This window comes from Ostrea edulis, chromosome 7 (assembly GCF_947568905.1).
Source record: "Ostrea edulis chromosome 7, xbOstEdul1.1, whole genome shotgun sequence".
NCBI lineage: Eukaryota > Metazoa > Mollusca > Bivalvia > Ostreida > Ostreidae > Ostrea > Ostrea edulis.
Genome location: NC_079170.1, coordinates 85,075,358 through 85,219,536, shown reverse-complemented (window position 1 = coordinate 85,219,536; position 144,179 = coordinate 85,075,358). Strand labels below are relative to the sequence as shown.

Sequence of the window (144,179 nt, the reverse complement as noted above, 5' to 3'; positions counted from 1 at the left end):
CATATGAAACATAATTACGATGAAGTGAATGGTTCTCAAGATATTGAGCGGACAACAGGTGGTCTACTGACCGACCGACCAACCAACCGACATACCAACCGACCGACAGGTGCAAAGCAATATGCCCCTCTTCTTTGAAGGGGGGGGGGGGCACAAAAAGAGGTTCATAAACTACATGATGTACATGCATTAGTTTTGGTCCATGCGTCTAAAATTACACAAGTTTAAGTATTACATTGACGTATAGATAAGGATGTATTGTGACAGGGGATGATTACTCTTCCAAGGCACCTAATCCCACCTCTGGTACATGTATATCCAGGGGGTCTATATTTGCCCAACTCCTTGTTTTGTATTCCTTATAGGAGTTATGAGATTGATCACTGTTTGTTATCTTCACCTTTCATCAAAATCGAGACAGAATATCCCATTACGTGTCGATGCGTTTCACATTAAACCTCGGCCACAACTGGCCGTACTTCCACTTCCGGGATTTAGGTGTACAACAAAAACAGGAACGCAAGGGTCTTGCACGGTCTTCTTGCAAAATGTCGAACAAGTCTACTGCCCATTAGCATGCATGAAAGACATTGAAAAACAAACTCGACGATTTCACAAGAAACGAATAGAACACCATGCCCCTGGTGTAACCGTGAATTTTGTCGCCAGTGAGAAGCGTCCCTCTTAATAGAATATGTAGGAAAAACACTGGCTTGTGCGCATGCGTGGGATTTACTCGCTCTAAAGCGAAGCGGTGCTCTTTTATATTTGATTCTCTAGTAAAACCTTCATATGAGTGAAAAAGAGGAACATTAAACAAAATACAATCAATCAAGCTATTCCATAGTAATATAGCCCCAAGTCTCAATTTACAGTGTCATATAAGATATGCATGCACTCTAACTTTAAAAATAAAGGTTGGTTGGTTGCATGTTGTAAAATAAAAATTAATAAAAACAAAACACTATACATGTGTTTATCGAAATTCTAACACTAATATTTCATTGTATGTGATTTATGTTTATTTTCCCTGCTACATTTGTACAAAAGCATAGGTAGGCGTGCGTTCGTGTTGCTGGTGTTGAAGACAACCCGTAGTCCAAAACGTAGTCGACCGCAAAGTGGACAAACGTTTTCTCGTGTCTCTGGAGTAAAACGGATGCTCGTACATGCTACACCTTATTCTTCGGGTTTAAAAGCAGCCCGTACTCGCACAGCATGTCATTTAGAATTAGACTTGCACAAAGAAAATATCGCTGTAAAGAAAAGTAAAACAAGCAGGAGGAGGGGGGGGGGGGGTATAAACAAGAGGCACACAGGCCTTATCGGTCACATGAATACTAGTGAAAAGTATCACTACTCCAAAGGGCTATGGAATCTAGAAAAAAAATTCCTGTTCTGAATATCTAAGCTAAATACTAATGTTCAGCAACAGCATAAAACAAGATATGCTTTGAAAACTTCAATACCCCTAAAAGTGCATACACTGATCAAAGGCTTTACATTCATAATATATTATGTGCATAACAGTAAAAGATACGACTAATTTGGACCCATCCTAGAGTCAAAACGTTGGGTTGTGAAATTCACCATTTTTGTACATCCTTCTCTGTTATTCCTAAGTATACATTCAGATTTAATACATCTTTCAAATCATTATAATTTTGACACCACATTGAAACCAAACCCTTACCCCTAAGATCATGGAATTTACAATTTTCGTAAAGGATTGGCTTCTCCTTCTAAACATTCATTTAGTTTCAATTTAGCATCAATAGCTCTAAAGAAGATGTTATCTAAATATTTTACACATAAACATTATATACTAAGTTTGATTCCACCCTGGGATCAGAACCCCTACCCCGGGGATCATGAAATTTACACTTTTGATAGAGGCTTCCACTCTCTACATCACTATGGATTTGGTTTTTCTTACACTCCTGCGGTTCTAGAGAAGTAGTGCAGGGGTGCAGGAGTCCTGAAATATACAACTGATGCCCCCTTGTTCCAAAGATGCTACATATCAAATTTGAAAAGATCTGAAATGGTAGTCATCAAGACGAAGTTAAAATTTTCTATTGTTCACATATTTAGTAACTGACCATTTAGCCCCACCCTGATACCAAAACCTCACACTCCTGGGATCATCAAATTTACAATGTTGGTAAAGGACTACCTGCTCTTTTTAAATATCAAATGACAAGTATTCTAAATGGGAACAGGTTTGTCTATGACAAACGTCTTCCCCAGGACATATATTTGCCAAGATCAGTTGTTTGTACGAGCTTTAAATGTCTCATCTATCACAAAAGTCAATATTCAAATAAAGAGAAGCCTATGTGTACAAATTGCTGGGGCGAGCATTGGATATACTAGTGTACGGAGACCAAACATTGTAGCATCTGTCTGCAGGAAGGTCATGATCCAGGATCTGAATTATGTGATGCTTATGCAGAAAACCAGAAGGAATTCGTGTCTTTTGCTGGTTCTGAGAATCCTCTTTCCAACCTTTTTCCGTGATCCCTACATGTATTCGGTGTAATCTCGGCTGCGATTCGGCTTGGCTGAATATTTGGACTGACGCCTTCACCGAATCTCGGAGCAGTTCTTCATAATTCATGTCTGGACATTTACTCTCAGTTTCTGTCGGATCTAACAATTAATGTGCACTAAGGTGGCACTGCTGTTTACTTCAAATAAGTGATTTGACTGTTAAACTAACTCTCTATCACTTTTGTTGCATTACTTACCGTTAAATTATGTAAATGCCATAAAAGAAACTATCACTAAGTTTTCCATTCAAATGATGACTTCCATGGTGCAATATTTATCTCCCGAAAATGAAGAGTTTCAATAGTTTTTTTCTTCACATTAACGAAAGACAATACGGTATGTGGAGATACAATGTATCAATAACTAGATAATACAGACTATAGGAACTCTTCAGTTTCAGGAGATAAAATGCTGTGCCATGGAAGTCATCATTTGAACGGAAAATTTGATGACTATTTTCATTTTGGATTTTCATACCCAAACGGTAAGCAATGCAAAAGTAACCTAAATGCACATTAATTGCTAGAACCGGTCGAAGCTGCGCGGATACGTTAAGGCAGGTTATGAAAATTTTTACTGGGATAAAATCCGCGAAACAATGTGACGTCATAATTGAAATAAGTATATCACTAAGTATATATTCAATTCCGATTTTATTTTTTATTTAAGTTTTATTTATGCATAAAATAAACCATGCAGCTACTAAGATCCAACGAATTCGAAATGCTATACTGCTGTTGTGTAATTTCTGTCTGATCGATATGAAAGTAAACTGATGACGTCATGACTATACATCGAGTGACGTTGACACATGCAAGGAATTTGTTTATGTGTGTCATGCAAATATCGACAAAATGTGGAGTATTTGAAATATATGACATCGGATATATGGAATATATATGTAAAACGCTGAGAATTTATTGATATTAAGAAGGTATGTTGATATCATTGTTTAACTGAGAAAACATTCCATTTAGCATTTCGATCCGATTTTCCTCTGTCACAGACTGAAATAAAACAGCAAAAGTAGCACATTAGCCCGCATACTTTTAGAGACTTTTTATACACCGTTTGAAAGGTCATAAACTAATGTACACGGCAATTACTGATAGAATCCTCTGTTAAGAAAACTTTTAAAGAAAACTACATAGCATCATGCAAAATGTAAAACATGAGCTAGATGGTTTCGTGTTTAAATGTTCAATAATTATTTCTTATTGAAAGTGGTAGGATTCTAGCAGTAATTCTGATATACTATGGGTATTTTACCGTCATTATCGCCAGTTAGACCAATATTTGATTCTTGGGATAATGTGTTACTTTTACATTTTCTATTAAGGTACCTCCATGATCTATTTATAACAGTCATGCAATGACGTCATACGGAAGCACATGTTTGTCATGTTGTTATGATACAAAATGTTCTCATGTAAACAACCAAAATAGTTTTTAAGAGTTAGTAGCTCCCTCTCTCTATGTAAGACAGATTTCAAAAATTATGCAGTTTATGTGCATAAATGAAGCATGACCTGCCTTAACATACACGCGTACCTGTAAATTTCCAGACATGAATTATGAAGGACTACTCCCAGATTCGTTGAAGGCGTCAGTCCAAATATTCAGCCAAGCCGAGATTAGTATTCGGTGTTCACCATCAATCCCGGAGTACGGAATTCAGTATGTCAAGGTCAAGGTCATTCGAAATGTAGATATCCAAAGAGCAAAGGCTATTTAGGATGCAAACTAAGCCTTAGAATATACACGTATTTATATATCACTGGTGTCTTTCCTCAACTTTTTAGCTTACATGGATAGTTTGTCTGTAAATGCTCGAGGATTAAATGCGGACAAAAAAAGAGTTAAGTTATATACATGGTTAAACAGGGGATGTTTACTCCTCCTAGGCACCTGATCCCACCTCTGGTGTGTCCAGGGGTCCGTGTTTGCCCAACTATCTATTTTGTATTGCTTGTAGGAGTTATGAGATTGATCACTGTTCGTTATCTTCACCTTGCATGAATATAGATATTATCTTTTTACAAGAAACGCACTGTGTTGAGAAAAAATGTATTTAAATATAACTCAAGATGGTTCGGTAAATCGGTTCATTGTTTTAGTGATTCACCTTTTAGTAGAGGTGTTAGCATTCATTTTAAAAATAATTGAAAAACACGCATCATTGGACGGAAAAAGCAAAATACATGGTAAAGTTTTTTCCTTTGTAATAATTTACGCACCAAACACTATAAAAGAAAGATGCAGATTCTTTAAAAAAAAACTACAAAACATCCAACATTTAAAGGTCATATGTGGTGTAATTCGGAGGATATCCCTAGTAGTAGAATCAATTATGTGTTTTTGAATAAAAATTTACATTCGATTGAAATAATATAATCATACGAAAAATTTCAGGTTTAAACTTTGGGAAAAGAATGTCTGACCATAGGTAATTAAAAATTACGTTTAAGATAGACACAGATGGAAAATCGATATTTGAAACTTAATAACACTCTTATAAATGATGTAACCTATAAAAAATTCTTAAAATTATCATTGAGATACATATTGAAGAGTTAGACCCATTAGATTAGTGGGAAAAGTTCAAATAAAATCTCGGGAGTTTTCTATTCAGTTTTCGAAAGAATCAAATCTAAATACAAAAAATAAGATGAAATCAATAATTACAAAAAGAAGTAAATGAAATACAGGAGCTTGAATCTTATAGATACGAATGCAAAACATAGTCTAGGGTAAGAACTAGATGAGTTATATGACAAAAAATGTAAAGGTGTCTTCGTGAGGTCACTATCAAAATGGATACTGAAAGGCGAAAAATGTTCAAAATTCTTTCTCAATTTAACGAAAAGTAGGTAGAAACAAAGTGGCATAAAATAATTGAAAGCTAATGAAGATACTCGCATAGAATACAACGATATTGTGGGTGCTATGTGTGATTTCTACAAAAGTCTATACTCGTCTGATAATATACTAACGGAAAAAAGAAACTGCATTATTTAATATATGAAAAAATAACAAAAAATAAAAATGAACAAATTTTATTTTTTGTAATACTGTTAAAAATGAATTCGTTACATTTCATAATCCGTTAATGTTAACGTCGAATAACGTCAATTTCAGCACACTCGAAAGACTCTGGTATTCGAACTTGAATTAACAAAGTTAATAACGCTGTGTCTGTATGAAGGGTATCACATGGCGCTGAATAATTTCGTCTCGATAGCGTACGCCGGTGAGATTTCCATTGACAATTTGTAGAGAGCTCCTTCCACGTGCTGTTATTCTACCCCACACCATAACGCTACCTCCACCGAATTGTCGACTTTGCACAACACAAGCGTCCTGGTACTGCTCCCCAACGCGACGATACACTCTACAACGGCCGTCACTGCTATCCAAATGAAATCTGGATTCATCAGTGAACATAATAATGGCCCAGTTCTGTATTCTGAATCGCAGATGTCGTCTGTACCACGCTAGTCTAGCGATACGATGACGTTGAAGCAGTATTCGGCGCACCGCTGGACGTCGTGATATAATGTTGTGCTCGCGCAAACGATTACGCACAGTTCTTGGACTGATTGGTCGAAGTCCAGGAATGTTACGAGCAGTCAAACTTGCTGTCTGGAAACGATTTCTCAGGTGCACAAGTCTAATGTGGTTGTCCTGTGGACGCGACGTCACACGAGGACGCCCATAACTTGGTCGATCCTGAGTGTTACCAGATTGTTGGAAACGTCTCCACAATGATTGGAGGGTGTTCCGATGAACTCCAAAGTGTCTTGCTACGATATGTTGTGCCATTCCAGCATGAAGCATCCCAACAGCACGATTACATTGGTTTTCCCTGAGTCGTGGCATGACAGAAGGGTACATTTTGTCAAAAACTAAAGTGCTTTTCTTAACGAATAGTGTCCAAACAAACCTTTTACACTTCTTACTCCAAACAGTATTGGCCAGTAAAACTCGTGCGTACGAACACTTCAATAAACAACATGTGTTCACTAACCATGGAAAAGTCCATGCATCTGAGTCGGGTACCATATTGTTAAAAAACACCACCTTTATCGATTGTTTAGATTTTATCAATATCAACAATAAATATAGAAATATTATTCTAAATTTTATAATGCACAGTTTCTTTTTTTTCGCTAGTATATATCAGATGAATGCATAGATAATTATCTATCGTGTATTGATTTAGAAAATGTGAGAACGATGCAGACTATTGTGAGCATTTTCCATCTCTCGAAGAATGCACTGAGGCTGTAACAAATTTAAAAACTAACAGCTTTCCAGGACTGGATAGTCTTACAAACGAATTTCACCAATATTTTTGGAATGATATAAAAGACCTATTTTATAAAGCGCTTAAAGTAATATTTAATAATGGTGAAATGACTTTTCACAGAGCTGCTGTTATCTCCCTCCTGTATAAAAAGGAGGTGAAAAGAACCCTAAATACTATCGACCAATGTCGCTCGTATGTCGCGAGGCATAAGACAGGGATACCCTATTTTGGCAATTCTGTATCTATTTGTTGCAGATATATTAGCCTTAAAGATAGAGACAAATGATAAAATTTTAGGAGTTTAACCCTCTAAATTCAGTAAGGAGTATAAAGCTCTTCATCATGGAGATGATCTGACACTATTTCTTAATAGTATAGAATCTTTAAAGGAGGCTGTAAAACAATCACTGAATTTTACAAACATGCAGGATCAAACCTAAATGTGGATAAAACCGAATGTAAATTGACAGGTCCGTGCAGGTTACATTGTAACATAGAAAATTTGAGGGAATAAAAGTAAATGAATCATCTGTAATATGCCTTGGAATATATATTGGTGTAAATAAAGAAGAATGTTACAAAAAATGGATTGATAAAGTTTAAAAAAGTAAAAAGTTTTTGAGTCGTGGAAAAAGAGAAAACTTACAATTTTTGGTAAAACTGAAACGATTTATACTTTAGGCATAAACAAATTCATTTATGTTGCATCTATCTTACCTCTTCCTAGTGAAACGTTTATTAAACAGCTATGCAGATTTATTTCTAATTTTCTATGGCGGTCAAAAGATATAATGAAATAAAAAAAAACAACACAACATTAATATTGATTGGTAAAATAGAAGATGGTGGTATTGCAGTGATAGATGTACAATCTAAATTCCACGCATTAAAAGCTGCCTTAAGACCACGATTTATAAAACTATGACGTCATCACTTTATCGTTCCCACCTTGATCACCTATGAAGACGTGAAGATGTAAATTTAGAATATATGCTTAAGTTGAATTATACTGATTTAAAGAACTTTGATATATTTACCAAACTTCCACAATTTTATAAAGAGGTGTTTACTTACTATAATCAATGTAAAAAAAAAGTCCCCAATTTGCAAAAAATGATCAGTAATGAAATAGTACAAAACCAATTTCGAACAATAAGCATTTTTTGTTTAAGGTAGCTACTGATAACTTGCCCCCCCCCCCCCTCAATCACTATTGATTTTTTTTTCAATTTTATTCATTATAATATTTGGACTTCATCCTAAAACACAAAAAAAATCGACAAAAGTAATCAGGTTAATTTTCGAGGTGAGCGAGATTGAAATTCCTTCTTTTACAGCCTCAAAAGGCGAACAAATGCCCAAATTGAGCAAATTAACACAGAAGCCAATAAAAAGTTATTGACACCAGACATATTGTTTGTCATGTATAGTTATGTAAATTAAACACAAAAAGATACAAATCAAAATCAACATTAATAAGAAATTCAAAATGAATCTAAGGAAAACATTGGGATGATTCGACTTGGCAATTGGCCAAATTTACCCTAAATATGGCGTTTCCAAACACTATCAGGCATAAAGTTTCTGGAAAAAAAAATCTGCTCATAAAATTTCTGATTTTATTCAAGTAATATCTAAAATATTGAATAGAAAAAATATACCAAATGAGGTTTAATCTGAAACTATGTCAGATTTTGTAACCTACCCCCTCCCTTCCAGAAATGAATTTTAAGAGAAGAACTACTGACCTTACCATAGCTTAAATGATTAAGCATACCCAAATCAACACTGAGCATTTAACATCACAATACAAGACGTTTCTATGAGCCATTTAAGAATGTTCTATAGTGTGTGCTATTGCAGTTGACCTTTTTTCACGCACAATGATTGCCTAAATATTTAGTTATTCTTCATACAATTTCTTGTAATAACTGGACCCAAAATATTACTTATACATATTTTTTGAAAGAAATTGATATTACTATACAGTATAATACACCAAATATGTTTAAATAACGATTTCATATTTCAATATATAATTAATATCAATTTAAAGAGACCCATTGACTGCCCATGAATCACTAAGTCCATCTGAACCATCTTGCCCTCACAGATAAGTGGGTATTTCATAAGTTTAAGATTCCTAATTGTAGTTTCAAAATGAACCAAAAACTCACTATTGGATAACTGAGAATGCATGTATATTGCATTAAGTAACTGCAATTTCCCCAGATGAACATCTATGTTCACTGTACTTTTAAGGGAGGGGGGTGAATCAGTTCCATTATGAAACTTTTCTAACAATTTGATGTACATTAATGTACATGTATCAATGATGTATGTTTCAACTAATTTTGAATTACAAGGAAAATTCAAACACATTGATTGAAATTATGAAATTGGTATTCTATCATGTGCACATTTTTTACTAATATATCTAAGAAAGACTAACCAACAGTGAAACCTTTACATTTATGCAATATTATTGTCTTTCAGAAGGCTTGTAGATGTAATACACGAGTACATGTACTTGTTTTCCCTTAAATTCACAACTTAGTTTAAAGTATGTTGTACAACATCCACTGCTCTGAGCTCATAAGTGAATTAATGTTTTTCATCCAAGTCCCAAAATTTGTGGAGTTTTGGGGGTCCAGGGAATATGTCATCATCACTGTAAATGGAGTACCTGTTCAAAATATAGATACATATATTTCAATATAGAAAAAAAGATGAATATCTGATATACTCAGAATTGTCTTTACAAATGCTGTCTGTTGTTAAAATGAAAAAGAAAATTATCTAAAGAAAACACAGTACCTCTCTTGCTGTTGAACTTGTTGACTCGAAACCCACTTCAACCTGTACTAGGTCACCTACACGTTTGTCAATGCAGTGTTTTACGAGACAAACGTCTAGGAGCATTCTACGATAAACATTTACACTCCATAACGAGGCTTATCCGAATTCTGATAAAGCAGCTGATTGGTTGATGCATAACGATGACGGACGCAGTCGAACAGAAGATAAACAAAGTTTTATCAGATTTTAAAATCGAATTCTCGCTGAAACCTTTACAGAAAGAGTGTTTATTTAAATTAGCAAATAGGTCAGACATGTTGGCAGTATTACCAACAGGCTATGGGAAATCGCTATTGTATACGATTCTACCGCAATTAATGTTTGAAGAAGACCTGCATAGTAAACTAGTTCTTGTGAAGTCAGTATAATTCTGGTCATATCGTCACTGGTTTCTCTAATGAAGGACCAAGTTTCGAACTTGCAAAAACACAACGTTTGCTTTCTTTAGAACAAGCGACACATAAACTGACATTTGGAACAACAGCTGTGGTCTTTGTTTTCTTCGGTGTCGCCATTTCCATTTTTTGATAGCGACCCCTCGCGGTGTAACATTTTTAAATAGAACGCTCCAAGGCGTTTGAGTGGTAAGTCAAACGGCTTGCGTGACCTAGGCTACCTGTACTGGTCCTATCTAACCTCCATTGGTCCTCAGGCTGATGCCTAGGAAAAAGATCATCATAACTGATATTGGCATAGTTAGGCTTATTATACCATTGAGTAATTAGACTGTGTCAGACAATGGGAATTTTGAAATTGTATCTCAACACATATTCAGTGAAAATTTAAATACTGATGTTTTAAAATTATATATTGCAATATGAGATGACATATTATATGTTTTCATAAACTGCCATAGACTCTGATCATATCTGTTTTATTTACAAAATGTGGGTCAGGAGAAGGACACACATTTAGTATACATATCTTACTTATATATACATGTACAATACATTCATTTGCCTATGAGGGGGCACATGCAGGCTTGTCATCAATTTACATAATTTTTAGAAAGGTTTTGTCAACCTACATGTTTGTGTGAACTACGAAACCTCAGTTTTGATATACATGTATTTCTTAGGTCACTGAAATTTTAAATTTCTAAGTAATAGTATGCATACTATTATAGCCTAGAGAATTATAATTCAATACATGCCCCTCCCCCTTTCCACTCTCTATCCGGTTCCCCTATACCCCTACATAGTACATGTAGATCGATACAGATATTTGTTTTTCATTACTTTGATACATGTAGTTCAAGGTACGTTATTTTCATAATAAAAGAGACAAACTTGTGAGAGCCCATGTTTACAAATGTGGAATACATATACATGACATCCGTTTACAATTACATGCACAGGTGGGAGTTATATTTTAGGCACACATGGAATACATAAATACATACAAAATAATACATCTACTATATGTCGTGTGTTTAAACTTACAGATGTTATTATAAATCGCGTTGTGAAATAGCAGAGGCAATTTGAGTTGAACTTTTGAATATTTTACGGCATTACTCACCAAACGAAACTATGTTGAATGCATCCACCAAATTCCTCTTCTTGGAAGAAACTTTGTTTAGCCTCTCAATGACTGTGTAAACAGTATTTAATCTCGCAGCATTCATCACTTGGACATTACGATGCATCAATCAACAACTTTGTTTGCGTAGTGCATCTACACATGGATTGGTGGTTTAACATTTCATTTGGCAAAAGTATCAAACAGACGAAACATTTGATCTCCCATTATTACAGACATTGACGTATACTTAATATTTGGTATGTACTGATTTTCTAGGAAAGTCAGTCACAGCAACTAAACACTTTCGGAACCCCTTTTTGTTTTTCAACTATTCTATGACAGAGTATGGAATTCCGGAAAATAAATTCACGTGAAAATACACAATTTTTACTGATCACGTGGTTGCTATCCGTCGCTACCTTAATAGCAGGCCTATATATTTTAGAAATTGGATAAACATATCAAATGTGTAAAAGATTTATTTAATGATAACAGTTTTGTGAACATTGATGAAAAAACAAGGTACGATTGTATACATAAAAAGGTCTAACATTTTTCTCTCTATAAAATGTGTCTGGCATTAACCTTAATCTGTGTTTTAAGAAAGTAAAATATATGCCAGGTATACTATGTCAACAAAATCAGAATGATATTCCTAATTGGATAGCATTATAACATCATGAATAAGAAATTTCCCGCCTTTTTTTCAAAATAAGCCTGAAAACTGTCAAATGTCATACAGATTATTGCTCAGGAAAAGATGTGCGCATTTGTCGAGCAAAACGAAAATGATGTATATTGTGTATCATTTGAAGATGAAAAACATACTTGAATATGAATTTGCTCGAAGCATGCGCTGTATGTTTTCTGAAAGGAAAACCACCTGAATTTGTGGATATTTTCATTGAAAATGGCATTTTTGCAATTTTATCATTTTGCTGATCAAACTGAGCGGATTTGGGGTTTGCTAATCTATTCTTTATTTGAATGCCAAGGTTTGAACTCCAAGTGAAATCATCGATATTTTGTGCCAAATGACTTGCAAAGAAAAGGGAGAAGAAAAAAGAACCAAATGTGCTTTGTAAATATAAAAAAAGTCAAATCAGATTTTGAATACATTAGAGAGAAAAAATCATGGACACGAATAAATATTTATAAACATTAAAGATAAAAGATATTTCAATTTTCTTAATGAATATTGTATGGTTGAAAAACAAACATGTAATTTTTTCTATGAGTAAATTATTTTTATTATACTTTCATGTAAAATACTCAAATCTGATTGGTCGAGAAGCATTTGGAAAACATATTGTTACCCTCTGAGAACAGAAAACATGCGCTTCAGGGTGATAGTATCTAGCAACGGGCAACAGTACATGACAACGGGTGATATTATAAAAAAAATATCACATGCGTCAATTTTACGCGCGTACGGTTCGCCGTAGATTGTTAGACGACGTCGTTTGAGCGTTTGTAATAAACGCGAATACCCGTATCGATATACGAGATATCGCATGATAGTGATTGATCAAATGTAAACAGACGTAAGTTTTTCCTGCTTTGTTGTTTATATAACATTCAGTATAATAAAACAAGTATTGCATGTAGTTGAGGGTAACATTGAAGATTTTCAACCCTCGAGAAACCATTGTCAACCTCGGCTACGCCTCTAGGGGTAAAAATGTTCAATGCTACCATCAACTACATGCAATATTTAAATAATATCACATACGCACCACAATTTGTATCACAAAGAATATAATGTTAGTAAAGAAATGTAGAAAAACATTTATAAACAGAAAATCAAATTGGGTTTAGATAGAAATATTATTGAATTTAATTATAAACTGATGCATAATTTACTTTCCTGTAAAAAGTACATGTTTAAGTGGAAAAAAAAGAATGGTATAAGAAAAGTTTTCTGTGTCTAGAAATAGAAGTTATGAGACATCTTATATAAGAGTGTAAAAATATTTCATTGGTTTGGAACCAAAAAAAACCCAAAAAAACAAAACTCATCCTCAAAGCTGTTCGCCTCACGTTATTTTTACTCCCATCCTACGATTAGACCTTTTTATTGCTATCATTTTCTGCCTCTACAACCTTTACAACTCTCATCTACCACGAAAAAATACAGAGGACGCATGATCGAATGCTACCGGTTGTGACTGAGGCTTTGAAGTCGGTCATTCTGATCATGAGCAAACTTTCTCACGCTACGATTGCAAAAAAGAAAAGTAAATTAGCAGAAGTTGCAGTTAGATTAGTTATTCTGTGGCGTACATGGTTATAGTAAATGAGAATTGAAAGTGCCGGGTGGCGTATTCGATTGAAATGGTTTTTTTTAAAAAGTCCTTTTCTAGCACATGCTCTACCTGAGCAAGTCACATTTTACACTAGTATTCAAAAATCAAAACTTATATTTAGAGGCTAAACTTTCAATGTTACGTATATGTATAACATTTCCTTACCAAATAAGACATTAAGCCAAAATTCCTGACATGGATCGCATGAAGATAAATAATCAGTAATGGTGTCAAAAAGCAAAAATAAGCGATAAATATAAAATGCTGATAAATTTGTTATTTAACACAGGGAAAATAACAGAGATAAATAATCAGTAATGCTGTCAAAAAGCAAGTATATGCTATCAATATAAAATGCTAATAAATTTGTTATTTAACACAGAAGAAATAACAACAAGATAGACCAAACTAAATGTTTGGATCGTGATCTGTGTACTGTGATATATGTGTATACTGGTATATTGTTTAATCCCAGTTTGTCTTTAAATCACCATCAAATATTTTTATATAAATATAATAAAAGATTTTTAACTATTTACAGATCCAGCTTCTACCATACACAATGGCCACGCTGACCACCCAGGCACAGGAGGTCATCAACTGTGACCTTTGTGTCAAGCCTACCTATCAGTTCTGCAACAGGTGTCAACTCAGTTTGTGTGTGGACTGTGTTGGTAAACACGTGGATAAGCTCAAGTACCAACCACATGACATTGTTCATTTCAAAGACAGAAAGGTACGACTATATTTCCCCGAGTGTGAATTTCACCCAAATAAGATATGTGAAGCCCACTGCCAACAATGTGATATCCCAGTTTGTCTGAAATGCATTCTTGGTCGCCATAATGGACATAAATGTATAGATCTGTCCGGTATTTTCACCAAGAAAAAAGATATTGAAAAAGAAACTCAGGAAATTGAATCCACCATTATTCCTCTGTATAGGAAGAAAAATGAAGAATCAGTAAGCAAATTATCTATTACAATGGCCAAATTTGATGAACTGGAAATAGAAAAAGAAAAGCATAGAAGATTCTGGCATAAAGAAGTCGATTCTATTTTTAATAAGATCAGTTCTTTAATTAAGTCCATGAAAGAAAATCACATGGCTGCTCTAAAATCTTACCAATGTGAAATAAAAAATCGAATCCCAGGTATGATTAAAACAGTTCAACAAAACAAAGAGCTCCTCAATTCCAAAAAAATGTCTGAAGTCACCAACTACAAATCTAAACTCGAGGAATACAGGAACATGCCAGCTGATATTGATGTCAAACTGCCATCACTCAAAACGAACACAGTCCAAGGGAGAGAACTCAGCCTGGAATTAGGAGAATACAAGGCTAGCCTGACGAAGACAACTTTATCATGTCAAGCAGATGAAGCTTCCTATACAACTTTGCAAAAGTTATTAGACCAAGCAAAATCAATTACAACCATTCCTACCGGAGTTGATTCTCTATACAATGTTGCCTGTGTGGGAGTGGATGAAGCCTGGGTTAGTGGTGAGGATAAAACCATAAAACGTGTTCACATAAATGGGTCAATACAGAACACTGTCACCACCACATGTAAAACCTGGCCTAATGCCATTACAGTGACCACACAGGGAGAACTGGTATACAGTGATCATCCCAATAGAACTGTGAACATTGTCAGACACGGGAGAACAGAGACACTGATAACCACACCACAGGGCTGGCATCCGGGCAGACTCTGTTGTGCTAAGTCAGGAGACATTCTGGTCACTATGTATGATACTGGCAAAGGCAAAAATAAAATTGTCCGTTATCAGGGACACACAGTGAAACAAGAAATAGATAGAGATGAAGATGGAAAACCAATCTATAAAGGAGGGAAATACCCACTGCGTGTGGTGGAGAACAACAATGGGGACATTTGTGCTTCTGATAGTAATGCTAAGGCCGTGGTCGTGGTGGACAAGTCAGGAAAGGTCCGATTCCGATACGATGGTACACCAGCCAATCGAAAGGAGTCATTTAATCCTGGACATACAGCGACTGACTCCATAGGTCAGATCATTGTGACAGATTACAACAATGCCTGTCTACACATCCTGGATCAAAACGGAGAGTTCTTGAGATGTGTGGACAATTGTGGACTAGATAATCCCAATGGACTGAGTGTGGATAGTGAGGGGAGGTTGTGGGTAGGGTTAGTTCACTCAGGAGAAGTGAAAGTGATTCAGTACATGAAATAAACACATGGTATCACATATAGGCGTCATATAATGCCATAGTTCACACAGTGCTTTTGATACAGACGTGACTTGGTGATATTGATATGACAATGTTTCGTTTGTTCAATTTACAAATTGTGCAAGAACATATAATCATTGCTTTATAGAACATAAATAGCCCGTGGGCCATAACACTCACGTTTGCAGTTTCATTTCCCCACATCAAACATTAATTTTAAATCTTTGCACCAACCTTGCTATGGAAAGCTGGAAAATAACAAACTACATTATATATTGTATTCTTGTTATCCTGAAGAAGATTTTCAAATCATTTGCCCATATAGTCTTATCCCTACTGTGGCCCCATCCGGATGTCATGTTGTCAAGAAAGAAGATTCTACACTACATCAGAATGATAGCAAATCATTTTGATTAACTCCACCCTTGTGGTTTTATAGAATATTTTTGATACTTTTTAATATATATTCCTACATACGTGTAGAATTAAAAAGTCCGTCTTGTGACCTCACAAAATCCACTGGGCATGACATAAAAGCTACGCCTATACTGAATAAGGACGCTTGCAAATGATTTTACATGCTTTCCAAATTCGATACGTGAGAAAAGTTGTAGAGCAGTTTTCTAAACCTTAGTATGTACCATTTTAAACCCTAAATTGTTATTAAACCCTCAGAACCTACGACCATGTTACGAACAATTATGAGTCTATTATACATGAGTATGTTGGCATATAAATCTGACACATTGAATGCAGGGGATTCTTTACACTCTGAATAAGTTTTCGTCTATATGCATGTGTATGTCCCCTTCAAGACCAATGGAGCACTGAGTGAACCAACTCCAACTTACACTACATGATGATGTTTGCATGTAATTGTGACGCATCATATTTTTATGGTTCTTCGGAAAAAAGGTTATGCAAACTTCCTGAATTGAACATATTTCATTGTGAAGATATTATACACAAAATGATTGGACATATATTCTTAAAAGCGTCCTCTCCTAAACAACGGAATACAGAAAAGCTCATGTATACGAATAATGATATCATTGGTGATATCTTACACGAAGAAGTTTATACATAAAGATGTATAATCAACATTTTGTCCATCAACAATAGTAACTTTCATTCATATGTCGATTCCTCCTAGGCACCTGATCCCACCTCTGGTGTGTCCAGGGGTCCGTGTTTGCCCAACGATCTATTTTGTATTGCTTGTAGGAGTTATGAGATTGATCACTGTTCGTTATCTTCACCTTGCATCCCTCTGAGCTCGAAATAAAAGACAGCACAGAGTCGTCCACTTTCACTTTATACTTAGATATTTTATTGAAAGTAGACAGTAACGGCAAACTGACAACTAAACTGTATGACAAACGGGATGATTTCAGCTTCTCCATAGTCAATATCCCATATTTGTGTAAGAATATTCCATCATCACCTGCATATGGTGTTTGTATCTCAACTGATTCGATAAGCAAGACCTTGTTTTCTGTATGGTCAGTTTTTAAATCAAGTCAAGTGAGGGGGAGAGGGGATAGTAGTGTAGTAACTGGCAAACAAGTTGATGGTACAGGGGTTTCAACAGTATCGACTAAAGTCATCATTTCGCAAATTCTATGGTCGTTATAACGATCTAGTCTGCCAATACAACCTATTATTGGGTCAAATATTGTCTGACGTGTTTCATACCTATTGTTAGACTGTTCTTAGGACACTGAGTTTGACTGGGGATAGCTCCGTTTATCTAATGAGGATATAGATCTCACGGCGGGTATGACCGGTCGACAGGGGATGCTTACTCCTAGGCACCTGATCCCACTTCTGGTGTGTCCAGGGGTCCCTGTTTGCCCCACTATATATTTTGTATTGTTTATAGGTGTTATGAGGTTGATCACTGTTCGTTATATTCACCTTTCATAGATATTTATGTGTACAAATAATATACTCAATATATTGGAGTGCTGGAATGCGTAAAGGTCAAACAGAATTAAAGTAGAAATGACCAGATCTCTTTAAAAATAAGTGTGGAATATATCTTTTTTTATATTTTCTATATAATACTAATGGATTTATCTCATGAGAAGTAATACTCGCGTATCCACTATGTGTAAATGTTCCATTTTGAAGACGACATTGAATAAATCGTTTCTTGGAGTGGAATATTTTCAAACGAGAAAAGAAGCGTTAAACATATTCTTTTTTACCAGAAGAGCACGATGGATTTGACATACTGTGTTTGTATCTATATAAATATTCGTTTAGAATACAACTATGTCTTAGTCTAGTATGCATTACATTACAATAATGTTCTCCATGAAAGAAATATATAGAGGATGCGTGGTTTTAGACAATTGCTAATTCTAGATTTTCAAGCTTTCAGAATCTTGCGTTGAACACTCAACCCATACTTAAGAAGCATATTCCAATGAGGTCTTTAAAAAGTAGTGTATAAAGGTTATAACGTTTTAGAACTGACCTTGAACTTTAGTTGTTGTTTTTAGTAATCCCATTTCCTCATTAGCGTTGGTACCTAAGTATTTGTGTGTTGACTCTAAATCTCAATAAAGACTATGAAATTCTAAACATGGTAAATAAGGATTTTTTTCAATTAAAGAATATTGTCTTAGTTTTAGAGTTAAATTTCATGAACACTTGCTTAGACCACAAGTCAAATTTGTGCAATTTAGTTGTTGGATATTACATGTATATATATATATATATATATATATATATATATATATATATATATATGCAAGGTGAAGATAACGAACAGTGATCAATCTCATAACTCCTACGAGCATTACAAAATAAATAGTTGGGCAAACACGGACCCCTGGACACACCAGAGGTGGGATCAGGTGCCTAGGAGGAGTAAGCATCCCCTGTTGACCGGTCACACCCGCCGTGAGCCCCATATACTGATAAAGTAAACGGAGTTATCCGCTGTCAAAATCAGTGTGCCAAGAACGGCTTAACAATCGGCATGAAACACGTCAGACAGCATTTGACCCAATGCGAGGTTGTATTGACGAACTAGATCGTTAATCAGGTAAACGGAGTTATCCGCAGTCAATATATATATATATATTTAATGATTCATAATTAAGCATTGTATTTCTATGTTAAACTCATACAATTAAGCTTTTGAACCATTGAAGTAAATTATTGACAACACCATATGATTGCAACTTAAATAGAAGTTCCTCATGCCTCACCCACGCAAACGCTTTTGACAATTCACAGAAAATCATGTATTCCTTCACCTATAGCTTTCGCTGAGCTATCATAAATCGCAATAAGCGGATGTACAGTTAAATGATTCGATAAAAAGAGGCTTGGTATTGGTAAAAAGACTATTACAAAATGAAAGTAAATGGACATATACACGTATCTAAAATAGCAGGTTCCATAATTTTCCAAATACAGCTTAATAATGACACATATCTATAATTTAACAAAAATGGCGGGTAACCCTTTTCAACAATGGGAGTACATTAGATATAATCTACAATTTGGAAATGAACAATAATCTCATATGATTTGAGACACTAAAAATAGTAGCCTTTAACATTTTATGGCTGATACTATTCGGTCCTGTTGCTTTGTTTATCGGAGGAATTGGACTTATATTAATAATGCCTTGCTCCACAATTTCAATTCTATTGAGTACATCATTGCAGAATAAACAAAAATCAGAGACATTGGTTATTCGTCAAGTAGAGATCAAATAGACACAAAATAATTGTTCAAGGTTTCAATTTTATCACCACTGCTTTAAATTATACATAAATTTTCTGCAGCGGGGGTATTTCGGCCTGTGTATTAGTTTTAAATACATCTTTCAAAAGTTTCCAATACATTTTTGAGCTTTTAAAACATGTACCTGCGTCGAAAAAAAAATGGTTTCTACATTGTTAAAATAGGTCACCATGGCTAACTTTCTCAAATTGTTAACTTTGTATCGCAGTATTTTGAATTTATGCAAATCCAAGTTATTTTTTGTTTGATGTGGTTTTTACTTCCAAAATTTCGTTGTCGGAGTGTTTCTGTATATTCCTATGTAAAATTATCAAACTCTCCTCTTGCGTCGTAAAACCTCTCGAACATCCTAGTATGAAAAACAACCCCTGGGTCTACACTTAAACTAAATGATGATGTATATTGATTTGACATGTTCTACTTTCGGGTTCTCTTCTTTCCTAGGTATTAGTTTGCTTGAGTTCAAATTGGCCAGACGATAGACAGACGGACAACGGACAAATTCCGAACAGAAAAGCCCAAGTCCATCTCAGAAAACCTACATCAAGAGTGAAAACATCAAGACATTTTTTTTCTTTTAATATTTGTTAAATTAAAACCACGTGATGACTTACGTGTTAAGCAATTTTGTCACCACCACCCCCCACCCCCGGGTCCACCACATTAACATGTCTGCTCGTCTCCGCTATCAGCTTACCACTCGCTTTTGGAAATTTCCATCTGTCCTTCCATGTCTTCGAAATCTTGTAAAACATCCCACAAACGGTAAATGAATTCTATGTGGTCTTTAAGGCTATTTAATTGCATATACTCCATTTCTTAACATACAGTCTCAGAAATATAAGATATCAATCACCTTAGACGATTGATTTAAACCTGGGATTCCTTGAGCCTTAGCAATAGAACAAGGATGCAAATGGAGATGAAGGGACTGGTAAGTTTATTTCCGCTATTAGACAAACAATTAAAATTCTGATGATAAGGCTCTAGTAATAATTCAAAATTGCGAAAACTGAGCATATGCATGTACTGTGCATGGTTTCATCAAATTTTGTGGTTTTGTCTCAGAGCAAACGTGAAGCTCATCTGTAAATTCGTAAATAGATAGTTAAAAATGGTCTCCATCGATCGCTTGATCACAGGGTCTTGTTCTATCACGAAAAAAAACGTAACTTTGGGAAGAAACAATTATATTGAAATCACACATATTAGAACTTACAATCCGCTATTTCTCATCATTCATTAACATTGTGAATTCGTTGCAAAATACACACAAAATGAGCGAATCTACCAATTTTATCACCTATATTGGTATGGAAAACAAAACAAGAATAATCACTTAACTTTCTATATCATAATGAGACTGAGTAACAGTATAACCAACTGATATTGATATATCTTGTTGACATTTTAAAATACCTACCTGGCCAAGATCTTTCAAGATCTTTCAATTCACAAATTGAACTGTATTTACTCTATGAGATTGCACAACAGTGTGTAAGAAAACGTATTCCGTACGTATAGTAAGGTAGGCTTATCTCTGAACTTAAAAAAATGAATAGTGAAAGGAAATTAACTCGTGCTATTAATGATGTAACCACCCCCAATATAATATGAAACTAAACAAAAGGTCCAAGGGCCACAACGATCACCTGAGTCAGCTTGGCCATGATGTTGTTCTGTTCTTGCGATTTGTTTCAATCTTTATTCCCATGAAAAAGACCCTAAATCGGGGCGCCAACCTAGCCCTAAAGGGTCACGACAAGACCGCCCCTTAACATGGGATTGCCTCAATAACATGATGACTAACAGGATATTGCTGTTCTGAAAGTTAAAGTTGCAATGATAAATATCATACTCTGAAATGAAAGAACTTGTCATAATATATCTATGTGCAGAATATGAAAGTTCTATCTTGAATAAATCAAGATATATTGAATAGGGTGGGTTGTCTTAGAAATAGGCCATACTGTATGGTAAAAGTCACATGGTTAAAAGCTTTATTGCCACAAAAAGGTTTGATCGCTAAAAATGCACCCGTCACTCACCATATTAAAAGTTATGAGCAAAGTTAAAATTTCAGACAGACAACCAGGATAAAAACGATCTTCCCGTCCAAACGTCAGTCGCATGAGCATAAAAAAAACTTGAATACACATAACTTGAGAAGATTTCTATTTGGATATGATTTAGTGTGACGCAGCTGCTCTTGAAATTACTTTGTTTTAAATTGATTTTCTGCCTATTCCCATATAAAATTTTAATCTCCTATTGTGGCCCCACCCTACCTCTGGATCCCCTGAATTGAATAAACTTGAATTTCAATTATCCAGCAGATACTTGCTTATCAATATGACTAATCATGGCCATACTGTTGTTGGGATGAATATTCTTACGTATTGCTTCTCTGCAAATTCTTAAGTAAAACTTTGATCCACTGATAAATGTAGCGCCAACCTACCCCCAGAGACAATGATTTGCATAGTTTAGAATCTGCACTACCTAGGGATGCTTACATATCAATATGACTAGAAGTGGTTCTTGGGAAGATTTGTAAAGATTTTCCCTATATACCTGCATGTGAAACTGATTTCGTATTCAATGTGTGGCTCCACTCTACCCCCGGGGCCATGATTTGAACAAACTTCAATCTATTGTGTGTCATAAAGATTTCATATTAATATCAACTTTACTGGCCTAGTGGTTTTTGAAAAGATTAAAAAAGTTCATGTAAAACTTTTATCCCTATTGTGGCCCCAGCCTACCTGAATGGATCAAGATTTGAAAAAAATTAATGTTTATTTCAACTTTTCTTGCCCCGTGGTTCTTGAAGAATTTTTTTAATGACCCTACCCATTTTTCCTTTTCATGATTACCTCCCCTATAGTGGAGTATGGCCCTTCATTTTAACAAACATATATCCCCTTCACTCAAGGATTATTTTGGTACAAAGTTTGACTGATTGATTTTATATTGTTTAACGTCCCTCCCGAGAAGATTTCACTTATATGGAGACGTCTAATTGAAATTGGCCAACCGGTTCTGGGGAAGAAGTTGAAAAAATGATAATTTCACGGACAGACAGACAGATAGAAAGACGACAGAGGCGACTAGAAAAGCTCACCTCAACGTTCACCTCAGGTGAGCTAAAATAGAATTACAAACTTGAATATGAATAATTTTGTATCAAAATGAATAACACAGTTTGTACATGCAGATTACTCATTATCATTTCTTTAAAGCTGTATGGTTCGAATTACAATTTTTTTCCAAAATTGTAAAAACGCTATTAAATCATCGCACGTATGTAGTTATGAGGCTGTACGACATATCATAAACTATTTTACCTGTTTTAACCCAAATTATTTGATTTTAAATCGATGTTTACAAATAACAACGTCACTGCCATTTCAAGTGACAGTCACGTGACCAGTTCAAACTTTCAGATCATCGGTGGTCTTATCTGCGTAAAGCTGTGTATTTTGTTATAACAGTACCGTACCATAAGTTTAATAGAAATAAAAATATCAAATATCTCTTAGTAATTCGTTGTTTTACGCTCTTTCAGCCTTGAAACTAGACAGTTGCGTATGAGTTAATACATCATGTGAGCATTCCCCTGACGCGCGTGGGTCTATTTATAGACGTCTCTTATGGGATGATTTATATATGTACCCACTATATTTACTTTCTAAATGATATTCGCACTGTTTTCTTTTACATGCAGATGTTTTCAAGCATGTAATTAAGGGAAAGTTAATAACGTTATAAAGTAATTAATCTGCTTTAAAGTAATTATGTACATAAATAATACATGAACATCGGGTCATACAGTTTTAAATGGTTGTAAAATGCACTTAAAACAAGGGGCAATATTGTAAACACTCATCTAGTTAATCATGTTGATGTGGCGCAAGTTATATACCCCCCTGAGAGAGAGAGAGAGAGAGAGAGAGAGAGAGAGAGAGAGAGAGAGAGAGAGAGAGAGAGAGAGAGAGAGAGAGAATTGTATTTAAACAAAAATTGAGGACAATTTTCTCACCACTTTAATCTTGCTGTCATTAGAGATGCAGGTATGATAATTTACTTATTGATATATTTAATTACTAAATACATTGCAAGGCAGTGTGAGTGAAAAACAGTTTACTGGTTTTTCTATTCTTAGAGATCTAGAAGTATGAAAGGTGAAGACAACGAACAGTGATCAATCTCATAACTCCTACAAACAATACAAAATATATAGTTGGGCAAATACGGACCGCTCGACACACCGGGGGTGGGATCAGGTGCGTAGGAGGAGTATGCATCCCTTGTCGACCGGTTACACCCGCCGTGAGCCCTATATCCTGTTCAGGTAAACGGAGTTATATGCAGTCAAAATCAGTGTTCCAAGAACGGCTTAACAATCGGTATGAAACACGTCAGACAACATTTGACCCAATGATAGGTTGTATTGACGAACTAGATAATAGTATAGAAATCTGATCCATAATTAAATCCCTAAACAAAAACAAAACAAAAAAAACACCAAAAAAAAAAAACACCAAAAAAACAAAAAAAAAACAACACAAAACAAACAAACAATTTAGTGGTCAATGTTTTCCCCGACACCATAGACGATTTTATAGACGTGTGTTGTGTACGGTCCTGGTACTGCGTAATTGCACTCCGGTCTATGGTCTGGTTTCGTTGGCATATCAAACAATTTGGTCCATGTTCAATTTCTGAACAGCCTACCGTTTTATGTACTATAACCTCAGGTTTCATGGCTCAACAAACTACTCCTAATTCTTGACTTTAAAGGAAGGTTCCGAGTCACAAACATCTGATTCCCCGTGACAATGTACACATGTACAAAACCTTAGTTCGATGTTTGAACGCATCATTAATTAGGGTAAGCAGTTTGTGAATGAATTTACATTTTGTCTTCTATTTGATAAATCTAAAAATTGAAATATGTTTCCCGCAGCTAATCATTTTTCATCACAACAAACAAGTAATATTTGTAGTAGCAAAACTGCATTTATTTGTGACAAGAAGATATTAAGATAAAAAAAAATAAGGGATATCCTACTTTCTTATCAAATTGTATATAGACGTGGATTAGGATATCCCAAAATGTGTTCAGCAGGATGGTTACAGGGACGGCGGTCGGTATCCTTTCTTATAATTCATCTGTTTGACTCGGTAAAGTTGTCTGTGTCAGACTGACCTTGTATTCTTCTAATTTACTTCGAGATAATCTAATGTCACATACGTACCAGTGCATCGTTTCGTCACAAAGCCAGGGAAAATTACGTACCGGTGCATTGTAATATATAAATGCATAAAACAAATTAATGACAATAATATCACTAAATACTTAAATCATTGAATAATTGATATTGCCAAACATTTATTCCAATTGGCATTTTTCGAATCTAAGAATACATTTTGTCCACATAAGACGCGCTAAAACCCACAACCTTCTCTGGAATTTGTTTCCTTGGTGCCCACCAGGACGTTGCACCAACACTCTACGTTTTTGACATGCACATTATTTAGATCTAGCTATGCCCACTGCAGTTTAACATTTCTATTTACATGCTTTGTATTTTAATAAACAACCAACCAAGCGATGCATCGTTATCTTTCTGTAATCTTTGGCTACATGTTGAAAGAATCATGATTACAAATAGTCACTAGTATTCTTCAGTAGGTCAAACGAAAGTCAATGCATCTTTATCATGCACCTTAATGTTGAAAATGGATAACTGTTTATAAAAAGGGCACATATCTGTATATAGCAATTATATTAGTTTTGAATCATGCGTCCATAATTATACAGACTTACGAGGGTTGTTCAATATGTAATGTGCATTGTACCACAGTGTAATAACGCTTTGTAAGATTTCGTGGATGATGATACTCTTGAATAGCTCTATTCAATACCTTTCCAACGGTATAAACACAAGCATCCAGCTCCTCATAGTTTTAAACTTATAGTAATTTTAATAGAGCCAGTCGTTGACCACTGTTGTAAAAATGGTTGGGAAACGGGTTGAGAATATTGAAGAAATTATAGCTGATATAAATGATCGCACAAGCCCGGTCATTCGGTAATGCAATTTTTTTTTTTACTGAATTGGGGAAGTTTATGGTCTGATAAGGTATTTTATAAGACAGTTCGTAGGTTCAGAAAGAAATTTCTGACTGGCACAGAGTCCGTCAAAGATGCACTTTTTTGGCACGCTGTTTTTGGCTATATTTAGCTCTAAAACTTCATAGTTATTTCGGATTTCAAGCATTTCGGTTGAGCATCACTGAAGAGACATTATTTGTCGAAATGCGCATCTGGTGCATCAAAATTGGTACTGTATAAGTTTTACATGCAGCAAAATCTGGCCGACCTGTGACTGCAACAGTCTCAAAAGTAAGGGAAATAATTGAAAGTGATACACGATTCGTGATATTGCTGTTGGCATATCGCTAACACGGGTGCATTTCATTTTGAAGCGTATTTTGAAAGTACGAAATATTTCTGCCAGATGGATACCGTATATATTGACAGATGACCAAAAAACGGGTACAAACCGCTAAGCAATTGCTCAAAATGTTTCCCAAATTCAATCAAAGACAATTTGCAAATATTGTTACTGGTGACGAAACATGGGTTCACTATTTCGAACCAGTAAGAAAATTGGAAACAAAATATGGCCAACTAACACGGTAGAAGGCCTGCAGCTGCCGAAAGAGCCATAGACACAAAGAAGGTTCTTTATTGCATATTCTTCTCATGTGATGGTAAAGCCGTACAAATTCTGTTGCCGAAAGGCAAAAGTGTTACAGGTCGGTATTGCTGAGATGTTATACTTAAAAGCTCAAGAAATATTATCACAAACGACACCCTGTGTCAGGATTTAGGCATGTTCGTCTACTTCATGATAATGCTCCATCACATACATCTGAGCTTGTGAGGCAATGTTTGAAGTCGGAGAAGTCTTGCCACCCCCACCATACTCTCCAGATCTACCCTCATGCGACTTTTTCCTTCTTCCAAAACTTAAAAACGTTGTTACAAGTCCCGACAAGCCCTTGGTTCAGCCATCAGGCAGTGCCTCAGAGGTCTACATAAGTCAACGTACCGTGACGCATTTCAGAAATGGATTCAGAGATTGAAATTATGTATTTCAAACCGCGGAGAATACTTTTGAAGGGATACAATGTTCATTTCACTATGTGAGTCGAATGCTTTTGAGATATCGTAAAATACACATTACATATCGAACAACCCTCGTACATGTATGTTTTCAGTATCATATTGACCTAAAACTGTAGTGTGATATATCAATATATTCATAGAACATTCCATTATGTGTCGATGCGTTTTACATTAAGTCCCGGTCACAACCGGCTGTGCTTCCACTTTTTGGGGTACACATATACAACAAATTAAAATGTTAGAAGGAAATCACACGGTCCTGTGAAATTTCAAGCCTTTTCCTAGTATATATGAAAAAGTATGTCTGTTGACAGTGATAATTGTCATTCATATGATGATTTGACATATCTCTGTAAACTCGAAATAAGTCATGACAGTCATTCACTTCCGCTTCATACTTAGAATTTTTGTTGAAAATAGATTGAACTAACAAACTTAACTTTATGACATGGTTTCATTTTCTCCGTCGTCGTCTTCCCATGTTTGTTTAGCAATATTTCATTATCACCTGCATATGGTGTGTATATAACGCAACTTATTCGATACGCAAGAACCTGTTTTGTGTATCAACAGATTTGAATTGAGAAAGCTTTCTGACAAGCAAGTTTACCCACGTCTCTAATTTGTATTACATATAAGAGTTATGAGATTGATCAGTCTTCGTAATCTTCTCCTTTCATGCATTGGTTAAACATGTTTAGATTACTTAAACATACTCCGGATAGAGGAACACTTATTAAGATCTACTTTGCTTTCATCAGACCAGTCTTAGAATGTGGTGATTTAATATATGGTAAGTGTACTAAAGAAAATTCTGAATTACTTGCAGAGATTCAAATTGAGGCAGGATGAATAATTACAGAGTTTAGAGTAGATTCATCAGAGAGAATTAGGTTGGGAACATTTACATTTAATTTAAAAGCTCGAAGGCATATACAATAGCTTAAATTATTCTATAGAATAATGAATAGTATAGGTTCATAGTATATGCCTGACTTCATTAAACCTTTTCTTCCAACTGAACATGAATGCAATCTGCGGTCAAGCGGCAATTTTGCCGAATAACTTCCTATTACAACAGTTTTATTCCGTCGACAATTAAAGCGGGTATAAAAAATTCTATGTTATTCATATTCATGTCTAAATTTAGAAACGAAAATTCCAAAAATTCTCAAACGCACTTTGATTCGGGCAATATACAAAAATATTATTGTCTGTCAATTACGGAATAACGTTAGTAATTTAAATGCTCATTTATTGAAAAATTATTTAACTGATACTCCTCATTGTTTGCTTTGTGAGTATGAATTCGAAGGAAATGTGTAATATTTCATTGACTGTCCATCATATACTTAGCAAAGAAACATTCTTTTACATTGGTGTCTTTTTTCCAGATGAACTATACATTTCAAATTGCAGTTCAGAGTATTTATATAATTTGAATTGCGAAATTACTTCTTATTTTCATAACTATATTGAATCCTATAAGCACTTTTAATGCATGTTGATTTTTGCATGACTTTGTTGTTGTTTTTTTCTTCCAACGGGCTGGACTGATCTTTGTCCTGCTTCTGATAAAAATCTTGGAATTTCATTGGCTGAAATCAATACTACATACAGTTTACAACGATGTTATGTCTCTTCCTAACCTAATATTTTCAATATGCCTTCACGTGTTTTACTGACCACACGTGTGTACTATGACGTCACGAGAATACATATACCCCGTCACTGGAGTCAGCGCATATTATGACGTCATAGGTTTACAAAAACAAATGAAATCTTATTTGAATTTACAGGTTATTGAAAAACTTGTTTTTATCCCGTTGTTAAAATGGTTAAATGTTCGACTTACGCTTCGCCCAATATGAGTTTTCAAGGACCCCATATATTTCCGTATTACCTCTCTAAGTGTCTACATAACTAATAATAGCATATGTATATGTGAATGTATGTGTACGAATGTAGTTGGAGGATTTTGTAAATGTGTGTGTGTGTGTGTAGAACAAGTTGATCTTTCAAAATCATTTCAGGATAATTCCGCAAAACTAGTATGAACTCATTACAATATTGTCACTTCTTCAAATAACATTGCTATCCATCATACTGTTTGTATAAGGTTTCTCATGTTTTAACCTTCGTATTTTGGAGAGGACCTATATAGGCTATGCCTGTAGCCCGATCACTTTGAGTTTACCAATAAAATATATTTGAATTGAATGTACTAGTGGTATCATAAACTCTTATTTTAAATCACAGCCACTCTTTAAAGACCCAATTTTAAGTTGACACCCCCAAATTGTAAGCTGCCTGCCAATCAAACATTTAACAATAGATCTCAGGTGGAGTGACATCTGCAGACAGTGGTCTGGGGCTACCCCAGAGAGGTGTTTTGATAACAATAACAGCCAGTATCTACAGACATTCTTTAGATCTTGAGGAAGCCCAGTATACCTGAGTTTTGATAGCAATGACCTGTCCATAACTGCTCCACCTACATTTTCACTGCCCGTACGGTCATGAGATGGGTCTTTAAATCACTATCAATATTTTTAAATAGGATAATCATAGAATTTTAACGATTACAGACCCAGCTTTTACCATACACAATGACCACACCCACCACCAAGGTACAGGAAGTCATCAACTGTGACCTCTGTGTCAAACCTACATATCAGTTCTGTAACAGTTGTCAACTCAGTTTGTGTGTGGACTGTTAGTAAACATGTGGAAAAGTTCAAGTATCAGCCACATGCCATTGTTAATTTCAGAGACAGAAGAATACAACTGCCAACTCCCATTTCCTGAGTGTGAATTTCACCCTAATCAGAGATGTGAAGTTCACTGCCAACAATGTAAAGTTGCAGTCTGTCTGAACTGCATACTTGGTCCCCATAACACACACACACACACACACACACACACACACACACACACACACACACACACACACACACACACACACACACACACACACACACACACACACAACAACAACAAGAGAAAGGAAATTGAAAATGAAACAAAGAAAATTGAATTCATTATCATTCCCCCGTACAAGAAGAAAAATGAGGAAACAGAAAGCAAATTATATCTTACATTAACCAAATTTCATGAAATCGATAAAGAAAAAGAAAAGGATAGAAAACTCTGGCATCAAGAAGTAAATGCAGTAAAATCTTTAATAAGCTGGGTTCTTTGATCAAATTAATGAAAGAGGTTCAACTAGCTGCTCTAAAATTTCACCAATGTGAAATATAAAATCGAATACAACATATGATTAAAACAGTTCAACAAAACAAAGAACTGCTGAATAAAAAAAAGTGTCTGAAGTCACGAATTACAAATCCAAACTTGGACAATACAAGAACATACCTACGGATATTTGATGTCGAAACACCATCACTGAAAACTAAGATAGTCCAAGGGAGAGGACTCAGCTTGAAATTAAACGAATACAGGGCTAGTCTGACACAGATAATCTCATCGAGTCAAACAGATGAAGTTTCCTCTCCAAAATATATTAAACCAAGCCAAATCAATTATAACCATTCCTATGGGAGTTAATCCTATCTTCCATGTCGCCTGTGTGGGACTGGATGAAGCCTGGATTAGTGGTACATATAAAACCATAAGACGTGTTGATATACACGGGTCTGTATGGGGCACTGTCATCACTATATATGAAACATGTCCCAATGACATTACAGTGCCCAGACAGGGAGAACTGGTATACAGTGATGGAAATAATAGAACTGTGGACATTGTCAGACACGGCAGAACAGAGACACTGATAACCACACCACAGGGCTGGCATCTAGGCAAACTATTGTGTACTAAGTCAGGGAACATCCTGGTCAGTATGTGTACTACTGATTTTAGCCAACATAAAATTTTCTGTTATCAAGGACACATAGTTAAACAGGAAATATATAGAGATGAAGATGGAGAACCAATCTATAAAGGAGGGAATGTCCCACTGTTTGTGGAGGAAAACAACAAAAGGGACATATGTGCCTCTGATGATAATGCTGACACCGTAGTCGTAGTGAACAAGTCAGGGATAATTCGATTCCGATACAACGGTGCACCAGCCAGGAGGAAGAAGTCATTTAATCCTAGACATATAGTGACAGACAGGTCCTGTGTATATCAAAATATAAAAAAAAACATGGACAGATGTTCTGTCTGGATCATCTCTGTCTCTGTGTATTTCTTTGAGTGCCATGGGATATAGCAATTAACACCTTGGTAGACCCTGGCCACTCCAGGTAAATAACATCTGTTTAGATTAGGCTCCGCCTATATTTTCACCAACCGTATGGTCATGAGATGGGTCTTTAATTTGATAATCAATTCAAAAGTGTTCAAATATCTGCCATCTTTCGTGAGCATCTGATGATTTCAATCTGCTGAAACAGCATTGTCTAAATATTCCAGGTGCTCTTCCGTCAATTTGGTGCATGGGTCCCGTCCATTTTGTTGCACCCGATCATATATGCTGCCGGTAGCTCTGTACCTCTTAAAAATTCTGATATTCCTTGTCTGGATACAAGAACATTATTTTCTCTTTTTATGGATTCGCGTATTTGGGAATTATTCAGTCCATTATCTTTCATCAAAATTATCCCCCGCCGAATGTAGGGATATATTCTTGTTATTCTATTTCCATCCATTATTTTCTCAAGTTCTCTAGTGAAAGCGCGTCAGTAAGCGGTGAACACACTACTGAAGTGATTTGTGTATATTCTGAATACACGATGGGCGGGGCTTTCTTGTCAATCATAACATTAGTGATTAATTCAGGCTTGACTGAATAAAGCAGTCCCAGAAAGCAGTCCCACGGATAGAATACATGAGGAATATGTTTTGGTTCCAGCTGACAAAGCTTGTAAGAACATTGTCTTTGTTTGTAAGGCTAATTACTACAACTGTGTTTTAAACGAACTTGACAATAATTCCACTCTTGGTAATCGCACTTATACTCCAACTACCCATTCAAAAGACGAAATTCTTCAAAACCATGTTTCTGTTTTAGAGAAATTTATCATCCCAGTCAATGGGTCGGATGACTATGAGTTACTGTACCTATACTGGATTCCTAAACTTCATAAACGATTAATATAACGAACAGTGATCGATCTCAACTTCTATAAGCAATACAAAATAGATAGTTGGGCAAACACGGAACCCTGGATATACCAAAGGAGGTATGCCTAGAAAGAGTAAACATCCCCTGCCGACCGGTCACACCCAGTGAGCCCTATATTTTGAGTAGATAAACGAAGTTATCCGTAGTCAAAATCAGTGTGCAAAGAACGCCCCAACAATCGGTATGATGCACGTCAGACAGCATTTTACCCAATGCTTGCTTATGGGATTTATGAAATTGATCACTGTTCGTTATCTTCTTTTTTCATTTATTTGCCAGCAGCATCATCCTCATGTAGAATACATTCATAATTGTTAATAACATGATCCAGGGTTAAAGGTTGGAGCACAATCTAGGGTTGAAAATGATATATATTAAAATATGTATAGGGAAAATCTAAAAATTGTGAAATGTATCAAAATGGAACACCATTACAAGAACAATTTTAATCGAATTAATTTATATTCATTCTGATGTAGCATAGACCCATGTCATAAGAATAGGGCTCACCATATCACGGAAACATCATCTGGGAAAATCGTTTGAAAATCCTCTCCAGAACAACAAGTTTGGAATATAAAGTTTCTTTTGATAACTTCCTCCTTTGCATAGCAATACTGGAGCAATAATTTAGATTTAATGTTTAATGTGATGAAAACATAGCTGCAAAGGTAAGGGTTGTGAAACATTAATGCCCTATCATACAATAATATGTTATTGAGAATTGGAACAATTAATTTGCATCTTGAACAAAAAACATTGTCAAACAGATATCACCAAAACATGCCTTTGTGTGTATCAAAAGCACTGTGTAAATTACACTATCCTTATCTGATATCTTTATGTAATACCATGTGTTTATTCCATGTACTGAATCATTTTCCCTTCGCCTGAAAGAACTAACCCTACCCACAACCTCCCCTCACTGTCCACACTCAGACCATCCTAATTATCTAGTCCACACTTATCCACACATTTCAGGAACTGTCCGTTCTGTCTCAGGAACCTCTGCAGAGTTTCTGTGGTCATAGTGTTTGAATAATGGTTGTATTCCCAAGGGTAGTTGACACACATTCTACACCCACCTCTCTCTCTCTCTCTCTTACCCTCATTGACTCAATGAATAATTTCTGTTATAAATATAGAGGTGTCATAAATTGATGACATAAATTATTTCAACAAGTTACAAGTTTTAGAAATTATTGTGCAAATTATCGTTTGATTTCAAATTGTGTAATTTATAATACATGTATGTAGAGGGGGAAAATTACAATTATATTGAAATTGCATTGTTCAGGGGTCTTTTTAAAAAAAATGAATTACCAGAAAATAGCAGTTGTGGACAGGTCAATGCTATCAAAACTCAGGTATACTGGGCTTCCTCAAGATCTAAAGAATGCCTGTAGGTACTGGCTGTTATTGTTATCAAAACACCTCTCTGGGGTAGCTCAAGACCACAATGTCTGCAGATGTCATCCCAAATGAGATCTATTGTTAAATGTTTGATTGACAGGCAGCTTATAATTTGGGGGAGTTAACTTAAAATTGGGTCTTTAAGTGATTCTATTTAAGAAAAGTATACTAAGTATAACTTAGACAGTTATTCAAAACCGGTTCCAAAATTAGATAGTAATAGCGTAAAGGCTTTTCTGAAAGATTGAAACAATAATCGACTGTAGGATTATTATTTTCACCAGTATTTCATTTTTTCGTCTTTATGTTTATTGTATGCAAGGTGAAGACAACGAACAGCGATCAATCTCATAACTCCTACAAGCAATACAAAATAGATAGTTGGGCAAACACGGACCTCTGGACACACCAGAGGTGGGATCAGGTGCCTTGGAGGAGTAAGCATCCCCTGTTGACCGGTCACACCCGCCGTGAGCCCCATATCCTGATCAGGTAAACGGAGTTATCCACAGTCAAATCAGTGTGCCAAGAACGGTTTAACAATCGGTATGAAATACGTCAGACAGCATTTGACCCAATGCGAGGTTGTATATTTTTTGTAGCAAATAATTGCTGTTTTTTTTAAATTGGTTGTGTTTATTTGAGTAGTCCTAATGATTAAGAAATTCTCCCGAGTATTGGTAAATTCACTACCATACTTCATGACAATATAAAATATTCTACCAATATGAATTTCCACTTTAGAGTGAAAAAAAACCCAACCAAAAACGTTTTTGATACCAAACTGAATCTGTTGCGAAAATATATCGTAGAAATAACACATTGTACAGGGATTAATTCGGTTGTAACCTAAATTTAATTATCAAAACCTCACTACGTTTGTTAAATGTTAAAAATTCTAGTCATTTTCAGTGTGTTTAAAAGGCGATTGTATTCATTGTTGCATGTATGTACACCAGTGAGAAGTAAACACATGATGTCCTTATGTGTCTTCTCAGTGTGGAGTACTCTTATCAAGCTAAGCAAATCGACATCTACAAAATTCGTAGACTGGTCATATGATATGTATATTCTGTTAAACACGGCAACTTAGAGCATAGATTGATTTAAGGGTCGTTTGCATCTACATTACTTTTGACCTTGAAATTAACTATTTCCTTTAAGCAAAGTACTTTCACCTGTAGTTCAAATATTTCAGAGGTGTAGTGTCGTGTATAGTCGTCAAGATGAAATTAACTTCAATGTTTTCGTTTTATAAAGTGTATGCCCCATCATACGAAAACAAGTATTTGCACAAGCACACGACATTGCTGTGCAGAATAAAACGGCGACGAAGCGTTATCCCAATTGAAGCTGGGTTAGTCTGATCATTTCCCCTTATATGAGCTTAGGGTATGGAATATAGTGTGTGTGAGGTACAGTTAACCAAAATCACAAATTAATTATGCTGAATTCTATATTCTCGACAAATGCATTTATATTCTTCAGAATGATATGAGTCAATCAAAGTTGTCAGTTGCTGCATGATTTCCCGATGACACTAGCAATAAATATTAACGATGTTTTTCCTCTTAGTTTGTTCATCTCCAGATATAACCAAAACTCTTGTAAATATTATCAACCTTAGCGCGTTTTAAAAGAAAATAATTCATTGGAACGCCTATCATTTTCCTAGAACAAGTCTCTTTAGCTGATTTGCACAAATAAAATATTTAGTTCTTATACGCCCCAAACCTTACCGGTCCTTATATTTGGTGCTTTCACCAAGATTTCTGGTACAGGTTTTACATGGAAACAATTGCTGAAAAGGGATATCAACCAGAGGGAATGTAAAAAAGGGGATCACACAAAGAAAATTGATAGGCTATACCATGTGCAAGGCAGTCTTTAATATTTCCATTAAAGGCGGTGTACTCGTTGTTGGCATGTTGCATGAACTAATATTGAATGTGTGATCCGACTCGTGGCTGCACGTCACACAAGCGGTGTCATTAGATAAGGCGTTTGCTGCCTACCGTAGCGATTTAGCAGTCTTATCTTTACTCATGTTTGCGCACCAAATTGTATGTACTCGTATGTGCCAGTTTTCAGCGCATACTGTGTGACAACTTGATTATCACTTCAAAGTAACTCTTTACAGTAACTTCTATGTTTAGAAACATTCTTAAGAAATTTTAATGGGATTCGAAAGTAAGAATAAAAATTATAAACAGAAATAAAAAGGTTAAAATGAAAAAAAAAATGAAATCAGAAGCATTAACATTAGCCAAAATGTTAAAAAAAGAATTGTTGAAACAAAAATATAGAAGCTTGAAGTAAAAAGTAGAAATAAAAATGTTAAATGAACGTTTGAAAACAAAAACAAAGAATACGATTTTTAAACAGAAACAAAAAAGTTAAAATTGATTTGTTAAAAACGCAAAAATGTTGCGATATAAAGGTGTCCCTGACATTGCACCAAATCAGACAGCATCAGAGGATATCGTTATAATGGGAGGATGGATGAATGTATTCTAAATGGGATGACTGAGATAAAATCAAGTACTGCTGAAAGATAGCAGGTGAGGTCTTGCTTATTTTTAAGAATCTTTGATATAATAGCACGTGTGCTGGAGCTAATAAATTGACAGCATTGTATAGAAAATGGGATGGATGGAAAATGCATTATCTTATATCATTGGCTGCTGATGCTGTTCATACCACCACTGTTAAGGGCACATTTAAATCATTTATGTCTGTGATTCTTCATCAAAAGGGATTTGAAATCAACAAAACAGGGCACATTTATCAATTAAAACATGAATCCCTTTGCGAAAGTTGGCAAAATATCCGATTCTATGAAGTAAACGACAAATATTCATAATTTATCTGTAATAATTGTATATTCTTAAGTAATGAATAAAATGAATTTGATGTTTTTGACTATTTTGTTTAACTCTCGCTATTTCTGACGATTTAACAGCCGAATAATGTTTCATGATACATGTTTGAAAAGATTAGACCGGATTAACTTCAGAGAAGCATTGTTAACTAGTCTCAATGAAATGCTTTAGAATTGCAAAGATCGTGCATATGTTACCATGATTTCCACAAATTCAGGGTTATATTAAAAAAAAATAGAAAACAAATATTCAAAACATTTTGAAAAAAAAATAAAGAGATAACTAAAATGTATCAAAAGTGAAAGTTGCAGAGCTTTATTAGGTATGACAGCTTTCCACGATTCAAGCAGATTTGTTTTTTCTTTACTGCACTATAGGTTTTGATATCCGTTGTTTCCATTGTTTGAACAGGCATAGGAATCCCAGTAACATCCATACGGAGTCAGTCTGCAGGAATTATTCTGATACCGACACGTGGCATCAGAATCCGATATAATATCGCAACTATCTCTCGTTTGTTCTGGACATTTTTTTCCTTGAAAACCACATCGTTCGATCTATTACAAAAAGGAAGACATGAAGCAAAATCTTAAAAGTAAGCTAACATATTTATAATAATTTGATGAATGTAATCAAATGAATCAAATTATCATGAGAATTGTACCTTGGTTGGTGATATGTGTAAGATACCAACCATTTTTTGATGGCGATAATTCTATGACATTCCTTGACTTAAAGACTGACATTTTTCGTATGTATAGAAATTAAATAATCGGATCGGTTAAAAATAACTTGCCTTGCAGCTGCAGCTGTTCTCATAGATACCAAGATCCAGAGCAGCTCTTTGGTATTGGGTGAGAGAAGATGGCACAGCATTAAATTCGCATAGATATGTTACCCATTTCCCGCGATTAATGGAACCTAGAAAAACAACAAAATGACATAGCAATAAAATATTATTCCAAAAGGACGTCTTTGTTTTCTGCTCCGTCATTAACATGATATGATTTCCCTTTTTTTTTTTTTTTTTTTTTTTTTTTTTACAAAGGAAGTGCAAGGAAAATGCTACGTTGTGATAAATAAAATAATTACAAAATGTATGCAGGGAATTTATTTCAATTTACCTGATATGATGTATTCTTTCCTTAATTCGAAATATGAGCCACAGCTAGCAGATGAAGGATTGGTGTAGATGTCTTGTTTTTGAGAATATCCCCTCCCAGCGCCATTCTATAGTGTTCAGACAAACTGCATACAATTGCTGTACTTGATCATATATCCCATGTTCATTATGTTGGATTTTCATTCATTTTAATTTTCAATATACTAGAACTAAAATCCAAACACTCTTAAAAGAGACAAAATTGAATGTTCACTCTAAACTTTCTGGAATTTCAAGTTTTTTTTTTTTTTTAGAAATATATATATATATATATATATATATATATATCCAAACGTAGAAAAACAACAAAATGACATAGCAGCAAAATATTATTCCAAAAGGACCTCTTTCTTTTCTGCTCCGTCATTAACATGATATGATTTCTTTTTTTACAAAAAAATGCAAGGAAAATGCTACATTGTGATGAATATAATAATTACACACACACACACACACACACACACACACACACACACACACACACACACACACACACACACATATATATATATATATATATATATATATATATATATATATTAGGTCAGTCGTTTAAACATATGCTTTTGTAGGATTTCTATTTGTTATCTGATTATCAAATATCATGATAAGATTATTACCTTGAACTCTTTCAGTATCCTCACTGTATATACAATTTCCATGTTGACTGTTTTTCGATTAAGGATCGCTGCCCGGATAACTGTTGAGAACAGATGAAATAAAAGTTCGATACTGAAGAAGATAAACCAAAATTAGATATAAATGATATTGCGTAAAATATGACAATTATTGAATCATTCCGGAATAATGTAGAAATTATGGAAAGTCAAAAGTGAACAACTGCAAGATACTGGATGTGTTAGTGTTAAAAATACCTACAAGGACATGTTTCATATCCAGAAACAGTGTATCGCAAGTGTAAAATTCAACGGGAGAAAAGAAAACAGAGAGTGATGGATTGGTGATTGTTAGTATTAAAAATGAAACAAAAAATACAACATACCAAAATCGGAGTTACAGAAATGAGTTTGGGGATGTTGAGACCAACAGGTACATGCTTCGGAATAGGCAAAAATCGCAGCAAACGCTGCCGAGACAATCGCCACGGTTCTCATGGTCGAAGCTAAGAATGAAAGCGATATACATTTCCCATTTAACCCCGTTATATATACTCCCCAAACCAGATTTCACTGTTAAGAGAGTGTTGTTAATTTCCAGTTGATCTGTACATTAACAGAAGGTCAGATGTTTAACAAAAGACTATCTATGTCGAATGCATTTGAGAACGCTCTTTTATTAAAAAGGCTGTGGTGTTATTTCCGATTGAGAACATTTCTTGGAAAAAGGATAACACTAAAACGAAATTTCCACCAATCATATTACTTTTTGTTATTTACCATACATGCGTATAATCAATTTCTAGTTCTTCACATCTGCAAATATGTCTATACACGTTTGATCACGAATCCATGACTATTAAACATTGCAGTTTGATGTATTTTGAATTAATTACTAAGGTGAATCGGAGTAAGCAGAAAATGTACAATTCTTGCGATTCAGAAAATGATAATGTAAAATGGCAGATTTACTATTAGATAACGCCCAATTGTGACATCGTTAATGAAAATAAATGAATTAACTGGATTCGAAGAAAAAGATGTTTGAAGATTTTTTTTTTCAATTTTAATTCAGAAGATAATAAAAGGAGAGAGAAGATAATAGATGATGATGACGATAGGGAGGAGGATGAAGATAAGAAAATCGTTGTATATCTTCTTAGTCTAAATCGGTTGTGTCGTCCATAAAATGAAATCACAATTACTTATGTTGTACATATGAAGTCATAACTCTAGGAACACAGATACATCTGCACACTTTAGTGATATTATTGAGCAGATGGTGTTAATAATGCCTTATCAAAACTTTTTTATGCCATGTTTGGTACATTTCATTGGATTTTCGAATCGATTATTAGTGTGAATTTACTGAAGATCTGTTAAAGTATCCAAATAAGAAGCAGATTTTGAAGACTGTGTGGTGTCTTTTTGTTTAGTTCACTGTGATGCAAGGTGAAGATAACGAACAGTGATCAATCTCATAACTCTTACAAGCAATACAAAATAGATAGTTGGGCAAACACGGAATCCTGGACACACCAGAGGTGGGATCAGGTGCCTAGGAGGAGTAAGCATCCCCTGAACATATGTCATTGTATCAATGTTTGCTCAACTATCTATTCTGTAGTGGTTATAGGAGTTATGAGATTGAAATACCTGATCAGGATATAGGGCTCACGGCGGGTGTGACCGCTCGACAGGGGATGCTTCTTCTAGGCACCTGATCCCACCCCTAGTGTGTCATGGGGTCCGTGATTGCCCAACTCTCTATTTTGTATTGCTTATAGGAGTTATGAGATTGATCACTGTTAATTATCTTCGCCTTTCATACAACTGGATTATGCATAACTGATGAAAACTGATTTTGCATTCCCCTTGACTTTTAATTTAATTTAATTTTGGTTGTTTTCATGACATACTGTTCTTCTTATTTTTATTTCTTTATTTGAAGTATTTTTGTTGGTTTATGTTATTACAGACAGCGTACGAGTGCGGAATATTTTGAAACTGGTTTTTAAACTGTACCAGCGTTCCTGAAAAATTAGTGTTTTTAATTGTGCGGGATTAATGTGAATGTATTTCTAAATTTATGTAATACGTATTTAATTGGGGATTAAAATCATTGTCAATATTAGCCTTCGAGTTGTACGTCTGGAAATAGATAAAAGATATTGACATAAGAAATGTGATAAACGGGTTGAATTTATTCCACCTATCACTTTTTATCTATTTATTCAGTAGACAAATGGTAGATTGTTCGCTTTGTTACCGGGATGTCGTGAGTTCAAGCCCCGATTGTGTCATGGCCGTTTCAAACATAAACCCTGAGCACTAAGCATAGGTCCTAATTTTGTGGTACTCCACCTTCAGCTGGTTACCTCTCAATATGAGTGAAACGAAAACATCCATTGATCACTCATAATATACAAAAAGATGTGCAGTGTCTGTGGATTCCTGACAATAGAAAACTGTCAGCATATATACTTATAATAATACCATATTTATATAGCATCCTTTTCATACACTATGCACGCTTAAACGTGCTTATATATGAAAAGTGATGATAACGAAAAGTAATCAATCTCATAACTCCTATAATCAATACAAAATAAAGAGTTTGACAAACATGGATCTCTGGATATACTACAGGCTGGATCAGGTGCCTAGGAAGAATAAGTATCCCCTGTCAACCGGTCATACCCACCGTGAGCCTCACATCTTGATCATGTAAACGGAGTTATCCGTAGTCAAGATCAGTGTGTCAAGGACGGTCTAATAATTGTTATGAAACATGCCAGACAAGATTTGATCAATGCTAGGTTGTATTGGCAAACTATATTATCATACATGTAACAGCCATAGAATTTGAGAAATGCTGACTTTAAAACGAGACTATTGAAACCTTTGCATCATCAATTTCTTTGTCAGTTGTCTGCCTCGATTTAACAAGAGGCCCATGGGCCACATCGCTCACCTGAGTTACCTTGGTCCATATCAGAAGACTTTCTATATATACTTGCATGTAAAACCGTAGTCCTTATTATGACCCCAACCTACCCCTTGAGGCCAGAGTTTTTGCAAACTTGAATCTACACTATGTCAGAAAGCTTTCATGTAAATGTGAACTTCTTTGGCCCAATGGTTCACGGGAAGAGTATATTTGAAGATTTTCCCTATATATTTGTATGTAAAACTTTGATCCCTTTGTGGCCCCATCCTACCCCCAGGGGTCATGATTTGAACAAACTTGAATCTGCACTATATCAGAAAGCTTTCATGTAAATATCAGCTTTTCTGGCTCAGTGGTTCTTGAGAAGAAGATGGTTAAAAAAAAATTCCTATATATTTGTATGTAAAACTTTGATCCCCTATTGTGGCCCCATCCTACAACAGGGGTCCATGATTTGAACAAACTTAACTCTGCTCTATGTTAGGAAGCTGTTCATATGAATATCAGCTTTTCTGGCTCAGTGGTTCTTGAGAAGAAGATTCTTAAAGAATGTCCCTATATATTTGTATGTAAAACTTTGATCCCCCCTTGTAGCCCCATCCAACCCCCAGGGGCCATGATGTGAACAAACTTGAATCTGCACTATGTGAGAAAGCTTTCATGTAAATATCAGCTTTTCTGGCTTAGTGGTTCTTGAGAAGAAGATTTTTAAAGATGTTTCCTATATATTTGTATGAAAAACTTTGATCCCCTATTGTGGCCCCATCCGACCCCCGGGGGCCAGGATTTAAACAATTTAGAATCTGCACTATATCAGCAAGTTTTCATATAAATCTCAGCTTTTCTGGCACAGTGGTTCTTGAGAACAAGATTTTTAAAGATTTTTCCTATATATTTGTACATAAAACTTTGATCCCCCTTGTAGCGCCATCCAACCCCAAGTGGCCATGATGTGAACAAACTTGAATCTGCACTATGTCAGAAAGCTTTCATGTAAATATCAGCTTTTCTGGCTTAGTGGTTCTTGAGAAGAAGATTTTTAAAGATTTTTCCTATATATTTGTATGTAAAACTTTGATCCCCTATTGTGGCCCCATCCGACCCCCCGGGGCCAGGATTTTAATAATTTAGAATCTGTACTATATCAGGAAGCTTTCATATAAATCTCAGCTTTTCTGGCACAGTGGTTCTTGAGAACAAGATTTTTAAAGATTTTTCCTACATATTTGTATGTAAAACTTTGATCTCCTATTATGGCCCCATCTGACCCCCGGGGTCCATGATTTTAACAATTTAGAATCTGCACTATATCAGGAAGCTTTCATATAAATATCAGCTTTTCTATATCAGGAAGCTTTCATATAAATCTCAGCTTTTCTGGCTCAGTGGTTCTTGAGAAGAAGATTTTATAAAGATTTTTCCTATATATTTGTATGTAAAACTTTGACCCCCTATTATGGCCCCATCCGACCCCCGGGGGCCATGATTTTAACAATTTAGAATCAGCACTACCTAATAAAGCTTATCTATAAATTTCATCTTTTCTAGCCCAGTGGTTCTTGAGAAGAAGATTTTTTAATGACCCTACCCTATTTTTACCTTTTCTTGATTATCTCCCCTTGGAAGGTGGCCTGGCCCTTAATATTAACAATTTAGAATTCCCTTTACCTAAAGATGCTTTGTGCCAACAGTGGTTTTTGAGAAGAAGTTAAAAATGTTAAAAGTTTACAGACGGACGGACAGACGGACGGACGCCGGAATACGGGTGATCAGAAAAGCTCACTTGAGCTTTTAGCTCAGGTGAGCTAAAAACTGTTCATATGCAGAAGAAGCTCTTGCGTATCGAATCCATTGAGATATACACACACCATTTGCAGGTGATACATATATATACGATGGATCAGTGTGTGTGTATTGAGGAGATGTATGAAATGCATATCACCAGTGTTGTCCAATCTAAAGAGAATAAGAATGATTTCTTCATCTTCTGCGGCCTGGTAATTTTTTACGCTTGTGTCAGGTTGTTTTCTGGCTTTGCGATTGTTTTGCCTATTTCATAACTCTAGGAACAAGAGTTTATAGTGTTGTTCTTGTAGAGCAAATTTTGGGAGATCACAGTTGTAAATTGACAAAAGTACATCTGTCAAAGGAATGGCGAATACTTTAATGATTCATTGACCTATAACGTACCACAGCGAACGTATTTCGTAGCTTTGCCATGTAGACTAATTGTCTTATAATCTTTTGCGACAGAATATCATGCATTGTTCGATTGAATACCTCTACTTCAGCGTTACCTAAAGGAGTATGATAAGCTGCAACAACATGTGAGGTTTTTCTAGCTAATTTGTACATTTTCTCTCCCATTGTTTGTCACTATTGCCCTATCTAGATATATCTTATATAAGCAAGTGTGTGATTGTGTGTGTGATTGTCTCTGTCATCTTGTGAGGCACAATAAATGCTGATCATGTGTTGAATAAATCTACAACCGCCACATGATCACCGATGAAGTCATGAGGTAAGGACCCGAAAAATAAATCCCTACTTTCTCAAATAATGAAAAGGTATGTCTGCCTCGCAAAGACTGGTGTTTGATTTCTAAGGTGACCTTGTCTAACATGTAATATATACATTTGATTACGCAATTATAACTCCTTTGATACATGATTGTCCAAATTACATTTTTTAAATATATTCAAATGCATTTGTTGAATTTCGTTATGTTGTTGTTTAACTTCTTCACTTTTATAACGTAAAGGTACATATAATAGAACAATTGGATCATGGTCAGTATTTGAAACGAAATACACAATTTCACCTGATAACATTTTTTTATGATAAGTCGTCTGGCGAAGATAACGCTAGTAGATATACCATCTGTACCTTTACTGATTGCTGTCAAGTAAATGTGTCCGGTAATCCGATCGGACACCAACAGGGAATGATCGCGTGATACAATTACACATTATTTGTACGTCAATCATGTTTGGAGAAGAACTGAGGATCGTAAATATAGGATATTTACTTATGTTTGCAGTATGCATGTGACTTTCAGATGAGTATAAATTTGTAAATTTGTATTTTGATTATTAACTCGACGGGAGTAATTTATTCAATTCATCTATAGTGAGGGAGGAAATAAAATGGCTTTGACCGATGAACAGGGGATACATACTCTGCCAATACACTTAATCCCATCTCTAGTGTGCCTAGGTCCCCGTGTTTGCCCTCCTCTTAATCTTAAACCTTTTGCTCTCTGTTCATTGCCTTCATTTTCCATTACCATATGAAATTAACATATATTTTTATATACATGCATATTATAATTTCAGAGAGGCACATACAAGACATGATAATCCTTATATGTCCTTCAGAAAATATTTGGTACTAATATCTTTTGTTAAATGTATCTAACAAGACAATCCGCATCACCTGATCGAACTCTTGTTTGCATTAGAGATAGACTTGATTCATAGATTAATTGAAGTTGTCATTTTATTAACAATCTACAGTTCAAATTGAATGATTAAAACGTAATGTCGTTACATGATCCATAGGCCTAAAATATTATCTTCAAATTCAAAACAAAATTCATAACTTAAATATTTACATTAAAAAAAATCTATTACATAACTATATTTTAAAATTGTTGGTAAAATGAATTTAGTGGCCAACATTTTCCCCGACATGATCGACGATTTTATGGACGTGTGTTGTGTACGGCCCTGGTGCTGCGTGGTTGTACTCTGGCCCATGGTCTGGTTTCGCAGGCGGATCAAACAATTTGTGTACAGTCTGCTTGAAGGTCTTATGATTTAGAACCTCGGTTTTCGTGGGTTCATAAACGACATCCTTCTTGACTTCAACGGTAGGTTCCGAGTCACAAGTATTTGATTTCCAGTCACAATGCAGGGAACCATAGTTTGATTTCTGGACGCATGCGTTCTTTTCTAGGAAGCAGCCTCTGTTTGATTTGATGACACAGTCTTCTCTCGTTGGGGGATTGCAGTATCCGTCTGTACAGTCCTTGATCTAGAACAAAATAATTTTAACAATGCAACACAGCACATTTGATTTTAATTAAGATGGTACTTATAATTATACTAGTAGTTACCCCCCCCCCCCCTGGAATGTTACAATACAGATACAGTCAAACCACGCATTCTCGAACACGATGGTGGTGAGAATTTGATTGAAAAAATGGTACTATTGTCACATCATCTTGCATTCTCACCATACAATAAATCTAACCCAAAGCATTATTAACTCTAAATCTGCAACTTTTCTTTTGTAATAAAAATATTCTATTATGGCAGTATTGTATGTAACTCTAATCATAACCATTGCTGAAATTAAAACTAATTGTATCAATTATTAGCATTATATACATTAAAAATAAATTTCTGTACGGGAAGATGATAATGTAACTTTTCTTCATGTAGACCTCTGAATAGATTTTCTTTTTAACATAAATACCAATAACAAAAGTTTCATTTCCCAACAAAATTGTTTGACATCAAAATGACAGTCAATAGTGCTTTAATCGCAGATTACAAATTCTAAAAAAAAAATGGATGAATAGGTATTCTTTAGCATTAAGAAAATAATAAGGTAACAATAATTTAGCTCGCACTGACAGTTAGCGTATTAAGAAAATAATAAGGTAACAACAATTTACCTTGCACTGACAGTTGGATTTGTATAGACCAGTCTTGAGAGCGAATTTCTGGAAGCGCGTGACGGTACAGATCTTCTGGTTCCAGAAACAGAAACTTGTCACAAACCTCCCGCCAGATTTATATCCTGTAATTAAAATTTATTACGCAACTTTTTTGCAATATCGAAGAAAAGAATCCATAAAAAAAATAAAAGAAAACAATCTTCAATTTCCTATGGGGCAAAGGAGAAAGGATAAAAAGATATACTTTAATTGGAAAACAAGATGAAGGAGGAATAGGTATTGTTGATATTGATTGTAAATTAAAAGCACTCAAGGCTGCTTGGGTAACAAGAATTTTCAATGAAAAACAATTATCTTTAAAATCTTTCTTTAATTCGTGTATTCTTAAAAGATTCGTTACACCCGAATATCTCATAATGACAAATACAACCAGTACTGATGAAATAAAGCAAATTTTCAAATCATTACCAATATTTTACTGCGAAGTACTCAGTACATTGAATGAATGCAAACATATATCACATAAAATAAAAGAGATGACTGACGTTGAAGTATTATCGCAAACTATATGGTTAAACAATTTGACTCGATTTAATGGTAAACTTCTTTTTTACACAAATTGGATAAAAAGTAGAATTTTATACATTAAAGACCTGTTTGATGAAAACGGAAATGTTCATGATATCAATTATTTTTCTAATATTCTTGTCAACAAGTCTAACTGGATTTGCGAATATAACACATTGAAAAAGGTTATTAAACCTGTCCAAAAATATCACGATACTTCAAAAGGAGTCTATATAAATATAAGAAAACAAAGTAACATTTTATTAGAAAACAAGAGAAGAATACCCCTAAACTTGATAAATAGCAAAACAATATATGATATATTTATCAATAAAATCTGTATTAAACCCTACTGTGAGAGATTTTGGGCAAAAAGCTTCAATTTCAATTTTGAAGAAAACAAAACAAATATTTATCAGTCAAAAATCACTAAAATCAAAGACAAGCAATTAGCAGAATTTAATTACAAACTCCTACAAAATCTACTTAATAATAATAAATCTGTTCACAAATGGAATAAGAATGTATCCAATCAATGCCCGTATTGCCAAACACTCGAAGACACAAAACATTTAATCTTTGTACAATTAATATGGAAGAAATTAGAAAATCATTTGAAATTTAATTTAAAATGGAAACATGTTGCATTAGGATTTTTTCATGAAGAAAATAAAACTACCACTTCAATAAATCCTTTATTATCATATACAGCTTATTACATATATAAAATAAAGATGAAGTTAAGATATGAAAATAAAGAAGAAAATATTAATGACATTTCCTATTTTGTAAAAACAAACTTAATGTACCAATATGAGACTTATAAAACATTGGATTTCAGCTTAAATTATAAATGGTTTTATGATATTTCTATGACTTTGTGATGATAATAATAAAAAATAGTCAGACTATCTGAAGGAGTCTGTCCTTCAGTGAAGCTGCCTGAAGGGGAAAATATGGACATTGTGTGTTTAAGGCTGTTCCCCTCAGGCAGCATGGCTTATTGAAAAATATCTCTACCATATTTATATATATTTGTTATAGTATTATAAATATCGAATTTATGTATATGAATGTATATCTATATGTCTTATATATTAATTTTCTTAAAAGTAATATAGTGTATGATTTAAATATATAAATAAATAAAAAAAAATAAATTATTACACATTGATTGATTGATTGTGTAGCTGTTTTCCGCCACACTTAACAAAGTTTCAGTCTATTTGGTGGCGCCCAGTTTTTATTGGTGGAAGAGAAAACCCAGATACAATATACCTGCGAGGAGACCACCGACCTTCCGAAAGTAAACTGGGAAACTTTCTCACTTACCGGCGCGAGCGGGATTGAAACTCGCGACAACCAGAGGTGAGGGGCCGTGTGATTTTGAGTGCAATGCTCTAACCACTCGACCACGGAGGCCCCTTTGTATCAAACATTGAAGGCGATATGAAAATCCATGAAAAGTGTAACAACCTCAAAGAAATAAATCACCCAGATAACGAGACCGCCATACAAAGCAAATAAATAAATGAAAACAGTAAATGGAGACACGATACTATCAGTATAGTATAAACACAGTGACGTTCCTCTTTAAAAGTTTTATTATACTTGTTTTGATGACCAGAATTGTGAGGTAAACCTTACCACTTATGATGTATGTTACTTTCCTACTGAAATATACTCCACAGGGTTCCTTTGAGCTACTCGTGTAGATCTTTTCATTTCCGTGAATAGGGTCGAATGTGTTCTGCAAAATAACATCATTATGAATATATGAAAGATATTGAGATCTAATATACAATAAATCACTGATATTTTGGTGTTTAAAATTGCGATACCTTGTAATCCTTTAAGACTTTAACTTTATAAACGCGGCGTTCTGATCTTGGTCCACTTGACAACTTCTTTCTGTTTAGTATTTTGACCTTCAGTACTGTAAACATAATTCATTACATAGTTACTTAATACAGTAAAATATCTGTATCTCGAATATGGTTTGTCTCGAATACCCCGCTTGAGTCGAAGTCGACCGCCCGTCCCGACCGTTTTCCCTATATAAATGATTTTAAAAACTTCTGATATCTCGAACACGGTAATCTCGAATACTTTGCTTATGTCGAAGTATTTTCAAGGTCCCATACCCTAAATTCACCTGGCTGATCTCGAAGTGCAGTTAATTTTCCGGTCTGCTTACCATACCTGGCGTTGTTAAAACACACGTCTCCGCCGGCGGCTACATCAATTATAATTAATGACCGCTAATCCACGCTCGCCTTTTCCGAGTAGTCACGGGTGGCCATAATTGTTTCAACAGCTCAGGTGATTAATGAAGCCTTCCAATATTACGGATTAAGTCCACCACCAATTATGAACCGACACGCTCGATTCCAGGGATGGTGTTTTGATTGATACACGCTATATCATTAACATGTGGGTTAGATACACGCACAAAATTGTCGAAGTGAGCTTGAAGGTAATGCTCATAATACCGATAACGCATTTAATAATACACGCCTCATCATTAAAACTAGAACATAGAAAACATGAAAATCTTCAAAGTGAACAGAAATTAAACACTTTGGATCACAACAACATATAAATAGAGACCCCTGAAATGTTCAACATGTCTCAAGACAGTAAAGACAAGCTGCTAATCCCTGGCATTAAAAGAATGTTAAAATCGCATACCATAGAAACTAAGATTCAATCTATTGCATATGTAGAGAAAGGAATTGACAGTAAGGCGGCCATCGCTAAAAAATACGAAATCCCTCCAAACACATTATCAACATGGATAAAAAATGCTGAATAAAATAGCATGCGTATTAGTTGTACTTAAGAAGATATTGTATTTAATAAACATAAAAAGTTCTTTTAAAAAATCCGTCTTTTTTGTTTCTTACGTGATAGGTTCTTTCACTACAACGCAATAGCTACATCCTAGTCGGGCCTGGACATCAGTAAAGTAAGCATACAAATTGTACGATCATCTTAATTTTGAAACACATTGTGAATTTATAGATATGGAGAAAAAAACACCGAAATATTTGCCTTTGAAATTCCACAATATCAATCAACTTGCATTATAAGAAACGGCAACGGGTTTGTTGTTTATAATGCAAATCCCATACTATGCATCAAATATCCCCCTTCAAAAAAAAAAAAAAAAATTCAAGATCGATTTTAGATATCTCGAACCCCCGGATATCTGAAAGTTTTTTCGAAGTCCCTTGAACTTCGAGATAGAGATATTTTACTGTATCTATCAACGGATATGTAATATCAACTAAAGGCGTAGATGACATGATATACGATATGATTTTGTGACTGAATAATTGAAAACTTGAATTTCATTTCCTAAAACTTCTAAATCTGCTTTTAGTTTGAAGAGTTTGATAAAAGGAGATGCCGATTTCCATACATATCTAAGATGATACAAAGTGCTAGTTTGTCTACTGAATGAAAGGGATAATTGTATTAAGTCGAAATTAATTCCTTATCATGGACTTACCAAAGGTTTTGTCATCACAGAGCGCTTGCTGAGGATGTTGTGGTGGACAAGAACAACCGGCATCTGAATAGTGAAACAATGCAATGGCGAGCAAGCAACAAGCAGCGAGCAACTTCATTCTACTGTAGAACTAGACGTATCTTCTGTGTATCAGGAAAATTCTGTGTTGTATGGATTCCTGATTTCCTTTCTTTTATATGATTTTCAAACTGAGTTGGTATTTGTTTTAAGAAATTTAATTGATTTTTAATTAGTTTCTCATGTGATCTGTAAACAAAAACTGTCATAAGAAAACACATCATGGTGTTGAGAATTAAGGTCTACCACAAGAACATCGTCTCTATTGTTTAATATATACCTCCTTGGTAAAGTACATTGCAATATAAAAAATACGTTGGGGGATAGGGCAGCATGAACACACATGTATCTTATGACTGATCTTTTCTGCGGTTTTCCATTTTTTGTGGTATTTTTGATGAACAATTCACAAAAATTACAATAACAAAAATATTTATTTACATTTAGTCATGCCGTTGCAGAAATTGGAAACGTAGACCGGGAAGGACAGGGTCGGAGATACCGTCTAGAACTCATGTCCCATGTTACATTGTGAATCGTGATGTCTAAGATACTTTCAAAGAAAACAAATTATTGGTGTGTTGATGGATGGTCAAATATGAAATAAAACGAAAAGCAACCTAGCATATACAATGCAGAGGTGGGACTAGTTTGTTCTAAAATGATGTGGGGATAATTTTCAGTGATCCTTTGTTACCTAAATTCTGGATTAGACTCTTGTCTAGACCGATCACTGCTGACGGGAAAAATTATTAAATTAAATGTGAATAATTAAATAGTTAGTAGTATATACCCGCAATTCATTATATACAGATTTATATTATCTTAGAATTTACATGTACATCATCACAAGTATTCCAAGTGATACTAGATGGTGGTGACATTGCTTAAATGTTTCATGATACATGTTTGAAAAGATTAGACCGTTAACTTAGTCTAGGAATACTTCAGAGAAGCGAAGTGAACTAGTCTCAATGAAATGCTCTAAAATCGCAAAGTTCATGCATATGTTTCCACAAAATCAGGGTAATATTAAAAAAAAAAATTAAAAAAAAAATAGTCAAACCATTTAAAAAAAAAATTAAGAGATAACTAAAGTGTTTCAAAAGTAAAAGTTGCAGAGCTTTATTATGTATGACAGCTTTCCACGATTCAAGCACAAATTTGTTTCTTCGTCGCTGCACTATAGGTTTTTATATCCGTTGTTTCCATTGTTTGAACAGACAGGGGAATCCCATTTACATCCATACGGAGTCAGTCTGCAGCAATTATTCTGATATCGACACGTGGCATCAGAATCCGATCGAATCACGCAATTCTCTCTCGTTTCTTGTGGACATTGTATTCCGTGAACATCGTTCGATCTATTATAAAGAAGGACATAAAACAAAATCTTAAATGTAAGCTAAAATTCTTATAAATTTGTTTGATGAATGCAAGGTGAAGATAACGAACAGTGATCAATGTTGATGAATGTAATAAAATGAATCAAGTTATCTTGATATTTGTGCCTTGGTTAGCGATACGTGTAAGTTAGAAACCATTTTTTAATGGTGATAATACTATGACATCCCTTGGGTTAAAGACTGATATTTTTCATATGTATAGAAATTAAAGAAACAGATCGGTTAAAAATAACTTGCCTTGCAGCTGTTCTTATAGATACCAAGATCCAGAGCAGCTCTTTGGTATTGGGTGAGAAAAGATGGCACAGAATTAAATTCGCATAGATATGTTACCCATTTTCTGCGATATATGGAACCTAGAAAAACAACAAAATGACATAGCAATAAAATATTATTCCAAAAGGACCTCTTTGTTTTCTGCTCCGTCATTAACATATGATTTCTTCCCCCCCCCCTCTTTTTAAAAAAAAAGAACTGCACGGAAAATGATACGTTGTGATAAATAAAAAAAAAATTACAAAATGTATGCAATGAATTTAGTCCAATTTACCTGATATGATGTATTCTTTCTTAATTCGAAATATGAGCCACAGCTAGCAGATGAAGGATTGGTGTAGATGTCTTGTTTTTGAGAATATCGCATCCCAGCCCATTCTATAGTGTTCAGACAAACTGCATATAATTGCTGTACTGGAACATATATCCCATGTTCATTATTTTGGATTTTCATTCATTCTAATTGTCAATATACTATAACTAAAATCCAAACACAATATATGTATTAGGTCAGTCGTTTAAAGAGATGCTTTTGTAGGATTTGTGGTTGTTATCTGATTATCAAATATCCAAGATAAAATTATTACCGTGATTTCTTTCAGTATTCTCACTGTATATACAATTTGGATGTTGACTGTTTTTCGACTAAGGATTGTGGCCCCGATAACTGTCGAGAACAGATGAAATAAAAGTTCGATACTGAAGAAGATAAACCAAAATTAAATATAAATGATATTGCATAATGTATGACGATTATTGAATCATTCCGCAATAATGTAGATATTATGGGAAGTCAAAAGTGAACAATTACAAGATAGTGGAAGTGTTAGTGTTAAAAATACTTACAAGGACACGTTTCATATCGAGCAACAGTGTATTACAAGTATAAAATTCAACGGGAGAAAAGAAAACAGTGAAGTAATGGATTGGTCATTGTTAGTATTAAAATGAAACAAAAAATACAACATACCGAAACCGGAGTTACAGAAATGAGTTTAGGGATGTTGAGGCCAACAGGTACATGCTTCGGAATAAGCAAAAATCGCAGCAAACGTTACCGAGAAAATCACCATGTTCTCATGGTCGAAGACTAAGAATGAAAACGATATACATTACCGGTGTTATTTCCTATTAAGTACATTTTTTGAAAAAAGGATAACACTAAAACGAAATTTCCACCAATCATATTACTTTTTGTTATTTACCATACATGCGTGTTATCAATATCTAGTTCTTCACATCTGCAAATATGTGTATACGCGTTTGCTCACGACTATCAAACATTGCAGTTTGATGTATTTTGAATTAACTACTAAGGTCTGAATTGGTGTAAGCAGAAAATGTACAATTCTTGCGATTCAGAAAATGACAATGTAAAAAGGCAGAGTTGCTATTAGATAACGCTCATTTGTGACACCGTTAATGAAAATAATGCATTAACTGGATTCGAAGAAAAAGATGTTTGAAGATTTTTTTTTCAGTTTTAATTCAGAAGATAATAAGAGGAAATTGAAGATAATAGATGATGATGACGATAGGGAGGAGGATGAAGATAAGAAAATCGTTGTATATCTTCTTACTTTAAATCGGTTGTGTCGTCCAGAAAATGAAATCGCAATTACGAATTTTGTACATATGAAGTCATAACGTTAGAAACACAGTTGCATATATAAACTTTAGTCATATTATTAAGCAAATAGTGTTAACAATGCCTTATCAAAACTTCTTTTATGCCATGTTTGGTACATTTCATTGGATTTTCGAATCGATTATTAGTGTGCATTTAGTGAAGATCTGTTAAAATATCCAAATATGAAGCAGATTTTGAAGACTCTGTGGTGTCTTTTTGTTTAGTTCACTGTGATATATCTAATATACATGGATGTCGAGTAATCAATCTCATAACTCCTATAATCAATACAAAATAAAGAGTTGGACAAACATGGATCTCTGGATATACTATAGGTTGGATCAGGTGCCTAGGAAGAGTAAGTATCCCCTGTCGACCGGTCACATCTCTCGTGAGCCTCACATCTTGATCATGTAAACATAGTTATCCATAGTCAAGATCAGTGTGTCACGAACGGTATACTAATTGTTATGAAACATACCAGACAAGATTTGACCCAATGCTAGGTTGTATTGGCAAATTAGATTATTATACATGTAACAACCATAGAATTTGCGAAATTCTGACTTTGAAACGAGACTATTGAAATCCTTGCATCATCAATTTCTTTGTCAGTTGTCTGCTTGGATTTAAAAACTGATCATATGCAGAAGAAGCTCTTGCGTATCAAATCCGTTGAGATATACACACACCATTTGCATGTGATAATGGAATATTGCTACATAAATATAGCAAAATGACGATGGACCAGCTGAATTAACTCCTCGTATTGAGGAGATGTATGAAATGCATATCATCAGTGTTGTCCAATCTAAAGATAATAAAAATGATTTCTTCATTTACCGTGGCTTGTTATTTTTATTTTACGTTTGCGTCAAGTTGTTTTCTGGCTTTGGGTTTGTTTCACCTTTTCCATAATTCTAGGAACACGAGTGTTTTATGGTGTTCCTGTAGAGCAAGGTTTGGGTGATCAAAGTTGTAAATTGACAAAAGTACATCTGTCAAAAGAATGGCGAATACTTTAACGATTCATTGACTTATAACACACCACAGCGAATGTATTTCGTAGGTTTACCGTGTAGACTAATCGTCTTATAATTTTTTTGCAACAGAATATCATGCATTGTTCGATTGAATATCTCCACTCCAGCGTTACCTAAAGGAGTATGATAAGCCGTAACAGCGTGTGAGGTTTTTCTAGCGACTCTGTACATTTTCTCTTCCATTGACTCTCACTATTGCCTAATCAAGAAAATGTATCTTATATAAGCAAGTGTGTGATTGTCTCTGTTATCTTGTGAGGCACACTGAATAATGACCATGTATTAGATAATCTACAACCGTCATGTGCTCCCCGATAAAGTCATAAGGTAAGGACCCGATAAATAAGACCTTACCTTCTCAAATGTTATAGAGGTATGCCTGCCTCCCGAAGACGGGATTTCAATTTCTTAGGTGACCTTGTCGAACATGTAATATATACATTTGGTTATGCAGTCATAACTCCATTGATACATGATTGTCCAAAGTACATGTTCTAATAATATTCAAATGTATTGTCTATTCCCATATGTACGATGTCGTCTTGGCATTGTTTAACTATCAATGCACTTCTATAGCATAATGCTATCTGACATGTTTCATACCGATTGTTAAGCCGTTCTTGGCACACTGATTTGACTGCGGATAACTCCGTTTACCTGATCAGGATATGGGGCTCACGGCAGGTGTGACCGGTCAACAGGGGATGCTTACTCCTCCTAGGCACCTGATCCCACCTCTGGTGTGTCCAGGGGTCCGTGTTTGCCCAACTATCTATTTTGTATTGCTAGTAGGAGTTATGAGATTGATCGCTGTTCGTTATCTTCAACTTGCATATAATAGAACAATTGGATCATGGTTAGCATTCGAAACGAAATACACAAGTTCTCCTAAAAACATTTTTTATGATAAGTTGTCTGGTGAAAATAACACTATTAGATGTACCATCTGCACCTTTACTGACTGCTGTCAATACTACTGAAGTAGATACCACTGACATTATCAAGTAACTACATCCTGCAATCCGATAGGACCTCAAAAGGACATGATCGCACAATTCAAATACACATTATTTGTAAGTCAATCTTTTTTGCATAAGAACTGAGGATCGTAAGTATAAGATATTTACTTATGTTTGCAGTATGCATATAACTTTCAGATGAGTATAAATTTGTAAATTTGTATTTTGATTATTAACTTGACGAGAGTAATTTATTCAATTCACGTATAGTGAGGAAGGAAATAAAATGGCTTTGACCGATTAACAGGGGATGCCTACTCTGCCAATACACTTAATCCCATCTCTAGTGTGTCCAGGTTCCCGTGTTTGCCCTCCTCTTAATCTTAAACCTTTTGTTAGGCATTATGAGATTGATCTGTGGTCATTGCCTTCATTTTGCCATTTGGTCATTTATTTCTCCAGGAGTGGAAGAAATTATTGCTTCTTTTATTGTTAGTACATTAAATTTTAGGGGGGGGGGGGCGACTGCGCACCCTCTAAATCCGCCACTGGGTGCATACAAGACATGACAATCCATATATGTCCTTCAGAAAATATTTGGTTCTAATATCTTTTGTTAAATATATTATGTCTTAGATACATATATCTAACAAGTCAATCCTCTTCACCTGATCAAACTCTTGTTTGCATCAGAGATATACTCGATTCATAGATTAATTGAAATTGTCATTTTATTAACAATCTACAGTTCAAATTAAATGATTAAAACGTAATGTCGTTACATGATCCACAGGCCTAAAAGATTATTTTCAAATTCAAAACAAATGCATAACTTAAATATCAACATTAAAAAAATCTGTTACATAAATATATTTCAAAAATGTTGGTAAAATGAATTTAGTGGCCAACATTTCCCCCGACATGATCGACGATTTTTTGGACGTGTGTTGTGTACGGCCCTGGTGCTGCGTGGTTGTACTCTGGCCCATGGTCTGGTTTCGCAGGTGGATCAAACAATCTGTGTACAGTCTGTTCGAAGGTCTTATGATTTAGAACCTCGGTTTCCGTGGGTTCATAAACAACCTGCTTGTTGACTTTAAAGGTGGAATCCGAGTCACAAGTATTTGATTTCCAGCCACAATGCAGGGAGCCATAGTTTGATTTCTGGACGCATGCGTTCTTTTCTAGGAAGCAGCCTCTGTTTGATTTGATGACACAGTCTTCTCTCGTTGGGGGATTGCAGAATCCGTCTGTACAGTCTTTGATCTAGAACAAAATAATTTTAACAAAGTAGCACATCACATTTGATTTGAATTAAGATGGTACTTGTAATTATACTAGTAGTTACCCCCTTGTAATGGTACACTGTACAATACAGATATAGTCAAACCGCACAATCTCGAACACGATGGTAGTGAGGACTCGATTAAAAAAATGGTACTATTATCACATCCTCTAGAGTTCTTACCATACAATAAATCTTACCCAAAGCATCATTAGCTCTAAATCTGCAAATTTTCTTTTGTAATAAAAATGTCATATTATGGCAGTATTGTATATAACTCTAATCATAACCATTGATGAAATTAAAACTAAGTTAGCATCATATACATTAAAAATAAACATCTGTGCGGGAAGACGATAATGTAACTTTTCTTTATGTAGAGCCCCTGAATAGATTTTCGTTTTAACACAAATACCAATAACAAGACTTTCATATCACAACAAAAATGTTCGACATCAAAATGACAGTCAATAGTACTTTAATCGCAGATTACAAATTCTAAAAAAAAATGGATGAATGGGTATTCTTTAGCATTAAGAAAATAATAAGGTAAAAACAATTTAGCTCGCACTGACAGTTAGGGTATTAAGAAAATAATAAGGTAACAACAAATTACCTTGCACTGACAGTTGGATTTGTATAGACCAGTCTTGAGAGCGAATTTCTGGAAGCGCGTGACGGTGCAGATCTTCTGGTTCCAGAAACAGGAACTTGTCACAAACCTCCCGCCAGATTTATATCCTGCAATTAGAATTTATCACACATTGATTGATTGATAGTGTAGCTGTTTTTCGTCACACTCAACAAAGTTTAAGTTATCTGGTGGCCCTAGTTTTTATTGGTGGAAGAGAAAACTCTGATACAATGTACCAGTGAAGAGATCACCGACCTTCCGAAAGTGAACAGGGAAACTTTCTCACTTACCGGCGCGAGCGGGATTGAAACTCACACCAACCAGCGGTGAGGGGCCGTGTGATTTTGAGTACAATGCTCTAACCACTCGACCACGGAGGCCCTTTATATCACACATTGAAGGCGATATGAAAATCCATGAAAAGTGTAACAACCTCAAAGAAATAAATCACCCAGATAACGCAACCACCATAAAAAGCGAATAAATAAATGAAAACAGTAAAAGGAGACACGATACTATCAGTATGGTATTAACACAGTGACGTTCCTCTTTAAAAGTTTTATTATTTTTGTTACTTGTTTTGATGACCAGAATTGTGAGGTAAACCTTACCACTTATGATGTATGTTACTTTCCTACTGAAATATACTCCACAGGGTTCCTTTGAACTACTCGTGTAGATCTTTTCATTTCCGTGAATAGGGTCAAATGTGTTCTGCAAAATAACAACATTATGAATATATGAAACACAATGAAATCTAATCAGGGGTCCGTGTTTGCCCAACTATCTATTTTGTATTGCTTGTAGGAGTTATGAGATTGATCACTGTTCGTTATCTTCACCTTGCATACAGTAAATCATTGATATTTTGGTGTTTAAAATTGCGATACCTTGTAATCCCTTAAGACTTTAACTTTATAAACGCGGCGTTCTGATCTTGGTCCACCTGACAACGTCTTTCTGTTTAGTATTTTGACCTTCAGTACTGTAAAAATAATTCATTACATCAGTTACTTAATATCTATCAACGGATATGTAATTTCAACTAAAGACGTAGATGACATGATATACGATATAATTTTGTGACTGAATAATTGAAAACTTGGATTTCATTTCTTAAAACTTCTAAATCTGCTTTTAGTTCGAAGAGTTTGATAAAAGGAGATGCCAATTTCCATACATATCTAAGATGATACAAAGTGCTGGTTTGTCTATTGAACGAAAGGGATAATTGTATTAAGTCGAAATTAATTCCTTATCATGGACTTACCAAAGGCGTTGTCATCACAGAGCGCTTGCTGAGGATGTTGCAGTGGACAAGAACAACCGGCATCTGAATAATGAAACAATGCAATGGCGAGCAAGCAACAACCAGCGAGCAACTTCATTCTACTGTAGAATTAGACGTATCTTCTGTGCATCAGGAAAATTCTGTGTTGTAGGGCTTACTAATTTCCTTTCTTTTATATGATTTCAAACTGAGTTGGTATTTGTTTTAAGAAATTTAATTGATTTTTAATTAGTTTCTCATGTGATCTGTAAACAAAAACTGTCATAAGAAAACACATCATGGTGTTCAGATTTAAGGTCTACCACAAGAATAAGGGTCTGTATTGTTTAATATATACCTCCTTGGTAAAGTACATTGCAATATAAAAAAAATGCGTTGGAGGATAGGGCAGCATGAACACACATGTAGCTTATGACTGATTTTTTCTGTGGTTGTCCAATTTTTTGGCGGTATTTTGAGGAAAAAGTCACAAAAAGTACAGTAAAAAAATATTTATTTACATGTAGTCATGCTGATGCAGAGACCGGAGAGGACAGGGTTGGAGATAATATCTTGAAATCATGTCCCATGTTACATTATGAATAATGATGTCTAAGATACTGTCTAGAACTCATGTCCCATGTTACATTGTGAATAGTGATGTCTAAGATACTTTCGAAGAAAACAAATTATTGGTGTGTTGATGGATGCTCAGATATGAAATAAAAGAAAAAGCAAACTATCGTATACAATGCAGAGGTGGGAATATAATGTTCTAAAATAATGTGGGGATAATTTGCAGTGATCCTTTGTTACCTAAATTCCGGATGAGACTCTTGTCTAGATCGATCACTGCTGACGGGAGAAATTATTAAATTAAAGGTGGATAATTAGATAGTTAGTAATACATGTATACACCCGCAAATCATGATGTACAGATTTATATTATCTCAGAGTTTGCATGGAAATCATCACAGACATTTCTAGTGTTACTAAATGGCGGTGACATTGCTTAAAGCACATTCTGCCCTATGTAATAGTGCACGGTTAACACACTGAAATCATACTTCATATCAATGTTTACTAGTTGTATTTTAATCATCTGTGTACACTTAACATAATGTAATCCACAAGGTACACATACTGGTCATATGTCCAATAAAAACAACTCATAGCACCGATTGATGTTTTAGCGGTAAATTGAAAGTTGGTCAATTTGCATATTCATTTTTGTTGACCTTGGAATGTTTTCCGTCTGATAGAAGTGCTCTCACCTGTAGTTGGAGGAACGATTCAAATACGCATCGTCTTGTATATTCGTCTCGAGGACATGAAATATAATTCATTCTTGTTATGAATCAAATGTCTCTAGCAAAAATACACATTAGCATAAGTACATGACATCTCTGTAAGGACCAATGTGGCAAGGAAGATTTGTCGTAGATGAGGCTTGACTTTGTTCTACTTTATTTTTTATTTTATGTGTGTGTGTCGCAATTAAAGAAAATTGCGAATGATATTGAAATATATGTTATGGAGAGATATTTGTTTATGAATCAGAAAATTACCGGTGGTGACAGACTGGAATTTAGTTCTATATGTCGATCGAAAAAAAACCAACTTATTTATGAAGAAAAACATTCCAGTCCGATATTTGACATTCATTGCAGAACTCATGAGGAAAATATAAGCATGGAATATTGACAAAGATTGTAACATTCATGTCTGTTTGTTAAACTGATTAATCTAGTTCATTAATTTTACATTTACTCTACATGTCATGAATCAATTATTTGTGGCACATTATACCCACAAATTGTCAAATACAGGAATTAGCCAATACTGAAACGTTCTCTTGATGTGTCCAAGAAATGTAATTTATATGCTATTTGATCGGATATCTTGTGAATGCATTGCCCGCCATTATCTTCTACGTACAGAAAGACGTCATATTTCTGTAATCATTTAACATCTTGTTCATTTTAAAAGTGTAGCATTTCCCCCGAACCCTTCGGGGAAAATGCTGGAAACCCTGCGTAAGGCAAATATTGCATTATGAATCATCAAACTCCCCGTCGAGGACTCATTACGTCACCAACGTATATACCTATCATATGTGACGCAATCCAATATACAGATTTGTATATTGTGAGTCCGTGATTATCACGCGGGCAGATAACACTAAAGAAGTAGTTCGTAGTTAAAGCTTGAAAATATCAACATTCATTGCCATAATATTGAAGTATATATTTTAAACATGAAATGATCAAAGGATCATTAAAAAGTAGGGGTACTCTGTTCAAATTATACCGAGCGAAGCTCGGACGGGCCGAAGGCCCGTCCGCGAAGCAAGGCTCTAAAGGTAACACGTATGTAAAAGAAAAAAGTCAAATTCAGCCAAAGAAAAAGAGATAATCTCTATATACGTTCACTGAAATTTTCGTGATCCATATGGGCGCCGCCATTTATTTTTTCATTACCTGCTTCAACAGCTATTCGTAATTTATTTTGAATGCCAATAATAGAAGACTCTGACGTGCAATTCGTAATTTAAACACTCAGTTTGCTCAAAGTAAATAGTATAATTATCATTATAACAGGTTTTAGCAAATAATTACATATAAAACCGTAATACGACTAAATAGATGAACGGGTTCATGAGTTTCTTTGAATAAGAATGAATATATGATAAAATTACGGTTACTTTTTTACCATTTTGAATTCATTGGTTAATTTTGTTTAGTTTTATAACGGCCTTTGTCATTGCATACGGAATGTATTATTGTTGTAAAAATAATTGTTTGCTTTGAAAAAGAGAAAAAAGTCGAGGCTAAATGTGACGTCACAATGCACAGTTTACGTCGCCTTGCGTTTTATTTCCCGCGCTCAATGGATAGGCGGATCCTGTAAAACTGTTCTCCCCATATAAACCCCTTTGATATTGAGATCTTACTGGGTTATCAACGCAAGGAAAATTTCATTAAAAATATATATTTTTAAATGAACCATAATCTATCGTACTTAACGGAATTATGATTACCACTTGGGACACTCCAATGACCATTACATGCTTCGCTCGGTCCAACGGTCACACCGTATATATATTAGTGTAAAGTAATGAACTTGATGCTTGCGTTCTTGTTTTGAATTATTTACGTTTGACGCTATGTTTTTGTTTTGTCATTCTACAGTGACGTCACACAGTATACGTGGCCTAAAAAAATCGTTATCCCATTATGCCTAACTGGAAGAGTTTGGTTTGTGACCAAACGAACTCTGGCGGAAGTTTGTATGTATCATGTGCTATAATATGACGATATAATATTATGACGTCATATACGCAGCCATGACATGATGTGAATAGCATTTTACTACAATTTCACTTTGGAATTCAAATACAAACTATATATAACAGATGTATTTTTGTATTTTACGGTCACAACATTATAGAGAGTTACACATTTTCAAACATTTCGCGTCATGAGATACGGATATGTTGTACTGGGTTTAGAGAATGCTATTTAAAATCAAAGAAATCAAACAGGATTGTTGTCGGTTGAATCTTAGCATCAATAAGGGGTAGGTAGATCATTTGTTCTTGGTTGCCACAGGCATTTAGACAAACAAGTATTTAAAGGTTTGAAGGATCGTTTGATTGATTGATTGCTTTACGTCCAGTAGATAATTTTTCACTCATATTGAAACGTCACCAGATGTAGGTGGAGTACAGCAAATTTAGACCTATGTATAGTGCTCATCGTCGTAGCATTGATGGTTCTTTAAATGCCAACGCCTAATGCGACACGAGACTTTCGTTTTTAAAATCATATCTGGGACTCACGGCGGGTGTGACCGGTCAACAGGGGATGCTTACTCCTCCTAGGCACCTGATCCCACCTCTGGTGTGTCCAGGGGTCCGTGTTTGCCCAACTATCTATTTTGTATTGTTTGTAGGAGTTATGAGATTGATCACTGTTCGTTATCTTCACCTTGCATCTGAAAGAACTGTGATACTCATTTTTAAATTCCGAGCGTTTGGCGAAGGAGTACTCACTACGTATGTTAACATCTTAAGTTTGAAACGGCCGTGACACGGATTAACACTCACAGCCACCCAGTTAAGAAGCGATTAAACGTTCTACCACAGAGCATGTCTAAAGGAAGAAGGACCAGGCTATCTATGAGGAACACGTGAAGATAACAAACAGTGGTCAATCTTATAGATGTTATATGAAATAATGCCAATATATCCATGCTTTACAGTTTTGTACGCTAGTATGAATATCATATCGTCATTTGGTAAACAAATGCCATTTTCATTTTACATGATGCTGTAATATGCTTGCTTAAATTTATATAAAATCAAGTGGTTGATGTCATCAATGAAATTCACTTATTGGTGTCCAAAATGCTTGTTAGTTAACATTTATCTTTAATATCCGACAAAGGAAGATGTTTGTTGAACTGTAAATTCATAAGACCATTATAAGCCTTAATTGAACTTAATATTATGCTTACATGTAACTTCACTCAGTCTAGATGTAGGGAAAACACCATAGCGCATATATCAACACATCCAACTTCTAACATGAATTTGGCGAATTATTCTAAACCACCAACAGATAACAGACATTCCAGAACAATATCTCTCAATTCAGTTGTGAATGAAAATTGAATTTCAAGATATTTCAGACCTATAACAGAAATGGGTGCTGTATTAAAATACCAAATGAAGGAGTTCCGTAGTTGTGTTAAGTAGTGTCATAGAAATATGTCAAAGGAAAAAAGCATTATAAACAGATCATTTTTTGACAAATTCTGTAAACACAACCCTTATATACAAAAAAATATGTATATATGATTAAGTGCATATTCACCTCCCATAAACCAGACCGATAGCCTCTACATAAGCTGTATATCACGTGATTAAATATCAAGATAAAATCGTACCGTGTATGTATAAATCGTTCCATTGGTACGATATCCAGATATCAATGCAAGTTGAAGTTAATATAACTTCAAAACATATTAATTTCTTAATTTGAAAAGTGATGAGAGGAAGTTTATCGTGACTTGTAACATGTCGAATTTTTTGCATTGAAAATGCAAGATGCGGCGATTTTTGCATATACGAAGTTGAATCTAGCTTGAAAAACATGTGATCTGTTGAAGATACAACTTGCTCTCCTAACTTTCCTTTTGCACTGAAGTTCACGTCACATAAATCAAACATCTTTCACTCAAACACCTCGGGGTGTCGTTCCAATGATGAAATTTGTATGTACGGAAACCCTGTTTATGCAAATGAGTTCATTGTGAAAGTCACTATTTACGTGCAGATTAGGGGCGATATCAAGATCACAATATAATATGGATATTACTTTAGCATGTATGTTATATAAAGAGAATTAATATAACCCATTTGACAGAAACTTTTACACGATTGCGGTTTATTGTTTGACAGCGGTGGTAAATAACGAAAAAATATTTTAACATTTGCAACCGCAAAAGGAATGTAGATATGTACGTCATGGTCTTCATCATGACGTATTTTTTATTGTGACGTGATGTTATGTGCCAGTGTGGTAAAGTACATTATTTACAGCACTGGTATTTATGAGGAAACTCTTTACTCAACCGCATCGTCACCAGACGGCCAGTTGCAGATCTAGAACCACACTGTGTTATTTATTGATTTAATTATGTATAAAGAATAATCCAAAATGTAGCATCAACACTGGAATCCCTAGACTATCAGCCTACTTGGACCCTTTTATCAAATCCTGGAAATCCTGGATATATATATATATATATATATATATATATATATATATATATATATATATATATATATAAATTTAATATAAATAAATTCTTTCTTGTTTGAGTCATGGAACTTGTTTACATTGTTTAAAAATATAATGACGAGCCCGTAGGGCGAAAGCGCTATAGATAAAAGTTTAAGTATTGGATTATTTTTTGACTATATATATATATATATATATATATATATATATATATATTTCAAAAAAGTGCAACCTTTGTATTCTAGAGAAATTCTTTATAATATGTCATCCCGAAAAATCTTCATTGAATAAGCGTTCAGAACTTGTCAGCACTTGCCGTCATTCCCATAAATTTCTATTTACTCAATCCTGTGTGTAATCATGCTTAGCAACTATTCAGTATGTTTCTGTGTAACATATTCTCAGCCACGCGGATGTTTTTCGTTAGATGTCATTTTTCTCCCGACGAGTGAGGGGAAACCATCCCCTTACGAAACAGCCTGTAGAGAAATAAATGTTATGTGATTGAACTCCATCTGATCGTCAATTTATGTAGCTCCGTGAGGCCACGTCGAGCACTCTAGAAGATTATATCGGAGATTTATCCCACTATATATATATATATATATATATATATATATATATATATATAAAGCACAGAAATGTCAATGAACTCTTAAATGAACATAACTGCCATAAGTGAAGAAATATTTAATACAAAGCGCAACAAAATTCACTTATATATATATATATATATATATATATATATATATATATATATATATAAATAAAGCACTTTATTTGGATATCCACTTCCGCCCCTACCTGGGGTTGAACTCACGATCTGCGGAACCAATTCTCCTAGCAGCATGTAACCAGCACGCTAGACAGCTCGACCATCTAGGCAAGTCTAAACTATAATATATATATATATATATATATATATATATATATATATATATATATATATATATATATGTGTGTGTGTGTGTGTGTGTGTACATATATTCTATTTTCAAATGCCGAAGCATGGGTGTGTTAATAATACATTCAGCGTTTGGGGAACACAAATTCTGAAACGTGAAATTATATATCCTATGTATATGTACGAAAAACAAAACGTACATAGTTCTACGTGAATTAGATAAATAGAGATGCTTACTCCTCCTAGGCACCTGATTCCATCTCTGATGTGTCCAGGGGTCCGTGTTTGCCCAACTATATGTTTTGTATTGCTTGTACGAGTTATGAGATTGATCACTGTTCGTTATCTTCACCTTGCATATACTAATATCTGTACTGAACATGGATTTATATGATATCATTTTGAAAAGTATTAGTATATAGAGAAATTTGTGTTGGTAACAGCCGATGAAATAGAGGTATGCATTGTGGTAGTCAATGCTGCACAAAAAGACTATCAAATACTCCATATGTTATGATGGTTATCAGAAACGAGTGCATTGCAGTGCATTAATTGTTCTTGTTTACTCTGGTATAACGTTAACATGAAACCTGTGGATAAGTTACTATGAAAGTTCGTAAATTTTCTGATTGCGTATACATGCTTAGCACAGCAAATAATTAATCACATTTTGTAATTTTTTGAAGTATTTTATTACTACTGACATGTGACATATGGAATTCACTGAATCTATTTAAATGCTCACCATTTATAAAAATACTAATTTTTCTCAACAGTGCAACGATGTAATTTTCCAATACAACCTATCATTGAGTCAAATGCTGTCTGTCCGTGTTTCATACCGATTGTTAAACCGTTCTTGACACACTGATTTTGACTACGGATAAACTCCGTTTACCTGATCAAGATCGAGGGATCACGGTGGGTGTGACCGGTCGACAGGGGATTCTTACTCCTCCTAAACACCTGATCCCAATCTGGCGTGTTTGCCCAATTATCTAACATGTATTGTTTAAGGGATTTATGGGATTGATCACTGTTCATTATCTTCATCTTTCAGATAAAGTACTGTTTGATGATAAATATTTGAGAATATTCCATCGGTCATCAGGTGAAGTGTACAGAAACATAAAAAAATTCTGATGTAGACTTTGTGTGTTAAATTTCTCAAACATTAAACGCGTGACCTGCTACGTTTACCCTATATCCATAGATTCGGCAAAGGATTGAGGAATCAAATATGAGAGTTAGTTTTTGAAATCTAGTTATTTTCATAGTCAATGAATGATATATCCAATAAGTTTACTTCATTATAAACATTTTAAAATAAAGTATAACTCTATGGAATAAGTTTATACATAATAAGCATCAATGTGGAATATCGGAATTATTTCATTCCCGATGCCATCGAGTTTTTATATTTAGTATGCTCAACGAGATCATCTTTTCTAATTGAACAAGTATACATGACTATTAGATATAGTGAGTTCAGACAGGATATAAAACATCGTTTTTCAAAGTTAAGGAGTGGGGAGCAAACAAAAAAACGGTTGTCTTTAAATTGTATAAAAATTCTTAGGTAGCAAGAAAAGCAGTTCTGCTCAAACCCCAAAATCGTCAAAAAGGAAGCAGGAGGATGTATTTGTTCAATTCATCGATTCAACCTGGCATTTACACTACTATTCACCGCCAATGTAAATAGTGGTCAGTTCATGAATTGTTCTTTGCATGTAAAAATACCAAACTTTGTATGTGATAAGAACCCGATGGTACGTGCCAAAATAAAACTAGGCCGGGAGGGGGATCAAGAGTGTTGGAAGAGGTACATGTATATGCCTTGAGATCGATGCATAAATTGTGATTATTTCTATACTATTTCTATACATATATCATTTGATAGTGGTCGGTTGTTATAATGATTCGAGAAAATCTTGCTTAGTAAACATACACCGATACGGTAGTAAAAATGGACGGTACTCTAAATTATTATTCATATTTTGCTGTTTTGTTTTGACTCCACTACCAAACATCAGAAATGTAATTTAATAACTCATGTCTTTAGTACCAGGGTATTCCCTTGTGTCATTCTTAAAAATAATATTCAAATTAGGAAGAAAATTTTGAATCAGAGCTGAGCCGACTGTATCATGCAAGGTGAAGATAACGAAAAGTGATCAATCTCATAACTCCTACAAGCAATACAAAATATATAGTTGGGCAAACACGGACCCCTGGACACACCAGAGGTGGGATCAGGTGCCTAGGAGGAGTAAGCATCCCCTGTTGAGCGGTCACACCCGCATCATACAAGAGGTGCCCAAGGGACGCATAATTTTTGCAACTTCTTTTTCTGAAGAATTCCAAAATCACATAGTTCCAATATTCCATATTATCATCGTCCACTGTACAAACTAAAGTGAAATAAACACAAAAAGATGAATAGACGAATATCTAAACAATTCATTATACATAACGAATTTCTAATCTTTTCTCCATGGTTTTTCAAAATAAACACTTTTAATTGCAGACGAAAATTTATTTGCTTCCCTTCAGTGGGTAGGTACATGTATTTATTGTGCTTATGTTATGCGCAGGCAGGGGAATGCCAGGCACATCCATACGTAGACATCATGCAGGAATTATTCTGATACCAACAATTGACATCAGCTGGGGATCGAATCACGCAAGATCCTCCGGTTGGTTGCGGACATTGACTTCCGCCAAAGCTACATTCTACAATCTGTAGAAGAAAAGGACAGGGATATAATTCTACATTCTACAATCTGTAGAAGAAAAGGACAGGGATATAATTCTACATTCTACAATCTGTAGAAGAAAAGGACAGGGATATAATTCAAAGTTTAACAGTGAAATTGAATTTCATCTTAATTTCAGGATATCCTTATGTAAGAATTTTCTTATAAAGTTAAAGCATAACTTTGAGAAATGAATTAAGTTTTTGAAGATATATACGGAAACCTTAAGCCGCGATAATTTTATGAGGTGCGTTAGTATTTATTGAAAAATATGCCGGTGTTAAGCGTTGTAGTCTACATTTACTTATTTTTTAAAAATTGAAATAAATCTTTTATGTCAACGTTCTACGTTTTCTTCTGTTGGAATTCACAGACGTCATAATATATTTACTATACTCATACGTCATAATAGATTTACTGTACTTATACGTTACAATAGATTTAGTCTATCCATACGTCACAATAGATTTACTGTACTCATACGTCCTAAAGGATCGACTGTATTCACCGTGATATAAAACCCGACATGTTTTATGAATATATATGCAACCATCAGTCAGGAAATAACTTGCCTTGCAGCTGCAACTGTTCTTATAGATACCACGATCCAATGCAGTCCTTTGGTATTGAGAGAGAGAAGATGTTCTAGTATTCCACGAACACAGGTCTGTATTCCATTTTTGTCCATTAATGGAACCTGAAAAAATAAAATAAAACCATTAATTAAAGCAGAGAAGTACAATCTAAAATCCATTTCATGAATTTCTGCTTTAATTGCTTTAGATCTAAAACTTCATTGTTATTTGGGATTTCAAACATTTCGGTTGAGCATCACTGAAGAGACATTATTTGTCGAAATGCGCATCTGGTGCATCAAAATTGGTACCGTATAAGTTTTACATTATAAACCCTGGGTCGAGGCCTCAGCTGGTGGATTGTTAGTCCCCGAGGGTCTCTACAGCTCAGTAGCTAAGTACTTCGTTACTAGCTTGAAAATACGGATGTATATTTAACTGCTGTGATAAAATTAAGAAATTCATTTCAAAATTAAGGATTATCTCCATCACGCATAGCTCTTATCCTTAAACAAATTTGACTCCACTTTATTTTGAACACTGTTTTCCCTATAATATCTCTAACACTTCATTGTTATTTCGGATTTCAAAAATTTCGGTTGAGCATCACTGAAGATATAGTATTTGTCGAAATGCGCATCTGGTGCATCAAAATTGGTACCGTATAAGTTTACATAATAGACATTGTCATGGGAAAAATTAAACAAAATAAACGATAAAAACATTTCCAAGGTTTAAAGAAGAACCTCTGTTTACCAGATATGATGTATTCCTTTTCTAAATTGAAGTTGGAACCACAACTAGCAGAAGAAGATCTGGTGTAGATATTCTGTGTTGTAGAATATCGTCGTCTGTCATCCTGGAAAATATCAACAAAGTACTGATACTTCGGAAACCTCAAAATGATCCGAGACAAAATAAGATCCATGCGGTGAATGCTTCAATACATGGGAAAATATAATCTCAAGGGGGGGGGGGGGGCTTTTGAATGACATACAGTATTATGAAAACATATGTAACTATTGTTTATAAAAGAAACTTAACATATTTTAAGACACAGACACATTTTCAGAGGTTCATGCATCAAAATAAACATTACAGATACATTATAAGTACATGTATTTTAGAGAAACATATCACAGTTTGCACACCACAAAAGACGCAGCTGGGCTAATGTAGACACCACACGCTAGTTGGTAAATGTAATAAATAATTTAGATTAGAACATATACATTACGATTTGCACACCACTAAGGAACAAAAACCAGTATACTAATTAAGTTCAATACATTTTGATGTGGTTGGTCGAATTCTTAAATTCTCATCATATTTTCAATGAAAGGTGAGGATAACGAACAGTGATCAATCTCATAACCTCTACAAGGAATACAAAATAGCCAGGTTGGTAAACACGGACTCCTTGATATATTGGGAATGCTAGAATGTTAAAACATCTTACGAAGAAACAATTAAAATGTTCTTAATCAAAATGCGTTTTTTCATCACATAACAGGCAATTGGTTACACGTATATCGGTATAACATTTCTGGAATCTTAATATGAAATACATACCTTGAAATCCCTCAGAATCGTTACAGTATACACGACATTTCTTCCTCTGTTGATCGTTCTTCGACGAAGGACTTTCGCTTGAACCACTGTACGAAAAATATCAGATAAATAAGATGAATTACCACTGAAATTAAATATAACTGTGTTAGTGATGACTTGGTTTTTGTAAATTAAAAATCACAAGCGAGCAATAGGAAGATATTGCATGATTTCGCGTTACGGTTTTGATAATTTCTCATTTAACATATTCCGGAATTTTAAAACAACGACACAATTAAAGTCAAGGGGAAGACAATGAAGTATGTAACGCGATCAAAGGTGTGGGGACAATTTAGTGATTAATAGAACTGAAGATGAAAGTAACATACCAAACTGCGAGTTACAGAATTGTGTTTGTGGGTGTTGAGACTGACATCTACAGGCTTCCGAATAAGCCAAGAACGCAACAAGAGCTACACATAAAATCACTAGGTTTGTCATGGCACACTGTTAGAATAAAGACGATATGTATTTCCGCTACAAAACTCCGATATATATAGTCCTCAACCGAATTTTGCTCTAATAGAGTGACGTTAAGTTCGAAATTATTTGCATTATTGACAAAAGATCAGCTATGTTAACAGGAATTTGACGTTGATGTCAATTGCAATGTTAAAGAATTCTAATTGTTGAACAAGGAATTACAATTAATCAAAGTTCACTCCACTACTTGATTTACAGGTGTATAATTGATCTAGGTTATGATTACGATCACTATATATGCATTGTGGAGCCCCAGTACGTAAATTGTTTATTCCAATCAATACCAATGAAGAGTCCCACCTATAAAATATCTAAATACTGATTATGTAATGTTATCCCGTGATACAATCACATTATGATTTGAAGTTTGTTTTGAGAACCAACACAATTCACAAACAAATTCCCCAAATCTGAAGTTAGATATTATGTTTGAGTTTCAGAAAATGTGAATCATATGGATTTGTAAATTTATAAGTTCGAAGCATTGAATAATGTTAATGGTCTTTCTTGTAGAAGACAAAGTTATAAAATAATAAACAAACATAACAGTTGGTTTTGGGAAATTTTTAGTGTTAGTTGAGCTCATAGGTAAAGCGTTCGCTTCGTGCCTGGGATATCGTGAGTTCAAAGCCCGCTTGTGCAATGTCCGCGTCAAACTTAAAACGTAAACAGGTTGCGATTGCTTCTTCACCAAACACCTGACATTTAGAATTGAAAATCACAGGTCTTTCGGATATGACAGTAGATATCAAGCGGCAGGCATTGACATTTAAAAGAACCCTCATTGCTAAAGTCGTAAGCGCTATATATATGTCTGAATTTGTGGTACTTCACCTACAACTTGTAACATTTCAATATGAGAGAAAAATTCTCCTCGAGACCAAAACCAAACAAAAAACCAAACACCTATTGAAAAAACAAAAATGGAACATTTATTCAATAACATCAGATAACAACAACAAAGCAATCATAAAGTTTGTTAATTTGCATATTCATTACTGTTGACCTTGAAATGCTTTCCCTCTGCACGAAGTGCTTTCACCTGTAGTTGGAGGAAACGCTTCTAACGCGCATCGTTATTTTTCTCGAGCAAATGAAATGCAATATATTCTTATTATCCATAAAGTTTCCTATTTCAGGAAAATTCGTAATGACACACACACTCGACGTCACTGTAGGGACCAATATGGTAACAATGCGTTGTCGTAGATGAGGCTTGGGTTTCTCTTTTGAAGTTGGAAACATGCCCACTGTATCTGCGTTTCGCAATTGAACCAAATTGCAAATATGATTGTTTTATGTTTTGGATAGATATTTGTTTATGAATTAAAATGTTGTCGATGGTGGTAAATAGTAATTTGATTCCATGTGTCGGCAAGAAAATACGATATCAAGATGAACATTTTAGACAAAAATCTGAAATTCGATTCATCGCAGAACTGGATATACCAGAGGTGGGATCAGGTGCCTAGGAGGAGTAAGCATCCGCTGTTGGCTGATCACATTCGCCGTGGGTCATATGGCTTGATCCAGTAAACGGGTAATCCGTAGTCAAAATCAGTGAATCAAATGCTTAATGTCATCAATGAAATACAGTTTGTGATGCCCAGCATGTTTGTTAGTTAATATTTAACGCTAATATCAGATGGAAGAAGGCACTGTTTTGAACTGTATGTCCATGGGACCATTTTAGGCATTAATTGAGTTTTATGCTTTGCTTAACTTCATTCAGCATAGATGTAGGAAAAACACCATAGTACATACGTCAAACTTCGAACATAGATATCACAAAACAATGACGAATTATTCTAAACCTTCAACAGGTAACAGAGACATTGCAGTACAACTGCTTAGAGAATATCCGTAAGTGATGTTGCGAATGAATATTGAATTCAAAGACTTTTTTCAGAAATATAATGGAGATGAGTCATGTGTTGATATATCCAAAACGAAGGAGTTCGTCACCGGAGATTCAGTTTGAGATTTAGAATCCGATTACGTTATTTATTGATTGTATTATGTATAAAGCAGAGTTAGCAGAATAAGAGAAATATATACGTCTCAAAACCCCCGTGTCCCTAAACTACCAGTCTAGTAGGTTATGTTTAATAAATCCTGGATCCGCCACTCCTGAATTAAAGGAAACAATCCTGGAAAACAAAAAAATGTTTCACCTTCATTCATGTCTGAATACAGACTAGTAACACGGCAACTTATCTTTTATAGGATGAATAGGAGAAGAAAGAAGCACAGCACAGTGGTGTTAAGGTGTTCCAAGTAAAGTAACAAGTAATAACAGCATGTTCAAATTATTCAAGCATCGTATATTTTTGCTAAAACTCGTTTCTCAATACATAAAAAGACATCGTATCAACTGGGGAAATTCCTCGCTTGATTATTACGTCATCATACAAGTAACGTAGAGCTATTTTTATCCGTTAGACTCTCAGTTGTTTATCACCTCGGCATAGGTGAAATATGCACTCAAATCATTTACAGTAAAGTTTGGGCTTGATATGTTGACATTGATGGAATGAATTTAAAAAGTGATTCGACTAGTTCAATATTCTTTCATTTGATATATCCCTGTGAGCTCGAAATAAAGGACACCACAGAGTCGTCCACTTCTGCTTCATACTTAGATATTTTATTGAAAGTAGACATTAACGGCAAACTAACAACTCAACTGTATGACAAACGGGATGATTTCAGCTTCTCCATCGTCAACTTCCCACATTTATGTAGCAATATTCCATTATCACCTGCATATGGTGTTTATATATCTCAACTGATTCGATATGCAAGAGCTTGTTCTTGGTATAGTCAGCTTTTAAATCGAGGTAAGCTACTGACAAACAAGTTGATGGTACAGGGATTTCAACAGTCTCGATTGAAGTCAGCATTTCGCAAATTCTATGGTCGTTATAACGATCTAGTTCGTCAATACAACCTCGCATTGAGTCAAATGCTGTTTGACGTGTTTCAAACCGATTGTTAAGCCGTTCTTGGCACACTGATTTTGACTGCGGATAACTCCGTTTACCTGATCAGGATATGGGGCTCACGGCGGGTGTGACTGGTCAACAGGGGATGCTTACTCCTCCTAGGCACCTGATCCCACCTCTGGTGTGTCCAGGGGTCCGTGTTTGCCCAACTATCTATTTTGTATTGCTTGTAGGAGTTATGAGATTGATCACTGTTCGTTATCTTCACCTTGCATATATAGAAATTTCCATAAACTCGACTCAAATGTTGGGAATTTCTCGCATTCGCTGCCAAAGTTTATCTTAACAAGGCAAAAAATCCTACCATCCGCATCAAAATCCTAAATCTGGAACTAGCTACTTTTAGGAATATGCCTTAAATCCCCCCCACCCGAATATTTTCATCTTTCACCTGTGCCAAGTTGGTATGTACACACGTTGGTTTTCTTTATCCTAAATGACTATGCACATCAAGGTCAAAATGTAATATAAAGATTAGTGCACACTATATATATCATCAAAGAAAACTAAAGATATCCATCTGACAAATAAATTTCAACATATATATCTTGAACACTGGATACCGGTAGTAAATAGCGAAACAATAAGACATTTTCCCCGCGATAAAACTATGGACCTGTACGTCGTGATGTACTTTGATATTTCGACGTCAGATAGTGTGCACTGGGGTACATTTTGTGACTATTGTTTGAACTTTACGTAGGGCACGATAACCCTACTGTCTGTTTTAATTGAACTTCAGTAACATCTAAAATCAATGCGAACACATAGGGTCCTTTTATATTAGAGACTAAATTGCATTCCTTTACAATTTTAAAAATATTTCGACAATCTAAATTTTGAATACCGAATCATGATTTCAAATACAGTTTTGGGGGACACCATTTCTGAAACGTCATATCATACATTCTCTGTATATGTATTAAGAATAAAACATACATATAGTAATGTGCATTATATAGATATAGAGATATACTATTACATGTATTGGATATGAATGTATATGATATGATTTTGAAAAGTATGGTATCCAGTAAAATTTTGAAATAAAGAATGCTATTTTTAATCACGATGATTGTGACGGCGGATGCAAGATGGTCCCGTATTGTGGTAGTCAATACCCCAGAGAAAAGGCTTATCGAACACTCCAGCTTTTATGATGGTTCATCATAAATGAGTGAAACATGGTGCATTGATTGTTTTTGCTTTCTTTGGTTTAACTTTCAAAAGGAAGCTGTGGATTAATTGTTATGAACGTGCGTAAATTGTCCGATAACTTGATTAGCACAGCAAATAAATAATCACATTTTGTAATTCCTTGAAATTAGTTTGTTATTACTGAGAGGAGATAAATGAAATGAAATCTCATTTATATGCTTACCATCTATAATAATGCTTTTTTTTTTATCCCAACAGCCAAAGCATTGTTTGATGATAACTATCAGCCATCAGGTGAAGTATATAGATACTTGAGAAATTTTGACGAGGACCTTTTTATGTTTCATCGTTTCAAACATTAAGCGTACGAGGTGCAAATGTTACGTAATATCCATTAGTTCGAGGGCGGGGGGGGGGGGGGGGGGGGGTCGAAGAATCAGATATAAGATTTTTTAAAAATCTATTTATTTTCATCATCAATGATTGAGATATTCAATAGTTTACTTCATCATAAATAGTTTACGCCAAAACGTAGCTCTATACAAGGAGTGTGTACATAATAATAATATATTCTCTTCAGCGTCCATTGTACAAAGTAAAGGTAAATCAACAAAATCTAAAGACAAATAGATTAATATTTTAAATACTTATCATACATAAAGAATTTTCAGTGTTCTTGGTAAGGCTTTTCAAAATAAATAGTTCAAACAGCACACGGAAGATTCTTTACTTCCCATTAGTGTTGAAGTAGGTATCCGTTGTGTTCACGCTTTGTGCAGGCGGGGGATAGCCAGCTACATCCATACGTAGAGCGACTGCATGAATTATTCTGATACCAACATTTGACGTCAGATCTGGATCGAATCACACACGCCCCTCTGTTTACTTGTGGACATTGAATTCCGCCAAAATTACAGTCTATAATCTGTGGAAGAAGAGGATCTAGAGACATTGTAAAGTTTTACAATGGAATTGAACTTCAGTTTGATTTCAGAATATCCCTTTTTAAGATTATCTTTAAAATGTTATAACATGATGTTGAGAAATAAATATTTTTTTGAAAACATACAAGGAATGCATTGCGAGGCTTTAAACCGGACTATTTTCGTGAAGAGAATATATTTTCTTGAAAAGCATGCCGGTGTAAATTGTTATACTCTCATTTCATTCTACTTTTACTTCTGTTGGATTTTACAACTGTTAAGATAGATGTACTTTATTTTTGGATATATACAACGACACCACATTCATGGGGAAATAACTATCATTACAATTGGTCGATATATACAAGACAAATATTGGAAATACTAATAAATATTTAGTTGCAACAGTAAAACATCCTTGATTGTTGAATTGTTTAAGCTGTAAATCATCTCTCTAAGTAGTATCCAATCCATTTATTTAAAACCTGATATGTTTTATAAATAATTATGCAATTATTAGTCAGAAAATAGCTTGCCTTGCAGCTGCAATTGTTCTTATAGATACCAAGATTTAAAGCGTTTTTTTGGTATTTGGTGAGAAAAGATGTCTTGGTATTCCAGGAACACAGGCCTGTATTCCATCTATGTCCATTAATGGAACCTGAAACAAAATAACTGAAACTTTAAGCTGAGCATGAAATATCATTCTAAAATCAAATTCATAATTTTGCTTTGTTATTGTTTATCACAATGATTTGTTTTTCGTGACAGCAATGGAAGGGTAATAATACATTGTGATAGATAAATCATTTGAAAGATTTAAACCAGGAATTCAGTTTACCAGATATGATGTATTCTTTTTTTAATTCGAAGTAGGAGCCACAACTAGCACTGGTGTAGATTTTTTGTTTTCTAGAATATCGTCCTCCATTATCCTGTAACATATTAACAATATGCATATGTTTGGTGACCCTCAATTTGATCTTAGGTATAAAATTAGATAAGATTAGATAAAGCTTTATTTCTTCTAAACATGGGAACACAAGCTCTGCAGAGTAATTCACCGAAATATATTATCAATGAAAATAATATAACTATTAGTTATAAAACAAACCAGGTATATTAAGACACAACAGTTTAAGATGTCTGTGTATATAAAAAATCACAGATTTATTGAAGGACAGACACATCGCATGTTTCTAAACTTTTTGATTTTTTTCAGCAAAATTAATTCATTTCATGCAAAAAAATACTTTACATGTGTTTTAAATGAAACAGTTTGCGTAGTTTTCGAGTTTTAAAGCGATGGAATTCATATCTTGCGATATGCATATTTTCTTCGAAATTTTACGCGCCATTATCTGTGACGTCATATGCGACCTCGATCAAAAAGGTTTGCAAACAGTTGTTGGGCATTTCATAAACAGATTAGATTTAAATGGCCAAAAAAACCAATTATCACATTAATGGTTTGTTAATAACTCTGCATTAGGGTGTTTTGTGCCGTTTAATGTGTACTTAGTTGTCAATAGAAAGGATTTAGATAGTGTTTTCTTCAATTTTTGGAGGAAGGTATAAAAGGAAAGGACGTGGATATATTTTTTCGGCACAATGACTTTGCCATAAAAACACCAGTAGCATTTGTCCCTTTATATTTTCAAAAAAGCATTTGGATAAAGACGTAGATAACTGCGAAAATATAGTTCTATCGAAGATACACACTGTTACACGTGGACCTACAGCATTATCCGTTCAATTCACACTTGCACCAGCTGACCTTTACCTTGTAACAACATATAGGCATACCTTGTGCTCTCGGTTTCTACCAACTAGTAGAAATAAACAAAATTAAAGTATTGAAAATAATTGAACTTTCAATTATAAATAATGAAATATTGTATTTTCGTAACTTTGAATTGAACTATAATCCGTTAAGTTGTTTTTCAATGAACGCGTACATTGTACGTAACAACAATACGTGCAGTACGCCGTGCTCCCACTTCCTAACAACGTGTAGATGGAAGAAAAGATGATGAATAAATTTTTTTGATTAAAACAAAATGTTGTGATTTGCAGTATAAAGTTGATCATTTTTCTTTTCGAAATGCACCAGTGACAGTTTATATAAGGCCCTGTTGTCAATGATACATCGTAATATAATTATATGTTCCAAAATGAGAATTCCATTGTTTATTAATAGAAATCAACAACGCTAATTACAGATGTTAAAAGGAATAACATTATAACAAATAGTGTTTAGACAGTGACCCCATGTAAATATTATTTACTCGTAATCGCAAATCGTTTCATACTCGCTTTCCTCGCTACATTATGGTATTTACATCACTATTTGTATAAACTGGTGGCTAAAACACGCAAGGTTCGGGGAATTTGTCAACATTGATATAAAAGTTATCCAGGGTAAATAAAGTAGGCCCCCCAAAACCCGTGTGTTCAAAAATATCTTAAGAATTTCGCAACAGGTTGATCAACGAAGGTCGCATATGACGTCACTGTATCACGTGACTACCTAACTTATTGACTAGGCTTTTTGAAATCGGGGCTTAGATTTAAGTCCGTATTGTGGTTAAATATCCCAGTATTTCGGCGAACGAACAATTAGAATTAATATTTATAAGCATAAGGAAGACCCAATGCATACAACTTTGTAATACTTTGAAAACATGAAATGTGTCCTTTAATAAGTACATTTAGCCTGACAAAACATAATATCAGTTTGCATACGACACAAAACACAGTTTGAATAAAGGAGGTATCACATACCAGCTGGTGAATATAAACACCAAAAACAAACAAAAACAAATATAATAATTTGATTCAATAAGTTATCTAGTTTAACAATATTGCAATTGAATAAGTCAATTACTGAATTCCAGTCATATTTTAAATATACTACATACACTAAAATTCAAATACATCTTATGAAGAAGTAATTTACGTTTCGTAATTTTTATCAGTGTTTCTTCTGTTATTAAACAAAATACGTGTTTTCATCATATAACAGGCAAATCATCCACACCGGTACAGTATTTATGAAAACTTAAATTACGAAAATTTTACCTTGAAATCCTTCAGTACCCTCACTGTATATACAACGTTTTGCCCTCTGTTGATCGTTTTTCGACGAAGAATTTTCGCTTGAACCACTGGTCGAAAAAAGTCAAATAAAGTAAATTACAACTGAGTTCAAATATTACTGTGTAATGGATGGCTCGGTTTTGTAAAATTTATTACTAGAGTATTTATGGAAAATCACAAGTGAGCAATGACAGGATTCTGCATGATTTCGCGTTACGGTTTTAGTAAATGCAACATTTACCACGATTTTAAACCAACGTCATAATTAAACCCAAGGGAACGAAAATGAAGCGTACAGCGAATCAACTGTGTGAGAACAATTTAGTAATTAATAGAACTGAAAATGAAAGTAACATACCAAAGTGGGAGTTACAGAATTTTGTTTGTGGATGTTCGGGCAGACATGAACAGGCTTCAGAATAAGCCAAGTACGCAACAAACACTACACAGAAAATCACCAGGTTTGTCATAGTATGCTCTTCAAAATGTACACGAGATGTATTTCCTACACAGAACTGCTGTGTATATATATATACTTTCGGAATTTGCTCTAACAGATTGCCTTTAATTTGGAAATGATTTGCATTATTGACAACCGGTCAGATGTTAACAGGAATTTGACGTTGATGTCAATTGCACTGTTAGAAATCATAATCGTTGAACAAGGAGTTACAATTAATCATAGTGCATCCCGCTTAATAATTTGCATGTGTACAAGAGGTGAATATAACAAACAGTGATCAATCCCATAACTCCCAGAGGGACTACAAAATGGAGAGTTGGGCAAACACAGACCCCTAGATACAATATACTAGAGGTGGGATCATACAGAATATAAAGTTCGGTAAATATGTACTCCTGGATATACCAGAGGTGTATAATCAATCTAGGTTATAATTACTATCACACCATATACAGTGACCTGTGTGGAGCCCCAGTACGGCAATTGTTTATTCCCATTAATTCCAGTTAAGAGTTTTATGTATATTTATGCAAATACTGTTTATGTCATACTAGTGTATGATAGTAACACATGCAATTTGATGCTTGTTTTAATTACTCACAAAATCCACCGGCAAAATCCCCAAAACCTTATATAAATATGTATATATATATGAATTTCAGAAAATATGAATCTTATCAAATTGTGATTTTATAAATTGGATGCACTGAATAATGGTTATGGTTTTTCTTGTATATGACAAAGTTAACAAGTATTAAACGAACATAACGCTTGGTTTTAAGATTGTTTTTGGTGTTTGTTGCGCTCAATGATAGAGCGTTGGTTTTGTAACCGGGAGGCTGTACGTTCGAGTCCTAATCATGTCATGGCAAAATCATTAATGGCAAATCATTAATTACTAACATTAACGGCAAACTGACAACTCAACTGTATGACAAACGGGATGATTTCAGCTTCTCCATCGTCAACTTCCCACATTTATGTAGCAATATTCCATTATCACCTGCATATGGTGTTTATATATCTCAACTGATTCGATATGCAAGAGCTTGTTCTGGGTATAGTCAGTTTTTAAATCGAGGTAAGCTACTGACAAACAAGTTGATGGTACAGGGATTTCAACAGTCTCGATTGAAGTCAGCATTTCGCAAATTCTATGGTCGTTATAACGATCTAGTTCGTCAATACAACCTCGCATTGGATCAAATGCTGTCTGATGTGTTTCATACCGATTGTTAAGCCGTTCTTGGAACACTTATTTGACTGCGGATAACTCCGTTTACCTGATCAGGATATGGGGCTCACGGCGGGTGTGACCGGTCAACAGGGGATGCTTGCTCCTCCTAGGCACCTGGTCCCACCTCTGATGTGTCCAGGGGTCCGTGTTTGCCCAACTATCTATTTTGTATTGCTTGTAGGAGTTATGAGATTGATCACTGTTCGTTATCTTCACCTTGCATGTTGCAGACATGTTGCATTGGGTTTAAAGACTGCTATTGAACATCAAATAAGAACTCTAGTCGGTTTGTTCTCGGTGGAATCTTATTATCGGTAAGGGGTGTAAGGATCAAGTTCTTTGTTGGAATATGGTTTGTTTTTCGCTGTCAAATGCATTCAGATAATTCCTTTATTGCCCTTTTTAATTTTTATTTAGTTTTAAAATGTTTTAAGGATTGTTTGATCAATTGACAACTCATTTTCTAAGTCCCGCTGAGATTCTATTACTCATATTGCGACGCCACCAGCTTTACTTGAGTACCACACATTTAGAACTATGCTCAGGGCCGTAGCAGTGATGATTCTTTAACATGTCAACGCCTGTCACAGCATGGGACCTCCGGTTGTAATGTCATATTCGAAAGAACCATGATTGTCAATTCTAAATACCGAGCAGTTGGCGAAGAAGCAATAACTACTTATGCTAACTTTTTAGGTTTGACACGACCATGACACGACCGGGATTGCAGTTACGACCTGGCGTTTACGAAGCGAACTCTCTGCTACTGATCGTATTGGAAGGGAGGAGAGCCAGGCTATCTATGATGAACAAGAGATGATGCCAATATATCCTTGTTTTTACAGTTTTTTGCTATCTATACTTTCTCATGTTTTGTATACTAGTATGCGTAGTCTATCGTTATTTGCTAAACAAATATCATTTTCATTTACAAGATGTTATGATATGCTTGCTTAAATTTCTCCTATGAAATGAAGTGGCTCGTATTATAAATGGAATATACTTTTTGAAATTCAGAATGTTTGGTAGTTAATATTTACCCTGAACATCATATGCAAGAAGGTATTTGTTTGAACAGTAAATTCATAGAGCCACGTTAAGCATTAATAGAATCTAATGCGTTGCTTAACTTCATTGAGTTAAGAAGTAGGAACGCACTATAGCAGATACATCAAACATCGAATATGAAGATTCACGGAACGCTGGCAAATTATTCTAAACCATCAACAGATAACAGTGATATTGCAGAGCAACTGCTTAGGGAATATCCATAAATAAGGTTGCGAATGAAAATAAAATTAAAGATACTTCCAGAAATATAACAGAGATGGGATTGATATAGCCATAATATGAGGGAGCGCTTCATCTGTTGTCCAGGGCTACTTTTTACAAAAGAACTAAGACAAAAATCTTCGTTTGCAAAATATTTCATTCTTTAATTTGATTAAATTGTGATTTAAAATTAATTAGGTTGGCAAGGTTTTAGAATAATGAAATATTGTTTGTTTTAGTCGTAAGTTCTTTTGTAAAACAGGGCCCAGTGCCGGATTTAAAGCTCCACTGTTAATTATCTATTTTATTACATGTATGTATAAATTATAGCTAGAATAACCCCAAATATGTAGTATAACGCCCTAAAATGCTGGAAATCCCAGACTCCTAAACAATTAAACCCCTTCTAACAAATCCTGGATCCGTCACTGTTGAGTTGAAAGGAAACAAACCTGGAAAATCTAGGTGCTTCACCGCCATTCGTGTCAAAATACAGAGGTGTAGTGTACATTCCTTTCTTATATGTGATGAATAAGATAAGAAAGAAACACTGTTGTAAGTTAGCTTCAGTAACATAATAAAACAATAATGATACATGTTTAATTTGCATCAAAGACTTAATTATTAACCTTTAGAATGTTTGAAATATTTCGACAATTAATTTTATTATTTTTTAATATCGAAATATGAATATGACGATAATATATACATGAACATCATTCAAAATACAATTGTAAAGTTCAAATATAATTTGTGTTCCACCAACCCTAAAACATCATACACCACATCCTCTCTATATGTATACTAGCGGAAAAAAGAAGCGGTGCATTATAAACTTTAGTATAATTTTTCTATATTTATAAAATCTAAACAAACGATAGAGGCGATGGGTTTGAACAATATCAGATAGTACCCGACTCAGATGCATGGTTAGTGAACACGTGTTATTTATTGAAGTGTTTGTACGCACGAGTTTTACTGGCCAATACTGTTTGGAGTAAGATGGGTAAAAGTTTTGTTTGGACACTATTTGTTAAGGAAAGCAATTTAGTATTGACAAAATATACCCTTCTGTCATGGAACGACTCAGCGAAAACCAACATAATCGTGCTGTTGCGGTGTTTCAAGCTGGAATGGCATAAAGTATCGTAGCAGGACACTTTGGAGTTCATCGGAACACCATCTAGTTATTATGGAGATGTTTCCAACAATCTGGTAACACTCGGGATCAACTACGTTCCGGGCGTCCTCGTGTGACGTCACGTCGACGGGACAACCATATTAAACTTGTGCACCTGAAAAATCGTTTCCAGACAGCAAATTTGACTGCTCGTAGCATTCCTGGACTTCGTCTGCGCGAGGACAACATCAGACCAAGCCGTCCAGCAGGACGCTTGTGTTGTGCAACGTCGACAATTCGGTGGATGTAGTGTTATGGTGTGTGGTGGAATAACAGCACGTGGAGGGACCCCTCTACAAATTGTCAATGGAAATATCACCAGCGTACGCTATCGAGACGAAATTATTCAGCGTCATGTGATACCCTTCATAAGGAGACAGCAAAACCACATCACTCTGCAGCAAGACAAAGCAAGGTCACTTGATACACGTGTTGTCAGGGACTTTTTTGTTCAACAGAATGTCGATGTCTTGCCTTGGCCAGCTGTTTCCCTCGATTTTCGTCGATCGAGCACGTCTGGGGTAAAATGGAACGACGTCTACACCGTGTACCAAATCAGTCAGTGACATTGGCTGATTTAGGCCAGGCTTTAACCAACATCTGGAACAACATCCCTCAAGCATTTCCGAACACTTTAGTGGCATCAATGAGGCGTCAAGCATACGTGAATGCAAATGGTGGTCACATGCGTTATTAACTTTGTTAATTCAAGTTCGAATACCAGTGTCTTTCGAGTGTGCTGAAATAAATATTATTCGACGTTAACATTAATGGATTATGAAATGATGTAACGAATACATTTGTTAACAGTATTACAAAAATAGAATTTCTTCATTGTTATTTTTTAAATTTATTTTTTCATATACTATATAATGAAGAGTTTCTTTTTTCCGCTAGTATACAAAGGTCAAAACGTACATACATTCATGTGTATTCTACAGATATAGAGAATCACTAATATATGCACTGGACATGAATAACGTATATACTCGCCTATAAGTCGGATTTCTGGGAGTCAATTTTTTGTCCAAAACTCTTATGTCTGATTTATAGGCGTGTCCTAAGAAGATAGGCTAATGTAGTGTTTCCAAACAACTCCGACGATTATCATTGACTACCATACAAACGCTTATTGTTCACAAATATCTAGACATATCGTATTGTTTATGCATTTTAAAATTATGTATAAAGTACAAGTATTTACATATTTTCATATTTTATATAGTTAAGTGTATATCATTGATTTTGAAAATTATTTACATACCGGTAACTAATTCTTTTATTTAATTTACTAATCTATCGTTTACCGGTGAAATTGAATTGCGAACCCAATTTAAGATTGAAATATATTTCATAAAAGATTGAATATTGTTATCAGATAATTTAGATTATCATTCTTGACTCTTAACAACTCAATTGATGAGATTGATCACTGTTCGTTATCTTCACTTTTCATGATACAATGAATTATACCAGAATCCCACAATAACAGTTTTCACGAGGCCCGTGTCACGGTGTCAGGTACTGATGATTAGGAGACCATAATTGCTTACGTAAACAAGTGATCATTGCCAATAATAAATCAAGTGTTGCGTTTAAACCCAAAACAGATATCGCTTGGATATTGAGCACCTCATAATTATTATTAATTTCTCAAAATATTTTTTGAAACTTAGGTAAAACATTAGAGCATTGACTTGAAATGTCAACCGATTCTGACAAAAATTTGTACCGACTTACAAACGGGTCAATGTCAAATTCCTACAAAGTAACCTTAAAAATACAACCGACTTATAGGAGGAACAACTTATAGGCGAATATATACGGTATATATGGTATAATTGTGAGAAGTATTGGTACATGTATCCAGTGAAATTTTGAAATAAAGAATGTTGCGTTTTATCGGAATGGCTGTAAAAGCCGATGCACGAGAGATATGCACTGTGACAGTCAATACTCCACGGAAATAATTATAGAACAATCCTGGTCTTTCATAAAAAATGCGTGACACGTGATGCATTAATTCTTCTTGGTTACTTTTGTATAAAGTGGAGAAGGAAGCCTTACATGTATAATTGTGAAAAAGTAAATTTTCCGATTACATGAATAGCACAGCAACGGCGAGCTACAGTGTTTTCCATACAAATAATAATCTAAGAAAACTCAGAAGCAATATCTTAAAAGCATTAAAATCAATACATTCATCTTCATCTCTTAAAAAGCGACAAGGGGTGTACACAAAATCAAATGGTTTAAATGAAGTACACCACGTCATACGATGACGTTTCATTGGCTGCTATTATTCACTTGGCACCAAAATCATCTAGCGGAAAATGTGCCCTTGGAATTTTTCAGTGATTCGTTCATAACGTGATGTGAAATTAAACATCCATTAATGTTATCGTTGTCCTATCCCCGTGAAAGGCGAAGATAATGTACAGTGATCAAACTCATAATTTCTATAAGCAATACACAATATCTGGTTGGGCAAACAGGGACCCCTAGCCAAAATAGAGGTGGGATCAGGTGCCTAGGAAGAGTAATTCGATCGGTCGCACCTGCCGTGAGTCCTATACCTTGATCAGGTAAACTGAGTTATCCGTACTCAAATCAGTGTGTCAAGAGCGGTCTAACAATCAGTATGAAACACCGTTCTGTTCTGTCGTCAATTTTAGAAAACTGTATCGGTCCGTGCAGTTTCTCCATTGTTTCACTTGAAACATTTAAATCATTGTTTATTTAATAAACTAGGAACATTTCGACATCAGTGTTAAACGATATTGTGTAGAGAATCATCTTATTCTCATACTAATATGGTCTCCTTTTATCATTTGTACAAGGCTTGTCGCAAACGTCCGTGAACTGGGCTTTTAGCTTTACAAGAACCAATATAATCCCCTAAAATGTGCCAAATACGACTAATTATACTATTGTTGTTAATTTCTCAAAAAATCAACTTTGAACTTCATTAAGTTTCTTTGTTGTTGAGAAAATCAATTTGCATGTACGTTTTGCCTCCGAACGTGAATACGTCTTTGTTTTTCGTCGTTTTCTAAAAACCGGGTTACCCAACATGCACATACCCTTTGTATTCCTAAATCATCCGATAAAATGTGATGAACAGATGATTTATTGATCGCTAAAAAATTCTTCAATCTCGTGTATGGTCGGAAATCTGATTTCCTAAATAGTGTCAACTAGTTATTTTACAGTTTTTTCGCCGGCTTCCTTAGGCCAACCTCTCTCTTCTGGAGTACCTTCCACACACCTTTCATAAAATAACTTGTGCTATTTGAACACCAGGGAAAGAGAAACATTTCTGTATGATTCTGTAAATTCTAACTTCTTGTGAGTCTCCGTTAGAGTCAAGCCGAGTCAAGTGCAAAAGAAGCTCTGACGCTGACGTCGTCATTTCGCTGGAAATTTGCACCTCCTAACTATCGCATGATGTCATAATTTACATAAATATTAGAATTGTCTGTGTATATAAAAGGATATCTAAAGAAAACTCCTACAAAGATATACTAACAGACATGAAATAAACAATGTTTTTGTTTCTGCAATTGTACTCCCGTTTCAATTAGTTTAATTAGCTATTTCATTTATTGCGCCGCTTTATGCTTCTTTATAATGGAAAGCCTAAACTATTCCTATTTAATGTCAATTCATATTGAAACTTTCTACATCTTTTTATTGATAACTGTTTTCTCCTCATGTTGTAAAATTTAATTTTTCAATGACGTTAGAAAACTAAGAAACGCCGTATGTCCATTACGGACAACCCTCGTATGTCTACCTCCGAGGTCATTTTGTTGACATACTTTGTTTCCCTTCGCAGTGGGTAATGCCGTGTTATAGTGTGAACCCGTAGTCATACCTACCTAGTGTATGTGACATACAACCATATACTTACCTGAGGATGGGGAGTTTGAATGGATTCTATTCATTTCAATAATCGCATTAGCTTAGACTTCCTAGAATTAGTGTAAAACAACTTGCAAAATAATCATAGTTTGTAATTTCTTAATAATTTCTGTTATTACTCACATATCATTAAGGAATTTCAATTAAATGCTGACAGATGCGCTGTCCTAGAGGTTAGAGCGTTCGCCCCGCATTCGGAAGGGTGGTGTTCGAACCCCGGCCGCAACAGACCCTAGTCGTTAAAACAGGTAGTGACAATTCCTTGGCCAAACGCTCGACATCAGGCGTGAATGTCACGGGTCTAGGAGATGACCTTGAAAACTGATGTCCCGTGTCACAATAGGTGTGGCACGCTAATGAACCCTCACTGCTCAATGACCGTAAGCGCTGAGCATAAGCCTAAATTTGAAGCCCCTCACCGGTCTTGGTGACGTATCCATATGAGTGAAAAATTCTCGAGCGAAACGTTAAGCAAGATGCAATCAATCAATCAATCACCATTTATGATGATGATATTGCTTTCCTACAGTCATGACATTGTTTCGTGATAAATATATGACAATGTTTTATCTGTCATATGTAAAGTCTAGAAATAATTTAGAAATCTTGATGTAGAGTTGTTGCGATTAAATGCGTTGCAAAACTTGAGCGTGTGAAGTGCAAAATTAGGATACATCGATACATTTGGAAGAATCGGATATGGGCGTTGGTTTTTTATAAATATGTTTGTTTCCATAATCAAAAATGAGATATCCAGTAGTTTATATCATCATAAATTATTTTACGACAAAAAGTAACTCGATACAAGGAGTGTATATATAATAACCATATCATATCATCAGCGTCCATTGTACAAACTAAAGTGAAATCAAACAAAGATAAATAGCTCAATATCTACAATATCTATTATACATAACGGATTTCTAGACATTCCTTGAAGGTTTTTTGAATTAGTTCAAATTGCAGACGAATGTTCTTCGCTCCCCTTCACTGTTGAAGTATGTGTCTAGTTTGTGCAGGTTAAGCGCATGCAGGGGAATGCCAGGCACATCCATATGGAGAGAGGTTGCAAGAATTATTCTGATACCAACAGTTCACGTCAGATCTGGATGGAATCACGCACGACACTCCCGTTGCTTGTGGACATTGACTTCCGCCAAAACCACATTCTACAATCTGTAGAAGAAGAACACATGGAAATATTTCACAATTTAACAGTGACATTATACTTCAACATAATTCCAGAATATCCTTACGTAAGAAATTCTTAATAAAGTTAAATCTTAATGTTGAAAAATTAATCAGATTTTTAGAAATTATGTAAAGAACAAACAGCGACACTTTATGCCGGAATATTTTCATGAAACGCCTTAATATTTCTTGAAAAGTATATCGATGTAAAACGTTGCAGCTCACATTAATTTGGGGAGGGGGGGGAGGTGAAATGTATCCTTTACATTCACATTCTACGTTTACTTCTGTTTGATTCCACAGCAGTAAGCATAGATGTTCTGTACTCATACGTTGGTACTATAAATATTATCTAGTGGTGATGTTGAAACATTTATCGAAATAGTATCAATTCCCTCGATTCAAAACCTGACTATCAGTCAGAAAATAACTTGCCTTGCAGTTGCAACTATTCTTATAGATATCAAGATCCAAAGCAATTCTTTGGTATTGGGTGAGAAAAGATGTCCTTGTATTCCAGGAACAAAGGCCTGTATTCCATTTTTGTCCATTAATAGAACCTGAAAACATGAAAGGTGAATAACGAACAGTGATCAATCTCATAACTCCTACAAGCAATACAAAACAGATAGTTGGACAATCACGGACCCTTGGATATACCAGAGGTGGGATCGGGTGCCTAGGAGGAGTAAGCATTCCCTGTCGACCGGTCACACCCGCCGTGAATCCTATATCCTGACCAGGTAAACGGAGTTATCCGTAGTCAAAATCAGTGTGTCAAGAACGCTCTAACAATCGGTATGAAACACGTCAGACGGCATTTGACCCAATGATAGGTTGTATTGACAAACTAGATCGTTATAACGACCATAGAATTTGCGAAATGCTGACTTCAATCTATGTGATAAATATAACATTTGAAAGGTTTAAGCATGAAATTCAATTTACCAGATATGATGTATTCTTTTTGTAATTCGAAATATGATCCACAACTAGCAGATGAAGTGCTGGTATATATTTTCTGTGTATTGGAATAGCGTGTTCCGTCACCCTGAAACGTAGAAACAAATTGCATACATTTGTTGAACCTCAAAGTAATCAAAATTTCAAAAGATTTACAATCTCCGCAGAGCACGCATTGTCAGTAAAAGTCTAATGTTAGATAAAAACAAAGTTCACGTATATTAAGAGATATAAACAATATTTTCAGATGTTAATGTATTAAAAGAGAGAAGACAAATATATTAATAATGATATGTATTTGGGAGAAACAATGCATCTTAGTTTACACACTACATGATATGCCTAAAGCAGACACCACCCACACGTTAGTGCTTAAAATAATTTGAACTGACACAACCCCCCCCCCAAAAAAAAACATGGATTAAACCCCATAGTGAAACAAATCAATTATTTATGATACAATTCAAGAAATTATCAGTTTAAGAAAATTAGATATCATTAAATTAATTATCAAGTTTTAGTCACATTTTCAATACACTAAAAGTAAAATTCAAATACAGCTTCTCAAGAAATAATTAGAATTTTGTTTGATTCTTAACGTAATTTTCAGGTGTTTTTCCTCTGTTGTTGATTACAAAACATTTGTATCTGTTTGCATTATGTAACTGATATTTCATTTACAAAACTACGGGCGCAACATGTCTGAAAACTTGAATTATCATCAAATGTTAATGATGAAAATTTTACCTTGAAATCCTTCAGAATCCTCACACTATAAACAACTTCTCGTCCTCGGTTAACAGTTTCCCGACGAATGACTTTAGCTTTAACCACTGGTGGAAGAAATTGAAACAAACGTTAGATATTAAAGATGTGTGGATTGCATCTGAAATCAAATATCAGTGTGTGATGGATGACTTGGCTTTGTAAAAGTTAGTTCTACAATAATTATCGAAAATCACAAGGGAGTTATGGCAAACTACTACATTACTCTGCTTTAACAATTAGAAATTTGCCGACATTTTTAAACAACCGAACAACAAGCTAAAGGTGCAGGAAACAAAGTGGCAAGTGCATATAAAAGGACTTATCATAATATTGCTTCAAACGTTCCCACGAGGACTGGTAGGAATAGCCGGTGTTAATGATTATTAGAACTGAAAATGAAAGTAACATACCGAACTGCGAGTTACAGAATTGGGTTTGTGGGTGTTGAGACAGACATGTACAGGCTTCAGAATAAGTCAGAAATGCGACAAAAGCTACACAGAAAATCACCAGGTTTGTCATGGTTTGTTGTAACAATAGACACGATATGTGTGCTCCGCATAAAACTCCAATATATATACTGCCCAAACCGGATTTGTCCTTTTTAAAAAAAAAATGCTTTAATTTCGAAATGATTTGCACATTAACAAAAGATCAGATGTTAACAGGAATATGACGTAGTTGTTGATTGCACTATTCAAAAGAGAAACTGGAATCGTTGATTACATAGGATGGGAATGAACATGAACATTTTTGCTATTCCATACATCTCTTGTCAAACCGCTCCCACTTAACAGGGATTTACAATTAACCATACGTTATCTAGCTATTTGATTTGCACGTGAATGATTAATTTAGGTTAAAATTAATGTTTCCATGAGCAGGGCCCCGTGTGGAGCCCCTTAACGTCAAATGATAATGCAAATTTATTAATGGGCAGAACCCCACCCATAGAAATGTGGAAATACGGTTTAAGTTACACCAGTCTATGACAGTAAAACATTATCATTTGAGGCTCATGTTAATTACCCACGAAATCAACAAGCTTCCTAGCATACGACGATTTGTTTTATTTAGAGTTTCAGAAAATGTGAATTTACAAGTGAATTGTAAAGATACATCAACTGGTAAATGGCAAAGTTTACATGTTCTAAATTTTAAAGTAATATCAAAACTGCTTTCAAAATTTCTTTTTTGTGTTAGTTGGTATTATATTTTGAAATAACTTACCTTTGAGAAAAAAGTAAGTTGTTTATTTAATTCATCTTTCCATAGGATCATGTATGGCAAGAAAAATGAACTCTACGCACACAAACAACAGCAAACCAAAAGCATTAACAAAAGGTTAGAATATACAATACAAACACAACCCCGACAGAGCAAATTAATGATGATGTAGACGATAACATTGGTCATGCTGACGGAGAAAGAATTACAAAATTACATTCGGGTTTAGTCGATTGCGAAAATAAATCTCATGACATAGGCCCCATCATGAATGAAAGATAAATTAACGGTGTTGTATGCGAACGTTTGTTGACGAATTTTAATATTCTAACTTTGGAATGATAGTGAATTTAATATAACCATGGGTGGATATTTGTGGCAAAGCCTTCATATATAATATACATTAATACATGCTGAACTTATTTTTAGAAATCAGTCAAAATTTATGGCGTGATATAAAATGTTTCAGATACTTAAAGGCCGAGGTTTTCAAACGGTCGGTTTTTCCAGGTAAGTGAAGTGTGGGACAGAACTAATTCAAGGCAGATGTGAAGCCCTGGGGGAACCTTGCTACCTTGTGTATAGCGTCCTGAACATATGGGATGTTACCTGCATTACCTGTTCGTTTTCGTAAGACTTATAAATTCAGGATTGTCATTTTTATTGCGCAGGTTTATCTAAATGTTGACAATTAATCTAATGAATCAAACATGTAAAAGATTGATAAATTTATTTTGTATAAATGAGGACATGAGGTATTGAAAACTAAGGAAGAATATTCTTTATTACAATCATAGTCACTGTATAAGTTTTCTTGTATCCATTTGACAGCCATCGTCGGATCCCATCATGATGAGTAAAATACTATTTCAGCCATGGGTATCCAACGATATGGGACTGCCAAACATACAGTTTTCGAAGAGAGTTTCTGGCTATGCACTCATCATCGTCCCACGCCTCACCATGACTCAACACATTCCAAAACTGCTTATCAACTTTTTTTTTCTGTTTCAATTATTTTTTTCTCTGAACGGTAGACTAGAATTATCTTTCCACCCTAAGTTGTCTGTGTGATTCGTCCATGCCGCATGACTTACACAAACAGACATGGCGTTCGGATCTTCTAACAGTTTTTCAATAACTGGTCCAGACGAAGAATTCGTTTTTCCTCTGGATTCCAATTTCAACCATCATACGCAAAAATAGCCCTAATATTGTTTAATTTCTCTTCCCATAAGTTGACATTTATATGTACTTTTGTCGACATGTTTCGAGGGAAAATTACACCTATACATTTTCAACTGAGTGTGAACAAGATTTCAATGACGTATTTACACACAATTACTTTTCTTTATAAACATTGATTATATGAAATTACACGGGGATTCCAATAAGAGTCGGTATTTTATGTTTAGCATAAAACCAATGTCCGTGTACACTATGCTCTAACAATATTTGACATATTTTCTTTATATAGGAAAACATTTTGTAGGTAGGGAAACAGAAGGGAATCTTCATGAAAGTGGAATGACATGCTTCAGTTATCTCTCCTTTTTCCTATCATACTTCTAGAACAATTCATCCAGTCTCTACATTAAAAAAGCTGCGGGAGAGAATAATGCAGTTACTTGAAATAGTATTGTCTATTATCTTAATAGAAAAACTTAACTGCATTTCATACTTGTGTCTTCTAGCAGTGGTTAAAGGTTGGTATTACAACATAGGAAGGTGGTTCATTGCACTGGATGTCTATTTATTGTTTGGTTTAAGGATTTTACATCAATCTCGAAAAAAAAAATACAATATTTCAAGATTTTAGAAAAGGCGAAGATAACAATGATCGATTTCATAGATATGCATTTTTATGGAATGATAAAAAGGTATTTTTGCGAATAAGATTTTAAAACCAAACTTTACTTTGATTTGATGCATGATATGAATATTTAAAACAAATCTACCTAGTACACTCACGTACATGTTCGAACATTCTGAATAAAATATATTTAGGAAAATTACAACGGCTTTATGCTAATATTTTTTTTTTAAATCTACGACTAAAATCTTCAAGAAGCAAGTCAGTGGGAGAAAAATATAGCAGAAAAGCATATTTTAAAAAGAAATTGAAAATTAAATTTCAAAATATCATAAATATTTCTATTTCTCAAGATTTGAACCAAATCAGAGAAGAAGAAAACAAAAAACCAAAAAATAACCGACCCCTATCAAAATCGATAGAAATAAGTAAAATAATGATATCCTTGCTAATCTAATGCACTTTTCATTAAGAAATTAGTTTTCTCTACCAATTCATCTAATCTTTAAATGTTTCGAGTTTGAAAAAAAAATCGCAATCTTTCTAGATTTTTGCTATTTCATTTCAATTTCTTTTCGAAAGACTTTCGTCAAATATATATAACACCGTTTACCTGATGAAGCTCACGGCGGGTGTGACCGATATATATATTTTCCCGATTGACATATTCGTTAAGATTTTATCGTATATTTAAGAATTGAACAGCACTTTGGAGCTATTCATGGTTAATATGAATATATTTGAGACAAATTCTGTGAATCGTGTAGAGAATTCGCCTGAAATCCAAAATCCGTTCATATTGGACAACCATAGAATTTGCGAAATGCTGACTTTAAGTACAAGATAGAATCTTTAAATAAAAGTAACGTTAATATTTCATCCTGAACTCAAGTGACTCATGGATATTGCAGAGGCTCATTGTTTGGTCTGAATAGCGCAATATTTATTGTTAGATTTTAGTTGCATAAAACAAATTCCTTAGATCCGACACTATCACAGTCGTATCATGATGTATTTCAAAACTCAGGTATGACGTCACACTTCGTGTTACCCTGCCTTTTGTCAGTATTACACATCGTTAAACATTGCATTAATCTTAATGGTGCACTGTGATTTGGAGCTAGAAGAACACAAGATAAGGAATATCGATAATCCATGTGGGTTCACAATCTTATTAGTGACATATGTTGCACTTTTAAAATCATTACGCTTTCAAATTCTCAGTTGCATGCTTTAAAGTAGTTCATGGTCAGTATGACCGGATTGTGTTGCGTGCTGAAATTGGTTGGTTCATGGAGGAAAATGCAATTTGTAATATAGATATTTAGAATGAGTTAACAAGGAACTTTTCAACTTTCATGAAAATTGTCTATGTAAAAATTAAAACGTCTATCTATGTATTTTAAGCATATTTTATGAAATACAACATGTATTCATATAACCCCAAGACATTTATATAAAATAATTGAGATACTATATCACTCTTCCGTTGATGAAATCATACTTCATTCGATGTATTTTAACGAGCCATTAAATTAAATTTTGATGTAATGAGCCAACTTAAGGGAACATGAACCCATAATATATAAGTGCTTGATTCACTTTACTTTGTACAGGTAATTTACGATGTTTCGTAGATTGAAATGACAAGTCTTTAGTGACATGTGTGGTTCTGTTAATGAATTCACATTTAATTTATTAACAAAACGAACTTAAACAAGGGACATGATGTTAATGGGTTTGCAGAATACAAGGCTTTATCGACAGGCTTAGGTTCTTATCATGTGATCCCTATTAAAGAATTAAAAGTAAAGAATTTTCAACACCTCATAAAAAGATTGAATGGATGAATAAATAATGTACATATCAATGATCTGAAACAGGTTTTAAGAAACTAAATAGGAATAATTTTTTAGCCGAGTTGCAACGAAGTTGAACTCGCCTATTCGTTTGGTGATGCGGGCGAGCGGGCGGTTGGGGGTCAACAATTGGTTTCCGGATGATAACTCAAAAAGTTTACAATGTAATCAAATAAAACTTTTATATATTGTTGGATGCTCTGTAAGGAAGACCCCTATTGATTTTGGAGAAAAAAGTCAAAGGACAACGTCACAGTGACCGAATATTAATTTAAAATTCCCCAAAAATTTAGTCTCCGGAGGATAACTCGATTTTTTAAAATTTGAATCAAATGAAACTTGGATATATTGTTGGATACCAGCAAAGCAAGGCCCCTATTGATTTTGGAGAACAAAGGTCAAGGTCACAGTGACCGAAAATAGATTGAAAACGTCATACAAATATGGTTTCTGGACAGTAACTCGAAAAGTTTAAAACTGAAATTAGTTCTTCACAATTATAAATATGCCACATCATTCGGTATTTGACCCAATTAATATCAGACGGTATTTGACCAAATGATAGGTTGTATCGACGAACTAGATTGTTATAATGACCACATGATTTGTGAAATATTGACTTCAATCGAAACTGTTGAAACCCCTGTACCATCACCTTGCTTGTGGGTAGATGTAGTTATATATATATCTCTCTCAGAATGGGAGAGGATCCTACATTTTGGCCATGAGTTACAATGATGCGTGAAGATATATTTTCAAACATCACTGTCATGTGGCTTATTGGGTCAAATGCTGTCTGACGTGTTTTTACCAATTGTTAAACTGTTCTTGGCATACTGATTTTTGCTACTGATAATACCGTTTACCTGATGAAGACATCAAGCTCACGGCGGGTGTGACCGATCGATGGACAGTGGATGCCTACTCCTCCGAGGAACCTGATCCCACCTCTGGTATATCCAGGGGTCCGTGTTTCCCAACTCTCTATTTTGTTATTGCTTATAGAAGTTATGAGATTTGTCATTGTTCGTTATCTTTATCTATCATCCAGACATTCCTAAGTGAGATTAGAAAAGTAGATATATAAGTGAATTTTCTAATCTATCTATATTTATAATAACGAAATGATATATTCAATAGTTTACTTCATGAATTGTCCTGTGGGATCCGGTTTAGAATAGTTCCCCAGTGTCCCTTGCTTGTCGTAAGAGGAGAACAAATTGGTCTGTCCTTCGGATGATACGGCAAAAACTGAGGTCCCGTATAATAGCGGGTGTGGCACGATAAAGAATCCTCCCTGCCCTAAGGCCGTAAGCATAAGCTTAAATTTTGCAGCCTTTTACTGACAATGGTGACGTACTAATATGAGTGAACAAATATCGAGAGGGACGTTAAAAATAGACTATCTATCTTCACAAATATATTGTAACAAAAACTATTTCGATATCACGAGTGTATCAATAATAGCGATCTATTCTCATCAGCTGTAGTTGAAGATACAGAAGTGATATCAACAAAAACATATCATCAGCACAAAATATGAAAATCTAAAATATTTATTATGCATACGGGATTCCCAGTCTTTTCTTAAAGACATTTTCAAAATAGACAGTTCAAATTGCAGACGCATTTCTCCATGCTTCCCTCCGCTATCAAGGTAGGTATCCACAGTGTTCACGGTCTTGGGCAGACAGGGGAACTCCAGCCACAACCAATCGTAGTCAAGCTGCAGGAATTTTTCTGATACCAACATTTGACGTCCGATCCGGATCGAATCACGCAGGCCCCTTTGGTTTCTTGTGAACATGGTATTCCGCTAAAACTGCATTCTATAATCTGTAAAAATGAAGACATGGACATATTTCAAAGTTTATCTGTGAAATTGAAGTTCAGCTTCATTTCATTTAGAAAATAACCTGCCTTACAACTGCAACTGTTCTTATAGATACCATGATTCAAAGCGGTGTTTTGGTATTTGGTGAGAAAAGATGTTTTAGTATTCCAAGAACACTTGCTGGTTTTCCATTTTTGTCCGTTAATGGTACCTGAAAAAAAAACGAAATAAATTTATCAGTAGGCTGAACAGTAAAATAGCATTTTGATATCCATTTCATGATTATGCCCTGTTCTTGTTTATCATAATAGTCAATCAGCAATGGGAAGGAAATGATACTATGTGGTAAATAAAACAGTTGCAATGTTTATATAAAGAATTCAGTTTACCAGATATAATGTATTCTTCATTTAATTCGAAGTCTGATCCACAACTAGAAGCACTGGTGTATATTTTCTGTGTTTTGGAATATTGTCGAGTGTCATTCTACAACATATAAACAGACAACATGTGTTTGATGAACCTCAAAATTATCTTAAAGATAACAGCAGTTTCAGACCTATTAATCAATTACGATAAGATAACTGTTTCTATTTATCGAGTATTTTAAAACATGAGAAATCATCCCCGCAGAGCTTTGGACTAACATATTATCAGTAAAATTCATATAATTATTAGATATAAGCAAAGTTCACTTATATTAACACACATACATAACAGTTCTGGTGACAATGTATTAAAACATACATCATAGACAAATAAATAAAACAATTATGAAAAACCTAATACATGTATCAAAAATTGCATACTACATAAAACACAGTTTAAGTGAAGCAGACACCACGCATAAGTTGGTACACATAAATTATTTAAATGAAAAAATAAACACGGATTAGACACCACATTGAAACAATTACAAATTTATCTACTTAAATTCACTATTTTTTGTTTTTAGATTTTTTAGATTTTAAAAATTTTGATGTGATTAAATCTCAGACATATATTCAATATGTTACAAATAAAATTCAAATAAATCTGAGGGAGAAGTAATTGAAATTCCATATGACGCTTAACGTAACTCTTTTGAGTTTTTCTTCCGTTGTTAATCACAATACCTGTTTTCATGAAATAACAGGCAAATTATTGACACAGATGCTGGTACAGTGTTTCAGAAATCTTATCTTATTGTGATGAAAATATTACCTTGAAATCCTTCAGTATCTTCACGGTATAAACTACGTTGCCTTCTCTGTTGAACGTTTGTCGACTAAAGACTTTGGCTTGGACCACTGATCGAAAAAAAATATGATAAGAATGTTAGCCATCAAATTAAGTGAATTACGACTGAAATCAAATATTAATGTGGGATGTATGATTGGCTTTTTAATAATTCTTACTATAATGATTATTGAAAATCACAAGAGAGTAACGTTGAGTGATTGATTATTCGAACTGAAAATGAAATTAACATACCAAACTCCGAGTTACAGAATTTTGTTTGTGGGTGTTGAGACGGACATAAACAGGCTTCAGAATAGACCAGCAACGCAAGAAACACTTCACAGAAAATCACCAGTTTTGTCATGGCAGGCTGTTCAAAATGTACACGATATGTAATTTTTACATAAAACTCCAATATATATATACTCCCCAAACCGGATTTCGCTTTCAGAGAGTGGCTGTAATTTCGAAATGATTTTCACAGAAACATAAGACCTGGCCTCAAGACGGTACACAATAAATTGAAAATAGCCTTTAGGCGAGCTTTTGATCAATCACTTTAAGGTGGCTCACTACACTAAAGCTTATACTCTTTATGACCCTACGTCACAATATGGCGATTTTAATGTTTTGTGAAATTATTTATATCGATCGATTATTTTGTTTATCATCGTAGCTCAGTGGTTAAAGCATTGACTGGTGTACCGCATATATCGAGTTGAAATCCGACAGTCTTTCGTTCATATGTGTTGAAATAATGCTTTTTTGAAAATCATGTTTTTATCCAAATTTGCATATTTTCTGCCTTTATTTTATATCATCATATCTTTTATGATTAAATCAATTCGTTCTGATTTGAGAATTTATTTCAGGATGTTGTGAGCCACCTTAATCGTAAGAATTATCCAGCACATATTTTTACAAAAACATTGGTTCGTATAAAACAATCAGATGCAAGCATGTGATGCTGAAAATTTCATTTGTGTAGTTGGAATTTGAATTTAGACTTAAGGAGGTATGCTACACCAGAGAAATTTTATATGGGTAAAAAGTGGAGAATATGTACAACAATATTTTGAAATTGAAAACTTTCAAATCTACTTTATTTAGTCACAAAATGCAGTTTTAGTTGATATCAATCTGAGAAAAAATTAAAACCCCTGCTGGCCGCGAACCAGCGATCTACAGTTCAGCAGTCGACGTGCTAACCTACTTAGCTACTCAACTAGGCAATGATTCTTTAAATGAATAGACAAATATTGCTGTTATTTATATTTTCATCCATGTTTTAAAAGGAAGTCAGCCATTATGACGATGTAGAGTACCCCCTTTAGGTTTATCAATCCTCATGTGATGTCATAAATTTTGCAAAGATATCTATTAAATTAAACTTTGCGCATGATAGAACATATCTTTCAGAGGAATTCTAATCACTGGATAAAATAAAAAAAATTCTGTTGATACCGAAAAACGTGTATATTTTCCATAGATAATCAATTATTCATAATTTAAAAAAAATGTTGTCAAGGGCACTAACTCCTATGTTGGTATTTCATCTACTGCTTGTCTATTATACATTATTTCCCCAATACCCACAATTAATTTATACTATAGGGTTATTGAACATATATTGGTGAATATTGTCACAAGTTGGCTGTGAAAATGCACGAGCTTGCGAGGGCATTTTGACAGCCAACGAGTGCCAATATTCACCTATATAAGTTCAATAACCCTTTTATTATATAGCTAAAATATTTAGTTGTTAAACTATATCCCTTTTCACTCAAACTACTCCAAAATAGACGAGAATTCATCATTATTGGCATCTAAGGTGAAGGTGTTCAATAACAGCATGCATTTCGTAACTGTTCAATATCCAACCCGTCATTAATGCATGAAGCAAACTGATTTTGTAAATGGGAACATCATAATTTATGTATAGTACATTTTACTGAAGTAAATATCAAATACCGGCTCTGTCAGATTCGGAGGACCGTCGTCTGCCATTTTGGCTTATTTATGTCGTTACGGTAACGTCAATATTGAACGCTCTTACTCGGAATATTTCGGGCGCATACAATTTACGCAATGTAAAGTTAGCGTTCACAAAATGTTGAGGATATTGAACGCTAACATTCTCTTGATTTTACGCAGAGTTTATAATAAACTATTTATTAGCTATATAATAATTATTATATTCGCTTACTCCTCCTAGGCACCTGATCCCACATCTGGTGTGTCCACGGATCCGTGTTTGCTATCTATATTGTATTGCGTGTAGGAGTTATGAGACTGATCATTGTTCGTTATCTTCATATTTCATTCATGAATAAGCAGTTTTTTTTAAAACGGTTGACATTTAAAATTTGTCATTTCAACAACTTTTTATCTATTTTAATTATTCTGAATAACGAAAATGTGTAATTTTCTGATGTTGACATATATTTCCGTTTTTTTTTTTTATGTCTGACATCTTTAAAAATGTGGCAACATACACATTTTCTTTGTTTGTTGATCAAATTTAACTAGTGTATATTGAATGGGTTTTTGCACTTTCAGTCATTGATATTAGACACATGAAAACAAAAGTACGTACTATCTTTCATTCTGTGTTTAGCAAACCAGAAGTGATAAAAGAATTAGATAGGTTACATGAGGAATATGTTTTGGTTCCAGCTGAAAAAGCTAGTAACAACATTGTCTTTGTGTGTAAGGCTCATTATTACAACTGTATTTTAAACGAACTTGGCATTAATTCCACTTTTGGTAATCATACTTATACTCCAACTGCCCTTTCAAAAGATGAAATTCTTCAAAACCATGCTTCAGTTTTAGACACATTTAATATTCCAGTCAATGGGTCGAATGAATATGAGTTACCGTACCTATACTGGATTCCTAAACTACATAAAAACCCTTACAAACAAAGATACATTGCTGGATCCAGTAAGTGCTCTACCAAGCCCCTATCTTTGCTCCTCACGAATATGTTAACAGCTGTGAAGGAGAAACTTCAAACTTACTGTGCGACTACATATGCCAGAAGTGGTGTTAATCAAATGTGGATTCTAAAAAATTCTAAAGAACTTTTAGTAAACTTGAAATCACAGAATTTTTCCCAAATCAATAGCATTAAAACCTATGACTTTTCAACACTATACACGACCATTCCTCACGATAAATTAAAGACTAGACTTTTTGACATCATAGACAGTTGCTTCTTCAACAAAAACAGAAAACGGAAATATTCATATCTAGTGATCAGTCATTCAAAAACTTACTTTGTTAAACACCACTCTGATTCCACGCACAAGTACTCTGAAGTTGAAATAAAAAATATGCTAGAGTTCTTCATTGACAATATATTCGTGGTCTTTGGTGATCAGGTCTTCCAACAGTCTGTTGAAATTCCCATGGGCACGAATTGTGCTCCTTTGTTAGCTGACCTGTTTTTATAATCATATGAAGCAGAATTTATTCAAAAACTTCTACGTGAGAAGAAAAAATCTCTCGCTGTGGCCTTCAATTCTACTTTTAGATATATCGATGCCGTTTTGTCTATTAACAATGATAGCTTTCATTCATATGTCGATTTGATATATCCCTGTGAGCTCGAAATAAAGGACACCACAGAGTCGTCCACTTCTGCTTCATACTTAGATATTTTATTGAAAGTAGACATTAACGGCAAACTAACTACTCAACTGTATGACAAACGGGATGATTTCAGCTTCTCCATCGTCAACTTCCCACATTTATGTAGCAATATTCCATTATCACCTGCATATGGTGTTTATATATCTCAACTGATTCGATATGCAAGAGCTTGTTCTGCGTATAGTCAGTTTTTAAATCGAGGTAAGCTACTGACAAACAAGTTGATGGTACAGGGATTTCAACAGTCTCGATTGAAGTCAGCATTTCGCAAATTCTATGGTCGTTATAACGATCTAGTTCGTCAATATAACCTCGCATTGGGTCAAATGCTGTCTGACGTGTTTCATACCGATTGCTAAGCCGTTCTTGGCACACTGATTTTGACTTCGGATAACTCCGTTTACCTGATCAGGATATGGGGTTCACGGCGGGTATGACCGGTCAACAGGGGATGCTTACTCCTCCTAGGCACCTGATCCCACCTCTGGTGTGTCCAGGGGTCCGTGTTTACCCAACTATCTATTTTGTATTGCTTGTAGGAGTTATGAGATTGATCACTGTTCGTTATCGTCACCTTGCATTGATAAGTCACATGAGGATATATCAACCTGAAGTATATTCTAAGTTTAAGGTTTTCAGGTCAGATGATAGCATAAAGTTGACAGTTGAAGTCAACTGCACCATTTGATATAATTACAATATTGTTATGAATGATAATAATAATAATAATAATAACAATGATGATGATAGTAAGTCATTATCGTTGATTTATTAAGATGAGGATGAGCATGAAAGAGATGATACTTTTCTTTTTCCTTACATCACTTTTCAAACCATTACCACTGAACAATGTTTTACAGTTAATCATGTGTTTTCCTGCTACTGGATTAGCGTCTACATAATTCATTTACGTTAGATTTAATAAGACTTCAGGTGCAGTGCCCTGTGTAGAGCCAATACGTTAACTGTTTAAGCGATTTAATTAACGAGAGGAGTCCCACCTTTGAAAATATGGAGAAACGGTTTATGTAATATTAGTTTATGGCAGGGACACGTTCTAATTTGAGACTTGTTTTAATTACCAACACAATTCTCAGAGAAAATTTGACGTAGATATTCAATGTTGAGTTTCAGAAAATGTGAATCTACATTTAAACTGAAAATGTAATATATCAAATAATGTTGATGATCTTTCTTGTATATGACAAAGTTCGCAAATTTTAAACTCACTTAAAGAATGGTTTTGACACTTTTTTGTCAGTGCTAGTAGATAAAAAAAAAATCAAATTAATTTGCCTTCAAGAATAAAAGTAAGATGATGATTTGATACATATTTTAGAGGGGCATTTATTGTGAAAAAAAAATCAAAACAAGCAAGCAAAATAAATATAACAAACAGCAATACAATACAAAACAGAACCAAAACCCCAACATACAAAGAAAAATGATGAATGTTGTTGCAGAGTTAGAAAATAAGATTCGTAAAACGTTTTGATTTGTTGATTATGAAAACAAATCTTAGGATATAGACGTGCTTGCTCATCTCTCTATGTTGTAATCCTGATAGGGGTTCTGAGATTGATCACTGTTCGTTTTCTTCACCTTTCATAGATACTATCATGAATAAAATCAAATAGAATTTTTAAATATGTGTACACGGAAATTTGATGATAAAATCAATTTCAAAATATGTGCAGATTTGCAAGGTTTAGAAAGAGCGTTGAATTTAACACAACCGCGGATGGATATTTGTGGCAAATCCATTGTATGAAAAGAGAAGCTCTTAGGTTAAGGGCTTCCATTGTAAAATGCACACGGATTTTTTCATGAAATTACAAGTACGATTACAATCGTTACAGTTAAAGACCGAGACAATACTACTCACTGTGACTTAGCCACCGTAAAGTCCCCTTATGACAATTTCCCGTGACTTTAGTTGAATATCACGTCACACTTTATTTTTGGAAAGAGAGGTCCAATGTATCGTATAGTGAAGTCAATTCACACGTGTTCTTGACGACCTTTGTTCAATGTCCCTAAAGTTTAAATGAATACATGCACGGTCTATTTGAAACTACATTCACAGAAATTGTTCTGATCATTCTGCTTGATATGGATAATGCAAGGTGAAGATAACGAACAGTGATCAATCTCATAACTCCTACAAGCAATACAAAATAGATAGTTGGGCAAACACGGACCCCTGGACACACGAGAGGTGGGATCAGGTGCCTAGGAGGAGTAAGCATCCCATGGTATTCTTTATTTGATTACTGTAGTCACTCTTTTTATTTGATTACGGTCACCCCATCCTTCTTTACAAACTGCCAGATGCATACTATCAATATAGAGATAGCGGAGAATATTTGGATGTACCCTGATAAAAAGACAGGGATAAAATACAGTGTGCTATTCTCTAAACTATTATTTGATGATGATATAACATTGTCTGATATGTAGCATTGTATGGTGTGTTCAGGGGTCCATCTCTGCCCAACTCTATTTTGTATTGCTTATAGGAGTTATGAAATTGAACACTGTTCGTTATCTTCACCTTTCATGATAAATGATTTTAAGATCCATTTTAAGAATTAAACTTTGATAACACTTGTTTAATCCGTTTCATTTACAACTTAATGTAAAGAGAGAAATCGGTTGTAAACCTGTAACATATTTTTGAGTGTATGGAAGTAAAAGAAAAAAAAAATAACTAGGGTATTAAATAGAAAAATCCAAAACCACATTGTCTAGTAATGAATACCGATTCTTAGAGAATTGAAATACCAGTCAGCTTAAAGTTTGCTATCCCCGTTTTTTTTTAAACGTAGTATATTCGCTTTTGATTCCAATTGCCATGCTACTCTTTTTCCCTCTGGTTTCTGAGGAGATATTGGACGGGGTAAGGCTATCCCAAGCACCATCAGTGGTTGTAAGGCCAGATTAAACGTTTAACAACTCCATTTCTCGTCAGTGTTCTTTTTCAAATCATTGTTAGTGGTTGTAAGCATTGGACGGCAATAATCGAGCAATGGGCGGCCATACGTGGACACTGCAAAACCACACGTGGACACTGTACATTCTTTGGCGAGCACTGCACAGTCATTGGTGAGCATTTTGCAGTCATTAGCGAGCGTTGTGCATTTATTGGTGAACATTGTGCAGTCACTGGCGAGCTTTGTTTAGTCATTGGTGAATATCGTTCGACCACATACGAACATTTTACGGCCATATGCAAACATTATACAACCATAAGTGAGCATTATATGACTATTGGCAAAACTTAACTGTAAGTCTGTAACGAGATATCGGATGTCGGTTGCTAGTTCTGTTCGTGGCGTGGCTGTGTCAAACATAAAACGTAGGTGTATGAAGTGATTGCTGCTTTGACAAACATTTGGCATTTAGAATTGAGAACCACAGGCCTGTCAGACAGCATCTTACATATTGAGGTCCCGTGTCACATTAGGTTATAACAGTTAACGAACAAGTATTGCTATGGCCCTGGGTTTTAATCATAGGTCTAAATTTGTGGTATTTTACCTACAGCTAGTGATAACTCAATATGGGTAAACAATCTCAAAGGGACGTCAACCAAACAAAGAATTCCAAATAATTATTTTAGTCACATTCTAAAAAATACACCAATCCCTTTGCTACAGGATGTGCATGATATGAGGTATGGAGTAGGGAGTCACAATGGAATGTCAGTGAACAATCTCATAACTCCTATCAGGGATACGAATTAGAGAGTTGAGCAAACATGGACCCCTGGATATACCTGTAATACCTGATGCTGCCTAGGGTGATCCCCGGTCGAGCGGTTACACCCGCAGTGAGCTCTATATCTTGATCAGGTAAAATGTACTGAATTTGAAATCAATAAGCAGCAAAAGCTTACTTCATATAATAACCTAGGTTTTACAAAAGTGCGTTTGTGTATCATACATAAATATTGTAAGCGATATTTTAATTAAAAATACCGTCTTCAATCATTTTAATCAATTTGTATGACGCCATGAATTTGGACTGATTTTTAAAGTAAGTGCAGTATGTCTTGATGTTTATAATCATACGAGGAACTTTACACACATATCCATCAATGCATTTTTTAATTTTAATTTTACCCCTCATTTCAAAGTTTGAAAATCTGCAAAAATGATGAAATTCGTCATCAAACGTTCGCATAGACCATCGTTGATTTCGTAATTTCTACTTACCGTTCATTCATGAAAGAACCTAGATCAGAAGTTTTATTTTCGTAATCAACAACAACGTTTTACAGATCTCCTTTTCTAACTCCGTCTCCATCAACATTACCATCAATTTGCTTTGTCTTTTGCCATTTCGTTTGTTTTGTTTTTTGTTGTATTGTATTTGTTTTTACTTTATCGTAATTTAGGAATTTTTTTGTTTGTATGTGTATTCTGTTTCACGCCAAATGCCCCTATTAAATTACATGTAAAGCTGTATTAAATCAACATCTGACTTTTTTTCTCGAAGGTAAATTTATTTGAAAATTTATTTATCAGCTATAACTGAAAAGACTCTTAAAACCAGTGTTTTCTGATTAAAATATGTGAACATATACAACGAAGGTCATAAACATTATTTTGATACATAGCAGCTGATGATAACGAACAACAAATCTACAGTTCACATAGGCATTCACTTTTTCTGAAACTCGAAAAACAATTATTCACGACGAATTTGGGGAATTTTTGGGGGATTTTGTCGGTAATTAAAACAAATTTCAAATTAGAATGTGTTGTTGCCATGTACCAGCATTGCGTATTTCCACATATATATAGGTGGGAATCTTCACATAAATTCATTCGCATAAATTACTGAAATGTTGGGGCTCCACGCGGGCACTGCACACGGAGTTTTAGTAATTAATGACCTAGATTAATTATACATGTGTTAATCAAGTAGCTGAATGAACAATTGTTAATTGCAACTCCTTGTTTAGTGGCAATAGTCTGAAAAGAGGTGTCTAAAATAAGAAAATCATACACTCTTTCATGCTTTCATGCACCCGCAGCCTACTTAATCAACATCAACGGATTCATATCATCCTTATTTTGAAAAGTCAAATTGACATCTTGCCTCAAGATCATAAACTGAGAATACATTGAAATATAAATTCAAAATTCAGTTGACTTTTGAAATAATTTCCATACACAAATAAAATGTTCAATATATGTTTTCATTTAATTCTTTTTATAAACCAACGATGTTTAAAACATCTATGCTAGAAAAATCTTACGATATAACTTATCAAAATCTATTGACTAAAGGTTACTCTCAGTTTATGATCTTGAGGCAAGATCATTTATTACTGTACAAAGCAGCTACTCTCTGAAATCAACATCCGGTTTGGAGAGTATATATATATATATATATATATATATATATATATATATATATATATATATATCAGTTTTATGCAGGAAATACATATCGTGTTTACTTTGAACTTTATACCATGCCAAACCTGGTGATTTTCGTTGTTGCGTTCGTTGCGTTGTTGGCCTAATCGGAAGCCTTTTCATGTCCTCAACACCCATAGACCCAATTATGTAACTGAGTTTGGTACGTATCCTTCAATTTCATTTAAAATGATCACTCAAGTGTTTTAACACCTTTCATTCTTTATTTCATCCCTCTGAAATTTTATTATTCAGTTGTTTTAAACTTCCTGTAATTATTGCAATTATTAAAACCATAATGCAAAATCAAGGAGTATCTTGCTATTACTCCGATGTAATTCTCCATATTGATTGGAGTGATGAATTTTACAAACCAGGGTAAAGATCATACAATATTAACCAATTTCAGTCGTAATTCACTTTATTTGAAATCTAACATTTTTGATTTTTAAAAAAAACAATTCTCAACCAGTGATTCAAGCGAAAGTCTATCGTTGAAAAACATTCAACAGAGAAAGCAACGTTGTTGCGAATAAGTAATGATAAGATAAGTTGCTACGCGTGTATCGTTGTAAATAATTTACCTGACATATGATAAAAACATGTATTGTTATCAATAACAGAGGAAAACCCCAATGTCACCTGAAATGTATATTACAGTGTACTTGTTCATTACATGCATATGGAATTCATATATCAATGTGATATATCATTGAGATTTTATAATTGATTTAATCAGTTCAAAACGTTCTTAAACTGAAACAAAAAATTATATTGAATTTAATCAGATATATTTGTGTTTGCTTTGTTTGAATATGGGGTGTAATCCGTGGTTTAAATGTCTTGATTTAAATTTTCTATATTAACCAACTAGTTGTAGTGCTTCCTTTTGCTTTGTCTAATGTACACACTGTGATATTATGTTTCACCGACCCAAATGTATTAGTCAATGCATATTTGATGGTTGTTTTAATATACTCACACCTGAAACGGTTGTGTATGTGTCTTAATATCCATGAACTGGTTTTATAACTAAATTTGGATGAAATGTATTAATACTATGCATGTATATCGGTCAAAACCTCTGCAGAACTTTTGTTTTCCCCATGTTTTGAAATACTCACCAAAAAGAAATAAAGCATTATCTTACCTTAACTGATAGATAAATTTAAAGTTATAATAGCTCTCAATCTAAAAATCTCAGCTTGTTATAAAAAATGTGTTATTAGGATAGTTTTGTTTGTAACTTTAACCATAATCATTGATAAAATCAAAATTAAGATTTTATCAAAATAAAGATTTTTGTTCTATTGAATATTTAGCATTCTATATAAATCAAGGTCTGTAAGGGAAAACAAAAATGTAATTTTACTTAATCCACACTGTCACAAGCCACGCCTATTGTCCTCGTTTATACTACGTCAAATGTCGTGGCTGTAAACAATCCTCGACTTCAAGAATGTTTATTTCATAAATCAACCAATCGGTGAGTTTCTGTGATTTGTTTTGGTGGAAAGAACATCATTTGCAGGTCATTGCATGCTCGAAGCGGAATAATCCGAGGATTGCCGATGGAGAACAAACTGGACACGATTTAGCTGTTGTAACTAATGGACGCTTCTTAGTGGACTTCATCAGTGTAATACATTTACCATATGATATGCGTAACCACGCTGCTTTCATTAGATAATTCTCCGATCAACTCTAGTCTTTCAGATTTCAACACACCCACTTTATCTTGAATTTCTTCATCAAGTTTGAGAACACGATTAAGTATATTAACACATAATTTACAAGCATAATCATTGCTATTAATGCGATTTACATTAAATAGATACTTATAAACTTTACTTCTGTAAACAGGGATTTGTGGCCTGTTTTGGTCCGTTAGTGCTTGTAAAAAAAATACTGCACGTTTTAGATGTGGGTGCAACCATTAAAATATCCGAAACATGTTATTAAAATGAAAATTAGTATGTCAATTCATAAATACTCGAGGGTTTTATTGAACACACAGCCACGCTTTTCATGTAAGTAGGGTAGGTACTACGGGACTCAATAGGGTGGCTAGCGACGATGCTTCAGTCAGAACCAGTGGGTAAGGTTTCTAACATAAATTTTAATTGCAAAACTTTCTAAACTTTATTCTTTCTGTCATTGAAATGGTAAATAACACTTTTGCCACCACCCCCCCCCCCCCCAATAAATCTACATCGGGCATGAGAGCTAGTATTACTTTAAAGGTAATTGCATGTGTCAGATGAATTTGCGGTTCATCAAATATATATAATATGTTTACCGGTATATGTTCTAGGATGACAGTCAACGGTATTCCAAACCACACACAATCTACACACAAACCACACACAATCTACACATAAACCACACACAAACCACACACAATCTACACACAAACCACATACAATCTACACAGGCGCGTTTAGGTGTGAATCAGACTTCGAATTAGATAAGAATACAATGTATCTGGTAAACTAAATTCCTGGTTTAAAGCTTACAAATGCTTTATGTATCACATAACATCATATCTCTCTCTCTCTCTCTCTCTCTCTCTCTCTCTCAGAAAAAGATTCATTATTATCATTATAAACAATAGCAGGGCGACACTATTAGTGTTCAGTCAAATGGTAAGTTTATTAGGATTTTCCCAGGTACCATTAATGGACAAAAGTGGAAAACCAGCAAGTGTTCTTGGAATACAAAGACATGTTTTATCATCAAATAAAAAAAAACCCGCTTTGAATCTTAGTATCTATAAGAACTGCAAGGCAAGTTTTTTTTTCTAATTGAAATGAAGCTGAAGTTCAATTTAACCGTTAAACTTTGAAATATCTCTATGTCCTCAGATTGTAAAATGTGGTTTTCGAGGAGTGCAATGTTCACAATAAACTAGAGGGGCTTGCATGATTTGAACCTGATCTGACGTCAAATGTTTGTATCAAAATTCCGACAAAACTCTTCAAGAAACATGCCATAAGAATAAAATATATGTTACACAAATTTATCTTAAGAAGGTATTGAAATTAAATATCTATAAATTTCAGAAACATTTTTATGTTTTTTATTTGGACCATACCAGAAAAAAATGTACTGATCGCGATCGAAATGGTTTGAAAGCACTTACCTGAACAGGATATAGGGCTCACGGCATGTGAGACCGGTCGACAGGGGATGCTTACTCCTCCTAGGCACCTGATACCAACTCTGGTGTGTCCAGGGATCCGTGTTTGCCCAACTATTTATTTTGTGTTGCTTGTAGGAGTTATGAGAGTGATCACTGTTAGTTATCTTCACTTTTTATTAATTATCATAATAGTATCAATGTAAATGTTATGTAATTTTCATCAATAAACTAGTTTGATGAATTCATTCAATCTATAAACCATTTTACATCAAGGAAATGTAGTTGTTTTTTTACCACAGTCGTCTTTATTACTAGTTTTGTTTTTAAATAATTCCATTTGTTTCAAATTTGAAAAAGAAATCGCAATATCGGAGAATTTTGGACCTTTCCTTTCAATTGCTATAATGATTTTAGTCCTAAATTTAAAAACAAGAAACAAATATCATTTTCACTTGCATAACTATGTTCATTAACAAATTAGTACGTATATCTGAATATTTTATGCAGGATTGATTAAATATTGACATTATGTATTAATCACAACGGCAGTTGGACTCTTAAAATTCTTATTTACCAAAAGTAATCTTTTTATCGTTATGGAAAAGCCTCCAGAAATTCCTATAGAATAATTGAGACCCTTTCAGTAGTGACATAATGCTTCATACGAGGTGTCTTAACGAGCCATTATATGAAATTGTGGTATAATGATCCATCTTAAGGAAACTTTGACTCATGACATATAAACGTCCGATTCACTTTACTCTGCGTAGGTAAACTGCGATGTCTTACAAATTGAAATGACAAGTCTTCAGTGACATGTGGAATACCTTTAGAGTGTTTACATTTCCTTTACAAACATAAACCACATGCCACGGCGTTATTGACAGTTGTCAGTTTCAATCATACTATCCTTATTAAACAGTTTAAAGATATTCTCATCAAAAGATTATCGACACTTGATATAAACAAAAAATAGAATGACGTCAAACAGGTTTTAAAAAATCAACAAGGAACATATGTTGAAAATTGATTTAATGTATATGTATTCAACGCTATCACATGGGCTAAGGTATTTCGAAGAGTGCATAGACATCGTGAAGATCTAGCTCTCTCTCTCAAGAATGGGAGGGGATCCAACATTTTGACCCTGGATTGTGATCATACGTGGAGATACACTTGCAATTATTACTGACATCTTGATGAGAGCCATTTACATATTTTCCACGTATGGTTGTATATGCAAGCATTCTTGTTATGAAAACATATCTTGTTTGAAGGCATGGCACAAGATTCAAAGGATTCTCGACAGTATGTGTATGAGCAATCTTGAATCTAGAAGAATAGGAGAGAACAAATATAAGAAATGCCACAGTGCGATTTCTAACGTTGGAGTCGTGTAATTGCTTTAGATTTAGAATACAAACATCAAATATTTAGAACATTTCTCAAACCTAGTTCTTTTGTACTCAAATAGGGGGATATATTTCAACATGAGATATTCCTGGTTCTTTTTTAATTGAATATTGGAAACATGCGGAGAAATTATATTTCATCCGTGAATAAGAACATTTGAATAGCAATGCTTAATACCTTGCAATCACAGCCAGATCTGTAAAGCCCATTCTCTAGTACATGACGTTGAAAGAAATCCAATGCATCGTATTGTGAATTCCATTCACACCGGTTCGTGATGAAGCGGCCTTCCTTTAATGTCCCTAAAGTGTAAATGAATACGATATAATCAGATTATATATTTCCAAACTACATTTACAGAAAATGTTCTTATCATTCTTGATATGGATAATGCTATACTTTATTTGATTACTGTAGACACGCATTACGTCGATCTATATGTGTCACCCCACTCGTATCAGCACAATGTAAAACTTATACGGTACCAATTTTGATGCACCAGATGCGCATTTCGACAAATAATGTCTCTTCAGTGATGCTCAACCGAAATGTTTGAAATCCGAAATAACTATGAAGTTTTAGAGCTAAATATAGCCAAAAACAATATACAATATGTATTGATTTTATTAATCAGCCGAGAGCATCAGGATATACACTGACAAAAAGACAAAGATAAAGACACCGTGTGATATTTGCAAAGCTATTATTTGATGATGATAAGGTAATGCATGATACATGATTTAATAGAATAGAATGTAATCCTGAAATGAAGCGGGAAATATTATTAACACGTTCTCTAATATCTAGTTTAATTCCTAGAAAATTAAACTACAACTTTACGTCGTCTGTCTAAGTTTATATGTAGCTATACACTATTCGCCTTTGCTTCCCATTGCTATACGGCTTTTTATTCCGTCGGTTTCTGGAGAGAAGTTTGTCGGAACAAGATACCTTGCAAAAGTGTCCTAAGCATAATCAGTGGTTATGACGTTAGGATATCAATTCAATAACTCCATACTCTCGACGGTGTTGCTTTTCTAATAATTGTCGGTGGTTTTGACGTTGTTATTGCAGTTAACAAATTCCACACTCTCGTCAGTGTTGCTTTCCGTAGCATTCTCAGTGGTTGTGATGTTAGGACAATATCCAACAACTACATATTTTTTTGAGTATTCCTCATCTAGCATTGTCAGTAGTGCAACTTTAGGATATCAGTTCAGTTCCACACTGAATGTTTCAAGTTTTCTCAACGATGATGCAAATGTGTGTGTGTGTGTGTGTGTGTGTGTGTGTGTGTGTGTGTGTGTGTGTGTGTGTGTGTGTGTGTGTGTGTGTGTGTGTGTGTGAACGGATGGTGAGAGGAACACGACTCCTATCCACAAGGAAATGTATAAAGGTATATGTAGGTTGCAAAACTTTTTAGTCGCTACATTGTAAAACACAACATAACACCAACAAAATATAGGAATTAGGTGACTACTCGATACAACTTTTCAATCTCCCAAACAATTCTATGGAATTTTCAAATGTACAATTTTTCCTGTGCATGAAAATGAAATCGATCTTGTTTCTAAATTCAGTGAATAGTTAATGAATAAAAATTCTAGACATAGTTTATGTTCTTCAAATGTATTCCCTTATATGGAAAATGTTCTTCGAGGTGACATCAACTTTAATAATATTATTTTGGACATCTTTGACCCAGTGTCGCTGTCTGAGGTATGTGATATTAGCAGTGGTGTGCCAACTAAGTCCTGCAAATTAATCACAGTACCATTGGAAGTTCTTGAAAATGTTTGGTGTGTGTTTTACCAATTATTTTTTGAAGTATCAACACACCTTTATTGGAATCGAACGTGCCATTGGCTTTCATAAAGGCTAGAGTACGATCGTAAATTAAGGGTCAATGACTTGACAAAGATGGATTCAAAGATTACATATCTGTATCAAACGTACTTTTTCTATCCGAAGCACCGAAAAAAGCAGTGACAGTTTGGCTTGAAAAATACCATGCTTTATCCAACTTTGTAATATCGGAGGAATGCAATCCCCAATAATACAGGATACATGGAGAGCACTTGATGCAATTCTGTCTAAATGATGGAAGTATACACTTCTTTATGGCATTAATTCGGCATGTTTGCAGAAATAAAAAAAACAATTAGGCTAATTACACGTTTTCGGAAATAAAAACTTACTGCATCAATTCTCATATTGCTTCACTAGTTCACTGTACTTATCGGACGAAATATAAAACTATGTTGTATACTCTCAAGGCGCTACATGAATTACTAAACTCTATGGAGGAAGATGGCTTGATGTGTGCTCATCAACCTTATGAAAAAGCCTTCCTCCTCATCTTAGATTCGAAAATTTATTAATGGTTTCAAAAATGAAATTGAAACATATCTTTTAAGCTAGCATATCATTCATAATTCTGTTTTATGGTCCGAAGTTGTTTTATAGATTAATATAAAGAATGTCTATCCTTTCCTACTCCGTTAACTTCAGTTTAATATTAATCCATGTCCTTTTTATGTATATATTGTTCTTTGTTTTCGTTAATGTTACGTTTAAAGTGCTTTAGGGTAATATTGTTGATTATATAAGGCGCTATATCAATGTAAAGTACTAAAATGATTCAAAATGAAATACTGTCATCTACGGATTGTCAATGGTTGTGGCGTCAGAATGAAAAAAAATCATCAACTCCATACTCTGGTTATTTCCATCTTCGTAGTATCGGAGGAATTGGATTTCTTATAACGGCGGATATGTGCAGGACAATTGTTAGATCGATGATTACACCCCGTCTTGATCATGGAAATACACTTCTTTATATTGCTAATTCCGTATCATTGCAGAAGTGACAGAAACTTATAAACACTGCTGCAAGGCTAGTGACACGTTCATGGAAACATGAACATACATGTACTTCATCAATTCTCATATTTCGTCACTGATTATCTGTGACATATCGGACGAAATACAAAGGTTCGTTCTATATTTTCAATGTCCTATATGGATACGCTCCAACATAGACCTACTCACCTAGGAACTGTCTGAAGTCTACTGTCTTTAGTGAGTACTTCAGTCTGCAGATTGTTTCCCCTTCTAAACCCACGCGCTCATACTAAACTGTATGGAGAAATAATTGTGGCAACGGTCTCACAGTTTTGTCTTAATACACCAGTAGATGTTTCATTCACCTTTGTTATTCATGCATCAACATCATCCGACTGATGAAGCTTAGTATCAACACAATGAGAGTAGTATTCATTATTTATGTTCAAAACAAGCCGAAGTCTCCAAACTTCGTGTAAAGCTTCACGGAAAGCTATACATGCAATTGTTGTGTTCACACTTCATTCGTCGGTGAATTATGTCAATGACAATCGCTTTGATCATGGCCGATATTGTTTTATCATTTGCAATTCTAGATGTAAGCATTCAAGAGGAATGCTACTTTAAACTACAGGGGAAAACATCAAAAATGTACATCTGATACAGGTGGACGGTTTACAAAAGTTCATAGTTTTAAGATCAGGTTGTCTACCTGTTTACATCTATAAGCAAAACAATATCTATGAGACATTTGTACTAAACGTTTGATTCCTAGAAATAGATATGTATAAACTTTTTTTTCTCCTCTAAAAATCATGTTTTATCATGAAGGACACATTTTGCAAATATCACATTACTTGTTCCGTAATGGTTTTTAACACAATTTGTCATGATATATTGTGAATGTTATTAGAAAATAAAACTAGAGTCCTTTCCGACTAACCTGATATGAAATGGATTTCTCCAATTTCCAATGATATACCACAGGATTGTTCACTTGTGAAAACCTCACGTATCTGTTCTTTTACATACTTTGGATTCTGGTAAAAAGAATGATTTCTGGTGAAAACGATTCTAAATCTATGAAATATACCGTTTATTCAATACACTGCATTATGTTACACTGTACCATTTGCGGCTTGAAATCCTCTAGTATCTCAATCGTATAAATCATGCCTTCTCCGATTGGACAGTCTGGGTCTTCTCTTCGAGAAAGAAGTTTTGCTTTAACAGCTGAAAAAGCATTGCTAAACAGGATATTCGAGTAATTGATTAAACATTCATACAGAATCATGTATCTCACAGCATTTTAAAACAAGAAAAAAATGAACTGAAATATTGCTAATAATTAAATGAGTATAACGTTCTTGATTATACTTATTAGAAATCTTCTCCATAAATAAAGAACGTTAAAAATGTTAAATGTGCAAGTCACAATAAACTGAATTTGTTGCACGTTCAAAGGAATGCACGAATCTTCAAAGGATTGATGTTCGATGTATTCCAAATGACAATTAAAAGTTGGCATGAAAATTGATCTGAAATTCTACAAAATATACATACCAAACTCTGCATCACAGAATTGTTCTTGTGGGTGACGTGGAACACATTTGCAGGCATTCGCATAATGGTATCCAAGACATAACATCATCAAAATTATGACAACAGTCATCGTGTTGACAGATAAGTCAACGAAAACGAAAATATATGTAACCCTAGTCAGTCTTTACGTTATATAAGTTTGCGGGGGCCACATCGACTCGAAAAAAACCCTTACAGTATAATTTAAGCCTAAACTCTTGTTTTGGAATTTTGGAGGTAATGAGGGGATTTTATAGATATTATATGTCACTTTCCCTTGATATGATTTCCATATCATAAAAATAAAAAATGTAAAGTCAATTTATCAAAACATTGACTAAAACAATATTTCATTTCGATAATTCTGACATGTACTCTTTCCAATCATTGTTCAGGAGTATTATTTGTCATTACAATGCCTCATTATGCCTTTTTATATTGAAATTATTCATTCATTTAATAAACTGAACTTAAGTACGATACTGAAAACAAGGTACCATGCCTCACAAGCCATGCTACTGTGTAGAGCGGATTGGTACATGTTATCAATAATTGAGTGAAGCACTTATGGCAGTTCCTAAAAAGAAATTATGTTCCATCTCCAAAATTAGTTTTCTGAAAACCCATTCCAAATAGCATATATATTTTACACTTTAAATAATTCGTCGATGTGCATTTTCATCATGTGGTGAGTCTCAAATAAATTCATTGGTGTAATCAACAAAACAATATGCTTCAATAGTGACCGAATATCTGATATCTGTTTAAGGAAGACATTGAGCAGATCGTAGTCTATCAAGAATTTAGAAAAATGATTTATCTGTTGTGATGTAAGAAATAGTTTTCCTGAATGAAATGGTACTCGAGTACACCACATCATGTGTTGTGAACAGCTACTGTGTACAGGTCTGATTTAGTGTATTCTAAAACACCCAGAGACGATAGAATGGTAACAGAGGACAAAAATACAGAGTAATGCATATCAGCGTATCTTTATTTGCACCAGGGCTTTTCACGAAAACGCAGACAACAAATACATATATACATTGTAATAAAACAGTATTACCAGTACTATATTTATGTTTTTAACAACTATGTCTGTCAAGAGATCAGATGTTAAAAAATATACGCCCCACTTATTCCGTTTAACTTTGAATTTATATTGTTGAATGAGAACTGCTCCAAAGTGGTACCTGATATGAAAACTCTTGGTTAACTTTACAGTGGAAATAGCAACATCCTAAGTATTTCCAAATGTTGCAAATGTTGCACAATTTATGCATTCAAGCATAACCTATATATGATTGATGATTGGTTTTTCCTGATGACGTTTTGTAACTAAGCAATGGGTAAAAATATATGGTTAGTATTTGGCCAATTCTATTTTGTATTGCTTGTAGGAGCTATGAAAATGATTACTGTTCGTTATCTTCACCTTTCATATGCCAAATGCATCGTCTAGGTGTGAATACTGGGATAATGTACAATCAGAGTTAATAATAGAATATTGGTAAGGAGTCGTTGTTTAAACTCACCTGAGATATGAAATCACTTGACACTTCTCGATTAATATATTAACTCCGCTTAAAGTACAAATATACTAATATAATTTTCCAAACTAGCATAGTTAAGGTAAATTTGATGGCAATATACAATGAATCATGCAGTGTATGATATCTAATTTAATTCCCGATCACAGAATTAGGTCAGAGGTTTAAGTTCATGTCTCTGAAACCCACTCCCACTATAAAACTTTGAATTCGCCAACAACTTCAAAGGAACTGGGGTAGTTATGATAAGAATTCATAATGCTTGTGACATGAACATAACCCGAATAATTCCTTAAAACCACTAGTGAATCTAAATCCCTAACTAAAAAAATAGTCATCCATATTAACTATACAAGTTTACATATTACTTATGTCACATGCGCTGTACATCCATATTCATAGATCATAAACTGAGTTGGAAATTGGTCTAAAACAACAATGCCAGTTTAACTGTGGTGAACATTTCACTTCGAATTGACCCATATTCAATGATTTAATAACGTTTGTACAGTTTATAGATTGAAGAAAGTACATCTCCAGCTGTATTTTGTTCAACAGACGTCTCTGACTTCGACGCTTTTGTTTTACTTTTTTGCCACTATATTTATGTTACCTGGATTATTTGCTTGTATATTTTATGTTTACAGAGCAAATTTTAGCTTCGTTTTAATTTACCTTCTTTCAGCAGAATTTTGGCCATCAAAACATCTTTATGAACTACAGGGCGGGGAATTTGTGTCGCACTGGTACGCTTAGTATATGAATTATTAACGTTAGACATTTATTGTTTAGAGTAGTACGTATGTAATGATTATAACTCATATTCGTACAATCACAAAATGTCTCTTTTACCGATACCAGTTCAAGGGCAGTGGTGCTGAGGAATTATGAGATTGATCCCTGTTCTTACATGTACTTTCACTTTTTCATTTGAAGCTTTAACGCATCGTGCAGAAAGATACATTATGACAGACGCATAGCGACACCTTCCCTGTTATACAATTAGAAATGCTCCTTAAAATACTAATGCCAATAAAAAATCAGAAATACAAAGTTTTAAAAATATTCATTTACAATTTCGCTTTTTTTAAGATAAAGAAATACAAAATAAATAAAAAAGGCATATGATGCCAACCCATTGTTCATACAGCAGTATAAAATGCATCTACAGGTAGAGTAATATCAATATTAGTATATATATATTTACATACTTAGCTTTATTATGGATTATACATTTTACCTTATCAAAATATGGGGTTGAAGGCGGATGTAACTGGTCGAGAAGGGATGCTTCCTCCTCCGAAGCATTTGATTCCACCTCTAGGGTGGCAAAGGATCAGCGTTGACCCAGCTCTTAATTCTGCATCTTTTATAGGATTTCTGAGATTGGTCTACGTGGTAATATCCCATATCAAAAAGGACCTGTGCAGTGGATTCGCCACTTTCACCATGGAATTCAAATTTTCCAACCTGTTTTGTTAACTTTTATTTTCTTTTTGTGTATATACAAGCTCTTTGTGAACAAGATACATTTTGGACTTTAGTTTAGAGAAACTCTCAAAAGATAGATGAAAGATGAAGATAACGACCAGTGATCAATCTCATAACTCGTAAGTAGACCCCTTGATATACCAGAGGTGGGATCAGGTGCTTAGGAGGAATAAGTATCCCCCCTGTTCACCGATAACATCCGTCGTTAGCCCTGCCTATATCCTGGTTAGGTAAACGCATTAATCTGTAGTCAAAGCCAGTGTACCAGGAATGGCCTAACATTCGGTATAAAACACGTCAGATGATGACTGACAATAAATGTCTAGAGTTTACAAGAGCATTTTCAAAATGATACAGCGGGAAATTAAGTGTTAAAATAGATACTTCAAAGCCACGCTGTCCGTTTGTGTTAAGATTGACATGTCTTTAAAAGACCCAAATAACAACAAATCTTCCGAACATAATTTCTTTGAACTTATTTATTCATTTCAGTTTTAAAAAGAGTGTTTCATTTACATGTTGCATCTTGGTAGATATATAATTTTCACTGAAATATTATCCTTTGTTATTTCGGCTATGCAAAAACATACATTATCGATAGTGCTCAATGTGTAATTATCAAATCAGCACTTTTATTTTAAAATGAGACGATTTAACTTAACTTTTGTTAAAAGAATGCATAATGATACCCTTGAAAATGGTATAGGGTTTGTGATCTTAATTTCTACTCGTGAGAACACTTTTAGATTAAACAATCAATGATGGGTGTTCTTTATAGTGTAAGCAAAATATGGATGAGATTTGTGTTAAATAAAATAACTTTGTTACTGACAAATTATTCTAAATGAACTAGACGTGTTCATAAAAAATAGCAATTACCTCTGACTGCCACGAGTTTAGAAATTGAACATACGCAAACATGCTCTTCAATTCAGGTATCTAAGTGTACTAAGCATATGGATGTGGTGTTGAACCTCTTAATGAAAAGTGAAGATAATGAACAGTAATACATGGTTTTCAAAGGGTTTTCCAAGGATTTTCAAGTGGTATTTTAAACAATAAAAACAAGTGTTTCTACCTACGTAAGGATGTATACATATATGTGTGTATAAAATTGGTATGTAGAAAAATCATTAGTAGATGTATGTATACGTATCAAGGTTGCCTGATCATCATCCTTGCAAACTTCATAGGATGGTGTTTACCTTCGGAATTCTTCCAAGTTATCCCATTGTGCGACTGCACATTACTCAAACCGTTGAGATTCGCCGTGTGGCATGACTTGAACCACCAGCCGCTATTGAAGATGTTCGCACAGTTGAGAAAAAAATCGTCATTATCTCTATCCATTGTCGTGAAAGGCATGTCATTGTGATAGGAAATCTTGTTAGCTAATTATAAAAGAAAGACATAGAATGAGATGTTCTTAAAAAGACTTAATTGACGATGCATTGGTAGTTATGGTACATTTCACATGATGTCAGATTTGATTTGTATTAAGGTAATTCCTCATACCACATCTTGATATTGAAAACCAGACAGATTTCTATCCAAATTTGGACGTATTTTGTTCAGGATATATATTAACGAAATTCATGACAAAATGTGTTACCGTACTTTCCCAGAGTATAGCCTTTTCTAAAAATAGAGCACATCACTTAAAACACAAAGTGTCAATAAACACAGATTTTGAGGGATTGTCTTTATCTAAATAGTGGAAATATGTTTCTGTTGTATGAATTGAAGATATTGGGTCGTATGAGACCGTTTTTAATAACTTTTTATCTACTGAACCATGCTGTTGATTTCAAAGCGATAAAATGCCCGTTTATTAGCTCAAATTTTGACTTCATAACCTATCATATCCGAAAAATTGTGACTTCTAAAACCTACAGATTTTTGAAACATTTAAATATGTTTTACCTTTACACTCCAGCAATCATTTGACATAAAAAAGTAGATGAGGCAGCGGACAATATGAGACCCTAATGACCCCCTCTATGTTAAGAACCTTGAAAAAAGCATATTTGAAAACGGTGTTTAACATTCCTATCCCTCCTAACATATTTAGTTCATCATTTACATTACCAAATTACTAATTCAAGAAATATTACAGGGTGGTGTTTGAAACACAGGTTAAAACATTAATGCTTTAGATAACTAAAAACTATTTTTATTTATTGCCGTAAGCTCAGGGATCGTACTTGAAGTTTGGAAAATTAAAACTGTATCCTGGGGCTTACTAATAGGAGCAAGGCAATGCCGTGCCTATGGCTATGGGAAAGACGGTATCAATGACCGATGATATATATGATGAATTCCTGTTTTGCATTGTGGAATGATAAATATATAGTCCAATCAGATAGTGATTTACTTTCTATAGACTCGAAATGTCAGACTACTCCATAGACTATGCCTTATGAATACTGACATTACGTCACAATAGATGGAAAAATATATTATGTCGTCAGATCGTTGAAACAAACATAAAGTTATGTAGGTCGGAATGATTTTTACATTTGTTAACGCCCAGTAAGGGAATTTTAGCCTAGGCTGGTGTCACAATACACATTTTGGGAAATTCGAATATTTTCAAACACCCGACTTTTGCATTCTTCTTCCCCTTGGGAACTTTTTAATTCCTTTTAGTTTTTAACATACAGTCATGCTATGTCAGTTAACGACATACATGTATGTAGTGCTGCGTATATATTGAATGGAAGGTGGAGATAACGAACAGTGATCAATCTCATAACTCCTATAAGCAATGCAAAATAGATAGTTGGGCAAATAGCGACCCCTAGACACACCAGAGATGGCATCAAGGGGCCTAGGAGGAGTAAACATCCCCTGCCGACCGGTAACACCCGTTGTGAGCCCTATGTTCTGATCAGATAAACGGAGTTATCCGTAGTTAAAACAATGTGCCAAGATCGGTCTAACAATTGGAATGGCCATCCATATATATGTACAAGAACTTAAATGACACCTAGTCGAGATAAATGTTACAAATCTGTCAATGCAAGGTGAAGATAACGAACAGTGATCAATCTCATAACTCCTACAAGCAATACAAAATAGATAGTTGGGCAAACACGGACCCCTGGACACACCAGAGGTGGGATCAGGTGCCTAGGAGGAGTAAGCATCCCCTGTTGACCGGTCACACCCGCCGTGAGCCCCATATCAATGTATGATCTAGTTGACCGCCCTAAAATCATTAGACACATCAGGGATATGCACATATATCAATGCATATTCATCATGGATTCGGAAGGCCTCGGAAGCGATTTTTGTCGTGTAAATAAATATCAAAAACTCTATTTCGTAGAGGGAGGGGGGTATAATGCCCTATAGCTTTAGAGTGTGCGTATATTTTAAGGTTATGACGACAATCGTATTCTTTCAGATTTAGATATTAAATTTATCAGGAAAACAGAACAATAATATGTGACTCTCAGTACATGTATCGCAAACAATTTCTTTTTTTGTATGTAGGATATTCGATATTACTACCTACCATTAATGATCCACAATCACACAATATAAATGGCGATTTAACATCATACTATGTAATATTTACAAAGATACCACGGGAATACTAAACAGCTAAATCGTAGCACAATGTGTATGACGAGTTTAGACTCCGCGAGCTATAGACCTAACAATAAGCATTCCCTCTCCCGGACGTTTTTGTATATAACCGGCTTGTTTGTAATTTTGCGATTCGTATGTTGTTGCTTTTAATTTTAGATTTTTGCTGTTTGCTTTCGAACAATCGGTCCTAATGGACAGGAAGATGGTCAACAATATTCAGCAAAATTTCACAGGGTTCATTGAATGTGTGGTAATGTCTGTGACTCGTGAATAACGTTTCTAACGTTATTTGACGTGGTATGGGGAATTACCTTAATTTCTTTCAAAAAATGCTTTCATCATTAAAAAATATGTTTAGAAATCAATGTATATTTAATTATTACAAAAGTTGCCTGAGTAATCGCCATGAAGTTGTAGCTTGTAGTTTTCATTTTCACTCTGAATTTGGAAATCAGTGTTCTGTGCATAATACATTCGTCCATCGTAATCCATCATCTCCACACGTAGTAATGTGAAGCCACCGGAAGTGAGCTTGTATATGATTTCGTTTCCTACAATGATAATAATAATAATAATGATAATGTTGATGATCATCATCATCATAATATCAACTGAAACCGGTACACCCCATCTCAACTAGGTAATTCACTGATGCAACATTAAAACTTATACGGTACCAATTTTGATGCACCAGATGCGCATTTCGACAAATAATGTCTCTTCAGTGATGCTCAACCGAAATGTTTGAAATCCGAAATAACTATGAAGTCTTAGAGCTGAATATAGCCAAAAACAGCGTGTCAAAAAAGTGGAGCCAAATTCGTTCAAGGATAAGAGCTATGCATGAGGGAGATAATCCTTAATTTTGAAATGAATTTCTAAATTTTATAACAGCAATTAGATATACATCCGTATATCAAGAATTTATCGCCTTCTTATTGATTACGATTACAGTAAAACAACTTTAAATGATATATAAACACAATGATGCTGCTTTGGTGAAGTTTGCGGGTAGATAGGCACCAGTTGGTAAACTTCAATGTATTCGATATCCCCATGTTTATATGTGACCCTTTAGCAAATTTGTGTTCTGATATCGTGTTTGTATTTATTACATGATGATTTCTTATTATTGCGATAGTTATTAGCCTTGCAATAAAATATATCTTACCTATCCAAAAGTCTGAATCATATGAACCGAATCCTGTTTTATATTCCTCCCAAGTTCGAGAAAAACTTTCTGTTCCACCACATCTTCGCTGGATAATCTTATTAGACAGAAAAACACATGTTTGATATCATTGATTAGTATACGTTATAAAATAAGGGTTTCCGCTGGGTGATGCTGAATTGATGTACTTTTTCTTGTTTCATTGCATCTAGTTTTCTCTAAAGAAGTAAATCCAAAGGATCGTGGTGGGATTTACAAATCTATAATGGGAAAGTGCATTTAGTGAAATTGATAAAAGACACATCAGATTTATTAAAATGGCAAATAATCTAAGTTAAAGCAAGTTATATGACGAGTGGTATCATATAAGGTTATATGTGCTTGTAATCCAGCTAATTACGTGTTTATATCCCAGTTACGGAATAACATACATGTAAGTTTAGACCTTGCTGTAGCATTTAAAATGTTACACATTAAGGAAGTTAGCTCCTGAGCTTTTGAGGACAACTGCGCAGAATGCTACAACTTAGTATTTACTGGTTCAGTACTGATCCCATTGGTGTAGACATATTACACATACATATGTATATTACAGAACCCTATCCAGCTGAAAACAAAACGTGTCCATTTAAATTTTGAAGGGGTTTTGAAGGGATTATATTTCATGGCAGAAGGATTTATTAATCAAAAACTTCTAAATTTGTGTAATATTACAGTTTCTGTTCCGTCTATTTTTATATTCCTTTACGTGTATTTCAGATTTTTGATACAAGTAGTTGAGACTTGGAACTGACAAAGATGTTGTAATTTATTAATTCTGTTGATGTTCTATTTCCCCAAACAGATCACCGATTCTTAAAACACGGCGTGAATTGATTTACTTTAAATTTTGTTTAAAAAATCAGTTTGTTCGCCAATAATTGAAAGATTTGGCCTCTAACACCCACCTTTTAAAGTTCCATTTTAAATCTTAAGACAAGACCTTGAAAATTATGCGCAATTTCAGAAATTGTCATTAGACTTCATACCTGTTTTTAAACTCTCAAATTTGATATCATGAATTTTTCTGTATATCACGTGCAAACATGTCAGTATTCATTCCCATTACTAGTAGTAACTTTTTGTTTATATGTAGTGTTAGAAGTTATGATTATATATCTACTTTTTGTAATGATTGATTTTTGTTGCTTATGTTTTCTTGACATCAGCAGACAATCCAAGTTTAATTGAATTGATTTGAAGTGCAAAAAGGTCATGTTTGGAACACTGCAGCTCAATGACAAACGGTGTAACCCAAGTTTTTCTTTTTAATTTCGTAATTCTCCGTCACTGTAGAAATTAGAAATACACTTCCAAAACATACATTACTCCAAAGTTCAGGGCAATCCTTTCTAAACGTTTTCAATATATAAACATTGATTTTGAAAGCGCCTACACAGTTTCTGAATGCAGACAGTTTGTGGTAATTGAATCGTTACAAAGTTTCAACAATTAGGAATTGTAAACTTCTTACCAGCCATTTATGGGAAAGTGTCACAGTGTAGGGGATGTTGGGTATATCATTAATGGTGGTAGTGCCATCCATCATGGAGGAAAATCCGCGACAATCACAAACTGCAGTAAAAATAAAACAGAAGTCGTATTCTTTTATATCCAAATAATTTAATAACCCTGACGATAATTTGAAGAAGCCATCGTACAGACTGATAACGTCTGCATATAGTCACAAATGTTGGGAGGCCTGCGTTTTCAATTCAAGCAACATATGTCCTTGATTTAACACAGAATGCCCCATGGATACAAAACCTGTTCAGTGTAACTACGAGAGAGATGTCAGCAATATGCACTTCTACTGCTATGTTATGTGATGAATATAATTAATATATGTGCTGCACACGAAACAAAAAAAAACCAATTCATAGATGTGAGTGTTTTGTAACGGGTTGTAAGGGGGATTTGGTACGCAGGGGGGTTATTATTACCGCATACGGGACCTGTGAAGGAATCTTAAAGATACCAGAGCACACCCGGCTGTGATGATCAATGGCACACCATCTCATTCACGAATGACATAATCGGGACACTTTTATTTCCAATTATGAAATTGTGTTAGATACTTCTTGCATTTTTGTAAAACTGATAGGACCTCGCGTTTTCTAAACCTGTCGATCACTTTTTAAATCTAAAGATTGTTGGGCATCTTGGTAACTGAATTAATTCAGCAATATTGAAAACAAAACGTCTGCGGTCAGATAAATATTCTAATTTGTTTCTGTATGCATCAATGGTGTTCCAGCATGCTAGAGGTTCACGGCGAGATGATTTTAACTTGCCGCCGCTAAACCTCTAGCATCGATTGTAAAAAAAAAAAAATTATCGCTGCCGAAAATGCACTGTAAAGACCAAAGTGGGGTAAAAGACATTCAAAACTTTGTCATTAACGAATGACCATCACTAATAAAAAAAATCGTTATTAAGACGCACATACCTATTTGAAAACAGACGTTCAGGGTATAGGTCGTCTACCTCATATGTTAAACTACGAAACGGAATTGAGATGTTTCGTCAAAATAAAATTGATATTTCGATTACTATGCATGCGACATTTACTTTGCGTCATTATGTGGATATAATGCATTTGATTCCATGGTTGTGAAAAAGGTATTAATTACATATAAAGAAAACCTTGAGGTGGGGCTGTTAAAATGCCATTTTTTCCAACAATAAAATTTTTATTCCGAAAACAAAAACTGACATATCGAGAAACAATGTCCTAATCAGATAAAGCTATTTAATTAGGTAAAAATATTAGTGTTTAACCACTATAAACGAGGTTTATTAAATTGATTACTCGTTGTTGTTTTTTTCTTCTTGTTTTTCCTTTTATTCTTGATCATTTTTACAATATTAGAAATACTACAAGCGCCGAGGAAATGTTTTAACAAGGATAAGATATATTGACATTGTATTGCCTTCTGTCTTATATGTAGATGATATGCAATGTGATACTGCAAGAACATATTATATATTATTGCTGTTTTTGAAAAAAAAAGTCTGCAAAATGGTTATGGCTTGGAATGAAAACAAATTCTGTTTAAAGGCTTACACAATCATGGATTTAATTAACAAACACTGATGCATGCAGATTGGAATGGATTTAATGTTTTCCATTGACTGATTTTCCTCCTGACAACACGCAAGTTCCTGAAAATTATTTGTTAATGAATAGTTTCACTCAAATTGTGTTCCGAAGAAACTTCAACCGGGACTACTAGTAAGGTATATATGTTAACCTTATCTCTAACTTGTTGGAGTAACATCAGTAGATATTTATGCATTAACTCTGTGTTAGAAGCTACCGACGATGATTGCCATCAGGCATAAGAACTAAACTCTCTACAGATACATGTAAGTACAACACTGTTATAAGATTTGGGTCGTATCTCAGATCAGAAAGTTTGTGACTTGCACTTGTGATAAAACTACTTGTTTGATGTATATACATTGTATAATATAGTCTAGAACACCTCTGTTACAAACTACTTGATACCATTATCACATACATTCCAGACTATTTCTCAATCTATTGATGGTTCAATGATACATTACCGCATTGCAGTTTTTGGGTGGACCAAACACCATCAGGAAGACACTGGATGTAGCCAATAATTTTGTTGTTTAGGAAACCCTCACAACGAAACCCTCTCTTGGATCCAACTCCTATTGTTGGGTAACCAACACCTATTACTTCAACGAGGCCTGGGTTGTTTGATGTATCCACTGGTCCGCAGTCTATGACAATTAGAATGAGAACCCCGAAATAAATATTGATATAATCTATTGAATGAATCGTTTTTAAACAGACTTTGAACAGATTGAAAGAATCATACACAATTTTGTCTTTTGTATTTTAAGGTGACCATTAATTGCGTTTAAGGAGCCGACATTCTTTTTCGGTATTGTGCTAGGAAGCGACCAATGTTTAAAGACTTTTATAATAGGTATAACATGAAGATGGATCAATGCAGTTCTTTATACAATTATAGACCAACAATAGTTATAACTGCTTTGACATGATAACCTCTTTGTCTTCTATTGTGCCTCTAAACTATTATGCAAGAAGACAATCTAAATGAAACACGACAGGAAAGAAATCCCTTTGGTATTTCAAAAAAATATCCCTGGTTCTCAACGAGAACTCCATGAACATTCACCGTTTCCTGTGTATAAATCATTTAACCTATTATCAAAATAAGCCACTTTTGCTCCAGGTATATGTGAATTTATGATATAAATATATTGTTTGTTGTCAATGTTATTATCCCGATACGCAGTGGGATGGATGGACGGAAGATGGCCTTGTAGACAGTGAATCGTTTAGATAATCAAGACCTTCTTCATATAGGACATTGTTATGAACTTGATGTATTTGAAATATGTGTTATCGTGTGAATAAAAGAAAACAATCTAATATCACATGGGTTAAATTTCATGAGATATACCAGTATCTCTATTCATGGCAAGAAATACGGAACTTTCGGGATATGCCGGAACGACTGATTATATTTGACGTTTATACACCGCGGGCACATGATAATAACCAATTATAGGACAAATTGACTTCGATATATATGGTGTTTCGCTAACAGATGGTCCGTAAAGAGCTATGAGCAGTCCCACGATGATGTTCCAAGTCGTTATTGGTGCTTAGTACCTGGGTGTAAATTAGATGGAAGGGAAAAGGAGCATTTAGACGCATATCATTGGATGCAAGGCGTGAAGTTTTACCGATATCTTCAAGATATTCCCTAGATTTAATTCCTGCGCCGACTCGCATAATTTTATTAATTGTATTTTCCTATAAACTGTTTGTAGTGATTCCTTTCTTTCAAAGATAACATTTAAATGCAGGGAATTGGTAGCAATTTAAATATTCCATGTTTGTTTACTTAGTTGTTATTGTAATTCAGAAGTGACATGTCCTACAAATTACGTTCAACGCACGATAAAAGTCAGAGTAGATCCGAATCTCGAAAGTCCCGTATTGTGGTACAGAATCTAGCTAGAAATTGCAGTTTCAGTATATGCGGCCAACATATTATTTCTATACACACAGTCTCTGTGTTAGATGTTCTGTTTCCAAGAGTTGATAATGAAAATTTGAAAACACTGTATGATTCATGTTGTCCCGCCCAAATGTCAAAGTCCACAACACAGGAACATTAATTGTAGGCAATTATCTCTTCTTTGATACTATCATTGGGTACCAAGTTCGATTTTTTAAAGCGCAAAAATTATTGTTTGATTTATCTCGCATGGTGAAGTAAAATAGTTTGTATTGTTTTTTTTTAATGTTTGGTATCATATAGCTTTCTATGGACAACCTTTAATACGCTTTTGTTTCACTGTCTCATCAGTTTTTGTATTTAAGTTCAATTAAGGATTTTCATAATAAAGAATTCTCTCAAGGTTCCTGCACTAATTCACTAAACTGTGGATAAAATTTTAACAAATATAAGTCATCACTATTTGCCTTCAAGGAATGCTGTTTAGAACTAAACAAAACATCATCCTAGACTCCAAATCTTGCCCTTTCCTTAGAATTCAACATTATCACTCTTGTATTAATTAAAATTCTTTTAGTTTTACACATCGAACATTTCTTGGAGTTTACGTGTAAACCTGATTTTATAAAATGCTCAAATTTGTAACTTATATATACTATAATAGTGGAAAAAATTAACACAAGTTCGATTTTTGTAAGATAACATTTAAACACATGGACAAAATTTAACTACATTTGACACTGATATACTTCCGTGCACTGTGAGTATGTTTTTGTTTTTCAGTTAAAATTCAGCCGATCATGACCCAACTCGAAGCTACATTCTTTCAGCAGATTTTTCAAGAAATCGTGCAGAAGAGGTACTTGATGCTGGTAAATCATTACGAATTAAACATTGGCATAGTACAGATCAGCTACATAATAGTTCTTTCCGAAGCAATTGTACAGTGAAATACCGCGATAGAATAAGTCAATTGGGGTAGAGTCACTGCTCTGATATTGCAGGAATATTCCCAACTGGGCATCCCAGAACCTAAAGGAGATTAGGTAACCGTCCCAGAAGAGGACACCCGAGCGTTACGTTGCGGTGTCAAGATAGAGGCGTATGTCTCTTACACCTCCGTAACTGATTTCAGACGGCAACAGAGACAGCATGGTAAGTTGTCATTTAAGACCACGGCGTCCCTATGTTGGTCTGCCACTTACACAGAGGCGACACCAATGTTGAATGCAGTGGGTACTTGCACATGTACCTAATCGGTTTCGTTTCACACATTGGAGACGCGTGCTATTCACTAACGAGTCTCGCTTCACAGGTCATATGAACGACGTATCTATCTACGTCATGTTGAGCGCTATTCTGACGCTTACGTAACGGTAAATGACAAGTTTGGGGGAGGATCAGCTATATTATCGTCATGGATATGTCAAGGAGTGGAAATATAACTCTCGGTTATCCATTGCAATCTCACAGTAGTAACATCTGGATCAGGTCGTGATACTACACGCCCTTCCTCTTATCCATCAACGTAACTTTACGTTGTAGCAGGGCAACACGAGGCCCAATGTTGGTGGGGTTTGTTGTTATTTTCTCGCTCAAAACAACGTCACAGTTCTTAATCGGCGACCATAGAGTCCAGATTGATCCCCAATAGGCCATTTGTGAGACGAGCTGGACTGGAGGGTTAGGGATCGCCTCAACGTCCAATATGACGCCGCTCAACTCACACAAGCCCTTGTTTAAGAGTGGAATAATATCCCTCAAAGGTCAATAAACACCTTGATGGGGCCAATGCTAAAGAGAATAAGAGCAGCCACTGAAGCCAGGGGTGGGCACACGCGCTTCTGAATTGGATAGGGGTGCCCTTGTTTTAACACTATCCACGCAAACACCGTCTGCCATGGGACAAAACAATCATCAAAATGTATTCAGTAATGACGATCATGAATTAATTATGAAATCCAAATAATGAAAACAGCATTAATGAATCATGCAGAATAATAACTACCGAAAATAAACTTGAGTTTCTTGTTTACAGTACTATATATAACATTCAAGTACAAGGACTATATGCTATGATTTCCGGCATGTACCTGGTACTACGTGTACTTGTATATTATTCTACTGCTCTGTTGTTCTTGGAAATCCCTTATGTTATATGGATAAGATGTGTTTACGGTATGAATATAAATGAATACCAGACAATACCTACTGAGGACAAAGCGTAATTCCACATACTATTTACGAACGAGTTTATGTATTTTTCTGAACTAACCTATCATCTGACATGAATACCTATTAACTTCTTCATCAAATGAGGGGCTACATTTCTGTTGATCACCACATGGCGTGTTAACACATGGATCCTCCAAAATCTACAAAACACAAACGTTTTGAAAGTTATTAAGATTTATATCAAAGTTATTTATACCAAATCAATACTTACTCTCATAATGTGTTCCCACTAATGACAATATTCTTAATTTGATCAATATACTAGGTTGTGCATCTCAACAAATAAAACGGCCAGATAAGTTCTTTTCTAAAAATCATATATGAGCTATATTGCACGTTATTCTATCTCTGGTGTGTTAAACTACTCTGTTTTGCATTCTTTATTGGTTTTACCGAACTGATCATCATTCGCTATCTTCACCTTTGCATCGATAGGATAGGACATTTTCCTTCTTAGTCACATGACAAAATAAACCGTCCGGTTTAGTTCCTTCGTACACTTTGTGTACCGGATATAATGATGATTTCCCTATCGTTATATACTAACCTATATACATCCACATAATGCCATACATTTATATGTACATTGCAAAATATCATTTCTGGAGGACACCTGATACCGATATTATGCATTTTAATGAATTATTTTGAAATTACATTTAGGCTATTTACCTTTTCCCACGACTGTATACCTGAATATACAGATGTTGATTCTACATTGGTATTATCAGAATTCAATGCTAGGGAATTCAATTCACAAAACAAGGTTCCTCTTCTGTAATTGACTGATAAACATCGTTTCCGAGACTGACACTCCTTTATGCAGTCCAGGAAACTGACCCCAGCAACCACGTCGATCAGACTGCCAGTCAGTTGTGTCCCCCACTGTACATTGTGCAGTCCACTCGCATCGTAGACATTGCAAACGATGTATGCATACACTACCAAAGTAGATACCCTGCTCGCCATATTCTGATGTGCAATCGTGGATTCTTTCCTAACTATTGACAAAACGACCCAGTGTTTAATTACCTATCTGAATATTTTTAAAGGGTGCGAAATCACATTTGCGTTTGCCTGTGTCTTGATGATGTCAATATTGAGAACCCTTGGGATTTTTCTAATTACGAAAAAGTTAAAATAACAATGCATCTCTAAATTGAAAACAGATTGGGATAGACAATCTGTTAAACATAAGATTATGTAGCATTGCCGACATTCAATAAAGCGAAACAGTGAGTATACTTTATTAGTGTTCGGAGATACCATTTGTTACACTTAGTATGAATAATTGAGCCCGTGGCAGTTTGGTTGCTGCATAGCTAAAGACGGATATATGCATTATGTATCCAGTGTAACTTGTAATCCTGTGCATGAAAGAGGGCTATCTGTAAAATTGTCATTGGTAAATACCCCCCCCCCCAAAGAACATTATACTAAAAACTAGGCCGTCGGTCTGTTATTTTTCATGTACATTTTAGCAGGGGAATTTGCATTCTGCAGTGGTCTAGAGGTTAGATCTTTCGCCCCGCTTGAGGAAGGCCGGGGTTCTAATCCTGGCCGCGACATACCTAAGTCGTTAAAACAGAGAGTGACAGTTCCATCGCCAAACGCTCGGCATTATGTGTGGCATGCTAAAGAACCATCACTGCTCAATGACCATAAGTGCCGAGCAAAGGCTTACATTTGAAGCACTTTACTGGTATTGGTGACATCTACATATTAGTGAAAAATTCTCGAGAGAGACGTTAAACAAGGTACAATCAATCAATCATTTGATATACTGTTCCATTCATGCTATATTGACGTTCCATATTCTATGAATGTAGAATAGATATGAGAGAAATAACAGCAACGTTAGTTCTTAAGAGTAGAAAATTATATTTCCTAAGGCAGTGGAGCTTATTTCCCAAAGAATTCATAATAACTTTACAAACTGATTAAAAGGACAAAAAATCTATTATCAACAGTTTCAGCAACATCAATTGTGGATATTAGGGCATCATTATATAATAGACATAATGCGCGTAAGAATTATTGCCCTTAACAATATTTATTATTTTGTTAATTGTTATAGGAATTGTTTAAAAAAAAAAACAGTATCAACTAGTTTACCAATTTTTGCCATTATCTCAAGTGACTAAAATTTATCTGAATGATTTCTAACACGCAAAGAGTTTAATCAAGCAAGGATTTTGCAAAAACTATGACATCACATGAGGGTGGAGCTACCTGAAAGAGACACTAGCAATATTGCATCAAATGAGAGGTGAAAGATAACGACCAGTGATCTATGTAATAACTCTTATAAGCAATACAGAGACTTCACCATTGCTGGTGAAAGACTGCAAAATAAACTCCTTTACTCGAAGCCTACAACCTTTGAGTAGGAAGGGATCTTTATCATGCCATGCATTCTATGATATGGGGTCTCGGATTTTGTGGTCTCATTCAATGACATGCCCTATTTAGTCATCTCTTACGAAAAGTAAGAGATATTTTAACCCGGATTCCCAAGAGATTCATGTTTTATGGAAATATACAGTTTTATCGTGTTGCATTCATAAAATGAAAATAAGTAAAGGTGTACTAGCAAGACTAATATAATCCTTCATCAGTACGAGTGTGGGATAGGGAGATTCCGCCGAGGAGACAGAGTTCTAGGGGTAGAATTGAGTAATTAAAGAAGGGTCATTTTTCTCACACTTTACCCACAGTGTAGTGCAAAAATTCAAGAGCTTCGTGAAAATTCAGAATTATCAAAATCCTCATTTGAACTTTAATGCAAAAAATTATTAGACAATAAGAAGAAAGCATATTCTATTCAAAATGGTTTACACTGTAAGTGTAAACTAAAAAACAAAACCCCAAGACTGTCCACCAGAAAGCTATTTCAAATTTAGATTGAAATAAAACAATGCAAAATATTTTCCTTCAACGTGTAACGTAAATCATAGAAACTATGACGTCACTATCAAATGACGTCGCAGCAATGTGAGACAGAAAAATCACATGCTTGTCTCACATGGATAAAGTAGATCACACACTGATATGGATTTATTCATTTTGTCGGAAATTTCCTGGTTTGTATACTTAACATCTGTGTGTCTTGCAGTTATATTTCATGGTCTTATGTTAAATGCATGACTACAATATATTTGTGTATTGATCAATTCTTGAATAAAAACTGAAAAATCTTATAGCTCCTATAATGAATACAAAATTAACACTTGAGTAAACACTGACCCCTGGATATACCAGAGGTGGGGTTAGGTGATTTAGAGGAACAAGCACCCCCTGCTAACCGATCACATCCACCGTGTGCCCTATATATCGTTGAATAAACAAATACATAAACAAAACAAATATAATGGAGGAAAGAGAGCTCTTCTGAGACTCATCCCATTTCAACCACACAGGATATTACGGTGTGCTCTTTACTGTTAATGCTTAACTTATCGGTAGCTTTTGATATGAAAAGTTGTACGATACTCACCGATCAACTTTGATTTTCTTTTGTCATAGCATGATATCAAGAAAGTAAAACATCGATGATGCATTGCTGTTGCTGTTGATGTACGTTGATTATCATCTTTAATTTAGTGTGCCGCAGAGATGTGTACTATGTCCATTGCTTTATAGTCTGTATTGAAAATCTCTTTTCAACATTTGCTGAGGACACAAAATGAATTCCCTGTCCTATTTAGATTAGATAAAACCTTATACGGCAATGATTTAATTCATATTGTATTTTAGTCTCTGATTGGTCAAATTCAAATTGAGGAACACAGACTATTTTTGTTCAACCTGGTTTAAAAGGGGGGGGGGGGGCATCTTATTGACAACCAGTCACCAGAGCTATTTTTCCATCTCTATAAATTTACATTGTGGCATTGTTTTGGGCCTTCTATTGATCAGAAAGTCAATGTGTGCAATGGGACATTTCGCTTTGATATACAGGTTGTCTTCGCGTTAGCTTCGTGGATTACAAAGCGTAAACTGACCCAAACCAGGTTATACTCATACAACATGCCCTAAAATTAAAGTCATACCCTAAATAAATCCTACCAACTTTGCATGTACACTGAAATGCTGCTCAGGTAGCATTAGCTGCCAAATCATAACTCTGAGAGAAATTGAAATAGACCAGAAAACTACAAATCCAATTATTTCACATGGAAAAACCTTCGGTTTAGATTCAGATCATATATGCACACTAGATGAAACCCATCGTTTGCCCTGCGCAAGTGAAATGACCTCTCCTTGTATTGAAACTAGATAGCGATGTCACGATTGTAATCGTTATCCGCCATGCCGAACAGTCGACCAAAGACAAATTGAAAAGTCGTTCATACTTTCAAAATTTGAAACTTGGTATCGCGAATGTGCTTAGAATGATAGTTTTTGTCCAATGCCATGATTTATGGGCAACATTATGAGTAAACTTAGTTTTTGTCGTCAAACGCAATAATCGAAAACATAATGCGCTATAACTGCTGGATCTCAAACAGTGGTCTGATTGCATTGACATTGTCAGGCAGTGTACAACTTAATTTCGGAAAATTGTTTAAAGTTATAAGGCTTAAACTTCCCAGAACAGTCCCCGATCATTCAATATCTGACCTATTGGAGAGTTTCCGACTTATTACTTACTTTCAAGATAAATGTCATCACAAAACATGTGTACGAAAATAAGGTTTTGTGTTTATCCACGTAATTGTAAATAAATATCATTAACTGTTAATAAATTATTGCAAATGTTGTAACAGTGACTTCCATAATCACGAAAAATAATAAGAACATCAGATGAATATCCCCTGCTAAAATTTTTATCGATGCGTCGGATCGTTGGTCTCGAGAGGGGTTGTCCTTTTTTGTAAATAATACAATTATAATTCTTCATAAAAATGATCAATATGGGTCTAGTCAAAAGTATCATACGTGCAACTAGTACTGAACACCTACACAATTTTATGCTGATCATGTTGTAAACCAATTGCAAGTATTTGCGATTGGCTGTGGGCCCAGGCGTCTATGATGTTACATATACCTCGTTCTTGTCGCTTCGTTCTGGAAATTTCCATTCGGCTGATTCAAGAAAAACGTCATGGACTGAAGAAACAGGCATATTTTAATTATTCAACAATTATCAAAATTATCAAAACAACGAATTTACTTCATATCGTATTATCTTAAACTGTCTTATGAAAACTGTGCGGGTATGTTAAGGCAGGTCATGCTTCATTTATGCACGTAAACTGCATAATTTTTAAAATCTGTCTTACACAGGGAGAGGGAGCTACTAACTCTTAAAAACTATTTTGGTTGTTTACATGAGAACATTTTGTATCATAACAACATGACAAACATGCGCTTCCGTTTGACGTCATTGCATGACTGTTATAAATACACTGAGTGGCCAAAAGTATTGCAACAAACATGGCTGACGTCATCACAATTTTACTCGCTTCAAATTTTATTTTTATTGCTGACGCGTAACAAAGTAAGCTTGGGTCGTGATGTCAGGTATGCGAATTAACTAGGGTACGAATTATATGGGGAACCGTTTGTAATTCAAAGTAGCAGACGATTTCCGGTAAGGTATCGAATGAAAACAATGTCGAAGAATGAGAGAGAATTGTCAAAGGACCTAAAGGAAAGGATTGTAATTCTAAATTCAAAGGGATTTAATGACAACAAAATTAGTGAATCATTGGGAATCCATCGAAGCACTGTTGGACGAGTTTTGAAAACATTCCGTCAAAAAGGAAGTGTTAAAAACGATCCCCGGAGAGGAAGGTCCCGAGTGATAGATGAGAGGGGTGATCGGAAACTTTATCGCTTTCTGAAAACTAACAGTAGACAATTTCTTCAAGACATTACATCAACTTTTAATAGGAATGAAGGTACAAATGTGTCCATGAGAACTGTTCGTCGTAAGTTACATCAGGAAGGATACAGGAGGGGCAAAATTCAGAAAACGCTTACAATCGCTAAAGTCAACAAACAACGCCGAATTTTGTGGTGCCGAGGAAAAGACGTTGGAAACCTGAACAGTGGTAGAAAGTTATTTTCTCAGACGAAACACAGGTAGTCATTGGACAAAATAACTCTGTAAGTTTGTGGAGAAAATCGTTCGAGAAGAGGAAACCTTACCGTCTGAAGCAACGCAAAACGCCCGTGAGAGTAAGTTGTATGTTTTAGGGGTGTATTACCTATTATGGTATTGGTGTTCGTGTACCTGTTGATAGAAATCTAAACTCAGCAAGGTATATTGAATTGCTGGATAATCACTTATGGCCCGTTGTTAGCAAAAATTTTGGAAATCAGCAATTTATTTTCCAAGACGATAATTCCACCCCCACTCCTCTAGACAGACCAATACTTGGAAATAAGAAAACGGTATTCCAAAATTCAACTGGCCTGCACAGTCCCCGGACCTTAATGTCATTGAAAATGTCTGGCGTTGTATCAAAATCAAACTGTCCCGTGAGTTTGATGATATTAAAAACCGGGATGACCTAATGGCTGCAGTGACAAAAATTTGGAATGACCTCTCTCAAACATATATCCGTAGCTTCCATGCTTCAATATCTTCAAGACTACGACAAGTTATTATTCAGAAAGACTTTGCAACAAAATACTAGAAAAAAATGGTAAATAAATAATGTTTATTTCATTGAAAGTTGGTTTTTTCCATGCAGCTGTTATTTACATTGTGATGATGTCAGCCATGTTTGTTGCAGTACTTTTGGCCACTCAGTGTAGATCATGGCGCTACCTTAATAGAAAATGTAAAAGTAACACATTATCCCAAGATTTAAATATCGGTCTAACTGGCGATAATGACGGTAAAATACCCATAGTATATCAGAATTACTGATAGAATCCTACCACTTTCAATAAGAAATAATTATTGAACATTTAAACACGAAACCATCTAGCCCATGCGCCCATGTTTTACACTTTGCACTAATGCTATGCAGTTTTCTTTAAAAGGTTTCTTAACAGACGATTCTATCAGTAATTGTCGTGTACATTAGTTTATGACCTTTCAAACGGTGTATAAAAAGTCTCTAAAAGTATGCGGCCTAATGTGCTACTTTTGCAGTTTTATTTCAGTCTGTGACAGAGGGAAATCGGATCGACATGCTAAATGGAATGTTTTCTCCGTTAAACAAAAGTGTCAATGAATGATATCAACATACCTTCTTAATATCAATAAATTCTCAGGGTTTCACATATATATTCCATATAGCCCATGTCATATATTTCAAATACTCCACATTTTGTCGATATTTGCATGCACACATAAACAAATTCCTTGCATGTGTCAACGTCACTCGATGTATAGTTATGACGTCATTAGTTTACTTTCATATCGATCAGACAGAAATTACACAACAGCAGTATAACATTTCGAATTTCGTTAGATCTTAGTAGCTGCTTGGTTTATTTTATGCATAAATAAAACTTAAATAAAAAATAAAATCGGAATTTAATATATACTTAGTGATATACTTATTTCAATTATGACGTCACATTGTTTCGCGGATTTTATCCCAGTAAAAATTTTCATAACCTGCCTTAACGTACCCGCGTGGATTAGATCCGCCAAAGCGTGTCCACCACTTTACTCTCATTTTTGCTATTTCAGGGTAGTCTATCGAGAAAAGAAAGGTTTTTGATTTATATTACGACATTCACTAATCAAGTAATATTCTATCATAACTTGCCGACTTCGCCTCATATTAGATGGAACTATATTAAAGGCGCAAGCAGTAACTCTGGGGCAAGGATTCGTAGCTAATTCGCAAAATTTGCTATTCTGTAAATATTTATTTTAACATTGCTGCCTGGAAAATTTAGTAAAACAAATCCTGAGCTATTTTCCAACTACTGTATAGAGAAAATAGCTTGCGGTGAAAATATTCGCAATCTAATCACAGTGTAAATAATTCCTACACAAACGTTTTATATTCATTCACTTTTAATGAATTGCCATTATCCCATGTATTCAGATAAGCACATTGTGCTTTGTATTGATATTTAAATACCTGTTTATAAAACCAAAACTAACTGTCTGATCACTCAAAAACATAAATGGTCTTGATTTAACTATACATAAGAGACGACATTAGTAACACAGATTTCTTGATAATGCATAGTATATATTTATCGTCAGTTGGTAGCTCATTGTTTTGAATTTCATTTTGTTTTTGAGTTCCACGATCAATATCTGTATTATCCCAGTTTATGTAATTTTAGGAGGGGGGGGGGGTATGTCTTGGATTTAGGGATATAGGGATATCAGATGCTGGAATAGTCAGATTGTTGTATTCCGTCAACATTTCCTAGGCAGATTTGTTATTTGTATATTGCCGCGGATCCGAAGGTGTAGGATTTATTTTCCTTGCTCTATTCATTTCAAAAGCATGATTTGAAATAATTGATTAAATCCACAAAATAGTTCATTGTACCCTGTGGGTATTGTTTGGTCAGTGAATATATTCACTGACACAACGGGTTAGCTTATGAAGTAATTTTTTAATGCAGAGATGTCGTTCTTGCTACACGATGGAATAAGATAGAATAAGAGGTAACGCCCCTTTTCCCAAAAGGAATGGACAAAAATATCCAATCCTTGCGTGTGTCAAAAGCGATAAAATATGACAATGATAACCATTTGAGTTAATTTCCTATACAGTAGGCGTTTAGCAAAATGTAGCATCAATATGTAGCCATGTCAGGTTGCCTATGAATTCGAAACGGATTCATTATTGCATTTATTCATATTTACTATGCTACAGTAACGGTTGTTGGTCCCTGAGTTGTCTTAGACATATAAGATTTATATGGAATGAGGAATGATAGTTCCTGTAGATGCAAAACAAGATCGCTCATGTAGAAATGCAATTCTGGTAACTTAGGAGAGCTATAAAATGCACACCATATTGAAACCTACTGACGCAACGATATTTGAACTGATCTGGCCCCGCCGTCATAAAACTTTGAGAATTCTCAAAAAAATTCTCAACTCAACTCTTGAGAATTACTCAGCTAAGAATATTCTCAAATCAGCCGTCATAAATCGATTTGAGAATATTCTTAGCTGAGTATATTCTCAAGAGTTGAGTTGAGAATCTTATCGTGCGCGACAGTTTTCGCGGAATTTTTTCAGCGCTGATAGCGGCCCTGTAAAGCTCTTTAATGTTAAAAAGGTGAGAAAACGTCATAGAAACATGTAAATATACCAATATCACGTCTTGAAATTTTGTCGTCTGCTGCATTTCCTTTTAATATGGAGACGATGGAAGTAAAAAAGAAAGCTAGGGCACAAAATTGGACCGCTGAGGAAGAAGTTCTGTTAATAGAGGAAGTGAAAGCGAGAGCAGAAATCCTCTTTGGACCTCTGAAGGGTTGTGAAAAGCCCGGAAAGATTAAAGAAATAAAAGACAGAGAATGGCAAATGGTTGCTGACAAGTTAAATTCGTAAGAACATTATTTTTTTAATTCTTAATTCAAAATGTAATATCATAAACGCAGAATTGATTAAATTCCGTGGCATAATCATGTTATTCAATCCGCGGACTTTACGATAGCATTTATTCCGGAAATGTGACTTTTAAAAACTATTTAAATACTATTTCGTGTCATCATCATTATTCATAAAAATTGTTTTGTTACTGACCTGGAGATATAAAGAAATCATGCCAGTATTTCCTCTGATTCAAAGCAGATTTGGAGGGACTTTCCAAATCTATTTTAAGCTTCACGTACGCGGCATCCATCGATTAAAAAGGGGTGGATCAACGATTTTACTCATAGTAATGCGTCTGATCATAGCAGCCATTTTTAATGCTTGAGAACGTTCTTAAGTCTGCATTTTTGTAGACTCAAATATTTGAGAATAAAACTGATTTTGAGAATTTTTTTTGTGCTCAACTTTTTTTATGACGGCCGCTGAGTCTGAGAATGGGAAAGTTGAGAACATTCTCAGACTTGAGAATATTCTCAGACTTAAGTATGTTTTATGACGGCGGGGCCTGGAATGCTCTGATCCATCCTATCTATTTGTTTGAAAACCATCAATATTATAGACATATTTCTTTGTAAACCCGAAACAAAAATGTGGAAACATGAACATTGAAATAGACGGAATTCCAATTCAATAGACAACTTAACAAAGTTTGGCATAATGTCCTGGGTGCACATCAATTATTTACATTGAACCAAGAATAAACACGGGTAATTGATATTTATACCAAAACACCGGATTAATATATATATTATATATTAATATATATATATATGAATTGATCAACACCATTTTTTCCTAAATCAATGAATTAAAACGAACAAACTCTTTATAATGTCAACCTCGATATAACGCCAATATATATATATATATATATATATATATATATAGCACTACAACTACACTAAATCTACAAACCTGATCAGATAATAAAGTTGATGGTTTCCCACCCACAAATACTTTATAAATGTATATCTGCTACATATGCGTATGAAGACATGCCCACAATGTGATGACCCACAACGTTATCTATCGCCTGAAATTAAAAATATTTTATTATAGTTATGATTAAAATGAAAATCTATATACGGAATTCTTTTAATTGTTTAAAGAATGCCTTAGAAATGCAAGGTTTCATATAACGAGTATAGAATGAAGGGCCACGTACTCCAATCCTGTATTCAGTTTCTGAAATCAAACTATACTGTAAGGAATGTGAGTAAACTATCTTTAGATTTAAAATCAATGTAGGGATCATTTCCAAGAAATTTGAAACCATGGTAGAGTTTGGCTTTTATAATCGATCGAATACGAATAAAAAAAAATATTGTGCAACTTCATTTTTATTTCCTCATTTTATAGTAGCTTTACGTGATTGTTGGTTCGATCTCGCATTTCATATTACCACCTAACACACATATGTTACCCTAATACAAACACGCATCAGCTGCAGGTGATTTCAAAATGTGTTTTTGTATGCGAAAAAAATAGACCTGTGTTTCAGTTTTAAACTGATGAATAAAGGGCAATTCAGAACATTGCGAATCATCCCGGCAGGAGATTGTTTCAAAATAATGATTTTATATTCATTGCCCCTGGGTGCTTTAAAAAACGATCAATTTATCTCATTTAAAATGCACTTTACCAAATGTTGCATTTTTCAAATGTTTCCTTTTAGTTTATCATATAGTGTTTCCCCATGGATTCAATGAGCGGTTGAATGAAAGATTAGAGAACCTCTGAATTGTTTATAAACTCCAATAAAGGAATCAATGGACTCGTTACAAGTGGACAGGAACGACAATGAGATGACAAAAACGGCAATGTACCATTAAACATTATTTTATTTATGTTTCCTTTTCTAGTGGTCCCACGATACTGCGAATGTGATCCCAGACAATACATAGATAAAGCACCTGCTCTTATTCTATAACATCGATGTCAACTAAATATCATTTTTATTTACTGCAAAATGCTACTTGTGATTTTTGTAGTCACCCTACTGAAAATGCTTCTAATTTTTTCTTTGAAGTTGTTCAGATCTCAGTACAAAGAATTACTCTTTGAGAGTCAATAAATGCAATGCAACTGAAAGTTCCCATATCATTAAAGTTATTACTCAATGGTAATGAGATTCTTGAGTCCAAAGACAACATAAATGTTTTTTAATATGTTTAGAAGTACATTCTTGAAAGGAAAACAATTTGAAAAATGCATTAAATACATGTGTCAATAGGATTGTCTGTGATCATATGCTTGATTTTATTCTGTTGAGTCGGTACTTTCAATTTTTCTTTCCTGTTCTTTTATACTTCTTGTTCTCCTTTCATTATTTTCATATGATGTGATTTTTGTTTCATTTTTGTATGTTTTTCTTAGTTTCCATTAACCACCCCCACATTCCTCTTTCGTTACCTTATATCGCATATCAAGTAATCATACTTTTTATATTATCATTGCACTCTGAATGATATATTATCCTTTTACTCCCTATACGAGTATAATGAGATATTGCCATCAATCACCACATAGTAATTTATCATGTACATCATTATGCAAACTTTAGCTTGTAACTTAAAGGAGAAGGCCTATACAGACCTTGCTTGCTGCCCAATCCTTATTATGCCATGCATAATAGAATATTGTTCTACGGAGTCTGTTGAGAATTATATTAACAATTCAAATTATTTCAAGCATTTCTAGTTTTTCGGATTTATTATAAGTTTCATTTCATTAGTTATATAGAGTATTTTGAGTATTTCGTTTTTGTCTTAGTATGACTTGTCCTTAGTTTTTAGTCCGTGTCCATTTTTGTTCGATTGTTTACATTTTAACATTTTTAAGATAGGAAGTAGAATTTAGCAGAAGACAGCTGCCTGAGTTGGACCGACATGAAGGATAAGATAAGTAGTGAATTAGAGTTGAGCTGATGATTATAAAGAATAAGTAGAGAAGTGAAAGAGTAGGGAGTTTATAGTAAAGTAGCACACACGTTGAATGGTAAGTTAGTAAAACTACTAATAGAAACGGTTTATGTTGTGATATTGTCTGTTATCAATAGACCTATCATTCATCCATAGTTATTCATAGTTGACAATTATTATTCTGTATCCAATGGCGCGATTTTAGATTCATATGACTTAGATATATTTACATTTACATTTTTGATAACTATTGAATATGTTATATTTGTTTTATGATGTATCTGTAAATGTGTATCACAGCATGTGTTTTATATTTTAATATTTTTTTAATGTGTGGATTCGAGGAATTAAGCAGCCTTCGCCATATTGTTTGGTGCCAGGACCCATGAATCCTTCCTCTAGGAACCTAGAGATTCTACACACGGAAATTAAACCGAAAAAGATGTCGCTCCCATACTTAAAAGGAAATTGTACCAGGTATCAAAATATTATTGAAAAAGATATCAGAAAAAAATGAAGCTCTCCTTTCAGAGGATGCCAGGAAGAAGATATATCCGACCTACTTCATCAGGTGGAACCATCGACAAGGCGACTTAAGGGCTTCAATTGTAAATTGGAAAAAACTATAGAGAAGTAGTCCCTGTCTGTAGAAAGAAGTGGTACAAGGTGAAGTAGATAAATTTACAGGTGATAGTGAAAAGTCATTTACATTATTAGCTGAAGCTGCTAACGCATAGATTAACGTATGATGCTGGGAAGGAGTTTACATGACAGAATAACTACTGTTAAAGCATTTACATGAGAGAATAACTACTGTTAAAGCATTTACATGAGAGAATAACTACTGTGAAAGCAGCACGGCAAACTACTGACTCAGGAAGTTCGGGATTGTGTTTTTACAAGACAAACATCAAGAACAGATACTACAATTTCAAGAGCTACAGCTTCATCAGTCCGCATTCCATACAGCACCCCAAGGTTCTTTAACTGGAAGACTTCCAAAAGAGGAC

General features: G+C 34.6%; 11 protein-coding genes across 14 annotated transcripts in view; 1 reads left to right on the top strand and 10 right to left on the bottom strand.

Annotated features, from left to right (window-relative positions):
- Positions 1-11,415, bottom strand: part of LOC125653998 (serine/threonine-protein phosphatase 6 regulatory ankyrin repeat subunit B-like) — a 1,068,599-nt gene extending 1,057,184 nt beyond the window's left edge. Inside the window, exon 1 of the mRNA XM_056142805.1 lies at positions 11,243-11,415. The gene's annotated coding sequence lies outside the window, so the exon portion shown is untranslated. The remainder of the gene's footprint in view (positions 1-11,242) is intronic.
- LOC125655095 (tripartite motif-containing protein 2-like) overlaps positions 1-16,043 on the top strand; it is a 22,712-nt gene extending 6,669 nt beyond the window's left edge. For all 4 annotated transcript variants that reach the window (XM_048885264.2, XM_048885266.2, XM_048885265.2 and 1 more), the window contains one exon: positions 14,093-16,043. In XM_048885264.2, coding sequence (XP_048741221.2) covers positions 14,093-15,772 — 1,680 coding nt within the window. In that variant the 3' untranslated portion in view covers positions 15,773-16,043. The remainder of the gene's footprint in view (positions 1-14,092) is intronic.
- Positions 16,044-36,616: 20,573 nt separating this feature from the next.
- LOC125654610 (uncharacterized) lies at positions 36,617-39,026 on the bottom strand. Its single transcript, XM_056145881.1, has 4 exons — positions 38,349-39,026; positions 37,966-38,045; positions 37,308-37,413; positions 36,617-37,248 (listed from the first exon to the last, which is right to left on the bottom strand). The coding sequence occupies exons 1-4, from the start codon at positions 38,458-38,460 to the stop codon at positions 36,965-36,967; spliced, it is 582 nt and encodes a 193-aa protein (XP_056001856.1). The 5' UTR covers positions 38,461-39,026; the 3' UTR covers positions 36,617-36,964.
- Positions 39,027-44,505: 5,479 nt separating this feature from the next.
- LOC125655103 (metalloproteinase inhibitor 3-like) lies at positions 44,506-52,082 on the bottom strand. Its single transcript, XM_048885278.2, has 5 exons — positions 49,678-52,082; positions 48,005-48,099; positions 47,811-47,913; positions 45,594-45,718; positions 44,506-44,947 (listed from the first exon to the last, which is right to left on the bottom strand). The coding sequence occupies exons 1-5, from the start codon at positions 49,793-49,795 to the stop codon at positions 44,579-44,581; spliced, it is 810 nt and encodes a 269-aa protein (XP_048741235.2). The 5' UTR covers positions 49,796-52,082; the 3' UTR covers positions 44,506-44,578.
- A 3,783-nt stretch (positions 52,083-55,865) lies between these two features.
- LOC125654608 (metalloproteinase inhibitor 3-like) lies at positions 55,866-58,376 on the bottom strand. The gene is made up of 5 exons (XM_048884599.2): positions 58,259-58,376; positions 57,879-57,973; positions 57,600-57,702; positions 56,971-57,095; positions 55,866-56,335 (listed from the first exon to the last, which is right to left on the bottom strand). Exons 1-5 carry the CDS (start codon positions 58,374-58,376, stop codon positions 55,967-55,969), a joined length of 810 nt encoding a protein of 269 aa, XP_048740556.2. The 3' UTR covers positions 55,866-55,966.
- Positions 58,377-67,411: 9,035 nt separating this feature from the next.
- Positions 67,412-70,602, bottom strand: LOC125655904 (metalloproteinase inhibitor 3-like). Its single transcript, XM_048886437.2, has 5 exons — positions 70,241-70,602; positions 69,873-69,958; positions 69,057-69,159; positions 68,298-68,422; positions 67,412-67,709 (listed from the first exon to the last, which is right to left on the bottom strand). The coding sequence occupies exons 1-5, from the start codon at positions 70,350-70,352 to the stop codon at positions 67,554-67,556; spliced, it is 582 nt and encodes a 193-aa protein (XP_048742394.2). The 5' UTR covers positions 70,353-70,602; the 3' UTR covers positions 67,412-67,553.
- Positions 70,603-72,485: 1,883 nt separating this feature from the next.
- Positions 72,486-79,049, bottom strand: LOC130048812 (metalloproteinase inhibitor 3-like). The gene is made up of 6 exons (XM_056145880.1): positions 78,938-79,049; positions 78,562-78,647; positions 78,265-78,267; positions 76,322-76,415; positions 76,017-76,141; positions 72,486-72,524 (listed from the first exon to the last, which is right to left on the bottom strand). The coding sequence occupies exons 1-6, from the start codon at positions 79,047-79,049 to the stop codon at positions 72,486-72,488; spliced, it is 459 nt and encodes a 152-aa protein (XP_056001855.1).
- Positions 79,050-87,459: 8,410 nt separating this feature from the next.
- Positions 87,460-90,999, bottom strand: LOC125655903 (metalloproteinase inhibitor 3-like). Its single transcript, XM_048886436.2, has 5 exons — positions 89,988-90,999; positions 89,557-89,642; positions 88,795-88,897; positions 88,282-88,406; positions 87,460-87,831 (listed from the first exon to the last, which is right to left on the bottom strand). Exons 1-5 carry the CDS (start codon positions 90,097-90,099, stop codon positions 87,676-87,678), a joined length of 582 nt encoding a protein of 193 aa, XP_048742393.2. The 5' UTR covers positions 90,100-90,999; the 3' UTR covers positions 87,460-87,675.
- Positions 91,000-96,339: 5,340 nt separating this feature from the next.
- On the bottom strand, positions 96,340-97,917 carry LOC125654607 (metalloproteinase inhibitor 3-like). Its single transcript, XM_048884597.2, has 4 exons — positions 97,784-97,917; positions 97,514-97,599; positions 96,700-96,796; positions 96,340-96,521 (listed from the first exon to the last, which is right to left on the bottom strand). The coding sequence occupies exons 1-4, from the start codon at positions 97,893-97,895 to the stop codon at positions 96,340-96,342; spliced, it is 477 nt and encodes a 158-aa protein (XP_048740554.2). The 5' UTR covers positions 97,896-97,917.
- A 12,893-nt stretch (positions 97,918-110,810) lies between these two features.
- Positions 110,811-117,695, bottom strand: LOC125656868 (metalloproteinase inhibitor 3-like). Its single transcript, XM_048887491.2, has 4 exons — positions 115,146-117,695; positions 114,960-115,056; positions 111,350-111,474; positions 110,811-111,091 (listed from the first exon to the last, which is right to left on the bottom strand). The coding sequence occupies exons 1-4, from the start codon at positions 115,308-115,310 to the stop codon at positions 110,945-110,947; spliced, it is 534 nt and encodes a 177-aa protein (XP_048743448.2). The 5' UTR covers positions 115,311-117,695; the 3' UTR covers positions 110,811-110,944.
- A 1,411-nt stretch (positions 117,696-119,106) lies between these two features.
- LOC130047527 (ficolin-1-like) lies at positions 119,107-131,654 on the bottom strand. The gene is made up of 6 exons (XM_056142801.1): positions 130,748-131,654; positions 127,016-127,198; positions 124,920-125,020; positions 123,407-123,503; positions 122,619-122,786; positions 119,107-120,029 (listed from the first exon to the last, which is right to left on the bottom strand). The coding sequence occupies exons 1-6, from the start codon at positions 130,752-130,754 to the stop codon at positions 119,794-119,796; spliced, it is 792 nt and encodes a 263-aa protein (XP_055998776.1). The 5' UTR covers positions 130,755-131,654; the 3' UTR covers positions 119,107-119,793.
- Between the last annotated feature and the right edge of the window lie 12,525 nt (positions 131,655-144,179).

Excerpts from the sequence above, each read along its gene's own strand:
- LOC125655903 (XM_048886436.2), bottom strand. The coding sequence starts at position 90,099 with ATGACAAACCTGGTGATTTTCTGTGTAGCTTTTGTCGCATTTCTGACT. Across the intron at positions 88,898-89,556 it reads GGATTCTGAAGGATTTCAAG|GGTGACGGAACACGCTATTC; the intron begins GTAAAATTTTCA and ends TCTACGTTTCAG. Across the intron at positions 87,832-88,281 it reads AGAATAGTTGCAACTGCAAG|ATTGTAGAATGTGGTTTTGG; the intron begins GCAAGTTATTTT and ends CTTCTTCTACAG.
- LOC125655904 (XM_048886437.2), bottom strand. The coding sequence starts at position 70,352 with ATGACAAACCTAGTGATTTTATGTGTAGCTCTTGTTGCGTTCTTGGCT. Across the intron at positions 69,160-69,872 it reads CGATTCTGAGGGATTTCAAG|GATGACAGACGACGATATTC; the intron begins GTATGTATTTCA and ends GATATTTTCCAG. Across the intron at positions 67,710-68,297 it reads AGAACAGTTGCAGCTGCAAG|ATTGTAGAATGTAGCTTTGG; the intron begins GCAAGTTATTTC and ends TTTCTTCTACAG.
- LOC125654608 (XM_048884599.2), bottom strand. The coding sequence starts at position 58,376 with ATGAAGTTGCTCGCTGGTTGTTGCTTGCTCGCCATTGCATTGTTTCAT. Across the intron at positions 57,974-58,258 it reads CTGTGATGACAACGCCTTTG|TACTGAAGGTCAAAATACTA; the intron begins GTAAGTCCATGA and ends TTATTTTTACAG. Across the intron at positions 56,336-56,970 it reads AATCCAACTGTCAGTGCAAG|ATCAAAGACTGTACAGACGG; the intron begins GTAATTTGTTGT and ends ATTTTGTTCTAG.
- LOC125654607 (XM_048884597.2), bottom strand. The coding sequence starts at position 97,895 with ATGACAAAACTGGTGATTTTCTGTGAAGTGTTTCTTGCGTTGCTGGTC. Across the intron at positions 97,600-97,783 it reads ATTCTGTAACTCGGAGTTTG|TGGTCCAAGCCAAAGTCTTT; the intron begins GTATGTTAATTT and ends TTTTTCGATCAG. Across the intron at positions 96,797-97,513 it reads AGATACTGAAGGATTTCAAG|AATGACACTCGACAATATTC; the intron begins GTAATATTTTCA and ends TATATGTTGTAG.
- LOC125656868 (XM_048887491.2), bottom strand. The coding sequence starts at position 115,310 with ATGATTCTGTATGAATGTTTAATCAATTACTCGAATATCCTGTTTAGC. Across the intron at positions 115,057-115,145 it reads AGGATTTCAAGCCGCAAATG|AATCCAAAGTATGTAAAAGA; the intron begins GTACAGTGTAAC and ends TCTTTTTACCAG. Across the intron at positions 111,475-114,959 it reads AGAAATCCATTTCATATCAG|GGACATTAAAGGAAGGCCGC; the intron begins GTTAGTCGGAAA and ends TTTACACTTTAG.
- LOC130048812 (XM_056145880.1), bottom strand. The coding sequence starts at position 79,049 with ATGACAAACCTGGTGATTTTCTGTGTAGTGTTTGTTGCGTACTTGGCT. Across the intron at positions 78,648-78,937 it reads ATTCTGTAACTCCCACTTTG|TGGTTCAAGCGAAAATTCTT; the intron begins GTATGTTACTTT and ends TTTTTCGACCAG. Across the intron at positions 76,142-76,321 it reads AAAAGAATACATCATATCTG|GTTCCATTAATGGACATAGA; the intron begins GTAAACTGAATT and ends ATTTTGTTTCAG.
- LOC125655103 (XM_048885278.2), bottom strand. The coding sequence starts at position 49,795 with ATGAAGTTGCTCGCTGCTTGTTGCTTGCTCGCCATTGCATTGTTTCAC. Across the intron at positions 48,100-49,677 it reads CTGTGATGACAAAACCTTTG|TACTGAAGGTCAAAATACTA; the intron begins GTAAGTCCATGA and ends TTATGTTTACAG. Across the intron at positions 45,719-47,810 it reads AGTAACATACATCATAAGTG|GATATAAATCTGGCGGGAGG; the intron begins GTAAGGTTTACC and ends TTTTAATTACAG.
- LOC130047527 (XM_056142801.1), bottom strand. Across the intron at positions 123,504-124,919 it reads CACTTTCCCATAAATGGCTG|ATTATCCAGCGAAGATGTGG; the intron begins GTAAGAAGTTTA and ends CTGTCTAATAAG. Across the intron at positions 120,030-122,618 it reads CGATTACTCAGGCAACTTTT|CTAACAAGATTTCCTATCAC; the intron begins GTAATAATTAAA and ends TTTTATAATTAG.
- LOC125654610 (XM_056145881.1), bottom strand. The coding sequence starts at position 38,460 with ATGAGAACCGTGGCGATTGTCTCGGCAGCGTTTGCTGCGATTTTTGCC. Across the intron at positions 38,046-38,348 it reads TTTCTGTAACTCCGATTTTG|TTATCCGGGCAGCGATCCTT; the intron begins GTATGTTGTATT and ends TGTTCTCAACAG. Across the intron at positions 37,414-37,965 it reads GGATACTGAAAGAGTTCAAG|AATGGCGCTGGGAGGGGATA; the intron begins GTAATAATCTTA and ends TGAACACTATAG.